We start from the raw sequence: 144,179 nt of genomic DNA, 5'->3' as shown, positions 1-144,179 counted from the left end.
TAGCGACGAGGAAGTTCTCTTCTTCTTCATAAGGCCAAACTTGGACTCTTAATGTAAAAGGAAAAACAGAAATTCGGTAAAGAAAATATTCTAGGCACAATTCATAGATTGTTCATTACATATTCAATTTTACAATTTAGAAAATTTGGTGACGTTAGTTGTAACATGTCATAATATGCATTGTAATACATGCAACATTATAAGGTGAATTATGTGGTCCATGTTTGAGAGGGAAACTGAAGGTCAAATAATACACCCCTTCCAGTAAAATAGACAGTAGAGCGTACAACATATTATAGTTCAGTGGAATGATCCCTCTAATGGGACCTATCAAGTGGATGGTGAAACATAAGCTAAAGTGAATATATAGGGGAAAAAAAGCTAGTAGTTCCTAAACTCTATCGATCTAATGATGAAGAAATGTGAAAGTCGTTACCTTTGTGTGTAGAAAGTGTCGGGAACAAAGAATCCGACGAAGCAGGAAAAATAAGTAAACAGACTGTCTTTGTGTATCAGTTAGTTCCTAGAGACACGGCCAATTCCCAAAAAGATACTAGAAATCTGTAAATAACAGCGCCTGTTCAATGTCAAGCTCATTGTTTAAAAGTAATGGACATTAGTATGAAATATATAAAAATTGAATAACATACCTAGCCAGAATGTGGATGGCGGTAAAGAATCAATAGAAGAGCCCACGTAAAGTGTGGACCTCAAATATCCCGCTGTCCCTGCAGGAGTGCCTCAGAATGTAGGAGTTCTGTCACGCAAATAAACAAGCTGAAAAGGAATGGAGTCCTGATTAGTATAAAAAACTCAGCAATCTAAAATGGAGTAGTGAAAACGTAACATGATGTTTAATAAAGGCAAACTAAAATATTAAAAATTACCATAATTAGGATGTGCACAAGGCACAATTCTTAAAGCTGATGTGAAACTGATGTCAAGATTGTGCGGCCGGTCTACAGCTGAAGAATCCAGCAGTAATGGATTAGATAGAGTATCAACTGAAGAAAGTGTAAGGAAAAAAGAATAATGAGACTAAGGAACTTTATCCCTGGTCCGTAGATAGACAAATGCTAATGCATTAGTGCTTCCTTGGAGCGTAGGGGGACAATCCTGAACAGGGTCTGTTCAGCCGAGCAGCTTGTTGTTCACAAACCATGGAAACAGCATGTGACCATGGAGATAAATAGAGGACTAGAGTTATAGATAAAGAAGAAGGACTAAGGAGTAATCAGGCCCAAAGATCGGCCATCTTGAAACAAGGTTATATGTTGTGATAGCATATGGACCTCTAGATATTCAATAAACTAGAAGTCATTTGAATCAAGAAGCGCAAAAGTGCGAAATAAGATTGATTGATACGAAAAATTCATGCGGTGCAGATAACTAGTGTAAAATGTAAATCGGGCATAACAAATACTAGTCCGCACATAGTAGAACGGGGAGAGGAAAGCTAAGTAAAATAGTTTACCGTGTGAAATAGAATTGAAATAAGCAATGAGAAAAAGGTCGTAAATTGAACAGAACGCTCTGATCTAAGAGGGGGAAAAATAAATATAATTATCAAATCATCAGGGCAAGGTCACTGAATGACTGCGTGTAACCTCTCAGTCTATAATAGGTGGAGAAACTAACCCTAGATCTCTCTTTTTCACATGGAAGACATAGTACAATGTGACAGTCTCAGTTGGGTAAACGCATTTAATTTACAGAAGATCAAAATTAAATGTAATAAGTTTAACAAAAATGACATAAATAAGAGTAAACAATAAGAACAATTTTTACATTGAATTTACAGGCAATGATTTTTATGGCAACCATCTATTAGTCTCAACAAAGTAGTGCCTTAGATCACAGTCAGAAACTGGAACAGTAATGTAACTTTCAAGTTTATGTTGTTGAAGATCAAGCATTCCTTATTGACAAATTCAAATCACAAAAAACAGTTCAATGTGAAATCTTCATTTAAACCCCAGGGCTGTAAAGAGCTTAACTTGTGAATCCAATACGCCTTTCTTTGTAGTAAGAGTGACTGGTAGTCACCTCCTCTTGTAGGTCGTTTGACAACTTCTAGCACCTGGTATTTTAATTGGGCAATTGAATGTTTCTGCATGTTGAAGTGGCGGGCTACCGGTGAGTATTGGTTATTACATCTTATGTTCGACTTGTGTTCAGACAGTCTTGATTTAACATGTCTTTTGGTCTGTCCTACATACACTTTGCGACAAGGACACTTCAACATATATATGAGACCTGATATCAGACACGTGGAGTAGTCTCTTCATTTGATTTTTTGACCATTCCTGGGGTGAGTTACTATATTACCTTTGATTGTGTTATTACAGTGTATACACCCTAAACGAGGGAAGGTGCCTAGTTTTTTGGTGGCTAGGGATAGTTGTTTCTCCTTTGGTACTCTTTCAGCTTTCACCAGCTTGTCTCTTATATTTTTACCCCTTTTAAAACACATCATTGGAGGTGTGGGGAACAATTCCAATAAAGTTTGATCATTGTGAAGGATATTCCAATGTTTCTTTATACTTTTTGTGATCTGAAAACTCTGTCTTGAGAATTTTGATATGTATAGAAGTGGGGTATCTTTAACAACAGATTTAGGTTTCAATAAATCTGTACGACAGATCTTTGAAGCTCAATCTTTGGCAATTTCCAAAGTTTCCGGTGGGTAGCCTCTGCTCTGAAATTTACCAACAAGATTAGTGCATTCCTTATCTAGAACTTCTGGGTCAGAAATTATTCTTACAAGTGTAAAATTTGACTATATGGTAGACTTTGGAGGATCGCCCTCGGGTGGAAGCTAGAATAGTGAAGCAAATTGTTAACATCAGTAGGTTTATGGTATACAGACGTAGCAATCTTATTGTCAACAATGCTCAAGTTAACGTCAAGAAAATGTAGATAAGGGTTACCAATCTCAATAGTAAATTTGATCCTGGGGTGTACTGAATTAAGGTATTCAAAAAACTGATCTAGGTCATCTCGTGTGCCATACCAAATGCAGAAAATGTCATCAATAAACCTCTTCCAGGTTAAAATGTATGCTGCCCATGTGGGGTGTTCCATTACATGCTGACTTTCGAACTGAAACATAAAAGTATTAGCGTACACTGGCGCCATCGAGGATCCCATCAAGGTACCCGATGTTTGTAAAAAGTATTTGCCCTGATGTCTAAAATAGCTATTGTAAAGGATTAAGTTGAGTAGCTCCAGAATGAACTGAGGATTACCTTTCACACCTGAATTGTTAAGTAGCAACCGTTCAACAGAATCTATACCTTCACTATGGGTATTGAGGTATATAAACTACATACATCAAGGCTGAATAGTATGCAGTCTTCACTGATAGCTGAGAAATCTTTAAGTCCATTAAGAAAGTCTGTTGTGTCCTTTAGGTATGTGGATGATGCCTGTATAAGTGGTTGTAATAATATGTCAATGTAGACTGTCAGTGGGTCGAAGACACTATCTGTCCCAGCAAAAATCGGTCTGAGGGGTGGTTTTTGTTTATCTTTGTGAATTTTAGGGAGCCCATAGAAGACTGGTGTAATCGGATGGGAATTAGTGAGATATTGATGTGTTTTATCATTAATCCATTTGTTCTCTTTGGCTTTTAACAGAGTATTGTTAATCAGTTCTCTGATTTCTGGTAGCGGGTCAATGCACAACTACTCACTGAGCTTTAATCAGCCCCTAAGACTGCCCCTAAAGTGGTTTCCTTAAAGGATGCTTCTAGATTGCAATCCGGAAGGCAAGTGGAAATGGCTGCCAGGAACAGAGGCAGAGAGACACCTGACTGGTCCATCCAATTGAAGAGGGAGGGTGGGGACAGGAAGAAAGCCAGAAACAAAGGACTACACCCTAGGGACTGTACCATCTAAATGCAGGTCAGATCAGAAAACAGGATGGGAGGCCACACAAAACACAAGATAAACGCACCAGAATAGCACAAACTAGTCAAAAAAACTATTGAAAAAAAACACACAAACCCCTCCACAGGAGCACATGACACAGGCCAAAAACGGTTTAAAATCAATGTACAACTACTCACTGAGCATCAACCTGCTCCTAAGACTGCCCCTCAAGTGGTTTCCTTAAAGGATTCTTCTAGAATGCAGTCCGGAAGGCAAGTGGAAATGGCTGCCAGGAACAGAGGCAGAGACGAAACCTGACTGGTCAAACCAATTGAAGGGGAAGGGCGGGACAGGAAGAAAGCAAGAAACAAACAAAGGACTACACCCCAGGCACTGTACTCTTTAGATGCAGGCCAGCTCAGAAAACATCTCAACAACAATAATCATTACTATTACATACTACAGATAGCATCTCTGATTTGTTCCAAGACAATATTCGTAGTAGTCAAGCCGAGGGATCAAAGAAGAAACCATTTTCAGAGATTCTGACATCGCCCATGTCATTCTTCAGATGTTGGGAGGCCAGAAGAGTCCTTTCCCCAATAATCACTTAATTCCCATCCTTCTTTTTCTCACATTTGGGGATATGATTTCGTTTTTTCCCCAAGAAGATCCCTACATATATAGGAAAGTCAGAAGGGTTCCAAATGGAATTTCCTGGCTAGAGAGGGTAAACATCAAAGTCTAAATTCTCAATTGCAGGTCCTCTCGGGATGACTTCTTTTTCTGTAGATTGTCTCCAGCATCCTAACTTTGCGTGTCTCACATCTGAGGAGCACACAAAGCCATTGAGGTGCATCACCGCAGATTTATAGAAGCATAGTGTCCCCCATCTTGAGTTATCCTCTAGGGTGGAAAGGACCCCAGTCTTGGACCACAAGTTTATTCAAGCCAAGTTAGGGGAGGATCCCAAAAAGCATATAGAGTTTATTTTGTATTTTGTTTGTATTTATTTAGCATTAATTGAGCGCTTTACTCCAAAGTGCTATGCTTTTTACATATGGACCAGGACAAATGATTAGGCCGAGAGACTCCTTTGGCTACCTTTCCAAGCAGATGCTTACAGCATTTGAGTCTAAAACCAGGTAAATGCCGGGTTCACCTCCAGAGCCTCACAGGCCCCAGGCTCCCCCGCAAGTCTTTTGCACTTGTCTCCGTGCCTCTCTACTATGCTCAGCACTATTGCACTTTCAGCATACGTTTCATGAGAGGAGTAATCTCTCTGCACTTAACCCAGGGCCCTACTGAACTGGGAACACTTGAACCCCCCCACACTCTGTCTGTACACTTGCATGGCCTGAATTTACTAGGCTAGTAAGTTCTGTCCTGTCCCCCTTTGTCTCCCCTCCCTAGATTGATTGCGCCTGAAACACGTCATGCACTTGCACTATGAGAAAGGCCATCAGACCTAGTACACTAGTTACTTTTTGTTAGATCATTCGGAAATTTCAAGGCCTAAGAATGACTATTGTATTCCCTTGCTCCCTTCCTGCCTTGAAGTGCTTTGAAGCACTTCAATTGTGTATAAGCGCTGTATAAATAAACCATTGCAATTACATTTACAAAAGATCCCTATATCAAGAGATGTGATGAGCTAGTGAGTCTACAGAGCCTTCTGTTTTGTAGTAAATGATAATATGATAATATAGCCCTATCTACTAAGTGAAACAGTTCTGTCTCACTGAGGATCAATCACAAGTCTGCAAATATACCCTCCAAATATTGTTCCCCAGACACAGGTAAGTACTTGATCCTTGTTTGCTGCCAGAATTCTGGTGAACGTGATGACTTTTAATGAGCTGGAGAAAGTGGAAACGACCATGGCAGATTGTCAGACCCCAGAGAGATTTTCCACTGGGCCAGAGGTGGGGAACATACAACTTCTCGGGATCACTCCTATTCCAGTACTCAACAGCAATTCTGAAATGTCTTCAGGAACTTCAGAGTTCACAGCCAATAAGGCAGTTTCATGCAGATTCACAGATCCACCAAAAGGTTATCCAGCGCAGTCACTAAGACATCAAACCTTTCCTAATCAGCTGTCATTCCTGTTACTACTGAAAGTGGGTCTTTCTTACTCTTCTTCCCCAGTTCTACCTTCTGGCCTACCTCAAAGTGGATGGACAGGCTGCACTCTGCAAATTAGTTTGTCATGATGGTGGACCCTTGAGTATTACATGCAGTTTCAAGCTGGACTTTGCACTTACCACATTCTTGGTCTCTTTTTCAGGGGAATTGCGTTTCGATGAAGGGGAGTCACAGGCCATTAAAAAAGGGTTGCACTTTCTCATCCAGGATTTCACAAGAAGGAAGATGTTTTCCCCAACAGCTCCAGGCTTCACAAATTCAATGTATGTCATCAGGAAAAGAGATGATGGTTGGTGATCTTCATACTTTTACAGCAGCTCAACTATTTCCTGACATACAACCATTCCAAGATGGAGAGCCGTTTTCTCTATAAACTGGACTATTTTTCCAGGTTAAACGTAAAGGATGCTTACTTGTCAATTCTTGTAGACAACAGGTGCCCATGGAAAGGAAAGATCAATGAGTTTACTTGCTTTCCTTTCAGTTCCTCCTCGGCACCACTGGTCTTCACAAAGATCCTGAAGCCAATCTTCTCTTGATTTCCCACAAGAGTCTTTAGGTTGACAATCCACATGGATGGCATGGCAATAAACCAGTTGTTTCCAGACAAAGAAATTATAATGTTTTTACTGAATGTACTCGGCTTAATCATCTATTGAGCCAAATTGATGATCAAACCCTCTCAGAGGGTGTTTTTCTATGCTTCGAGATCCCAATGCAGTTGGCCTCTCTGAAGCACCCTGTTTTTGAACCGTATGGGGAAGGATTTGAGGCAATTACTCTCCTGTCAAAGATTCCATGTCAGAAACCTGGCCAGGATGGTCTGCCTTTTGCACGCACAATTCACTCTTTTGAAGGTCTCTTAATTGTCGACATCTTCAGGACATCTTGGATATGGAGCTCTGAAGAGAGGTCTTTTTTTTTTAAAGCTTTATTTTAGGGTTTTAACATAAACATACATTAACGACCTGTATCTGCAGGTTCAATTAACACACCTAGACAATACGTTCGTAGCACATACAATATACATCAGATCTCTGTGAGTCGAACATACAACAAAGTGATTGTTCTTTAAGACAGTCTATTTCGCTGGGTTCTTGTGTGAATAGCGGGAAACTGACATTTATCAGGGTTGTGATTTGTGGGGTGAAGCTTGAGAGTTTGCGACATCAGGAGCAGAAAGTAGGTAACTAATGTATGGGCCCCAGATATCTGGCATCGCGCATGCAGGGGAAGGGTCCCTGTGAACTCAGTATCCATATCTTGACAATAAAGAATATCCTTCTTCCATGCTGTGAGTGAAGGAAGGGGGCCGCGCCCCCAAGTCAGGGCTATCCTTCTGCGGGCGAGCACTATGAGCAGAGAAGCTAGCCTCCTCACTGGGGCTTGTAGGTGTTATACTCAAGAGCGCAACGGTCGGATCAGTGGCCAGCGCCTTACCTATTATGTCGCTCGTAGGTTGGAAAACTGAAGACCAGAATCGAGCTACTCCCGGGCAGTGCCATGCGAGGTGAAGAAAGTCAGCGGAGGGGGCGCCACATCTCTCGCATCGGTCACAGGTTTCGGGATGGTGGCGTTGTTTCTTTTTGGGGGTATAGTATGTTTGATGCACGAAGTTAAAGTGGATCTGCTTAAAGCAGGTATTTATAGTTACTTTTTGGGTTTGCCGGAGGATGTAGGTCCAGTCGTCGTCGGGAATTGTGGCATGGAGGGCTGCCTCCCATCTTTGCTTTGCCCTTACAGTGGTCACAGATGTGTCAGCGAGCAGCGATTTATAAATTATGGAAGTCAACCTCCCCTCACCCTTGGCCTGGATCACATTGTGTAATAGGGGAATGCTTGGGGAATGTTGGAAAGTGAGCCTGCAAGCTGTGTCGCAGTCTGAAGTAAAGAAAAATATCGAGTGAGGTGGTGCCACCTCTCCCTCTGATCTGTTGTGGAGTTATAAACACACCATCTGGGAAGAGGTCCCCAATGGATCGGATTTTGGTCTTATCCAGCCATATCAGAAATACTTTTTTGTTGGTCAGGGGAATGCCAAGAATAAATTTGATGGGTAGTAACGGAGTAACGGGGAATATCTTATCTGTAGTTCATACTTCCGGGCGATTTTCCGCCTGATGGCGTATGAGGATAGGACTGTGTTTAGCGTGTTATACGGGACCAGGAGATTGCTGAAGATGACAGCTGTTAGGAGGTCGGGGGAGGCCAAGGCGCGCTCAACCTGGGCATGTGGGCGGACATATTCAGTGGCATACCAGTGGCTTAGAAATTGAGCTTGAGTGGCCCAGTAGTATTTTTCTATATCGGGAAGTGCAAGGCCACCTTGTGACACCGGTAATGTCAGCGTCGTGTAGGCGACTCTTGCTGGTTTGCCGGCCCATATTATTTCCAAAATAAGGCTTCTAATTTTCTGAAGAAATGTGCATGGGAGTATTAGGGGTATGTTCGTGAACAAATAAAGGAGTTTGGGGAGAATCATCATCTTGGTCAACGAAACCCTCCCCCATAATGTCAGGGGAAGCGACTTCCATTTCTGGATGCGCTCACAGAGGGATTGGAAGACTTGCCCGTAATTGTCTTTAAATATCTCATCATGGTTGAGCGACATAAGAATGCCAAGGTAGCGAACCCTGGTGCTTTCCCACTTAAATCCGTGATCGTCACGGAACTGAGGAGTAGCTATTGTCAGTGGAAATATTACCGATTTGGAATGGTTTATTTTGAGACCAGAGATGCCGCTAAATCGGATCACCTCGTGCATGATTGGGTTGAGATTCGTTTGGGGATCTTTGATGAACAGCATCACGTCGTCCGCGTAGAGGGAGACGATCAATCTATGTGGGCCCAGGGTGAGGCCTCTACTCATTCGGTGCTCTCTCAGCCTAGAGGCAAGTGGTTCCATAACCAAGGCAAATATAAGGGCCGACAGGGGGCATCCCTGCCTAGTTCCACGTTCCAATCTGACTCCGGGGGATCTTGTGGAGCCAAGGGTGATGTAAGAACGGGGGTCATTATATAGTAATGAGATCATCCTGATAAAGAGTTTCCCCACACCCATTTGTGTGAGTGTTGCAAAGAGATATGGCCATTCGACGGAGTCGAAGGCCTTCTCAGCATCTAACAAAACAGCGATGGCCTGCTGTGTGGGGTCGAGTGCTGCAATGACACTAAACAGACGGCGAATACTGTACGTCGTATTGCGTCCAGGAATAAAGCCAGCTTGGTCACCTAGGACCAGTGCGGGCATGAGGGGAAGGAGACGGTTTGCTAGGATCTTGGCTAGAATCTTGTTGTCGAGGTTAATCAATGAGATCGGCCTGTAGGAGGCGCAATCGTCTTGGGGTTTGCCTGGTTTGTGGATGAGAATTACATTGGCCTCGCGGAGTGTGGGTGGGAGAATCCCGCGCTCCAGGGCCTCCTCGTATACTCGGAGGAGCAGCGGTGCCAGTGTGGGCGCGTGGGCTTTGTAAAATTCACCGGTGAGACCGTCGGGACCCGGTGCTTTGGTGTTTGGAAGCGATTTTATTGCCTCTGTGATTTCCTCCTGCGTGATGGGCGCGTTCAGTGGTTCGCGAAGGTCGTGGATTACCCAGTACAATTCGGTATCGTTAAGATAATTCTGAAGCTCTGCAGGATTACTAGTGATTTGGGAGCTGTACAGGTCTTGGTAGAATTTGTGGAATGTGTTCACAATATCTTCTTCATAGTATGCCAGATTTCCATGCGCATCTCAGATGTATTCCACCCGAGGGAGTGTTTGATCCAATCTCAGTAGACGGGCCAGGAGCGCCCCGGGTTTCTGCCCCTCTCCATACTGTCTAATCCTGTGTTTTCAGCCCAAGAAATTCAGCTCACGTTCGGCCGCCTCTTGAAATTTTGATAGTTCCTTCTTTAGGTTGGCCTGGGTCTGCACGTCTGGGGGTGCTGTTTGTTTATTTTCAAGGTCTTTCAGACGTTGTTCACTTTCTGTTAACTCGCGCCTAATCAGTTTTAGGATGCTATTTTCCTTGGCCAAGCACACGCCTCTTACGTAGCATTTCAATGTTTCCCATAGCGTGCCGGCTGAGTCGACCGAACCTTGGTTTGTCTCAAGGAAAGTAGTGATGTCTTGCTGGAGCTCATTTGCGAAGACAGGATCTGCAAGCGAGCCTGGTTTGAACCTCCAGTTCACAGGAGTTTTCGGAGCCTTGGGTAGCATAAATTCGAGTGTAACCATGGAATGGTCGGAGAGGGCGCGTGGTAGAATCTGGCAGGGACCCCAGCTGTATGGACTGCGGGTCGATATCAGTAGATAGTCAATGCGGGAGCTGGTATTATGGACCGCTGAGTGGAAGGTATAGTCCTGGGAATTCGGATGGGTGTGTCTCCAAATATCGGATAGCTCAAAGGCCTGGCAGATCTCTGTAATCTGGCGACTGGCCTTGGAAGTTCTGCTGTTTGGGCCATGCGATTTGTCGATTCGAGGGTCTAGAGGGTTATTGAGATCTGCTCCCCAGATAATTGTAGCTGAGGTATACGTACCCAGATTTGACATAATCCAATTAAAGTTATTCGGTCCGTCAACATTGGGGGCGTAGGTGTTCACCAGGACTGTTTCTTTCCCCGCAAGTAGCCCCCTTGCTAGCAGGAACCTGCCCGCCTCGTCTTTCCTAAAGCTGATCAAGCTAAAACTGGCTTTCTTGTCGATCAATATTGCAACACCTCTCGCGTAAGAGGAGTACGAGGAGAAGTACCTATGACATCCCCAAGAGCGGGCCCAGTATTGCTCTGCTGATGGTGTAAGGTGGGTTTCTTGTAACATAGCAATGGCGATCTTGTGTCTCCGTAAATATTGAAGAACCTTCCTGAGTTTGGCGGATTGTTTGCCACCTCTGATATTCCAAGTAGCGACTTTAAGCGAACCCAGATTGCAGCAATAGAAAGGAGGGGACTGGCGCCGCCTCAGTCATGCGGATCAAATAGTACTTAAAGGAGCGGAGGGACCTGTTACATGTTACAGGTTCCGGACTGAAGATCTGTAATTGTTGTGTGCTTGAACGTAGTTGGTTGGGCGAGAACAACTTGGTGACTCCTGAATCCCTCCTTTGCGCGGACAACCCCCAACAGGCCCACGATATACCCGCCCTCCCCTGCATGGGCAACCCCCAACTGGCCCTTGGTAAACAGTCCCCAGTCAACAAAACAGTCAGCATTGCTGTGCTAGGGCCGCTAGTGGCCCTCCAAGAGGAGGCTGGCTCCCAACCTCTATGTGCGTTTGTTCCGTGGTGGCGATGTTGTTGTCTTTGTGGTAATGAGATATCCCCTAATTTCGACAGCAGTGGAGTGGGACTTTATGGCGGATCTCTTCTCGGTCTGTTTCCTCTTTGGGGGTTTGCCTCATGTGGAGCTGATCTGCAGCCGTTGCGGTCTAGGTATTCATTCGTCTACTCAGGCGTGTTGAAAAACTGAGTTTTGCCTCCATATTGTATGCGAAGTTTCCCTGGGAAAAGCATGGAGTATTGAATTTGATTTGCTTGTAATCTCCGTTTTACTGCTGTAAATGATCGCCTTTGCGCCTGGACTGCTTGGGAAAAATCTGGGAAAAATTGAATCTTGTCTCCGTCGAACTGGAGCACACCTTTGTCTCTGGCGGCTCTCAGAATGGCATCGCGGTCCCTGTAATTGAGCAGCTTCGCTAGGATGGGCTGAGGATTTGTTCCTGGGGCAGGTCGTGTGTTGGGAACTCTAAGGGCTCTCTCGACAACAAAGAGCTTGGATAGAATCTCCGTTCCGAACAGGTCTATGCAGATCTTCTCAACGTATTCTTCCATTCTTAGGGTAGGCTGATGCTCTCTAACACCAGCGATCCTTATATTATTCCGTTGAGAGCGTGCTTCGAGATCTTCGTTCTTGGCGCTCACCTTCTTCACTTGCGCCTCTAATAAGGATACTCTGGAGGTTAATGCCGATGTACCGTCATCAAGATCAGAAACCCTCTGCTCAACGGTGTCTAATCTGTCAGCATGCTTGTCCAGCCGATGTTGGAGCAGGTCGACTTTGGAAGAGAAGGAGTCTAATTTGCTGCCCAGGCCTCCTATTTCTGCCTTGAGATCTAACAGAATTTCTCTGATGTCAAGTTCTTGTGACTCTCCACCTTCATGGGGCAGTTCTTGATTGGGTGATTGTGGTCTGCTGTTTGAGGCGGTTGCTTTGGCGGCGGAACAGCTTTCAAAGTTTAATTTTCGCTGGGATCTGTCATTTTTCCACATCTTTATGTTGAATACGGCTGGCGGGCGTCAGAGGGGCGACCCTAGGTCTCAAGTTGGTTTCCGCCTTATTGCGTTTGTGGTGTTCAGTATGAGATTTCGTGTCACACTCGTGGGAAGAATGTCTTCAGTCACAGCGTAATTGCGCCTTTTGGTTCACTGCCAGGCAAGCCTTGAGTGGTGCTGCAGTCTGGGTTGGGCTCTGCTCAGGTGCTGTAGATATAGCTGGCCCAATATTTGCGCTGGTATTCCTTCGTTAGGTGTTGGGTGCTAACTGCAGGAGGGATCTGGCATCGAGAGGTTAGTGGGATAACCCTCTGTAGGGTAGCTTTTCCCTTTATGAATACGGAGTCTCACGGGCTTCCACTGTGAAATTCCCGAATGGCCCCCGGCTTGGCAAGTTCGTTATATTGCCTGCAGTTGTATTCAGTGTTCCTGGGCGGGGATAGCAGCGCAAGGATGGACGTGGCGCTGGAGAGCGGGGGCCCCTGTTGCCCGATTCGCCGCTCAGTGATTCCCCTGCTGGCGGGTGTATACCTGCAGGGCCCGGAGGGCCACGGAGGCCGCTAGTCAATATCTGCGGGTGATCTGGGGGCTGAACAGGCCCACCTCGGACTCCCGCGGTCGTGGTGGGCACGCAGAGCGCTCGTACCTGGGTTCCTCCTGCTGCTTTGCTGCAATCTCCGCCGGTCCTCCAATCCCACGTCGGCCACCGCCACGCCCCCGCCGGCTCCACTTGATCTTCGAGGAGCTCCGGCGGCACACGGCGGATGACCTGGGCCGGCACCGACAAGCGTCGTGGAGCCGCGGATACTCGCTCCTCTCAGCGTCGCAGGGCTTCCAACGAGACGCGGGCCGTGCCCTGTGTCAACCTGGTCTGCTCAGCTGTTCTGTGTGCACCCCTTCACCACGGTCCGAAGGGGGCTGTGTTCTCCGGGCCGATGAGGTGAGGGGGGTGGGGGACCCCGCAGCCCGTCGCACCCGGGTGAGATCACGGAAGGCAAGGGAAATAGTTGCAGGAGCCTGTACAGAAACGCTTCGGCTGTCGATAGCTGGAAGGTGCAGACTGTTTGGACGCCACGGAACACGCGATTATTCAGGATCTTTAGGGAGCTTCACAGAGCTCACGGGGAGGCCGCCATCTTGGACGGCTCTCTAGTGCCCTCTATCCTGAAGAGAGGTCTACCTTACAAAGATACAGTTATCTTAAATCCAGAAGTCAGGGGAGAGGTAATTTGGTGGTTACAACAGAGAGAGGCTGAAATGCTTTGGAAATGTTTTAATTGAATCCCAACGCCGTCATCACGTTTTTGTATGCATGCTTTCTCCAAGTGCCTCATGAACAGGGGGTTCCAAAAGCTGCAGACCCCTCAAAATGACTTCTTCAACGCTCCAAACTGCTTCCATGCTTCCAAGGTTGTTTTCAATATGCTTTTTTTAAAAAAAAGATAGAATAAGATTATATGTCATCTTGAAGAGGGACAAGTTCTCTGCAGTCTGTTACATCACCTAGGTAAAAAATAAGGGCGCCTGGCGGAGTCCTGATATACCCAGGGGGGCACATATATAATAATCAAAAAAATCAGGATGTGAGATCCTACAAATAAGCAGGATATGGTTTTGAACAGAAAAGTTTATTTCAGAAAACCACAAGTGTTATAGTTCAATTAGTTTACATAGCTTTCGATAAGGATGAAATGCTCAAGTGGAACAGACAATAGTGATTGAGTATGGTGGAAATACAGATTGAGTATTATCCTCTTTTGTGTTGAGGTACAGAGTTCCACCTAAAGGCACAGTGGTATACAACAGTTAGAGGAAGATATACTTATACAGTAGTGCACCCAGGACATAGGGTGTTCCAGGGTACCGTAAACACGGGGTGTACACAACATAATTTACAAGACATACACGAAAAAGGGTATTTGCAGTTGTGTCACTGAGGATCGACACAGGGGTTTTTCGGCCAGGAAGGCAGAATTGTTGCCTGGATGGTGTTGGCCTTCTTCAGGATGAGCACCAAATGTGGTGTAGTCCGTTTTGTCTGTGAATAGAGAAGGATTTGTAAGGATCTCGGGGTCTAATTATGTTATTCAGTGTATCATGACTGTGGCCTAGTGTTGCCCTATCGAAGCGCAGCTTACCTGCTGCTGTGTGAGCAGTGGTGATGCTGTACAGAATCCTCCAAGGGTAAATGTTGGATGGTAGGTGCAGGGAATGTAGTGGGGGAGCCGTGGGTTCCTGAGGTAACGATTGGTCAGGATCCAGTCGGCTAGAGGAGGGCCTGAGAAGGTCGCTCGTCTGAAAAAAAAAAAGATGGACACAAGTGTGAAGCGTCGGTGCCGGCGTATAGGACTAGGGTGATGGCGTCCCTGGGTTGGTGGATAATATAGTATGCATGCATGAACGCTCCAGGGCGTGTCGGCTACCTGGTATCACCTGTTGTCTTAAGTGATGTAGGGCGTGGAGGGTATTATCGACCCATTCAAATAAAAAAATAAAAAAATAAAAATAAATAGCGCCAAAGTGATGTCTATGTTGAGAAGTGCGTCCGAAATGGTGGTGCGTCTGTGTTCTACAGATGGGTCACAGTGCGCATGAAGGGGCAGAAGATTTTTTCGGACCTTGAGACTAAAATACTTTTTTGAAATGTACCTACCTGAGAAACAGAACTCGGAAGACACCATTGACCAAGAACCCGCAGAAACATCAGAGAACGTGACAGGCCTGAAACCCAAATCAAACTTTAATCCTCCTCCCCACACTATTCCAGGGGCGTTCAAAACCTTTGAGAAAATAGTCATGAAAACCATCAAAAGCGGACTGGAACAGAAGAACTACTATCAAGATAACCTGAACAAAGATGAAAGACTATCTCCCAAAAACCTGGACTCGGGTAAAAACATAACCATCAAAACAGCCGATAAAGGCGGAGGCATTGTTATTATGTACACTGAAGACTATAACAAAGAATGCCAGCGCCTCCTAGATGACATCACGTCATACAAAAAACTGAACAGAGATCCCACACAACGTCTACTAGAAGAAATCAGCAATCTCACCAAACATGCTGAGGGTGAGGGCTGGATCTGCACCGAAGAACGCACTTTCCTCAACAAAATGCACCCCCGGACACCGGCATTCTACATTCTGCCTAAAATACACAAACACGCTACGACACCACCTGGCAGACCTATTGTCTCGGCCTGCGACTCACTACTGGAACCCCTGTCACTATACACGGATCATTTTTTGAAACCCTTCGTGAGTAAAATGCGATCCTACATCAAGGATAGTACAGAGACCATCAAGATCCTAGACACCATCACCCTGACCACTAATTCCATCCTAGTCACCATGGATGTTGAGGCGTTATACACCTCCATCCCACAGCGAGAAGGACTACAAGCTCTCGCCACTTGCCTCGAAAGAAGGAGAGATGTGATTACTACCCCAACCAACTTCATCTTGGAATGCATCCGCATAGCCATGGGCGAGAATTTCTTCCTATTTGGACAACAACTGTACCAACAGATTAAAGGGGTCAGCATGGGTGCCACCTTCGCTCCAGATGTGGCCAACCTGTATATGGCCCGGTACAAAGCTCCATGGTCCCTTAAAGGGTCCCGCAAAGACAGGCTGGTAAAACCAGCCGGTCGTGGTGGGACCCGCTAAGGGACCTTGTGATGCGGCGGTAAGGGGTTAACGGCACCGTCATCCTTACCGGTGCTGTTAACCCCCTACCGCCAGAGTCGGAATGACTCCCATTGTCTTTCTTGAGGAACACCTTTCCTCCCCTTTCCTAATGTTTTCTTCTTCACTTTCTCATAGTGTGAAGGTATTTTGGAGGCCATTTGGTGTTTTTCTTTGGAGGATAGAAGATTGTTTGCCAGTTTTGAGTTATCACAGGATGATGCATAGTTAAGGACCTTGGAAGTCCAAGCTCATGTGCTCATGTGTTATTTATCAGTGTAGGTCTTCTGACAGATCACTGTCTCCACAAGTCTCAGAGCTCCCCGGATGGACTGAAGGGGTTAACTCTAAGTTTATTTGCACAACCTCTGCTATCAGATGATGGAAGATACCTTTGAATTTGATGCCAGCATACGAAATATGTCTCTCAGCCCAAACCCTTCACCTCACGTTAGGCATCATCAATACCTTGTTGGCCGCTGTGATTCAATGGAAGACCTCATCTGCCTAGGTCTAATTTTCATGACTCATCCTTGCTGCTCCCTTCGGCCAAGTTTCTTCTTGCCAGCCCAGTGTTTCTTTAACCAGTATGATTTACTGCTTGGTCAGCCATGGGTTTTCAATGGGCCTGCATACCTTGGGGAGTATGAAGGCGCTAGTCAAGTCCAAGTACTAATTCTTCCTAATCTCTGCCCATTCCCATTGGCTCCACTGTGCTGATGCTGTCTTGGCCCTTCCTGCCTCTATGCCTCAGGTTTAAGGGAATATATCCTCTCCTATCCTCTGCAGCTCAGATGGTCCTGCTTAGCCTTCGTACAAACCTTCTTACCTTTTGGGGTAATGCATGGAAGATGAGGGGGTTAGTGTGGGCTCACATCATTTCCTCTGTGGTATTGGTGGGTCAACTCCTGGCAGTTTGCGGGGACTGCCTTCTTTTTCATACCTAAACTGATGGATGTGTCTATTGCATTGCAGCAATTAACAACCCAGCTAGGCCAAGTCTAAGTAGAGATATCAGCCAGACATGCTGTCAGTCAAGGCCCTATAAGAACAGGTAGATAGGAAACCTGGGGCAAAGTCAGTTTCTCATCTTTCCCCCACCAGGACCCAACCCAGAAAAGAGACGTGCAGCTTATACACTACTGATGCAAACACGTTTCTGCAGTGACTCAAATAAGCATGGACTCTACCAAACCCAGCATCTCCTCCTTTTTAAAATCAAATTGAGTTTCCAAATGACCAATATAAAGTCATATTCGTTTTTTTGACACTTGTGGTGTGATGCTTTGTGCATTACACCCCATTAATCGGGCCAGATGATGCAATGTGTTACAATTTTGTTTAAGAAAATATTTTATAAGTGAATCTCATCCCAGACCAAGGCCGTAGAAATGCTACGGGTAACAGAGGGGGCTAGAGCTTGCCTGCCCACATTGCGCATTTTCAAAAACTGGTTGTAGAACTCTGCTGGCCCAAGATGATCAGATGACTGCTTTCCAACACGGACTTCAGGGTGAAATTCAGGACACCCTAGTCCATGTTCACCCTGCCCCGGCCACCAGTGAAGACCTTATTGAAGCAGCACTTCATACTGATCTCAAGACAAGGACAGCCCAAGAAAACCAAAGGATGCAACGATCTCGGGTTTTCCCTGCCAGCCCCCTGGTTTCCACCAAGACCATAGTCACAGAAGAAGACCTTGTGCCCACACAGACTGGATAATGCAGTACTCCACTTTTTCCAGAACAAAGGAATACGAGACGCCTGGAAGGTTTATGTATCTATATTGCGGAAACAAAGGTCACTTCCTTTGGGACTGCCCTTTATTATGCTTGGGAAACACCAACTTTTCGGGATAAAGGGGAGACCTGTTTTGATTGTATCCACACTCCTTTTGCATTCCCCATGTGCTTCCTCGTCTAACGCGGCATCCCACACATCTATGTACCCATTCTGTTTTTAGGAACGACACCACCAGTGAAAGTTGCCGCTTTCATTGACTCAAGGGCCACTGACACTTATATGGACCACCAATTACATCCGCCCGAAAACAAGTAATATCAATGTATTTGAAGATTCAGGACAGGCCAATCCATTCCTTGGATGGATCTCCACTGTCTTCCGGGGGCATCACATACATGACCATTGCTTTGGTGGGGCGCTTTTAGGATCATCAGGAGTACCTTTATGTTGAACTGATTGCTGCAACCAAAGTACAAGGACTTTGTACTTACTGGCCTAGGCAACAAGTAACATGTTCATTTTAGCACTGTTGTCAAGTCTGTCAGAGCCATGTGCTTGTCAAAGAAGTCCTTCTGATAGCCACGCCTAGTCTTGCAGTAGTTCCTGCTGTGAGCAATATCCCCCCTGGATATCATGAGCCTGCTGGTTTGTTCTCACTGACAAACAAAGCAAACCACCCCCACACTGCCCCTCTGACTGTCTGATTCATCTCAGGACAAAATTACTCTTTGTCTACAGAAGAAGAAACTGTCCTAAAGACGTATGGGGATAAATTCCTACACAAGGTGAACATTTGACTACGACACCTGCTGGGAACCAAAAAAAAGAAACCTGTGAAGCTCTACGCGTCTATAGACTGCAGCAAGCTGAAGCAGATCACTCATTCCTGATCTCATCCAGCAAGTTTGAGATTCGCCATGGCTTACCAAGCTGAATTTACTTGGAATATACAATCCGGCATGAACCCATGAAGGAGACGAGTGGAAGGCTGCATTCACGACCACGTATGGCCAGTTCAAGGACCGTCGTGGCATGCCTTTCACCCTCTTGAACTGGCATGCCACCTTTCAGCTCTTTATCACTGATGTATCCCATTGCAAGTATGTGTTTTACATACACGTGTATCAGAACAATACACTCATCTACTCCCACAATAAGCTCCCACATATTGAGCATGTACTGGAATTACTCCACCGATTACAGACACTATGGGCCTCGTTACAAGTTTGGCTGTCCGGAAATAAGGGTGCCGGTAAGCTCACTGGCCCCCTTGTTTCTGGACCGGCAAACTACATGTTGGCCTGCCGTGGCCACTGCGCTCGACAGGTCTGGCCCTGCTGGACGCAGCGGCCACAGTAGGCAGACCCTTCACGGAAGCGCTGGCAGCGTTAACAACGGTGCCAGCGCTTCCGAGTCCCCACTCCCATAGAGACCTGTGGGACTCTATGGAAATGGGGACTTACATTTTACCAGCGCCTGACTTCCCGGGCAAACTGGACGTGTAATCTCCCGGTGGCACTGGGAAGTCAGGCCCCAGTAAAGTTTTACGAGTAGCACCGACAGGGCTACCGCCGGACTCCTAATGAGGCCCCATGTCAATATGCTAAACTGGAGAACTGAAAATAAATGTCAGTTTTACACAAAAGAGCTGGACTTCTTGAATTCTCTTTTGGATCAGATGAAGGTGCAAGCCAACCTGGAGTGGCCCAAGCCCACAGAAGAGTAACGATTCTTGGACTTCAATGACGATTTGTGAAAGGTTTCTCCTAGCCGCCAGAGCCCCCTTAATCAATGAACCTGAAAGTCTGTTCCATTTGTTTCGGTTTATGGCCACGCCGGAGGCCTTCCCTGACCTCTAGGGAGCCGTCTGGTCGACTCTCATCTTGCTCCCGCCTGACTCTCGCAAACCCTTTGTGCTTGAAGCTGACATTGGCACTATGTGGTGAATGGTGCTTACATGAGTACATGTAAGGATGAGTACTTACATTACCTGGCATATGACCCACGAAACTCATCACATCCGAGAGCAATTGAGCTTGTTACTGTGATGCTGGAAATGCATCAGAGGGACAGGGCCTCTGAATCCTTGTCCTTTACTGCTTTTTATCGTGTGTTCTGTCGTGTTTTCTGCCCAGGAGTCCATGTGGGACTCCTGGCAGTGCAGCTCTCTCTTTTGGTTTGGTGAACAGACCCATGGGATACCCTTATGGCACCCATGGGTAGGGGTACAACCCCGTGCCCCTAGTGTATGTTTTTGGGCACCTGTGGGTGGCCCACAGAGCAGGGTATGGGCTGGTGGCAGCTCCATGCTGAATTTGACAGGTGCTCTGGGTGTCCTCCATTTTGGGATACCCAGGCCCTGCCATTGGGATCAGTTATTCCTGATAGGAAACAAGATGGCCCCTGTGGCCTCTTGCTTTCTATTGCCTGTTACCTTGTTTTCCCAAAGTCCTGGGAAGCCCTGACTCTGTCCCTTCCCCCTGACTGACTGTTGGGTGGAAGTTCCATATATGGTGTTGTTGTGAAGGCCCAGCTAGACTGACTGGAGCCTTCCCAGTGACTGTATGTTGTGGGTACCTCCTGTGGGTGGGACCTGGGTGAATGGAGTGTGTGACCAATATACACTCCTTGTTGTGGTTGTCTGGTTTCTGGCATGAGAGACAAAGACTGAGACAGCCCTGCCCGAAACTGGCCTGAATGCAGTGTGTAGTGTTGAATGGCTGGGTACTTGTCCCAATCCACATTCCTTGTTGTGAGTATCTGAAAGGGAGGAGTGTGGCCTGAATGCACTGTGTGCCTGATTGGCTGACTGACTGCATGAATGCCCTTCTGTATGATTGGCTGCTGAGTGTGTGCCAGCAGTGTGGATGAGAGACAGAATAGTATATCTGGGGACCTTTCACCACTAGTAATTGTTCAGAAGCGTTCAGAAGCTGAGTCTCCACTCTAAGAGTAACTGGAACTGCTGATCCTCGACGCCCAGCTGGAAGAAGAAGACTTGCTGTTGCACTTGCTTCGACCGATCTGAAAGCTGCCGAATTCGTCGAGGACTGACCCGAGAGAGGACCTGGTAAGGCACCCTCTTCCCGTGCTCCGAGGGATCATCGAGCACCGCTACATCTTCGCCAAAGCGCCCTGGAAGTCAGACCCTTGAAAGGCTGCCGACCCGAGACGGGACCGCCGAGGAGATCGAAGTGAAGCACCCGGACATCGCCGCTGTCGAAGTCCATTGCCGTCGACCAGGGTTCGCAGGTCTGTGTAACCGCTGGAGGCCCGTCGAAGTTGTGTTGCCCAGCCGTGGGAGCCACTTGACGCCGTGCTGCCGACGACCGGAGCCGTCCGCTCCTTGCCTAAGAACAGTTGAATCGAAGGACTCCCTCGTCCGCACCGTCGGCCGCTTTATCCTGCCGGAGAAAGTCGAGGACGACCAACGCGCCGAGGAGAAACCTACCGGTGGGTTTCCCGCCACCCGAGGACCACAAAGACTCGAACGACTCAACGCCCTTGCTGGGCCCCCGTCTTCACAATCTTTGCAGTCCAGAACAATTGTCATCGAGGTGCCCCGCACGCCTCTGCCTTGCAGGACGCCAACGCTCCGTCGTCGACGAGCACCGCTTGGATCGAAGCTGCCGCCTCATTGACGCCATTCTACCCTGTTTGTTGTCGGACGTTCGACGCCCCGTCTCTCCCGCTTGAAAGGGAAGGCATTCAAGAAGGGCCGTCGATTCCCCACTGCCGAACGCCGAGTTCCTCGACGCTTCTCGACGCCTCTCGACGATCCGTGACTCCCGCTTGAAAGGGGGTCGCTCAAGAAGGATCTGTTGACGCCTCTTCGAAGAACTCGACTCCACCAGGTACATTGGGGGGGTAAAAACATTATAGGAGGGAATAAGACTTGCAGAACAATATATGGACTGGGCTTGTGCTATATCTTTATTTTACAGGTTGCCCAGGTGGGGGGATCTCCACACAGAACTGTGTCTAGTGGTAGGGGCCAGTATTCTGCCTATTGCTAACCATCTTATTTTCTCTCCTCTCTCTATTGCTGGTTTCACTCTATTGATCTGTGTGACATTGTTACAGTATTGTTGATGCACTTTAATGAGATCTAATACAAAGGCTGGTATCACTTTAGAATTGTATATATATTGTATATATTTGCCATTGTTGATTTTCCTAAGTACAAAGTGAGTTATTATGATAAGTGTACATAACCTTGAATATTGATTATATAAAGACTGTGTTCAACCAATACAGTGTGTGGACATTCCTTTGTGGGGGCTTGGGGACTACACTGTACTTAAGAACCAGCCTACATCACCTCCTGAGAAGCTAGGCCTTGATTGCTCGACCATAGCTACCGAATAGAGAATCTAGGCTGGGGTCCTCTGTGCCTCCCCTCTACCATATAGAGAGCAGAAGTACAGATCACCCCCTACCAGTTTTTACAGCTGGTGGCAGCGGTGGGATGCTTATGGTTTTAAGAATCAGTGTATAACCGTGCCACTTACAAAATATCTGCACTTTATTAAATTAAGGTTTAGTTGTGTACAAGATAACTGCATTACAAGCAATGGAGTCTATTGCAAATGGCAAATTGACTCGGATGAGCTGGGAGGCTCTCCAGAGTGCTTGTGAAGCCAGGGAGTTAGACTTTGTGGATAAGTCTAGGGCTGAGCTGATAGCTGCTCCGGTGGACTACCAGACTGATGGTGAAACTCTTGATGAGGGGGGGAATGCAACCAATGAGGACTCTGCCCCTGGGGTTTCTGCTGAATCTGTTTCTGGGAATGCCGCCATTCCTGCTGCCTCTGTTCCAAACCCCAGCAATTCCTTGGAGCTTGAGTTATTAAGGATGAAATTGGCCTTTGAATACAGCAAGTTGGAAATAGATGCTGAACTTAAGAAAGAGGAGTTGGCTCAACAAGTGGAGCTCAAGAATAGGGATCTTGAACTCAAGAGCCAGGACACTGAATGTCAGAGAATCCAGCTAGAGAAAGCTAGAGTGGAGACTTCAGCTAAAACCAGTGAGAGTGTCAGGTCCCCAGCCACCAAGTTTATGAAAGATTTGGTGGGTGTATTTGTGGAGGGTTCAGATATCCTCCAATGGATTGAAGCGTTTGAAATGGCTTGTGCGATTCATGATGTTGATAAAAGAGATTGGGCTAAGTGTTTGTTAAGCAGAGTGCCTCAAACTGGATATGACTGTATTCTGAAGCTGAGTGTGGAAGAAAGGGGTCAGTATGAGTGTATGAAGTCTGCTTCGATTGCCAAGTTTGGCAAGACACCTACCCAATACCTTAAAAGGTTCAGGGATTTTAAGAAAAGAGAGAATGTGTCTTGGGTTGACTGGGTGAGTGCTGCGCACATGAACATGATGGGGTGGATTGATGGATACAAGGTTAAGGCTTTTGTTGAATTGTCCCACCTCTTGTTTTTTGAGCATTTTTCTGAAGCCTGTTCACCAGAGCTGCGTCAGTATGTGGCTGACCAGAACATTTTGGACCCCTTTAAGCTGGCTAGGTTGGCTGACAAGTGGGTCTCCCACCGGGTGTCCCCTAAGGACTCCAGTGGGAAGGACAAGGACAAAGAAAAGGGGGCCTCTCAGAAAGCTGAGGAGTCCCACAAGCAGTCGCAGTCGGGTAAACCTAAACCTCCCACTCCCAAGACCCAAAAATCTAGTGGGGATAAGTCATCTGTGGATGGGAATAAGAGTAGTGGTCCACCTGCTGCAAAGCAGGCACCCAGTGGTTCCAGTACCGCACCCCGCACTCCTGGCACTTGTTGGGACTGTGGGGCTCTGGATCACAAAAGGGGTGACTCCAAGTGTAAAGGTAAGGCACTTGGAGTACAGGCTGTCAGCCTGACCTACCCTTACCCTGTGTCTGAGGTGGAGGCCACTGTCCTCCCCTCCTCTACCGGGATCACATTTGGTGCTCAGGTAGAGATTTCCTTAGTGTCCCTTGGGGCCTGGGACCAGTATGCAGAAGTACTGGCGACTATCCCACAGAACACCCGTAGGTTTTTGAGAAGTGTCCTCTTGAATGGCCAGCCTTCTACTGGTTTGAGAGACACTGGGGCAAGCATGACAGTGGTGGACAGGACCCTGCTCAAGCCAGAGGACTATGTAGGTGCTCCTCTGAGAACCACCAGGTTAGCTGGTGGGCCTCCCAAATTATCGCCTGTAGCCTTAGTCACACTCATGATTGGAGACAAGACAGCAAAGCTTCCTGTCCTGGTTCAGGACAATGTCCCTGCTAACATTCTGTTAGGAAATGATCTAGTAGAGTTGGGGTTGATCTCGGATGGTCTTCCCATGACTGCCGCTGCAGTCACTAGGTCACAGGTGACACCGGGTCTGGCTGTGAGTCAGGTACCCGAGCCAAAGGCGAGTCCTAAGGCAAGAAGAAGGAAGACCAAGAAGGCCACCTCTGTGGAGGGAACACCTTCTCTTCCTGCTGTTCCGACAGCACCCATTGGGGTCCATGCTCCGGACGGGCTGGGTCCAGTGGAAAACACAAACTCAACTCCTGTGGGAGAAGAGACAGAAGACTCTCCTGTGGGAGAGGTTCTCAACCCGGAGGATCATCCCGACCTTCAATGCTTGTTAGCTGAAGGGGGACCCTCCCGGGCAGACTTCTGTAAGGGACAGAGAGAGTGCCACTCTCTCGAGGGACTGAGGAAACAGGCCCTGTCCCAGGCACAAGGAGAAGTGCCTAGGACATTCCGGATTTATTGGGAGGGTGAGCTTCTTGTTAGTGAGCCCACTAAGCCTGAACCTGGTGCCCTCAAGAGGTTGGTGGTACCCCAGGTTTACAGGCCCTTCCTACTGCAGTTGGCGCATGAGGTGCCCTTGGCTGGTCATCTTGGGATCAAGAAGACTAAGCAGAGGCTCTCTGCCTATTTCTACTGGCCACGGATGGGAGTAGAGGTGGAGTCCCACTGCAGGACCTGCCCAACTTGTCAGTTGTCTGGCAAGACTGGAGGCAGTGTCATTGCCCCACTGCAACCATTGCCAGTGGTTGGCACACCATTTGAGAGGGTGGGCATCGACATCGTCGGTCCCCTTGACCCTCCTACTACAGGTGGACATCGGTTCATCCTGGTCTTGGTAGATCATGCCACCAGGTACCCTGAGGCAATACCCCTTCGGACTGTTACTGCCAAGGTGGTTGCCAGGGCTCTCCTGGGCATTTTCACCCGTGTTGGATTCCCCAAGGAGGTTGTCTCTGACAGAGGATCCAACTTCATGTCTAGTTACATGAAAACCATGTGGAAAGAGTGCGGGGTATCCTACAAGTTCTCCACCTCTTACCACCCCCAGACCAATGGTTTGGTTGAGAGATTTAATAAAACTCTCAAGGGCATGCTAGGGGCTTTGGAAGAACCCCTAAGGAGGAAATGGGATCTCCTCCTGCCATGCCTGCTGTTTGCTTACAGAGAGGTACCTCAAGAGGGTGTTGGTTTCAGCCCCTTTGAGTTACTCTTTGGACATCCCGTGAGGGGGCCCCTCGCCTTGATCAGAGAAGGCTTGGAAGCCACCCCTCCAGGTCCCGCCAAGCAAGTGGGGGACTATGTGTTAGGCCTCAGACGGAGGATGACGCAGATGATGGGTCAGGCAACAGCAAATCTCAAGGCCAGCCAGGAATTGAATAAGTACTGGCATGACCTTAAAGCCTCGCAAGTGGATTGGACTCCGGGACAGGAAATCCTTGTGATGGAGCCTACCAAGCCTAGAGCTTTGGCAGACAAGTGGACTGGACCCTTCAGGATCATCTCCAAGATGGGCGAAGTCAATTATCTGGTTGACATGGGAGCCTCTGGGGTAGCCCCTCAGGTATTCCATGTCAACAGGCTCAAGCCTTTCCACCGGCGAGCAGAAGTCTCATGTCTCTTGCTAGCTTCAGGGCAAGAAGAGGATGAGAGTGAGCCCCTTCCTGATTTGCTGCATAGCAACCCTCAGGGTGGTTCAGTGGAGGGAGTACATCTCTCTCCGGATTTGACAACAGAGCAACAGAGGGCCTGCAGGGCTTTGCTCCAACAGTATGCCCCTCTGTTTTCACTGACGCCAGGCCTTACACCGTGGTGTAGGCATGGAATTGACACTGGTGACAGTGTGCCTGTCAAAAGCAGGTGCTACCGTATGTCAGATACCGTCAAGAACCACATCCAGGCAGAGGTCGCCAAGATGTTGGATCTGGGTGTTATTGAACCCTCAACCAATCCCTGGTCCAGTCCAGTGGTCCTTGTCCCCAAGGCAAGTTCCCAGGCGGGTACCAAGGATTGGAGGTTCTGTGTGGACTACCGAGGAGTCAATGCCGTCACCAAAACTGACGCGCACCCATTGCCCAGGGCTGATGAGCTCGTGGACACCATAGGTGCTGCCAAATTTGTGAGCACCTTTGACCTTACCTCAGGCTATTGGCAAATAGCTCTGACGGACCATGCCAAGGAAAAGACGGCCTTCTCAACACCTGAGGGACTCTACCAGTTTAGGGTCATGCCTTTTGGGTTGAAGAATGCCCCTGCCACCTTCCAGAGATTGGTCAACCATGCGCTCAGTGGGCTGGAAGCCTTTTGTGTGGCTTACTTAGACAACATTGCCGTCTACAGTTCCACCTGGGAAGAGCATTTGACACATCTGGATAAGGTGTTGCAGGCCTTGAAAAGGGCTAACCTCACTATCAAGGCCACCAAGTGCCAGATAGCTCAGGGGAAAGTTACCTATCTTGGTCATGAGGTAGGAGGGGGTCAAATCCAACCTCTCGCCAGTAAAGTACAGAATGTACAGAACTGGCAGACTCCCACTACTCAAACCCAGGTGAGAGCCTTTTTGGGCCTCACTGGGTACTATCGCAATTTCATGGCAGACTATGGAACCATAGCTGCACCCCTGCCAGCTCTAACTTCACCCAAACAGCCTAGGAAGGTTAATTGGACCAAAGACTGTCAGAGGGCCTTTGATGGCTTGAAAGAAAGTCTGTGTAGGGCACCTGTGTTGTGTGCGCCTGACTACAGCCGACCCTTTATCGTCCAGACGGATGCCTGCGACACCGGAATTGGAGCTGTCTTGTCCCAGTTAGATGACAAAGGGAGAGAACATCCTATCATATTCATCAGTAGACAACTCAAGGATAGGGAACTTAGTTGGGCTACTGTTGAAAAGGAGTGTTTTAGCATAGTTTGGAGCCTTAGGCGTTTTAGGCCCTACCTTACGGGGTCTACCTTCAAGGTCCAAACAGATCATAAGCCCCTGAAGTGGCTTATGCAGATGAAGGGTGAGAATCCGAAATTGCTCAGGTGGTCCATTAGCCTGCAAGGGCTAGACTTCACCATAGAGCACAGACCAGGGATGAGTCACGATAATGCAGATGGCCTTTACAGAAGGTATGTTGACCGTCTGGATGAGGGTGTCTATCCCGTGGGAGATTAGACACCCTCCACCTCAGTCTGGGGGGGGCGACTGTGATGCTGGAAATGCATCAGAGGGAGAGGGCCTCTGAATCCTTGTCCTTTACTGCTTTTTATCGTGTGTTCTGTAGTGTTTTCTGCCCAGGAGTCCATGTGGGACTCCTGGCAGTGCAGCTCTCTCTTTTGGTTTGGTGAACAGACCCATGGGATACCCTTATGGCACCCATGGGTAGGGGTACAACCCTGTGCCCCTAGTGTATGTTTTTGGGCACCTGTGGGCGGCCCACAGAGCAGGGTATGGGCTGGTGGCAGCTCCATGCTGAATTTGACAGGTGCTCTGGGTGTCCTCCATTTTGGGATACCCAGGCCCTGCCATTGGGATCAGTTGATTCCTGATAGGAAACAAGATGGCCCCTGTGGCCTCTTGCTTTCTATTGCCTGTTACCTTGTTTTCCCAAAGTCCTGGGAAGCCCTGACTCTGTCCCTTCCCCCTGACTGACTGTTGGGTGGAAGTTCCATATATGGTGTTGTTGTGAAGGCCCAGCTAGACTGACTGGAGCCTTCCCAGTGACTGTATGTTGTGGGTACCTCCTGTGGGTGGGACCTGGGTGAATGGAGTGTGTGACCAATATACACTCCTTGTTGTGGTTGTCTGGTTTCTGGCATGAGAGACAAAGACTGAGACAGCCCTGCCCGAAACTGGCCTGAATGCAGTGTGTAGTGTTGAATGGCTGGGTACTTGTCCCAATCCACATTCCTTGTTGTGAGTATCTGAAAGGGAGGAGTGTGGCCTGAATGCACTGTGTGCCTGATTGGCTGACTGACTGCATGAATGCCCTTCTGTATGATTGGCTGCTGAGTGTGTGCCAGCAGTGTGGATGAGAGACAGAATAGTATATCTGGGGACCTCTCACCACTAGTAATTGTTCAGAAGCGTTCAGAAGCTGAGTCTCCACTCTAAGAGTAACTGGAACTGCTGATCCTCGACGCCCAGCTGGAAGAAGAAGACTTGCTGTTGCACTTGCTTCGACCGATCTGAAAGCTGCCGAATTCGTCTAGGACTGACCCGAGAGAGGACCTGGTAAGGCGCCCTCTTCCGTGCTCCGAGGGATCATCGAGCACCGCTACATCTTCGCCAAAGCGCCCTGGAAGTCAGACCCTCGAAAGGCTGCCGACCCGAGACGGGAAAGCCGAGGAGATCGAAGTGAAGCACCCGGACATCGCCGCCGTCGAAGTCCATTGCCGTCGACCAGGGTTCACAGGTCTGTGTAACCGCTGGAGGCCCGTCGAAGTTGTGTTGCCCAGCCGTGGGAGCCACTTGACGCCGTGCTGCCGACGACCGGAGCCGTCCGCTCCTTGCCTAAGAACAGTTGAATCGAAGGACTCCCTCGTCCGCACCGTCGGCCGCTTTATCCTGCCGGAGAAAGTCGAGGACGACCAACGCGCCGAGGAGAAACCTGCCGGTGGGTTTCCCGCCACCCGAGGACCACAAAGACTTGAACGACTCGACGCCCTTGCTGGGCCCCCGTCTTCACAATCTTTGCAGTCCAGAACAATTGTCATCGAGGTGCCCCGCACGCCTCTGCCTTGCAGGACGCCAACGCTCCGTCGTCGACAAGCACCGCTTGGATCGAAGCTGCCGCCTCATTGATGCCATTCTACCCTGTTTGTTGTCGGACGTTCGACGCCCCGTCTCTCCCGCTTGAAAAGGAAGGCATTCAAGAAGGGCCGTCGATTCCCCGCCGCCGAACGCCGAGTTCCTCGACGCTTCTCGACGCCTCTCAATGATCCGTGACTCCCGCTTGAAAGGGGGTCGCTGAAGAAGGATCTGTCGACGCCTCTTCGAAGAACTCGACTCCACCAGGTACATTGGGGGGGTAAAAACATTATAGGAGGGAATAAGACTTGCAGAACAATATATGGAATGGGCTTGTGCTATATCTTTATTTTACAGGTTGCCCAGGTGGGGGGATCTCCACACAGAACTGTGTCTAGTGGTAGGGGCCAGTATTCTGCCTATTGCTAACCATCTTATTTTCTCTCCTCTCTCTATTGCTGGTTTCACTCTATTGATCTGTGTGACATTGTTACAGTATTGTTGATGCACTTTAATGAGATCTAATACAAAGGCTGGTACCACTTTAGAATTGTATATATATTGTATATATTTGCCATTGTTGATTTTCCTAAGTTCAAAGTGAGTTATTATGATAAGTGTACATAACCTTGAATATTGATTATATAAAGACTGTGTTCTAACCAATACAGTGTGTGGACATTCCTTTGTGGGGGCTTGGGGACTACACTGTACTTAAGAACCAGCCTGCATCACCTCCTGAGAAGCTAGGCCTTGATTGCTCGACCATAGCTACCGAATAGAGAATCTAGGCTGGGGTCCTCTGTGCCTCCCCTCTACCATATAGAGAGCAGAAGTACAGATCACCCCCTACCAGTCTTTACAGTTACATAGGAATAATATAAGATATGCAGTCCTCAAAAAGCATTCCATGCCTGATTCCGCTTGCTTTAAAAATTGTTGTCATTATTATCCATTTAAATGGTACTCAATTTATCAACCTAGATAACCTAGATAGGATGAAGGACTGAGTCTCACTTTCAGGATTTAAACCTAACTGCATTCTGGACAAAGATGACAAGTACAATTGATTATGCAGCTGGGCCCTCTTGCCAGCTGAAATGAGTTTCGATTGTTTTGTACAGTTGAGCGTTTTTAATAATAATAATTTGGTTTCTTAAATAGCGCTCCAAACTGGATTCCTCAGACTTCTAACTGCTGTAATAAGAGGTATTATTTCTATTGCCTAATCTAATGGTTCTCAGTTTGTCACCCATGGAAGAATAAAGAGCTATGCCATATGCAACCATTTAACTCATGAGTTATCCAACATGACATTAAAGAATCGTGCACCTGTCAATCTTAAAGCAAACTATGAACACTGTTGGTGGTTATCCTGAAAACCTGGTGTGGTTGGAACCTTTAGTTCCGGAGATCAACACCCCTGATCTAACGCATGTTAAAATGATGAGACAGATGATTGCTGTCGGGCCCTGGCACGGGACATCATGCAACCCCCCCTCCCGCGTCTATTTAGCATGAGCAGTAGAGTTAGAACACGAGGCTGTTAAATCATGCCACTTACTTCTATAGGCGATAATAATAGGAACAATTTCACAATGCCAATCAGAAACTGAATGAGAGTAATAACTAAGAGACATATTCAGGCAGCACACACTACTGGAACAGTCTGCTGAGTAATAATAAAGCACTTTGTTGATTACTTTAGTAACAAAATTGCTCAAGGGAGGAGACACCCTTTTTTACAATGTGTAATTAATTCTGAAACTCTCTGGCTAGGAGAAATGTGTGTAAGGGATTACATCTTGTTCTACTTTTAAAATTGAGGATGAACCACTGTTTTATTTGGGGATTGGTTTCATTTATTATATAACTGTTTAAACTGTGCGCAATGGAATTGTATCGTTCAATATTTTAATAAAGTATTAACACTTCATTGCCTGACAATTGGTTGTTAACTAAATGCATGGTGTCTTGTGGCTGAAATAGAGTTATCATTCTTTCGCTAAATGATACTCCTGTTATCCATTCCATAAGGAACAAAAGGGTGAATCTTCCTTGCCAGGATTCGAGCCTATGCCCTTCGGGTTACACACAGATCATGGAGGATTAACTATGTACACGTTGCTCTAATTCTATTCGCATTTGCAAGCTTTATTACTTCCTTATTGGTCTATGAAGTGAGTAATGCAAATATACAGACTCGTGTACTAGGCATTGTCTGCCCTCTCGCGTCACGCGTCATGCTCGCCTTTGCGCTCCTTCAGATTGTTAAGGCCTCTCTCAACCAGTGCATTATTCCAAGCTGCTTAAATAGGGCTGTTCTGGCCACGCCTTAAGAAGCCCTCACTGGACCCAGAAGACCTCTCCGGCTATCGACCAATCGCTAGCCTGCCATTCATTGGTTAGGAGTGTTGAGAAGATAGTGGCAAATTAACTTCACAAGCAAATCAATGGGCCAGCATTGATCCAGGACTACCAATCTGGGTTCCATCCTAAATACAGCACTAAAACAGCCACCATCCAGGTCATCAATGATGCTCTCCAGATCACGAACAAAGAGATTCCTGTTTCTTGGTTCTCCTCGCCCCCTCTGCCACCTTTGACACGATGGACCACCAGACTCTGATCAGCCTCCTTGCACAAAGCATGGGCTTTGCAGGAACGGTCCTGAGACAGATACCAGGGTTTTCAAATGGGAACGTTCTGATCGGACCACCATAGAGTGCCACAAGGCTCGTTCCTCTCCCCAGTGATCTTTAATCTCTACATGGATCCGCTGGGATCTCCCCTAGAGGACACAGACATTTCTCTACACCAGTACGCGGATGACACCGAGCTGCAACTTACTTAAAGGAAACTGCCCCCATGACATCGCTCCAAAAAACGTGGATGGCAAGAACGTAAATACCACTCAACCTGATCAAAATTGTATTCATGCTCCTCGCCCGCCCCTCCAAACAGAAAACTATCCAGGATGACTGAACAAGATGCACCTGGATGGATCCCCCGCCCCCCAACTTACACCAACCCCCAAAACCCTCTGGTTCATCATGAACCAAAAAGTCTCCTTTCAGCAGGACATCAACAAGACATCCCAGATCGTGTGGTACCAGATCACGCGTCTACGCACAATGAATCCCTTCCTCCTTCCCAAGGACTTATGGACTGTGACATGCGCTTGGGCTTGCACACTTTGATGGGGTAAAAATCTCCCCTCACCTTGCTCCATGCGATACAACGGCTCTCTGGTCCAAGCAGTCCATCATGCTGCATTCTGCCTCATCTGTGGTTCTAAACAATGTGATCATATCACTGCCACCCTCCCTGCCAGGATTGTTTAAAATGTCCAGAATCACCTAAAAAGCAAACACCACCAAGACGCCCACCTAATTTACCGCACAACATATCACCTCAGGCGTCACACGCTTCCTGAGGAGCCAGACTCTTGCTAGGCTGGAAACTAAACTATCTAGCAGGCAAAAGACCAGGAAACAGTCCTTTTCCTCCTATGCCCCGGCATAGTGGAACACCAACTTGGTGGCAATCAGCACCGCTCTAATGCTCCTGCAGTTCAGGAAAGATCTGAAAGGCTTGCTGTGAGAGTTTACAGAATAAAGAACTGCTTTCAAAGACTAGCACTGGCAACGCAGATAGGTTTTGGCAGTCATATGTTAAAATCAGCTTCAAATGCCCCAATAATGCCATATGCTAAGGTATAGCCCCAGTTATGCTGGTGTTGCGATCAACTTCTGCCGCCAGGGATACAAATGTATAACTGCAACAAACTACCCAGTCATAAAAATTAATGTGCTACTTTAATTCTATACATACACAAACGACTGCATTTCGTTCTTGTCCAGAGTCAATTATCACTCACCATTATGTGCCCTTGTGTACCCATTATGTGACCATATGTACAATATTGTCAATTATATGTACAACATCAAAGGACACCCCTGATGCCTTTCTTCTAGATAGAAATGTGAATGTTAGCATGCGCCACACTAAAATGGAATTCTTAACTTTAGCTTGCGTCTCATCTAGACAGGATTATGAATGTTAGCATGCGCCACACTTAGATCGAACTCTTAACTTTAGCCTGCGTCGTATCTAGACAGGATTATGAATGTTAGCATGCGCCACACTTAGATGGAACTCTTAACTTTAGCCTGCGTCGCATCTAGACAGGATTACTGAATGTTAGCATACGCCACACTTAGATGGAACTCTTAACTTTAGCCTACGTCGCATCTAGACAGGATTATGAATGTTAGCATGCGCCACACTTAGATCGAACTCTTAACTTTAGCCTGCGTCGCATCTAGACAGGATTATTGAATGTTAGCATGCGCCACACTTAGATGGAACTCTTAACTTTAGCCTGCGTCATATCTAGACAGGATTATGAATGTTAGCATGCGCCACACTTAGATCGAACTCTTAACTTTAGCCTGCGTCGCATCTAGACAGAATTATTGAATGTTAGCATGCGCCACACTTAGATGGAACTCTTAACTTTAGCCTGCGTCGCATCTAGACAGGATTATGAATGTCAGCATGCGCCACACTTAGATGGAACTCTTAACTTTAGCCTGCGTCGCATCTAGACAGGATTATGAATGTTAGCATGCGCCACACTTAGATGGAACTCTTAACTTTAGCCTGCGTCGCATCTAGACAGGATTATGCATGTTAGCATACGCCACACTTAAATGAAACTGTGAATGTGAACAAGAGCCAGACTTGGATGGAATCATGATCACTGGCCTGCCTCACATCCAGACAGAATATTGAAGATTACCAAGTGCCACACTTAGATGGAATAGTGAATGATAGCAAGCATCACACCTAGACATAATTGCAAGGACAGCAATGCCAATGTACCCATCCACTAACAATTTCACCCCTCTGCATACACCTCTCAAACTCTAACCAAACACAACCACAAGCCTAAAACACAACAATCCGCACACATTTCACTACACTGCAACAACAAAACAAACCACACATAGACTCACACAACAGCACGCGACGACTACCGACCGTAAAACACCCCATCATTGCTCTCTTGCACTTTTCCAGCTTATTCCCACTAACTCACCCCCCCCCCTTCCTTTTTTCAGAGTGACCATAGCACTAGGGGTCCACTCCGGTGGTGGTAGTGCACGGTACAAATATCCTTTAACATTAACATTGCCTGCTAGTTGCTGCTTCCTACTGCAAATGCACTCTCAAATGCCTCAGGGATGCCATTGTAATCCTTGCATACTTACCATATGTAAGACAGACATTATAATGAAGCGTTTTATTGATTGAGTGTGTTCTGTTCTGTAGTAAAAGCCTTACTAATAAAAATGCTTGCAAGAACAACACGCAATCACACTTCACACCCTCTCTCTTAAACCTCAATACTTAATTCAAAGGTCAGCGATGAAGTTCACATCATTACAAGCGATAACAATCACTAAAGTACCTAAAACTAATCAGTAATCAGGCACGTATTTTTTAAAATAAAATAATTTTGTGATAATGCCTCAGACATCTGGGACTCTCTCGATTAGATTGCCAGCAGGGGCAGGCAATTTGAAGCAAGGCACACATAGAACATTCTCCTTTCAGCAACTAACAATTCCAGAAACTGGGAAATGAGGGACTAGACAACCGAAAATCACACCTACGCTCCCTCAGGCGAACGATGTAAACAGAACTGAAATTGCTAACAGCACATCACAGCTCTCTTGCTGCTTTCCCGCTCAATCCTACTCGCCACCCCCTCACCCTCCTTGCATTACAGATCCGCCAGAGCACTAAGAGACCACGCAGGTGGCAACAGTGCGTGATATAAGAGCCTTCAACATAACATAAGATAACATGTCTAAAGCAGATGTACACATCTGCTATCATACCAATACTCCACTACAGCAGAAACTTAAAAACGGCAATTCCACTTGCGGCCTCCCTTGTTATTGCGGCCTACAACTGAGAGAGAAACCTTATCTCGTTTCCTGCGTATGGCCTCTGTTGTGAAATTTGCCCTACCTCGTTTTAACCTCAGGTAATTGTCAGTTCAGAATTTCTCAAGCAATTTCGTCAGAAGAAAAGACGCAATCCCGAGTGCCCCCGGCTCTGCTAATTTACCGTATTCCAGTCACTGCATCTTGTGACATTTTGGGACTTTTCTGAGAAACAGAGCAGTTCGTGAGAACTGTGTGAAGTCACATAAATAAGTAATCGGATTAAAGGGGAACACGTGTGGAAATAACAGCCTGGTTCACTTTTCACAGAATTGCTCGAGTCTCCTGCAAAGTGGCTAAACTTTGGGTAAAATGTAACTTGCTGACATTTGAATGCGTGCTGTTCAGACTCGCAACTTAAAATGTCCTATTCGGTTAATTTCGTACAAAGATACCTCATTAATGTATAGAACATGATTCCATCTGTTCCTATCACTGTTTCTTTCATGTGCCACAGCCCAGTGTGGTTGTAAGGGGGCTTTGCAGGGTTGGTCCTGAGGTATTTTGTGGCTTAGCACCTTGGAAGACCAAAGAGAATTCCAGAGAGGCTGAGATCTGGAAGGAGGGGTGCAGCTAAGCCCCAGACTCTTTCAAGCCCCCCTATTCACTGTTTAATAATCATACAGTGGCAATGTGCCGGTAACCAATTATAAACCTCCTTGTCCACTTTTTGGTAGCGTGGACGGAACGGCAGGCTTATCTCCACAAAGTCATGGATAGTTGGTTAGTTGCAACACAGCGAAAATACAATTATTACCCAATGATAAAAGGGACTGTCCAGTCAAGGTTGTATAAAAATATCTACTTTATTATTACTACAACAGACAGTTCTAGCAAACTACAAAATACAACCCATCCTGTAAAGGAACACAGAGGGCAGACATTTTCATGAAGGAAAGGGATGCACTCTGGATACTGACAGGAGGGTAGTTGGTAAAGTAATCAGTCTTACTGTTCAAGGTTATGTGGTTTCAGCACCAAGGGGCAAAGGGTCGTAAATATCTCTAGGGGCCTTCAGAAGGACCAGGGGGGGCAGAACCACAATGTACCTGGTACTTAAGAAGTTCTTGATGCTCGACAGTGTCAAGGTGGTTCCAGGGTGCTTGCCAGCTCCTAAGACAGAGTTCGAGACGGAAGACGGCTGTGGGTATCAGGCGACAGGCAGTTCTGCAAGCAAGGCTTGACGCACAGCTGCAGGCTGGCCTACATAGCGGCTTTGGATCAAGAATCGCTGTCTCGGTGCTGGTTGACGGATCTGGAATGCTGGTCGAGGTGTCTCAGACAGCTATTGTGACTGCAGCGTGACAAGTCAGTGGTGCAGCCGGTTGCTTTTCGAGGACTCAACTGTCCCGAAAATGTCCTTAAAAGATGGACACTGGTTGATGCCTGTGCGGCACTTCTAGCTTCTTCACAGGGCTCGTGTCGTTCTTTCAAGACGGACGGCCCAAAGTTTAGGAGAGTGTTTGCAGTCAACAGCCTTGTCCTTAGTTTAGATACTCTCCGGCACTTCCCACCTAGGAAGCTTGCTGTCAGAACCTAGCAGGGCATGCTGTGTGCTGGCTGGGTCCCGGTTCTGTAGATGCTGTACTGGTCCTCTGAGTCCAGTATCTCGCTCTGTTCCCTGGGAGACGTTTAGGGGAGGGATCCTGCTCCCCTCCTCGAAATCCTGGCCTTCCTTTACTGGCGGAAGTTGTACGGTAGACTGTACCTTCAGCCAGGGTCAAAATGAGTACTTCTTCTTACTCCTTTCAAAGTCGTCGAATGATCTGCTAAGTGAGGGGTTCAGGCCCCAGTGATTGGTGCAGGCTGGGCCTACCTTAATGAACCATTCCTGGGCCCCCACCAACAATCTTCTGTTATGCATGAGGCCAAGACCAGAGTGCTCTGTAACAGGAAAAGTAAGAGGTGACAACATATAGCTAAATCCCACCCATCTTCCTGTTTGTTGTAGATCAAAGTGTCTCTCTGGTTAACTGAGCCCTCTGTGACTCTTGATTGAAGTGCAGGTCTCCCTTGAAGTTTGTGGCGAGAGCAGACTTCCTGTCTCCCCCAAATCACATACTTCTCCCCTCTGAAAGGGGTCCGTTCTGCAGGGGTACCTATGGTAACTAATGGACCTAGACATTCCATTCACTGCTTTTCATACAGAGGGGTGGGAACTAGCTTCAAGTTGGCACACTGCATATCAAAGGGTTGTTAGCCCCGCATTAATGTTGTCTGTTCGGCAACCAAGCCCTTCCAACAGGCTTGCCTCAATTATCTCTCATTAGTATGCACTACAACCAGCCGAACTAAACAATAGGAAAGCAGATCCATGGAGCCTTTGATATTTTAATTAGGCTGCCCATGGCCGTAGGAAGGTGTGCCTTCCCCCTTTTTGAGATGGTTTGATGTCGCTGTGGCTGTCACAGTCCATCTGAACATAACAGGGGAGAACGGCGCCTGTAGGCTATGTCCTTCCGGAGTACTCGTGACTATGTTTTTCGTGCAGTGAGCAGAGAAAATGTGTGCAGAATAGCCTTGCACATTTTCTGAGTTTGACCTCCCATCATTCATTTTAATTTTCAAAAAAATCAAAAAAAACAAGGCAAGTGAACACTCCCCGTGCAGTTGGTCGAATTCCTCACACACCCAATGCCAGGAGTTGCAGCTTCTGGTACGGAACACCCAGATAAGCAGAACCCAAACTAACAGAAGTTAGGCTAATAGTCACAGTAACAAAGCAATGGGAGAACAGGACCAGTCAGTCTCAAGGCAAAGTGTCCGACCATCTGTCGGGCCACCCTCAGAGATCTGTATGAAAACTGCAGTCACATGTTCATATCCCATAAAGACTGTCTCAGCCTTTTTAGCTCCAGAGGCAAATGCACTGAGCCCTGTTCAGTTGGGTACACATAACACCTAGGATTACACCTCTTAGAAGGGTAGAAATATGGCATGAAGCACTATATAAAAATGTGATATTGTTAGACCATGCCAACAATTCATGCAGGAAACTAACGGCTGTCAAATAAACAGTTCAATAGTAACTTGCTGATTTTTCTGTCTCCCTATCATGCAGTGGTCACACACAGCACCCCAGGCGAGCTATCGTTTATGATCAGTGGTCTAAGTGCATGAAAATAAGTAGTGAAACTATGTTCCCTGCTTGCCAGCCCATGCCCCTGCTCCCCACAAACCCCAATGCCACTCTCCCTCGCACTTGTAATACATAAAGCATACCTGGGTACCGCCTTGCCTCCATTCCACCCCAACCACTGTTTAAAGGCTGAAAGAAACACAGTGAAACAAAATGTAAAATACCCTTTAAACTACCCCCAACTACCCCCATCACCTTTATTCATTGTCCGACCACAGCATGCAGCTTTACTCACCCTCCCATTTCTAATCACCCACCATTCTTACCTCTTATGGGGCAAGCTAATGATTAAAGCCACCCCTCCCAGCTACCCATTAACTGCACGTACAGCCGTGCCTGCAGTATTTCCGCGTTAAGTTGCTTAAATACAAAAGAAAAGATCTGATTACTGAGGGAGCGGGGTTATAATAGGGCTTGGGAATTGGGTTCGTCACAAGCAGGCAACTGAAAAAATAACAGCGACCCAGAAGCTCTACGACCCATCAGGCCCCAGGTCCCAATCCCCAGTAAGGCACATGCTAAAACAAATGGACCTGCTGTTTAAGGGAATTAAGTGCAAGTTTCAACGTTTTCCTGCATTTTTATTTTAAAATGAAACCATTACGGAACAGTTTCTTTTTCAAATAAAAGTATAGGAACTGTAAAACTTAATTTAAAAAGGTAGAGGAGTTTCGCTCCCAAGCGCTCCCACCCACTTTGACCAGTGTTTATGATGGCTTCACCACAAACAGTACCTGTCCTCATGAACTGAAATATCGTCTGGCACATGATGTTCTCTTTCCCCTGATGCAAGACCCATAGAGTGAGCTCTGCTTGATCTATTTTGTTTTCCTAGTACCCTATATGCTTAAAGAGTAAGTAATTACACCCCTCCATACTTCCCATAGGTGGCACTAGACGGAAACCTCATTGCCCATGCATAGCTATTTGCCCATTCAGAGTGCATGTTGACGTAAAATAAGCAGAGTGGTTTCATAAGTGATGCAATGCAATCAAAGCCTTGATGCCTCTGGGTTTACAGCGCTCTATAATGCAAAAATAAAATAAATAAATAAATATGCAGCTAATCTCACAATTTGAATGGCCGATGGGAAAACGGGAGCACGGGTGGGTAATCAATTACAGCTCTATACCAATGGCCACATTTCGAATCCCCTCCCCATCCAATGCCATTTTGATTTTATTTATTTTTGTAATTTAAAAAAAAAATCAAGACCTACTCCGTAAACAGTGAAAATGGGAACAGGCATGGGCTGCACTTGTAGGTATTATCGATGAAGCCCAGAGAAGCGTAGAGGCGCCTCAGCTCACCTCCATGCGTCATATTGAGATCCGCTATATTTAAGTCTGTGGGGGCCTCAGTCGAACCCCCTGGAATGGCACAGTGGAATCAACCTGGGCCTCCTGAGAGCAGGTTTTACATATATACCCGCTGCCAATTCCTTTTTGATGTTGACCTTGTATTTTGGTAAGGAACTACAACATTTCAACAAACAATTAAAAACATTGATAATTAAAATATATTATAAAAAATGTGCAACTAATCTCGAGGCTTGGATGGGCGAGAGGAAACATTGAACAAGGGCAATTAGTTCACATTCTATGTCGTGCACTATGCTTTGCCATCCCCTTTTTTCACCCAACACCGTTTTTTTCCAGCACTCCTTTATTTGATTTGATTTCATAAAGTCAAAGCTTAATTTGTGAACAATAGAGATGGGAACATACAAGGCGGGTGTCCTCTGTGTATTGCCACAGGCAATGCTTGCTGCACTTCTTCCTGTAAGACCTCTAGGGCCTCATTACACGGAATGCGGTAAGGGTTTACCGGTACCGGTAAGGTCACAGGTACCGGTAAACCCTTACCGCCTTACTACGAGGTCCCTTTGCGGGACCCGACCTCAACGGCTGGTTTTACCAGCCGTTAAGGAACGGGCCCGCAAAGGGACCTTGGTGCTAATTCCGTTACCGCAATTTGCAAAACCGTAATTAGCTCCTTCCCCATTCCCATTGAGCCCTATGGGGGCAAAAATGGGAATGGGGAAGTGCCTTGGTGAATGGGGAATTACCACCCCGCTCACCTTGGAGTAGGGCGGTAATTCCGCCTTCCACCAAGGCGGACACAGCAAAATACCGGCAGCAACCATGGTGCTAATAGCGCCATGGTTACCGCATACCGTGTAATGAGGCCCCTAGTGTCTCTATTCCCATCTCTGCAGGGGTAAGAACCCCACTCTCATGCAGATGGAGATATTAACACCCCACAGAGTGCCCACTCTTTGCATTTGATCACTCACAAGGTGTTTGCACCTTTTGGCATCTGTGGTTTCTGTCTGCCTGGGCTGACCAATGTCAATTGTGTTTAAAACCCCACGACTTGATGGCTGTACATAACACTAGGGCCTCTTAGCATTTCATGCTGGACTTCCTTTGCATCTTGCACTCATGGTGGCCCTGAATCATGCTGTTCCCATCTTCATCTTGTAGCCTGGCTTGCAACATTATGGGCCTCATTGCAAGTAGTGCGGAATGGGTTTAACGGCACCGGTAATGGTGCCGGCGCCGTTAAACCCATTCCGCACTATTGCGAGGTTCCCTCTCTGGACCCGCTCTGGACGTCTGGTTTTTCCAGATGTCCATAGCAGGTTCCGCGAGGGGACCAGGAAGCTAACAACGTGTCACGATGTCCGCTCCCGGGGAGCCGGCTCAGGCCATGCGTCCCCGAAAGCGGACATCAAGTCCCCAGGGAAGGTCCCAGCAACCCCTTATAGGGGCCCTTTGGACAGCGTCCTGGCACCTATGGCGCCAGGCTCATAGAAAACGTCAGTCCTGGCGCCATAGGTGCCAGGCTCATTATGAAAGTGTTTGGGTGCACTTACCTGATGCAGACCATGCAGCAGAACCCCGGCCTCCTTGAGGCCTGAAAGGAACTACTTTAACTGTGGGACTCATTTACCACCCGGGCGTGGTCGGGGAAGGATACATACCTGATTGGAGGAAGGACACATTCTAGGAACTTCTTCCAAGGCTATTTAAACCACACCCGATCAGCTGCAAGTGCTTCACGTTGTTCTGCATCTAGCAGCTGGACGCTCACCGTGTCTGCTCCTGCATCTTGACTTCTGCCACACCTGCCAGCATCCTGAATCACCTGCAAAGGAAGGGAACAAGAGAACAGAAGAAGGAAAAGGCCTCACCTGCTAAATCTGCATCTCAGAGACATTTCGCCGACAATCCTGAAAAGGAAGACATTTATTTTTAAAAGCACATCGCATCGATCGCTGCAGCGCCGCATTCTACTCACCTTTACAGGGCGCCTCCATGTTCAGCAGCGACCATCCGGATTCGCAGTCGCGGCCCCGCGCCTAGGGAGAAAAAGACAAGAACAAAGGTGAGAGAAGAAAGGGAAAAGGGAAGCTAAAACTCCATGTCAAGACTTACCTGTTGGGTCATTCCCTTTTCATTTCGGGTCCGCGCCGCATCCAGGCATTTTCGGACCCCGTCCCCAAAGGGGAAAAAGACATCAGCGTTAATGAGTGAATGAAAAGACATTACCAAAACACTCATTAAAGACTTACCTGATTTCCACAAGGATTTCACCGCTCAACTCGGGTCGGTGCCTGTTCCCCGGCATTCCGTACCCCGGCCCCTATGGGGAAAAAGACACTAGCATTAGAACATTAATGCATGGACACAAGGGGAACCACTTATAGAAAAACTTACCTGGAAGCCAAGCAAGTTTGGTTCTCACCCATCCGAAAATCCAGTGACGTAACTGGATACCAACGCGCCCCTGCATCAGAAGCAGGATGGAGAGCTCGTCCTTCCAGACCCTAAGGTGAGACGCTACGGGGAAGCACAGAAGGGTTTTGAGGAGGGTGAGAGGGGTAAGTGGGAGGCCGATTGCATTACCCCGCAGACAGTTAACCCCCTATTCTCATCTACAGAAGGATACTTCTGCGAGTCAGACAAGCCAGATCTGGGGCCCGGTCCAGTCCGTCTTCCGAACCCTGCGCATCACCTTAGACAAGGTCACAGAAGCGCAAACCAGGCCAGCGCCCCGTGGGAGTCAGGTGAGCTTTACAGAACGCGAAGCCTTCCTACAAATTCCCACCCAGGCGCTATGGAAACTTCTGAGACTGATCAGTTGGCCCAATTACTGGGGGAATTATGGGCCGAAGTACATGCCGCTCGTCAAGAGACTAATGCCCTCAAGAGGGAATTAATAATATCAAAGGAAAGAACTGATGACCTGGCCAGACAGCTTTTGCAAGGTCAAGCTGGACAAACTCCTCTACCCTGTTCCGGAGGGAACCTCGCTCCTGTGGTTCCCAGTAACCCTGTGCAGATTAATCTACCTGGAAACATGCCGCTGGCCCCACCTGAACGCTTTGCTGGGGACCCCAAACGATTCGCCGTATTCATGAATCAGTGTCGTTTGCACTTCCTATGCAGACCTGGGGCCTTCCCTAATGATCAGACCAAAGTAGCCTTTGTATTGTCATATCTCAGCGGCTGCGCTGCCGATTGGTCAGTTCCACTGGTTACTCAAGATGACCCGATTCTCCGTGATTTTCAAGGATTTCTAGCAAGCATGGAAAGGTTATTTGCTCGACACTCTCAGGGGCAGGCTCTAGATGACGAACTTCTATCCCTGCGACAGGGCAATCAGGACCTCCTATCCTATATTGCAACCTTTAATAGACTAATTGTGGAAACGGGATGGCCAGAGGATAAAAGAGTCAGGTTATTTTATCGAGGACTACGCGGAGAACTTAAAGATGTCTTGGCCCAAGTTGTAAATCCGCCCCAAGAATGCACAGAATATATAGACTTAGTGGTCCAATTGGATCACAGACTTCAAAACAGAAAAACAGATCGGTCCAGGTTTGAGACCCGGGTGTTGGTCAAGACCCACGCTAACCCCAAGGGAGTTGATGTCTCTGAGCCTATGCAAATTGGAGGGGTTAAAGAACCCTTAACTCAAAAGGAACGTGAAAGGAGGCGGCAGTTAAAATTATGTCTTTATTGTGGGAACTCTGGACACTTTCTACGAGATTGCCCGGCAAAACCGCCCCGAAAAGCAGTAGGAGCCGCTGATAAAAACCATGAAGACTCTGTTTCAGGAAACGACTCAGCCCGACAAGCGTAGGGGTCCGCTTGCCGAGCTTGAAAACTAACTCTCAGACCTCACATTTCATTGTGCCAATGGTTCTCGTAGATACAGAAAAGCCTTAGCGGTTGCATGCAATAAAGGCATACATTGATAGTGGGGGAACTATGTGGATCGTGAATTGGCCTCTAGGATTAACCTCCCTCTCCGTCCTAAAACCAGCAAAGATGTCATCACCACAGTCGATGGAACTGAAATTGCCTCTGGACCGGTAACACATTCCACTACTGGGGTGACTCTTATTGGTCCTGACGGCCATCGGGAGGCAGTTGTGTTTGATGTAATCAAGGCTCCACAGTTTCAGGTTATTCTTGGAATTCCTTGGTTAGAGACACATAATCCTCAAATTGATTGGCGAGCTAAGAGAATAACCTTCCCGGATTGTGCACAAACATGCTACCCAGAAAACCTGAAGATTAATCTAGCATCTGTAACCTCTGCCTCCATGCAATTACCTCTGGAATACCAGGACTTTCAGGACGTCTTCCAAAAGGAACAGGCCAACACGTTACCTCCTCACCGATCGTACGATTGCCAAATCGATCTGGTGCCCGGTGCACAACCCCCTTGTAGCAGGATTTATGCCCTTACCGAACCTGAGAACCTGCATTTGAGACAATATTTGGATCAATACCTCGCCAATGTTTTTATTCGCCCGTCAAAGTCCCCGGCATCCTCGGCTTTGTTCTTCGTGCCTAAAAAAGAAGGCGACCTTAGAACTTGTATCGATTACTGCGCATTGAACCAGATAACAGTTAAAAACCGTTATCCTCTGCCTCTGATTCCTGAACTCCTTGACCAGGTGAAGGACGCTTGCATATACACCAAGTTAGATCTCCGGGGGGCATATCATCTGGTGCGAGTAAAAGAAGGCGACGAATGGAAAACAGCCTTCCGTACAAAATATGGATTATTCGAATACCAGGTAATGCCTTTCGGGTTGTGCAATGCACCTGCTGCCTTCCAATTCTTCATGAATGATGTCCTTCGGGAACTCATCGATGTTTGTGTTGTCGTCTATATCGATGACATTCTAGTGTACTCCTCTTCGGAATCTGATCACAGAAAACATGTTAGGGCAGTTCTGGAAAAACTGCGCCAACACAAACTGTTTGCTAAACTGGAGAAATGTGTTTTCCATACCACAGAAGTTGAGTTTCTCGGTTTCATCCTGACACCCAAAGGAGTCCGAATGGACTCAAGAAAAGTGGATGCCATCCTCAAATGGCCATCACATAGCTCTGTAAAAGGGGTTCAAAGCATGCTCGGCTTTGCCAATTTCTATCGCAGGTTTATCCCGGAATTTTCACGCATAGTACAACCCATTACTGCACTCTTGAGGAAAAATAAACGTTTTGAATGGTCTGAAGAAGCCGAGCAGGCCTTCCAGGATTTAAAAGCTAAGTTTACCTCTGCACCTATATTGAAACACGCACATCCAGATCTCCCGTATGTCGTCGAAACTGATGCATCCGGCCTAGCCATGGGAGCAGTTCTGTCTCAAAGAGATCCTGAAACCAACCAACTGCATCCCGTAGCATTTTGGTCCAGAAAATTCTCGGCACCAGAGATTAATTACGCAATCACTGACAAAGAACTGTTAGCCATAAAGTCCGCTTTTAAAGCCTGGCGGCATTACCTGCTTGGCGCTCGACATACCATCACGGTGATCACTGATCACCGGAATTTACAGTATTTGAAAACCGCCAAGGCTCAGTCATCAAGGCAGCTCCGATGGGCTTTGTTTTTCGCTGAATTTGATTTCGTGATTACCTATCGACCTGGCTGCAAGAACGGCAAAGCAGACGCCTTATCCCGAATTGGAATGGGAGAATCTGATACAAACTCAGAACCAGTACCCATAATTCCCGAACAGAGAATTCTAGGCATGACTTTGTTACAGACGCTTGAAGACATTCAAGTCAGAGTGAAACAACTCCTGGACCCTACAGTCCTACAGGATTGGATACAAAAGGGATCAGACTTTACCATAGATAATGGTTTACCTTATTACCAAGGACGCTTATTCCTGCCGCACAAGGATTTACACGAACTAGTTATTTCAGGTTATCATTATACATTAATAGAGGGACACCCCGGTATTGCCAAGACAATGGAAAAGGTGAAACGACAATTCTGGTGGCCCTATTGGCGAAAAGATGTTAAATCTTTTGTGATGTCCTGTGGTGTTTGCGCCCAAAATAAAGGTCAAAAGAAAAGACCAGCCGGTCTCCTTCAACCTCTAGACATACCGCCAGCACCCTGGCACACCCTATCAATGGATTTTATTACGGACTTGCCTCCTTGTTCGGGATACAATACCATTCTGGTAATTGTGGATTTGTTTTCCAAAATGGCCCACTTCATTCCTTTGAAAGGTTTACCTTCAGCTTCTGTCCTAGCCAAAGAATTCCTCGAAAATATTGTTCGGCTACATGGATTCCCATCTATACTAATCTCTGACCGGGGAAGCCAATTCATTTCCCACTTCTGGCGCAAATGTTGTCAAATGGCACAAATCGACGTAAGATTATCGACCAGTCACCACCCTCAGACCGATGGTCAGACCGAGAGGACAAATCAGACCCTTGAGCAGTACTTACGGTGTATGTTACAGCAATCTGAAAGCAACTGGAAAGACATTCTTTGGATAGCCGAATACGCATATAATAATTCAGTACACTCTGGAACTGGCCATAGTCCTTTTTATACCTTGTTTGGACATCACCCTCGAACCTCAAACCTCGACTCACCTCAGAACCTCGGAGTGCCCGCAGTAGAACATCTGCATTCTACCATTACCTGAGCCTTCGAAGAGGCAACCACGCATTTACAACAAGCCAAGAGAAAATACAAGGAGAATGCTGACCTACATCGAGTGAAGCACCTCCATATCAGATTGGGGATCAAGTGTGGTTAGCTACCAGACATTTACCGCTCAAAGGGCCTCAAACTTTTAACCCAAAATATCTGGGACCTTATTCTATTACGGCAATAATTAACCCAGTAGCGGTTAAACCTGATTTACCAGCTAATATGCGAATTCACCCTGTTTTTCATGTGTCACTTCTGAAACCAGTGGTCCCCGGAACCCGACTACTCAAACCTCCAGAACCTATTCGAATAAATGGGGAACCCGAATTCGAAGTGAAGAACATTTTAGATTAAAAAATGTTTAGGTCAAAGCTTTTCTACCTAATTGATTGGAAGGGGTACGGACCTCAGGGGAGGTCGTGGGAACCCAGTGACCATGTGCATGCACCTCGATTAGTCAGGAAATTCCACCGACTCTTCCCAAACAAACCAAAACCCCCGGAGGGAACAACCTTGGGAGGGGCCTTGGGGGGGAGTGCTGTCACGATGCCCGCTCCCGGGGAGCCGGCTCAGGCCCTGCGTCCCCGAAAGCGGACATCAAGTCCCCAGGGAAGGTCCCAGCAACCCCTTATAGGGGCCCTTTGGACAGCATCCTGGCGCCTATGGCGCCAGGCTCATAGAAAACGTCAGTCCTGGCGCCATAGGCGCCAGGCTCATTATGAAAGTGTTTGGGTGCACTTACCTGATGCAGACCATGCTGCAGAACCCTGGCCTCCTTGAGGCCTGAAAGGAACTACTTTACCTGTGGGACTCATTTACCACCCGGGCGTGGTCAGGGAAGGATACATACCTGATTGGAGGAAGGACACATTCTAGGAACTTCTTCCAAGGCTATTTAAACCACACCCGATCAGCCACACGTGCTTCGCGTTGTTCTGCATCTAGCAGCTGGACGCTCACCGTGTCTGCTCCTGCATCTTCACTTCTGCCACACCTGCCAGCATCCTGAATCACCTGCAAAGGAAGGGAACAAGAGAACAGAAAAAGGAAAAGGCCTCACCTGCTAAATCTGCATCCCAGAGACATTTCGCCGACAATCCTGAAAAGGAAGACATTTATTTTTAAAAGCACATCGCATCGATCGCTGCAGCGCCGCATTCTACTCACCTTTACAGGGCGCCTCCATGTTCAGCAGCGACCATCCGGATTCGCAGTCGCGCCTCCGCGCCTAGGGAGAAAAAGAAAAGAACAAAGGTGAGAGAAAGAAGGGAAAAGGGAAGCTAAAACTCCATGTCAAGACTTACCTGTTGGGTCATTCCCTTTTCATTTCGGGTCCGCGCCGCATCCAGGCATTTTCGGACCCCGGCCCCTAAGGGGAAAAAGACATCAGCGTTAATGAGTGAATGAAAAGACATTACCAAAACACTCACTAAAGACTTACCAGATTTCCACAAGGATTTCACCGCTCACCTTGGGTCGGTGCCTGTTCCCCGGCATTCCGTACCCCGGCCCCTATGGGGAAAAAGACACTAGCATTAGAACATTAATACATGGGCACAAGGGGAACCACTTATAGAAAAACTTACCTGGAAGCCAAGCAAGTTTGGTTCTCACCCATCCGAAAATCCAGTGACGTAACTGGATACCAACGCGCCCCTGCATCAGAAGCAGGATGGAGAGCTCGTCCTTCCAGACCCTAAGGTGAGACGCTACGGGGAAGCACAGAAGGGTTTTGAGAAGGGTGAGAGGGGTAAGTGGGAGGCCGATTGCATTACCCCGCAGACAGTTAACCCCCTATTCTCATCTACAGAAGGATACTTCTGCGAGTCAGACAAGCCAGATCTGGGGCCCGGTCCAGTCCGTCTTCCGAACCCTGCGCATCACCTTAGACGAGGTCACAGCAGCGCAAACCAGGCCAGCGCCCCCGTGGGAGTCAGGTGAGCGTTACACAACGGGCCCGTTGTTAACAGGCCGGTTGTTAGCTCCTTCCCATTTCCCATTGAGCCCTATGGGGGCTCGAATGGGAATGGGGACGGACCGGGCCCGGGTTCCCTGAAGGAGGAAATACCGAGCCCTCCAAACTCGGAATGGCCCGGTATTTCCCCATTCAAGGAACCCAGTACACAATTTTGTAGGCAGCCATGCCCTTATTAAGGGCATGGGTACCTCCAAAGTCGTAATGAGGTGTTACTACTGACTTCTGCAATTGTATTCACTCTCCCCTCATGCTTCTCCACTCTTTTGACTGCTAACTCTCTGTTCTCTCCTCCTTTCCCTTCTCTCTTTTCCTGTCTCCTTCCCTTACTTTCTTCTATGCGCTTACTCTATCAGAATTGTCCCTGGACCTAGTATGATAGCAACCTCCTCTGTCTCCTCCCCACTCCCCTTACTGGTTTTTTTCCTCCCCGTCCCCCCAGCCCTCTCCAGCACTATCTGAAATGTCGTCAGACCTAGTATGATAGTGGCTTGTTTAGTTCCTCCCCTACCTTTCTGCACCCCTCTCCCTCACCTCTTGTTTTTCTCCGGCTCTACCAGAAATGTTGTCAGGCCTAGTACTGTAGTCGCCCGTCTGTTTCCATTTCCTTCCCACTCTCCCCTTCCCTTCCTCATCTATGTCTTAGCTCTTGCACTATCTGAAATGTTGTCAGGCCTAGTACGATAGTTAATTTCACATCCTTACTGTTCATGGCCTGTAAGAATGTCATTGTATTGTCCCTTGTTCCCTCCCTTGCCTTGATGCGCTTTGAAACACATTGTGTATAGGTGCCATATAAATAAACTATCATATCATATCATACCATATCATCATATCATTTTCACCATTCTGTAGAGAACCCTACAGTTGTTTTCATTGGTCCTGCAATTCCCTATCATTATGGCCCTCACTACAGTTTTGCTGGTATCCCATCGAAATTACCGGTGGGATACCGGCAAAACTGCCTTACTGTTTCCGACAGCCGATATCCCAGTATTACTGGGACATTATGGGAGACAGAGACGTCAGTAAGTTCCCATTCCATGGAGTCCCATAGGAAGGGATTGCCAGAATTACTGTCACTGGTAGTATCAGTGCAGGTGATTCCAGTATGTATTTTCCAGTAGGGGCCTGATCTCTGCCCCCACCAGCAAACATGTGCTTCCCCGGACCATAAACAGTGCTGGTTCTGGTAATACCGGCATTATTCCAGTATATTTTTCAGACCGGGGATCTTGTAATGAGGCCATATGTCTCAATATTCCGGTCTTTCGGGTCTGTGATGTTCTTCTATGAATTCCTCTTTGGATCTTCAGTCGAAAGGTCGACTCTCAGATTCAGCTCCAGGACCCTCGACTTTTATGAAAGAAAACCGGCAGAGCCCACCAATCACCAGACACGCCTTTCATGCAAATCTGGGGTTACCTGTCCAAGGGGACCACACTCCTCAGCTCCAGGACCCTCGACTTTTATGAAAGAAAACCGGCAGATCCCACCAATCACCAGACACGCCTTTCATGCAAATCTGGGGGGTGGCCGTCCAAGGGGACTTGTCTCCCAGTTCAAATTGGTTGCAGGCCAGCACACTGCAGGACAAAGGTCATAGGAGTTTCGAGTACCTCCCCCACTTCCTGTCCTTTCAGAGACTCACAGAACCGTAGTGGGTTTTCCAAGGGATACAAGCCAAATACCTCCCCCACCCAGGCAGGTAGAAGAAGAACAAGTCATCATGAACAGGGCTTAAAAAAAGTACATCCACCATTTTAGGCAAATGGTAACCCTAGTGTCCTCTGTCACAGCTACGAAGGCAGCCTGCGACCAAAGTCCATAACATGTCATACAAAAAGGGGCACTGCCACCAGCCTGTCAGATGAACTTGTAACAGTAACTAAAAGTTATTGGAACAGTGAGAAAAGGGAGACAATTTTTCACCTCAGCACTCCACATGAGGTGGGGTGTGCTGATCTCACAAAATAAAATACAGGAGGCACAAAAGTGTGTCCCCCTGCCTTTGTAATATTTGTCAACACAAGTAAAATAAAAAGGAAAGCTGAAGGAGCTTCCAGCAACACTACTGTTACGCTCACCTGGTATCCACTGCGACGCCCTTATGCCCTGGTTGCGGGATTCACCCTGGACCTTCCCGATTCTGGACGATGCCTTCTATGGCGGTCGGGCCTGAAAACACAGGAGGACTGGACTTAGGAACAGATTTTGTTTCCTCCCACCAGCCCCCTGAATTTGACCTGTTGGCCCATTCCTCACCTTGTTGTGATGTCTGGCGTGCTCTCTGTCCTGCCTTCTGTGCAGGGGCGCGTAGTTTTCTGCGGGTTGTAGCGACCGAGTTAACTTCACTGGTGCTAACCCATTCAAGTGTCTTTTAGGAGGTAAGTCTGGTTATAGCAGTCTTAAAATGTCCTTGCTTTCCTTTCTTGCTATTAATGTCTTTTCTTTGTTTGTTTCCCCTTAGGTGCATGGAGGTTCGGTGGGTGCGATACGTGGATCAGGCTCCTGCCAGGATGATGGACGCAGGAGCGTGTAATGGATGGTAGGTTAAGCGCGAAGTGCGGTGCAGTAATGTCTTTTCTTGCTAACCTGTATTCTTTATTCCTTTTCAGATCGCGATGGTCTTTCTGGTCATGTGAAGATTTCCGTAGCGGAACCGGTCAAGAAATGCCCAGCAAGGAGAGGATTTTGTGATTACTCCCGTGAATGCCGTGAGTAACCTGTTTTAACGTTGTCCTTCTTTCTCTCTCCCTTCAGGTGCTTCGTTCCGGTGCGTGCGTGGTGTCCTGATGATGCTGCCGACTGGATGGAAGACCATGAGCAGCAGCAATCGACGGATGGAAAGTTGCAGGTAAGCAGAGACTGCTAATGATGTTCTTTTGTCTCCTCTGCAGGTCCGCTATTCAAGGATCGCCGGGTGCTGGTCTCTGAACACGATAGGCGTCACACTGCTGGCTGCAGAATAACGCAAAGCACGTTCTGTGTGGTTTATATAGCCCTCTGTAAAGTAGTCCAGGTAAAGTAGTCTGGGCTACCACACCCTAAAAAACTGCACTGCACAGTCTGGTTCTTAGGAACTAGACGGTGTGGGTGCCTTCATGTTGGCTGCAGGCCTTCACGGAAAAAGTAGTCCCTTCAAGACAATGTCGCAATCTGAACATGAGCCTGGCGCCAAGGCCGCCAGGACTGACTCCAGGAGAGTCTATGATGATAATGCAAGGCCCTAGGGGCCCCAAGTGAACCCTGAGTCCTAACCCTACCTGGCATGTGACCATGCCAGTGGGGTTTTGGGTCACGGGTCGTGACAACTACACCGAAAGTGCAGTGTGCTTCAAAAATAAAATGTATATGCTAGAAAACATGAAGGACAGCATACCTCTATTATAAAGTACCCAAAAGAGACAAAAAGAGTTCCCAAGGTTAGAGTAAAAGAAGGAGTGAGTGTGGATAAAGGTTCCCACTCATTCGGGAGAATTAGTCCACAAATCCAATAGTGCAGCGAAGATGCTGGGGGACTCACAAGTGGGAAGAATTATACCCAAAAAGGAAATTTTACCTTACTCTACCTCAACTCACTATGCTTCCCCCTCTGTACCTCACATCACTCATCCCACTGCACATCCCCCTGTGATAGCTCATCCCACTCAACCATTTTATCTCACCCTGCCTACCTCTCCCACTATACCCAATCACACTCTACTTCCCCCTACCCACTAATTCTTTATCACCCCACCCTGCCTCACCACACTCATCCCACTCAACCTCACCCTCCTCACCCTACTCTTCCTCATCCCAATTCACCTCACACCACTCAACTATTATCTGTGATGTCAAAAAGGAAACACGTGTGGCCCACATGAATGGCTGATGGAGACAATTGAAGACATCAAGGATGTCATATTCACCAATGAAACTACAATTGACTTGGAGATATTTAACAGGATGGAAATCAGGTGGAAAGGGCATATTTCAGGTAAGCCCACTCCTTAAAAGCCAATCAAAGTGTATGTCTGGAGCAGCATTTCCACAAAGGGCCCATGAGCACTGTTTTATTAGGATTGCTCTGGGCCTGCATTGATACTCCACCTGTATGGTAGGCTTTCTCCCACTTTTTGCCCATCTTTATTTATTTATTTATTTTGTTCTCATTCTTCTTATGTTTTTCCTCCGCCACTGTGGGGTCCTCTCCAGTCCCTTATCTGACCCTGCGTCTTCCCTTCTCCCATACTACCCACTGTGTGCCTTGATTTGGTGTGTGCTGCTGCTCGTGACCAGAACACTCCCTCTTCAGTGGCTCAGCCAGGGCAGCCTTGCCCGGGCTGCCATCGGCTCAGGGACAGAGGCAAAAGGCAGCTCCCTATTAAGCAGCACCACTCCGTATTTGCCTGTGTTTGTCTCAAGACACCTGACAGACACAACCAATAGCAACATAAAAGGTAAGTGTGGTGCAGGCGGGGAGCACAGCCATTACTGTACTCCAGTAAAACTGCACCAATTTCATTTCGTACTATCATATACTTTCCTGTATTTAGCCTAATTGTGTAAATTGGCTGTCTTCTGCATCCGGCCTATTTGCATGGTTTGGCCTTTTGTTGGCACTTAGCCTATTTGTGCAGGTAAGTCATGTTTTGCATTTGGCCTAATTTAGAGGTTAACCATATGCTCCCTGCTTCGCCCTGGGATGGGCTTTGTGTAACATCTATATTGTGTTGGTGTCATGATCCATGCCCCTGACCCCTTCAGGTATAACAGCCCCCTGGCAGCAGTGGGGCTAAAGCCCTTCACATTGGCCCCAAAGGCCTTAAAACTCCATCATAAACATACATGGAGTCAGTCCTGGCACCTTTGTCGTCAGGCTCATTATCAGGAATAAAGCAATAACAGTTTTGGACCTTAATCCAACATGGAGGCCTATTACACAGCTCAGTTCTTTAAAACCAAGCCATGCGGTCTAGTGTTTTGGGTGTGGCTGGGCCTGGAACTACTTTACCTGGGCTATTTACACCACACCCAAACAGCAGAACACGCTTCGCGTTATTCTGCACTCCTGCAGCGTAACGCTCACCGTGTCCAGCTCCTGCTCATCTGCTTCTCCGGCGGCCCAATCCTGAAGCCCTAGATCCGGATTCCATTAATAACCTGGAAGAATAAGAACAGCATTAGCGAGCAAAAACACTTACCTGTGAAGTAACCGGCCTTGAATCCATCCTGCGCTTCGCTTACCTCGCCCATCTCCGGAGTTTGTTGCAACCTGCAAAGGTAAAGAAACAAGAACAGCATTAATAACAATTCTTAACTGGGCAAGCAGCGAGTCCTGGCAGCACCCTGAGCTTCCCTTACCTCAGCCATCTCCGGGTTTCACCGCAACCTGCAAGGGAGAAGGAACAAGGTCAGCATTAACAAAGCACTTACCTGGGCAAGCAGCACTTCGATCGCTCATCACTCCGGAACATCACCGCAACCTGGACAAAGAAGAGAAGAGAACACAGGTTAGCAATTAACACCAATAAACAGCGCAGCGCTCCACGCATCAATAACTCACTGTGGTATTCGCCATCGGCGCAGTAAATCCGAGATCGAACCATCCCTGTGAAAACAAAAAAAGACATTGTTAGGGAACAGCGTAGTGGAGCAAGACGCCGAGAAGACAGAGAAAAAGGAGGGAAAGCAAGAGACAGAATAAAGACGGAAAATACATTATAACTCACCTGGAAGACAGCAAGCAGAGTCGGAGTCACAGCCAGTCTGGACCCGACATAAGGGCACACGGACCAGTGAAGCAAGTAGGTCCATGGAACATCCGTGCCACCCATGCGCCCCTGCACAGAGACGCAGGACAGAGAGTACAACGCACAAAAACCTAAGGTGAACAATAACCCCAAGGGTGGGGATTTGGACCAGAGGGATGTGGCAGTCCACCCATCACAGAACTTAACCCTCCATTAGTATCTTAACCCTCCATTCTCCTGTTATAGGCGCTACCCAACATCTGGCACATAACCAAGCACAGAGGGGTCTGAGATAGCGCTTAGATCTCCTCCAGTATCGTGTGGCGCCCCCTTGGATACCTGGTGAGCGTAACAGTTGGGTTTTGCTCCCTGAGATGGATTGTTGAGGGCAGGAAATGTATTGCACTTAAATGGTTGTTGGGGGTGGGAAAGGTGTCACACTTTTATAAATAAATAAATAAATAAATAAAAACATAAATATATCATAAAGGTGTCACACTTGAATGGATTGTTGGGGGGTAGGAAATGTGCTGCACTTAGATGGATTGTTGAAATGCAGCACACTTAGATAGATTGTTGGGGGCAGGAAATGTATTCATTTATTGTATTTATTTATTTTTTGCTTGTTAGGTGCTTATACAATAAGAAAATACTGTTTCAAAGACATGGGCGTAGGACATGGGGGGATGGGGACAATTTTAGGTGGGGGGAATATAATGTCATTTATCCTCCCCACAATCAGAAGCAAGGCGAGGAGCAGGGGTTTAATTTTAGCAAGGCTGCCTGTGTTCAGTTAAAATCAGGGCTGGAGATGGACACTGTATGAGAGGATGTTCACTCAGCTCTGCTCATGCAGTGTCTCTTGCTCAGAGACAGTCACACTGGTTGGCTGTATGTGGCTGGCTGCCTGGTGCACCGGTCCGGACAGCGCACATAATTGATTTCTATCTGCTCGCGCTCCTGGGGTTTTTCTGCTTGTGAGCATAACAGTTCCCACCTCTTTGATTGGATGAAATTCTAGGCATTTTGCTTAATGGGCAGGCTGGAGGTGGCACCTATACCTAAAGTAGTCCGGCATTGATGGTGAAATACATGATTTTTTATGGCGCACAGACAACTGAGCTCATAGTTTTGAAAGTATGAACCATTACTGTTGAAATTGCATTTAAACAACTTTATCATAGTACCTGATCGTTGTGAGGCAAGTTAAGCAACATTCTTAACAATTAGTTTTGGGCTCGTATTTGATTTTAGTGTACACTCACTGCGTTTTGTTAAGTTTTAGCCTGAAAATGCCTCTGCTGGTGAGCGGCCTTCCATTGCAAAAAAGATAGTCAGTGCACACCATGTAAGTAGTAAAATTTTCAAATGAGTAAATACGTTCAGGCAGGCTGGCTTCAAATTTTAAAGGTGCGAGGGAGGAAAAAAAGGGCCTTGGCACAAGGTCCCACTATACACATGAAAGGAAGAAGAGGATCCAAAGTAGGAACCCTCCTGTCCCTTGCACACTGTCTACAATCCACCAAATAGGCGGTAATTAGTCATGTATATTGATTCATAAAGGAGTATATCTGAATTCACTGAGCACTATTACAAGAATATACATTCAAAAAGATATTCTAGAAACACAGACTGTGTAAAAGCAACAAGTATTTTAATCACATATAAAACAAATGTGATAGCAATCAAATACACATTTCCCAAGTTCAATTCACTGTGGCTTTACACGTTTCAAGGAAAGTTCCTCTTCACCAGAAGCCTATATTGAACTGTTGGTAGTTGATAGTAGGTAACAATGAGAAAGGAAAAGAACAAGAAAACAAACAGTTATAGATTAACAGGGGGTATCTATCAGAGTGACTCTTAAGCAGGTAATTCCATGTAGGTGTATTCAATATATAGGCATAACAAGTCTGCGTTCAATTGAAGAATTAGTCAGCCAAAGTTCCAAAGCTATGCCCATATGTCAGTTTGAATAATTCTAACCACTTGTCGACATCATTTCCTACTGTTCAAGCAAGACATATATGCAAATAGATCCAAATACATTACATTGCCCTTTTCTAGTAAATCCAACGGGAGAGTAGACCCAGCACTTCAACATTTCAAATGTTTCAAACAAATCAATGCCCAAAATGTTCACTTTAGATTGGGAGATACATTGTGGTATTGTAGATAGGAGGTATATAAAATAGTGGCCTAGAAGTTTCGAGACGTCTCCAAATTGTGTTATTAGGTTCCACATATGCCTAGTTACATGATTCGCGGGCTCGATTCAAAATGGAGTCTGGTGATTCTGAAACGCCCTGTTTTACACGGTGAAACAAGGACAAGATTTCCGCAAGTGGCCCATGGAGTAAGCCTGGGTCAAGTTTATAGTGCATATCAAATTGGTATTCAAGGTCACTTACCTATATCTGCGAAAATACTCGTATGGTTTTAAAAGGACCGAAGTCGGAACATGTGGTCTCACAGCATGTCGGGACGGGCTGCGGACTCAAATATAGATCCCTATTGGGAGAGAAGAAGGGAAAATGTAGCAAAGAGCGTGTAGTCTGTGAGACATTCTAAAAACTTGCACATGATATCATTGACTATGCCTTCAAGAGACCATAGGTACATTTCTTGAACGTTGTCTGTATTAGTTTAAAGGAGCCTCAAAGAACTATCTTGGAGCGCCCAAGATTGTTGCCTAAGCCAGATCAATATTTTTAGCAACATGCGTGTTCATGCCGATACTGTTGAAAAAACGGAGAGAGGTTGAGGTAGCTCACGTGAACCTAAATACATATATAGAAATTAAGGTACACACGATTCTATGTGGTGTAAGGAACTAACTAAAACGCTCTTACCTGCGGCTGAAGTACCGCTAGGTGAGTAGAAGGATCTAACTCAAAAGGTGCGGACTGAAGTGTCCTGGAAATAGTTCAGCAAGATCAGTGTAAGGCGTTGATATGAACACCATACTTGACGGTTAGTCTACAAAGAAGCAGCCGTCGAGGCGCATAAGTCTTCAATCACACGGGGCCTGCAATTTTAAGTGTAAATGACAAATTGATTGGTGGCATACTGTAGAAAACCTAAATCCTTTAAAGAAAGGAAGGGGCAGTCAGTTAGCCAGCTATAGATAGGAGGATAGATGCGGTTGCACAGCATCAGAGTCGTCCATGGATTTAGTTGCCAGGGATACGGACTGGGCTCTTTTGCTGGACTTTAGGATTTTTTTATTTTAACCTTGGAGTGAGTGAGCTCTTTTTCTCACTCAACCATGCATTGTTATTTGATTTGGATTCTGTATTCTCTTTGTTTTTGGAGTCTGACAAACTCCATAGGCATCACTTTTTGTATTGTGACACACAGCACCTTCAGTGCAGTGTCACAGTGAAGTCCTTTGGATTTCTCTAAAGGTTTAAATACCTTCTCTTGGATAAACTACTATTTCCAATAGCAGTAAAGTGAAATTGACTTTACTTACCTTTTGTTACTTTGTAGACCCAGCACACACCATCTTATGTGGAGTGCTGGAGGGGTTACTTAGTATCCCCTTTGTCTACTTTCTCATGTAACATTTTTATGTTACCCTTTCTACAATTAATGGCTGGTGGCAGTGGTTTATTTCTCCTACCATTGTGCGTTTTTACCGCAGGCTGAATCCTCAACTGCAGTATTGCACCCATGGTGCCCATTTTGTCAAAATGGCCCGGTATTCTTTTTTCGACCATTTCTTGTTGGAAAGGTGCTTCTTGAGATCTACTCTGCGCGCCAAACAAGGTTTTCTCCCTTGGTTAGTTTTGTCTTTGGTGGGATTCACTGGAGAAGCCTGCCTCGGGCTCCAGCGTGTCTGGCAGGGGCAGGAAGCAAGGGAGGTGCCCGAAACTCCCTGCGCTTACTCTCCTTTGTTACTAGAATGCACCCAAAGGTGATTGGCTGGCTGTCCTTGGAGGACAGCCACCCTGCTGTGTGAGTGACAGATGGCTGCGAATGAATGGGAGAAACTTGCATAAAAGGCAACGGCCCTCATTACGACCCTGGCGGAAATCGGAAAACGATGGCGGAAATGCAATACCGCCATCGAATAGCGCTCAGTGCGACTATGACCCGTCACCGCAAAGTACGAATCCATTAGCGACACCGTAGTGAACGCCAACGCTAACTGCACCAAGTACGCGCGCGCGCGCCATGCCAAATCGTAAATACCACCATGGCGCAAGGGTACGCGAATTCCGACCCTAGCGGACATGTACCTAACGCCATCAAGCATGGCGGAAAGTACCATTCCGCCATGGTGAGAAGTACGGCATCGCGAATCAACCGTAAACGGCCCCACTGAGTGCCTGTACACCGCTCCCTGCCCACAAAGTACAACTCCCCGTAGGTGCAATGAAATCACAATGCAACCAGTGAAATGTACAAGTCACCCATGCATGCCAACGAACAAAAGAATCACAAGAGGGGCCAATGGGAGCTGCAGGGCACAGATGGCACGAATACAGAAGCCATTCCAATGGACATGACCACAGTCCCCCCCCCGAAACGCACGCAAACACAGGCACCTGTGACCAGCAATATTCCGAAAATCACAACATTCCACCAGTCCACCTGGCTGACCGGCATCTGTTACACAAAACCCAATCCCCCGCCCCTGAGCATGACAACATTCAAACAGTCATATTGGCAGCCCCCATCCCTGACCTCACTGGGCTCCGTAGGCAAACGCGCCCAGCACAGTACCACGCAACAAAACTCCGAAGCTGGAACCCAATGCAGATCTCCTCACAATACATCGCTCCCCAAATAGGAATATGCCACAACACTCGCAAAGAAGAACGCTACACGGCCCATATCAGAATAGAAATTTAATGCACAACAAAATCACCAAGCCCATACAGCCATAAGTCGTTGAACTCCAAAACACATATCACCATTGTGGGCTGCATCCGCAAGGAATGACCAGCTACTACTTGTGAGACGCCCTGTTCCATCATGGTACACAGAGCCACATTCACGTACGAAAAGGCAACATGGAAGCGCACAGAACCGCAGGGCCGTCCCAATGGGGAGGCACTAGTCCAGCTGAAAGGCCGAAATGTTGCTCCGAGCCACTAGTACTGCGTAAGGGCATGTGGCCCATTGGCGATCGTCCCATAAGATCGTAATGCTGCTCCACTGATTAACACGAAGCAGCAGGTGTCGGGAGTAAAAGCCATCTGCAGGAGTGGCATACAGATGGCAGTGGCAAAAGGGGAGGAGATACCTGTCAACCAAAAGAAAAGAAAAAGAACAGAATGGCCATCAGAACTACATTCGAACAACTCACTTCAATGATCACACTAAATCCACAGCCATATGCATGCTAGCCCACTCCAAAAGATCATCACCACCCCAAAGCCACTTGCGACTCATAACCATCTATATCGAGGTGTAAACACCATCACAAACGAGTGTACCTGTGCATGCGTCTGTCAAAACAGATTCCATCAGATGGGAATGTTAACGTGCATGGACACAAGTGTCTGAAGGCGCGTCGAGACAGGGAGGGCTCAACAAGGCCAGATAGACGATGGTCCCACTATGGCAGCCCTGCATCACATAGCGCAGGGGAGGCGGATAGATTCCAACAAGCCCTGTACATGGCAAACCCTGTATCAAATCACCTGGCCATGCATCCATTCATCATTCCCTCATCCCGGTATAATAACGCCTGATTATTTACTCACATAACATTAGAAATTTCCATTGAGTCTGTGCGTCATGCAGCCTGCAAAATCCACAGTGCCCCAGCCCGTTATTCAAGTGTTGTGAAGTAACATGTATTTGGGAACGTCCGGCCTCATCGCCCACGTCGCTATTGCGCATCCCAAACTATTCATATCAATCATTGCTTCCTCGCCATGGCCCCTGTCTCAAGGACATTGAACAATAGAACGTTATATTTGCAGTCAGACCTGTGGGCATCTCCTCGCCGCTAGCTGAAAACCGAAAGCGCCGCCCTTCGAATTCCTCATTTGCAACATCACGTCGAAAAGGCATCTGTGGCCGTTTGAAATCACAAATTAATCCATCTAGTGCGGCTGTGTGTGAAAATGGCAACTGCCTTCACCCACTAATGGGACGCCCCGCCCGTCGTTGCAACTCGGTACAGTGATGCATGAGGGCCCACCGTTACTCGAGTACTACGTTCCACTGACCCATCACAAGTCTGTTCGCGACTGCAAAGATTGTATGTGAAACAATGGGACCATAGCCGATTGTACATATCAACAAATGTTACACGGCCATCGGGTCCAAATACATGATTGCATTTGCAAGATGCCATTCCTCGAATTGCAGCGTTGTGTGCGGGACGTGCTCGCCCAAAGGGGAGAGCTGCTTGCACAGGTGGAATGAATCACCACAGGTGGAGGCCATACAGCCTGAAAACACATGAATTGCACACCCGGTCTCCTCCCACAACCACACCGAAATGCTACCGGCAGGACTCGCGATGTTGGCCCTGGGGGACCTGATAGCACTGCAAGTACTCCAACTCCAAGAAGCAGACGAACACCAACTACAACCGCCCGCACGGAGGAGACGCAGGAGGAGGAGGAGGCCAAGGCAGGGCCAGCAAGGGCCGCAAGCACAGCCACTACCACCACGCAGGCAGCCCGCAATCCCACGCCTCCGAGCACATCCGTTCAACCTCACTGATGAGCAGATCCACACCCTCTACCGTTTGGACCGGGACACCATAGCCGCCATTGTGGACATGACACAGGCTGACCTTGTCAGCATGATAGATAGCCCAACCGCCATCCCACCCCTACTGAAGGTGGTGTCTGTACTACACTTCCTGGCCACAGGCACCTACCAGCACACAGTCGGACAGTTGCATGGCATTTCTCAGCCACTGTTCTCACGGACACTATTGCAAGTGCTCGATGCCCTCCTGCAGCACGCAGACGACTACATCTCTCTACCACGCTCGGAGCAGGAAATTACCAACACAAAAGTGGGATTCCATGCACTTGCCGGCATACCGGGTTGCATTGGTGCCATCGACTGCACCCATGTGGAATTGGTCGTCCCACATGCCATGGAGGCCCAGTACCGCAACCGAAAACAATTCCATTCCCTGAATGTACAAATGGTGTGTGACTCCAACAGGATCATTACACATTGTTGTGCCAGATTCCCTGGATCAACCCATGATTCTATGGTCTTGAGGAACTCCACTATACCACGCTACATGGAGCGACACGCAGGGAACAGATCCTGGCTACTCGGTGAGTCTCATTTCATGCATGATGATGTGGGGTATGTGATGCGGCAATGACCTGGCAGGAAGGGGGGGGTGTGCGTACGTAGCAATGGCATTCCACATCATACGTTTATCGTCCACATACAGGTGATGCTGGGTATCCACTGAAGAGATGGCTCCTCACACCAGTCCGGAACCCACGGGACCAGCATGAGGAGGACTACAACCATGCCCACTCACGTACCCGTGTAGTCATTGAACAGGCATTCGGCCTACTGAAGACTCGTTTCCGCTGCCTCAGCAGGTCTGGCGGGGCACTCCTGTACCACCATGAGAAGGTTGCAAAGATGGTCATGGCATGTGTCATGCTCCACAACATGTGTGTACGTAGAAATGTGCCCATGCCCCCTGACGCAGAACTGCAAGCACCTGATGATGGTCATGATGAGGGTGGGGATGTGGCAGCGCCTCATGGAGTCTGCGAGGCACCGGAGGGCCGTGACATTCGTCAGCATCTCATTGATGCATGCTTCTAGCACTCACGCCTGGTGGCTGATACATGGACACGGGACTCGTGGCACTGTGTGTGTCTGGTACATGCACAATATGGACTGTACGCCTATGATGGCCTAGTACACAAAGATCATTGTCCACACATCTCATTGGTTGATCGTGCACTGTTTATGTCATATGTGATATCATGTTGAACACCCTATCGACCCGCCACCCAAGTGAGCCCAACACACCCCCTCCACCCTCCTACCTCCCCCCGAACACCAGTGTCCAAAGATGCTCATTGTCAGTGGGCTGTCGCTATTGCAAGCCCCCTCTGCGGGTATCAGGGGCACCCCTGCCTGTGGAGCGCAGGTTCCTCCCAGATCTACGTTGGGGGCTGCCCTGGACGGAACTTGCAACGGATGATGTCTCTGCCTGCTCACGTCCATGCATGTCCCTAAGGGTTTGTGAGAGCTCAGTGAGCACACGGCGCACTGCGGCAAGTTCGGCACATACGTCTTTGGACGTCGCATGCAGTTCCCCCCTCAGGCTCTCGGTGCTTCTCTCCATTTGGACTCTCAGGCTCTCGGTGCTACTCTCCATTTGGACTCTCAGGCTCTCGGTGCTACTCTCCATTTGTGCCCTTAGTGTCTCTGTACTTCTCTCCATTTCTGCCCTAAGTGTCTCAGTTGATGTTTCTATGTCTGCCTTAGTGCCCCCACATTCATCGGCATGGTCCTTGAGGAGCGTGGCCAGTTGCTGCTGTTGCACGATTAACTGGTCGAGGGACTGTTGCCTCTGCTGGGCCATGGCCATTTGCGGGGGTGTCACAGAGGGGCTGTTGTCCTCATGTTGCCTTGCCACAGGGCTTGTGGGGGATGGCCAGTCGTCGTCTTGTGGGTGCCCCTGCGTGGTATCCTCATGTTGTACGGGATGGGACAGACAGGGGGATTGGGACAGGTCATGGATGGATCTGACTTCGACATCCCCGTCTTCTGTGTCGGAGAATGCTGCCATCAATGGGGTGTCACCTATGGTGCTGCTGCCACCAGAGGCAGTGCGTTCTGTGGCATCCGTTGGGGGGACCTGTGGTGGTGGTGTTGTGGGCATGCTGGCTGCTGGGGTGCCTGTTGATGTACCCTCCTCTGTGCTGCCACCTGATTTGTGTTGCTGCCGTGTCTTGATGCGTGCAGCTTAGGTGGAGGGTCTTTGGCCGTTGGTCTTGGCCCTCTTTGCAGGTGTGCTGGTAGGGGTGTCCTGATGCTCGTCGTTTGGATCGGACCCTGTGGTGGAGTAAAGGAGGGCGAGGGTTATTAATGGGTCTGTGGGTATTGGAATGGCATTGTATCACATGCATTGGGGTGGTACCTGAGGGTGATTTGGGTCGGGGCCTTGGAGGTGCTTTCATTTGTGTGTGGAGTGAGGGTGCAGTTGTTTGGCAGCCTGCAGTTAGGGTGTGCCTGCTGCACGTGTAGTGGTTGTTTTAGGGGGTTTTAATTATTTATGTATTTATTGTGAGTTTTAAAGTGCGCTATCAGGGCGATGTGTGTGGACGTTCTCCTGGACATGTGTTTCTGTTGCACTATGTGGACACATGGTACTTCACATGATTGGACATTGTGGATTTAGCATTGTTTTATCTGGCCCACCTACCTGAATTTCCGGATGTCTGCACTCCTTTCTCCATCCCTCCGACTCCCTCTATGCTCTCAATTCCGATGGTGGAGGCACAGATTTCTTCCCAGGGTGTCAACTTGATGGGTGATTCAGGACCTCCCCCGGTGGCTGTGGCAATGTTGCGGTTGGCAGAGAGTATGCTGCGGACGCGTATCCGCAGGTCGTCCCATCGCTTTCTGCATTGCTGTGGGTTGCGGGGTGCGGTCCCCACCGCACTTACCCGCTGTGCCACCAGAGCCCATATGGCCTTCTTGTTCGCAAGTGCCGTCCTGGTCATTTGCGTGGAGAAGACGACGGCAGCATTCTCCTGGAGGGTCTCTGTTAGCACGGTGAGTTCCTCACGGGAGAAGTGGACCTGCCGCTTGCGGTCGCACGCTTTCTTCGCTACTTTTCCCATTTTTCTTGGTTTCGCTAGGGTGGATGACGGGTTGGGGTGTGTCTCGGGGTAGTGTTTTTAGTGGTTGTGTGGTTTTTGTGGTTTTATAGGTGTACGGCGGGATGTTTCCCGTTCCGGGTCCATGTTTTTGCTTCCGTTTCCGTATATTTACGGTCACCGTACTTTCCGGTAGGCGCACACTGCGGTGTCCGCTGTGATGGGTGGCGGTATTGCACCTAGGGCGCCGTACGGCGGCGGTGTGGGCCGTTTTGGGGTCATTTCCGCCATCGCGGACTTTGCACTTCCGCCATGCCGTGGTGCTCGTGCCCGATGGGTCGGAATGGCCCGCACTTTGCTCCTTCGTGCAATGGCGGAAACGCTATTTACGCTGTGGCGGTCCGGTCAGTCACTTTCCGCCAGGGTCGTAATGAGGCCCAATGTCTTTTGCAAGGAAGGCAGAGTCGACCACTGACCGAAGGAACCGAAGAAGAACTTGGAAGAGATCTTGCTGTAACTCCCTGACGGTTGGTTTGACCGCTGAAGTCCTGCTGCATTGCTGAGGCTCTGAATTCTGATCGACTAGGGAAGCCCTGCATAGGACGACTTCTCCCCTTGGGTTGGTGACCCAAGACAAAATTGCCTGGAAACCCTCACCCTGCTGACTATACTTCTTTGCGGATGCTGGAACCGAGTGCTAGGGGACAGAACCTCCAGAAACAAGTTTATCATTTTTAAGTCGGAACCAAGCTCCAGAATGATCTTCTGGACTCCTTCGAAGCAGGACTTCCCAAGCCTTAGCCACTCCAACAGAGTGCTGGACCCCAGAAGCGAAGGAAGCCCACAAGGTGTCCAAGAACTGCAGTGGTGTTATTTGCAAGTAGCTGGAACCGCGAAGTGCTGCTGATCTGAATTGCACCCATTGTTGTCCCCTACCTTCGAACTGTAGTGCAGGAGCCCCCAGATGGCCTCCCTCTTGTCCCCATGACTGAGCCCCAGGAACAACAGGATCTGCAGTAACTACAACAGGAACAGAAGCCAGCTGGAACCTTTTCTTCAGACTCAAGGTACTGTTAACTAGGGGTACTTACCTCTTGTTGTGTGTAGCTTGCTAGCTTTCAGTTGAGACATGCATTTGCTGCCTTTTGCAGAGTTGCTTGCAGCTTTGTCCTTCACAAGTCTCCCAGCTTGTGGCCCAACAGTGATATCTTTTGCAACAAACTCTCTTTAACAATGTGCAATCTTCAAAAAGTGCTTCAGCTCCCCTAGACTTTGCTCAATTGACATTGGCTGTCCTGACTCCCTGAAGACTTTTCTTACCCTATGACTTTGTGTTTAACTGTCCCTCCAAAAAGTCATACATTCTTTACTTGTATAGCTGGGAAAGTGTTAGCCTACATTGCATTGGGGGATTGAAAAGTGCTTACCTGTGTGAGAAACTTGTTAACCATTGCTTCCCTCCCTAACCTTTTCCTTTTCCCACAAATCTCAGTATTGCGTTAAATGACACGTGATATATCAATGTCCCCAGTGTCCTAAACAATTGAAGTCACCCCAGGGTGTCGGAAGTGTCTGTGTACCATCGCAAAAGGGTATCTACTTATTTATTAAAACTGAGAGTCTGTATTTTTTAAGTATATTTAAGTGTTGCATATTTGCTCCCTTATAAAGAAGGTTTATTTTAAAACTGACTGTTTAATTAATAAATAATTATTTTATCAAGAAACCTTGAGTATAAGTGTTATTTGAATAGATGTCACTCTGAATCTCGTATGTTACAAACCTACAGCCCCTTATGACCCATCTTGAGATAAGCCTGCCTGCTCAGTCACACTACCAACTTGTGTAGTACAGGCCTATACCAAAGGTTGAGTTACCTATTGCCAAGAAGACAAGGCCGGTGTAGTCTCCCACAGGGTTACTACATACAATCTTGCCTAACAGGCGACCGATGTCCTAACCTGGGCATGATGCATATTATTAGCAGCCCTTTGGCTTTTAATGCTACAATAAAAATTAAACCATCGGCATCATCCATGCAGATTGTGTTTAATGTTCAGTCCTGATTATGAGTTAGAGAAATTGTAAAGGCAATGTAGGTGCAGTAATGTACAGTAGCGCATTTGGTTCTGTGGCTGCTGTCTGGTGGAGCTTTTTCATATATATGCTCACTGCTCACGTTACAAAATGTCATGATGATGCTGCACTCGTAGCAATTTACTAGCAAGTGCAATGTTGGTAAAAACTGGCGAGCAGAGCTTGCTCCTTTGGACAATTAACAAACCACTACAAGACCAATTTATTTAACCAAAATTAGCTGAGTAGGACTCGGGACGGGAAGACAGTCTACAAGTCCACAAAGTGTCCCCTGTCCCCCTCAGATTTTATGTGTCTCCTATGCCCCTTTTGAAAGCGCCAGCGGGAAGGGAGGGAGCAAGGGTGGGAAAAACATTAAAAACACAATATTTAAGAGCAGAGTGGGGAAAAGGTAGAAGGGACGAACCTACTATGGCTTGCGAGAATTCAAAATGTGCAAGTACAGCAAGTAAGAGGGAAGAGAGGGTAAGGGCTGGGGAGACCGAGCTCATGGGCGAGCCACAGATGAAGTTCTAGGAATGTTGAGTGCTACATGGACTGGGGCCACGGGAGGTGTACGTATGGACCTCCAGGGTGGAGGGTGTGCAGATGCAAGTGCTGTGGATAGACAGGAGCTGGGCAGAATTGGTGTGGGATGTCGGGCCCCCGAGGATGGATAAGGGCCCAAAACACTGATTCCAGCAACTGTTGGACTATCCGAGGAGAGAGGACAGGAATGAGGAATTTGAGAAGATCCTGCTCAAGAGACAGATGTAGGGGGAGGCACACCCATAGGAGGGAGCCCACTGAGGAAAGTGAGTGACCACCTACTCTCTGTTTAGCAAAACGCTTTACGCAGAGAGAGTTTGTGCCAGAGGAACGTAATGGTCTAGAAGGAGAGTATTTGATGAGATGAATTAAAAGAGAGTGTGGTCCCAGGGCCCAGCCAGCCTTGTGGATTCAAATTTAATCTGTGCAGCACCCAGAGCCAGTGAAGACTTTTCAGTGCAGGAGAAATGCTGTCCCTGGGTTTAAGGCCAAGGATAAGTCTTGCTGCCCTACTCTGGATTAGTTGGAGAGGTCACAGAGTGGATGATGGTAGATTAAGAAGAGGCTATTGCAGTAGTCAAGCCTAGAGAGAACCAGGACTTGGGTCACATTAAGCCTCTGAGGGAAATTGAAAAAAGGTAAAATTCCTTTGAGGAGGAAGAACTGAAAGTGGGACCTCTTGGCTATGTCCTGAATGTGAGGGAGGAAGGAGAGGGAGGAGTCATAGATGACTTCAAAGTTTCTGGCTTCAGTTGAAGGCACAGAGGGAGATTCCAAGGAGGAAGGCCAGAGTGATGGGAAAAAGGAGGGAGCAGGGGTCCCGATGAGAAGGATCTCAGTTTTACATGCGTTGAGGCAGAGATCATTGGAGGCGCACCTGGACTGGGTGGCAGATAGGCAGTCAGAGAAGATGGAGGGTGCAGAAGGGTCAGCATAGAGCTAAGAGCTGTGTGTCGTCTGCATAACACTGGAATTTGGAGGAGAAGGAGGCAATGAGTTTTGCAAGGAGAGCAAGGTAGATGATAAAGAGCCATGGGGAGAGTATAGAGCCCTGGGGGACACCACAGGTGGAGAGGGAAGGAGGAGAAGAGAAGGTGCACAAGATGACTTGGGAAGAGTGGTCAGTGAGCAAAGAGGTCAGCCAGTCCAGTGCCCAATCTGAGATAACAAGGTTATCGTGGAGCCTTTGTATGAGGATGGAATGGTTGACTGTGTCTAAGGAAGAGGAGAGATCGAGAAGGATAAGGACAGCTGGTGAGTTGGAGTCCAGGGATCCACTTAAATCTATTGTGGGGGGCAGGAAATGTAGCGCACTTAGATGGATTGTTGGTGCAGGAAATGTAGCACACTTAGATGGATTGTTGGGTGTAGGAAATGTTTTGCTCCTAGCTAACTGTACTAAAATATCACCAGGAAAATGAACCTAAGCCCTCCAGAACCGGCGTATGAAATCTTCAAAAACTGCCATAGTTAGCACACGTGTTCTCTGATAAATGATTGGAAAGAAAGCGTCATAAAAATACTAGTCAGCGCAGATATCACCCTGGACACGTTTATAAATCGCCCTGAAACTGCAAAAAAAAAATAAAACAATGGCAATGGATTCTAAACACAGAAAGATACAATAACTTAACATCTGCATTATACCTAGGACCAGCTGCAAATGGGCTAGACTCAATACCGGCGTACATAAAACAATTTCCATCAAGATACCATCGCGACAGTTTTATGAAACTGCGTCTAAATGCCTGCAGAACAAAAGATCAATTATTTAGAATACACGCCAAGGATATAGGTGACAACCTATGCAGAGTCTGTAAGGTCGAAGTTGAAACTACCAAACATTTAGTAATCGAATGTGCAGACCTTAAGAGCCAACGAACACTACACCTAGGCCAACGAACACTACACCTAGGGAAATACGCCCCGAAGAACTCAAATATGGAAGACTGGTGGTTTTATATCCTTGGAGGGAAAAACGTACCACTGACATGTCGAATAATTGACTATTTGGATGAAATCTTGAAAGATGATGTCAAAGGAGATGTTGGAAAAAGACAATGCTAGAGTCTGTGACAAGTAATTGCGCTTTATATCCTGTGGTAAAATCTGTGAAAAGAGTGTTTTCCTTTTGTTTTAAAAAGTTTGTAAATCAAACTATAAAATTACAAAATAAAAAAAATAAATAAATATCACCATTCTGCATACTCAGCCTCAAGCTCTGAACCATACCTCTGCTGCACCATAAACCACATGCACTTCACAACACCCAACATGAAACCAAACCGCACACAATCATACCTCAACACCACATGACGGCTACCAACTGACAACGCACCCATGCTCAGTGACCGGTTTCTCTGAACTGGAGCTGCCTACAGCACATCAAAGCTCTCTTGCTTTCTGCCTTCTTTAAAGACATCATAATCATGAAGGGGGTGTTTCCATATGAGAAGCAGAAATACAAGGAGGACAACGGCAAGTTATGCTTTGTTCAGGACAATTACCCCAAGCACTCCTCTGTAGCTGCCATTATGGCAGAAAAGTGGCTTACATGGGTTTGAACTCCCCCTGAATCTCCTGATCTAAGTCCAACTGAAGTGATCTTTGTACAACTCAAAGGGTAATTCAAGTGCATTCACAAGTCAACCAGCAAGGGAGAACTCCTGCAGGGCATATCCAAGCTTTGACAGCACAACCTCACTTTAAACCAAATTAAGAAGGTGCTTTGTACGGTTGTTAAGTGCAGTGGGGCAGCGACCAACATGTAAATGCACTGTAATACACCACTTCTGTGAAAGCTCATATAATCATGTTCTGTTTCTAAGCAACTCACATTCTATAATGCACCAGTGAAACAGTAAATACACTACAATAAAGTGCAGACAGTACTACAGCTGTCAAAACCTTCATTGTTATGAAGAACACAAGTACAACACAGTATGGTTAAATGCTCAGTAAAAGCAAAGAGGTGTTTATTCAATGTAACTGAAGAAGGGGACTTGAAGGAATGCTTAAAGTTGGTAGGGGAGGAGGGTTTGTGGGTGCCACTAGTATCGGGGGTCAAAGCAGGCATGGTGGTTGTGGTATAGAGGGAAAAGTAGTCAAAAAGTAGGGGTTAGGGTTAGAGTAACGAGTTTGGTTGAAATTAGGGAATGGGTTAGGGTCAGGGTGGTTGTGAGAGGACTAGTGATGTTGGGATTTGGTTAGTACTTAGGGTATATTAAGTGTCAGTATAATTGTTAGAATAGGGGTTAAGATATGGCTATTGCTAATAGAATATTGGTTTGTGCAAGTGTGAAAGAAAGCGATAGGGAGATTGAAGAGGGCTAGTGATGTTGACACAGGATAATGGTTAGGATACACATAAGGGTCAGGGTAGAGTAAGCATTACGGTAAGTGTTACAGTTGCGGTGAGGATAAGGCTAAGGTTCGGATTAGAGCTTGGGTTTGGGGATAGGGCAAGGGCTATGGAATTGGTGATGATCAGGTGATGGGGTTGAAGGTAGGTTCACTGTTAATTTTCTTTGGTGTTTTGTATTGAGTCGCATGTGAATCAATTACTTATTATTATTATTATATTTATTGAGCGCAGACCTGGCTTCAAGGAGCAATGGACGGTTTTACCAAGGTTTACAACAATACAGATACATGAAGAGTGCTTTACAGAGGTAACACCAGAACAGATATCCAGTGGGAGGTGGGATACAGAGGGGCACAGAGGAGGGGTACAGCTGTACTGGTGGCATGGAGGAGAGGGACGGGCGATGTCTAGGAAGACAGGTGGCGCGAGAGGTGATGTGATGGCTTAGGTGTGGAGGCGGAGAGGTTCCTTGAAGAGGTGGGTCTTGAGTTATTTTATGAATTGTAGGAGCGTGGGTGCGAGTCTGATGCTGATGGGGAGGAGGTTCCATAGTCTTAGGGCATAGGCAGAGAAGGCTTGTATTCTGGTCCTTTCCTTTTTGCAGCAATGGATTTCAAGTCTGCATGCATCCTGGCTTCTGGTGGTGCGCTGCCCACTGGAGATGCTGAGTTTCTCTGCAAGGTAGCTGGGTGACTTGAGGGCGACTGACTAATAGATGATGCAGCAAGGCCTGAAGGTGATTTGTGCGTGAAGTGGGAGCCAGTGAAGGGTGATGAGGGCTGGGGTGATCTGGTCCTATCTGCATAGACTCTTGACGAGGCATGCGGCTGCATGTAGGACACTTCTCAGGGGCAGAAGGGAGGACAACAGGAGGCCTTCAAGGAGTGCATTGCCCCCATCCAGGTGATATAGGACAAGTGCATGAACTGTGGATCTAAAGCTGTCCAGAGGGAGGAACTGATAGGTGTGTGTTAAGTAAGGGTTCAGGATAGAATATTGCTTGTAATTAGAGTTAGGGTAAGGATTAGGAATGGAGTTGGGGTGTTTGTGGATGTTCTATTAGAGGTTTGGGGTTATAGCCTTCTACTTAGTTAGTTACTAATTGCTGGACACATTTTCACATTTTGCATTTCTTGTATTGAATGACTACAATTTCGAAATCTATGTTTTGCTGTCTACTTTTTCACATGACTATGGGCCTCATTACAAATGTGCCGGTCCGGTAACAATGGTGCTGCCGGTCTGGTAACAACGGTGCCGGTACACCTACTGGCACTGTTTGTATCAGACCGGCACACTACGGGTCTGCATGCCGGAGTTGCTGTGCCCAGCTAGTGTGTCTATGCTGGGCACAGCAGCCACGGTAGGCAGACAGTCACTGAAGCACCGGCACCGTTAATAACGATGCCGGTGCTTCCGTGGTCCCCACTCCCATAGAGTCCTATGGGACGCTTTGGGAATGGGGATTAACAGAATTACCGACGCCTGACTTCCCGGCCGCCGGGGTTGTAATATCCTGGTGTTACCGGGAAGTCAGGCACCAGTAATATTTTTTCGGGTCTGTCGGCAACGCGCCAGTATCATCGGCAGGGTTACCGCCAGACCCGTAATGAGGCCCTATGTTTTCCTGGGGGCATTTTCACATAGAACCACTGACAGGCCATAGTCCATCTCACCACCATGTACTATTGTGACCCTTGCACTTAGTTTCAATTGTAACATATGCTCCTGTCAAATTCCCAATCATCTTTCTAACCAGATTACATCACCTCGACAGTTCTTGCTCTTGGGTTTCATTCACCAGAGGGGTTTAGCATGTGACACAGTTGCATGCCTCTGTCTGTGGGCATGTGATGGGGTGGCAACAGGGGCCTAGTGTCACCATCTGCTATTTGAGGCTGGGCCCAGGAAAGAAGGGGATCTCCTGGCCTAGTTGACAATGCCTCAGACCGTTTTCATGCGACCCCCACATGTGACCTACAAGGCGTCCATAGTGTTGCTAAAGCCAGACTATGCCCGGCACCCTTTTGGTGCACATTCCCTCAGAATCATAATTAAAACAATTCAGTCGATGTACCGGCATCTCGAGGTTGAGAGAGAGTCTCCCTGAGCCCTACCACAGTCCCAAACTAGTCGCCAGAGAGCAGAGAGAGCTTGTATGTCGGTCGTTCACCCTGCACTGGTAGAACAGAATACTACACACACAAAAATGGTTGATGAGCTTCAGATAGACTCGGCCTGCGATGCTGCCTACTGTGTCACCATTATGATATGATAGGTTATTTATTTTACGCAATTAATACCCAGAGGTTTCTAAGGGCGGTCTCAGGGATCTAACCTGTGTTACTACTTGTCACCTTGCTTCCAAGGTGAGCACGTAGACCCTGAGCTATCCTCCTGAGACAATTATCTAGTCCCTCAGCTAACACCCTCGCACAGCAGTCGCTTTACACAAATCACATGTGATGCATACAACTGCCAACAAGTGACCTCAATAAGAAGGTGGGCAGGCCAAGTGGAGGGGCTTGACCACTTCATGATGGTAGGGCTATTCAGTCAGGATGTGGGAGTTTGGTGCTGATGAGAGAGATGAGGTTGTAGACTGAGGCAAGAGGCGTTCAAGGCAGAGAGATGGGAGCGAGGTGGCTGCAGATAGGGGAAGAGGTGGGGAGGAGAAAGAGAAGGAAGAGGAGAGAAACTGGAGAGCAGACTGGAGAGAGGAGGAGAGGTGGATAGTAGAACGAGGTTAGAGATAATATCAGGGGTTTGGAGTCAGGGAAAAGAGGAAGACAATATTAAGGAGATTGGAGGTGACATCAGGGAAGGAGTGGAGGGGTGCAGTAAGGAGGAGGGTAGAGATAAGAGCAGAGGAGAGGATGAGCCTAATAATGAGGAATTTAGAGGTTACAACAGGTGACTGTAAGAGAAAGGAGGAAAGGGTATTAGGGAGGCTGCCAAAGACTATTTCATGTGTCGGCTTCTGTTGCTTTATCAGAATGAGTCAGGATGTTGCCACATCTGGCCTTAACACTAGACATCATTTTGCACTTGAAGTACCCATTTTGAAATATATCTGTGTCTGCCTCCTGTATTAATTCTTCAGCCATAAATTATTTATTTAAGCATTTCTCACCTTGTATCCTATATTCATAATATCTCTTTGTCCTTATGACATGTGTGTGTAATGTCTAACTTCCATTTTCGTACTTATTATCAAACACAAGTGTCAACATACAAGATATTACCCAGCTCGAGACTTGATTGTTCCCTGGAGCTTGAGATTGTTCTATTTGAAGACTAATGAGGTTCCTCCTAGGGATCCCTTCACTACCCGCTCCAAGAGTCGGGATGTAAAGGAGCCCCCAGGGAAAACCCCCAATGGGGGAAAAAAATCCTGTGCTGGCCTGCTAGGGTTCGTAGAATCCTGAGGACTGCTAGGATGATGTGCCTCAGCCACAAGGTCATTGGTAAGTCGCCAGTAGGACAGGAAACTGAGAGTGACAATATAAAAGGTAATAGACTAGTCAATACTTGAGAGTAGAAAGGATAGGAAATGAGAATAGGGTGAAACAAGGATTACCTTGATGTTATTCGGCCAATCCTTAATGTAAGAGAAAGGCGGGTAGAGGCTCACTCCTAATCTTAATGAGCTAAAGAAGGATAAGATTATTAATCTTCGAGGTTTGTGCAAATAGTTTTGTCTAGAAACACTAAGATCGCTTCCCTTACCGTCTGGGCCAATAAACCGAAGGAAAATCCCTTTCCTGTACTTCTAGGTAGAATCTCCTAATTCTTCTTGTGCAGTGGCTCGAATCAGAAGTGCTATGGGGAAAATAGGACACGTACAATGATAAAGAGTATCCAGAGAATTATTCTCAAAAATAAAGGGCCGTAACAATAAGTACGTTGCAACGCACCTAAACGAGCCTCTGAAGAGACCAGCGTACTCTGCACTAACAGAACCCGTAATGGTGGAAAGACAATCAGCTGGAAGCCTGGTTGGTTCAACTAAGAAGAAACAAAGGACATCACGAGCTATTAGAGATAACAGCGTTAAGCACTAAGAAGTGAGGAAAGTAAGTTAGTAGGATCAGATTGAAATCTAACACGAACTTATGGTGCGTACCGCCACTCAGGAAGAGAGAAGCAACGCGCGTTGCCACAGGTTGAATGTCCGGATATACTGTGCGGAAGCCTGGGGGCGTGGCCAACAATCTGTTGAGATCTGGCAAAAACGCTAGAGCGTTGCAGCTTGTTCCACAACCACCCGGAACAGCTCGCGCAGCATCAGAGAGTCGGTATACAGAACTGATAACCATATTAGGTGTAACAGTATGCCCCCTCTTAGATTTAATCTCCCCTGGTTTTCCAGGGTGTCTCTGATGAAAACGTCTTATCAATTGTGGTACATGAACTGCTGATTTTGGTTCCCAGGTCCGATCAGATGCGGTGTAACCTTTCCAGTCAACTAAGTATTGGAGTCTCCCACGATGTTGGCGGGAGTCGCAAATGTCTGAGACTTCATACTCCAGTCCTGTGGATGTGATAACTGGTGCAGGCCAAGTGGAGAAACAGGGATGGAATGCACTCTGTCGGTCTGGTTTTAATTGAGAAACATGAAAAACCGGATGAATGCGTGCCCATGTTTTAGGAAGTTTCAGTTTAAATGCCGCAGTTCCCATGGGAGCCACCACCCGGAAGGAACCCATAAATTTAGGTGAAAGCTTAGAAGGTCTCAGATGTCGCGGAAGAAACCTAGAAGAAAGCCAAACCCAATCCACTGGTTTCAATCCTGGCGCAGGGGTTTGATGTCGGTCAGCACACCGCTTCACTCTGTCCTGGGTATTCTTCAGAGCTTCCTTAGCAATATCTTGCCCATGATGAATCTGTTTTAATAAAGAGTCAACGTCTGGAATTTTATTATCCTCTGGTTTCGTCACTGGAAATGACGCTGGATGAAACCCAGAGGTACGATAGAACGAGATGTCTTTATAGCAGAATGATAAGAGTTATTGTAAGCATACTCAGCAATTGGTAACAAATCCTTCCAATTGTCTTGAGCCGCGGAAATGTAATTCCTTAGGTAACCTTCCAATGTCTGGTTCAGTCTCTCAGTTTGGCCACTGGTTTGCGGGTGATAACCTGAACTTCACGCTCGAGTAATCCCCAATCTATGGCAGATATGTTTCCAGTATCTAGATGTATACTGGGATCCTCGATTCGAGATTATAGTTTCAGGTAAACCATGTAGGGAGAATACTCGAGAAATAAAAGTATGTGCCATCAAACCTGCCGATGGTAATGCCGCCAGTGGTAGAAAATGAGCCATTTTAGTGAAAGAGTCAATTGCTACCATGATGGTGGAACATCCTCCTAAGGGTGGTAGTTCGACTATGAAATCAGTAGAGATTATTTGCCAAGGTCGCACAGGTAACGGCATCTTTACCAAAGTCCCAAAAGGAGAATGTCTAGGACTCTTGGACAGTAAACAATGGGGGCAAGATTCCACATAACTACGAATGTCCTCCTTGAGAGATGGCCACAAAAAGTATCGAGAAATTAATTCATAAGTGGTAGCATAACCACAATAGCCTGCCGTCTTAGAATCATGCCACATGTCCAGAACTTCTCTTTGTAATGATTTTGTCGGTACATATGCTTGATCACCCCTGAAATAACATCCTTCTTTTTTACTAAGGGTGCCTTGTTCATTCTTTGTGAGTGACTTTAAGGTGGAAGGGCCAGAATGTTGTCCAGACATTGTACAAAATTTGGGAATTTGACCAAACTCATAGCTAAACAAGGAAAGATATGTTCAGGTCTAGTTGACAGATTGAGATAACCATCCTTACGAGACAAGGCATCTGCCTATAAATTATTCCTCTCAGGAATAAAAGTAAATACAATTCTGAAAGGGGAAAAAAATGAGCCCATCTAGCCTGTCGGCTGTTACAGGTTTGAGCATATTGAAGAATCCGTAAATTCTGATGGTCTGTTCTTACTTCTGTTGGATGTTGGGCTTCCAACAATAAATGCCTCCATTCTTCGAAAGATCTTTTAATCACCAGCAATTCTTTTTCAAGAACAGTGTAATTCAGTTCTGCTGGTGACAGAGTTTTGGAAAGATATGCAATGGGTCGTTCTACATCCTGTTCATCCTTTTGTAAAAGAACCGCTCCTAAAGCATACTGAGATGCATCTGTTTCGATGATAAAACCCCGGGATTGATCCAGAGTTTTTAATATAGGTGCTGTGGAGAACCTTCTTTTTAAAGTGTCAAAGGCCTTTTGTGTCAATTCGGTCCAGAGATAAGGAACACCTTTCTTCAGAAGGTTGTCAAGGGGCTGAGTCAGAGCAGAGAAGTTTGGTATGAACCGACGATAAAAATTTGAAAATCCCACAAATCTATGAATGTCCTTGCATGAGTTGGGAATCGGCCAATCTTGAACAGCAGTAACCTTTTCAGGGTCCATAGCAATGCCTTGAGCAGACAAAATATAACCCAAGTATGTTACCTTAGGTTGGTGAAATGAACACTTTTCAAAATTGCAATATAGATGATTATTCAGTAGCCTTTGTAAGACTTCTTTAACATGAATTTTGTGTTCAGAATTATTCTTAGAAAATACCAAAATGTCATCAAGGTAAACTATGACATAATGAAGCAATAGATCTGAGAATAGATGGTCCATAAATCGCTGGAAAACCGCCGGGGCAGTGGATAACCCGAATGGCATGACTTGATATTGAAAATGTCCAAAAGGGGTCCGGAAGGCAGTCTTCCACTTGTCACCCTTTCTTATTCTGATGAGATGATATGTGCCCTTAAGATCCAATTTAGTGTAAATGTTTCCTCCTTTGACGGCTTCCAAGATATCCGGGTTCAAAGGCATGGGATACCTATCTGGAATGGTGATCTTATTTAACCCTCTGAAATCTATACACGGCTTAAGCTCCGTAGAATTTTTCTTGAGAATAAAGAAAAGGGACGCTGCTGCCGGTGAGGTGGATTCAGTTATTAATCCGTTCTTTAGATTAGTTTCTGAATAGTCTCTCAAAACCTCCTTCTCCGAAGTGGACAAAATGTACATCCTGCCAAACGGTAGTGGTTGTTCCGGGATGAGATCAATGGCGCAATCATCTCTCCGGTGAGGTGGTAGTTGTGTATATTCCACCAGGGAGAAAACTTCAGAAAATGGTTGATATTCTATTGGGAGACCTGCTACAAAATTAAGCAACGTTACCGGTCTACAGGTACTCTGCCTAGGGGCTTCATCTTGAGGATAGACTTCTAAAGACCCCTCCTCCATGTGACCGATACAATGAGTTAAACAGAATTCTGAACCCAAAAAGAATGAACCAGCCATCCAGTTTATGAAGGGGTTATGCTTCCGAAGCCATGGTAATCCCAATATAATGGGATAATGAGCAGCTCATATGATATCCAACTTAATGATCTCCTGATGAGTTGCAATAACCATTGATATCGGGCAAGTTTGGCTGATAATAGGCCTGGAGATTAGCAGGGGTACCAACAACACTCTATACTGGAACAGCCTCTGCCTTGGCAGTCCTGTGTATATGATGTTGCATAGCCCATCCATCATCAATAAAAATACCAGCTGCGCCACAATCCAGTGGAGCAGATACTTCAGGTAGAACATGATATCCAAATTTCAATGTCACACGTAACACCAGCATATTCGTGGCCGGTGGAGTACTGCCTTGAAAAGTCTGCAAAAGGGTGGAGGAACCTGGATTAGAAACAGGATCCCGGACTGCGGTTCCTGCTACGGCCGGGTGTTGGCGTTTCCTGACTTTCGTGGAGGCGCAATAGTACACTCTTGTACCGTGTGCGTATTAGAACCGCAATACATACATAGCCCCTGTGACCTTCTGAGAGCCCTTTCTTCTGGGGGAAGGGGTCCTCTCCCTGTTGCACCTAACTGCATAGGTTCTTCAGAGCTTGTCCTCTTATTGGTAGAGGCAGGAGTAGAAAAAGTACGAGTGAATTTCCCTTTACGCCTTTCACTACTTATTTCTTTCAATCTGTAGTCGATCTGAATAACAAGCGTAATAAACTCAGTAAGGGAGGTTGGACGAGGTACTCTAGAAATCTCGTCCTTCAACTCCTCTGACAGGATCTCCGAAATAAGGTTACTTGGGCATCATCTGACGATGTGGATTCACTAGCAATTTGTTTGAATCTGGTGATATAAGTCAATATGTCCTGATTTCCCTGTCTTAAATCTAGCAGATGTTCCTGAGCCGCAATTCTCATTTCCTGCCTTCCGAACATCGTCTTAATACTGTTACAGAAAGCGGGATAGGAGTCAAGAACAATGTAATTTATCGTAACCAGAGGAGTGGCCCAGGCTAGAGCCAGACCCACCATTTGGGATATCATATATCCAACTCGATCCCGGTCAGTATGAAAAAAAACATTTTTAAAGGAAAACTGAACAGAACAGGCATCAAGAAACTCCTTAATCTTATGTGGATTTCCATCAAACTGACCCCCGGGCAAGGGCCCTGGAGGGACTTCTGAACAATGAGGTACTCTATTAACAGCTGCTTGTTGAGCCGAATATTGAGCTGCCTGTTGCTGCTTCTGTTGGGTCTGCCGAAGATTGGCATTTTCCTGCTTGAGGTTCTGAACCTCTGCAGTCAAAGATTGTACAGCAGTTATCAACTGCTGGATCTGCTGGTCCATGATCAATAATATACTTGTATGTTGACCTTTAGTTCTAGGCCAATCGGGCGTTGCTTGCTGTAATGTCTAACTTCCAATTTTGTACTTATTATCAAACACAAGTGTCAACATACAAGATATTACCCACCTCGAGACTTGTTTGTTCCCTGGAGCTTGAGATTGTTCTATTTGAAGACTAATGAGGTTCCTCCTAGGGATCCTTTCACTACCCGCTCCAAGAGTCGGGGCGTAAAGGAGCCCCCAGGGAAAACCCCCAACGGGGGGAAAAACCCTGTGCTGGGCTGCTAGGGTTCGTAGAATCCTGAGGACTGCTAGGATGATGTCCCTCAGCTACAAGGTTGTTGGTAAGTCGTCAGTAGGACAGGAAACTGAGAGTGACAATATAAAAGGTAATAGACTAGTCAATACTTGAGAGTAGAAAGGATAGGAAATGAGAATAGGAAGAAACAAGGATTACCTTGATGTTATTCGGCCAATCCTAAATGTAAGAGACAGGCGGGTAGAGGCTCACTCCTAATCTTAATGAGCTAAAGAAGGATAAGATTATTAATCTTCGAGGTTTGTGCAAATAGTTTTGTCTAGAAACACTAAGATCGCTTCCCTTACCGCCTGGTCCAATAAACCGAAGGAAAGTCCCTTTCCTGTACTTCCGGGTAGAATCTCCTTCTTCTTCTTGTGCAGTGGCTAGAATCAGAAGTGCTATGGGGAAAATAGGACACGTACAATGATAAAGAGTATCCAGAAAATGATTCTCAAAAATAAAGGGCTGTAAGAATAAGTACTTTGCAACGCACCTAAATGAGCCTCTGAAGAGACCAGCGTACTACGCACTAACAGAACCCGTAATGGTGGAAAGACAATCAGCTGGAAGCCCGGTTGCTTCAACTAAGAAGAAACAAAGGACATCACGAGCTTTTAGAGATAACAGAGTTAAGCACTAAGAAGTGAGGAAAGTAAGTTAGTAGGATCAGATTGAAATCTAACACGAACTTACGGAGCGTACCGCCACTCAGGAAGAGAGAAGCAATGCGCATTGCCACAGGTTGAATGTCCGGATATACTGTGCGGAAGCCTGGGGACGTGGCCAACAATCTGTTGAGATCTGGCAAAAACGCTAGAGCGTTGCAGCTTGTTCCGCAACCACCCGGAACAGCTCGCGCAGCATAAGAGAGTCGGTATACAGAACCGATAACCATATTAGGTGTAACAGTGTGTGATATTTAAAGCACCCTTCCCTTCCTGGGTCATCTTAACCCAGATATGTGCAGGCCATGTGCACTTTTTACCTTTAATAAAAGGCACTATAATCCTGATGTCTGCAATAATGGAACCATTGATCTGCTTATCCTCCCCCTCCTACTCAGTTCTGGAGGGGGGAGGGTTGTCAACCCTGTAGAATCACTGTCTAGTCGATATTGGACCACTATTTAATATATGACCACTATACCCAGTGTCCACTCTCCCCATATACAGTGTACCTATGCATACCTAACTCAGTCACCCCCTCAATGTAGTGCTCTATATCAACATGGAAGGTATCATAAAAGGCACTTCTAAAGAATCAACACTGTCTTCAAACATATTGTATTCTCCTAATCTAAATTATGTATGTCTCTTTTTTCTGTCAAAAGACCATGGCATATATTTCGCCCTCTTTTACTTTTTGTATGTACTTAACCCCGAACAATAACTTTGTTTGCTCCTGTCTGGATCCTACCCTTGTTACACAATTAAACATAAAAACATAAAAACAAGTGATTTCAGCCACCACGAGAATCGGGAGGGATCATTCCTTGAGGGAACCCACCATCCCATGTTCTCTTGTTCCATCCATGTGCAACATTTCACTGTTCATATACACTTTTTCCTTTCTCCAACCCCACAACACTTCCTTGTTTCCTGCACTTTCCCATGCACATTTAATTTTGTCCTCGTCTTCCATCGGCACATCTTCCACCCAATTCATCTTATTCTCCATATTCTGCATTCAAGGACTTTTTTTCATCTTCATTCCATGTTTTATTTGTCCTTTGGGCTGCTTTGCAGCAAGTTCAAGGGCCCCTTAATTCACAGGCCAGTCTTTTTGGATTCACTGTTTTTGTGATCACAAGAGCACTGAAACTCTCAATCTTCTTTATTCACATAGAAAAGTCAGGGGCATTTGATTGTTTCTGGGGAACACAAGGATGGGGGAGTCTTATGGGAAAAATGTTTTCAAGGGTGGTTGCAACTGGACATCTGTCTGGGTCGCTGAAAACCCTTTTCACAATGGATTTTTCTCCATACTCGCAGGATCATTTGCCATCAATCACCTGGTGTGCAGGTACCTCCCGTCCATCTGTAATATAAAACTGAATGAGTTTCTTGAAAAATAAGTGCATTTTTATCATCAGTACTGCCTCCTCAAACCCAAACCTTGGAATAATCATGCGCTTCCTTTAAACATTTCTATCTCCTAAAAACAATTGCTACTACATTTTGGGCCTCATTACGACCTGGGCGTTAAGTACCGGTCATTACCGGCATGGCGCAATTACCGTGCCCGTGCTGGCAATTGACCGCTAAAAGCCCATTACGAGTTCGTGGGCACAAGCTTTGCGCATGCCGGTAATGACCTCAGCGCTATGGCGTTAAAGTCCAAAAAATCCCCCTTTGCGCAACCGTCTGTAGTGGAAATAGCACCTCCGGCATCCAAGCCATCGGCATTAGCGGTCACCTCTAATAGCGGTGACCGCTATTAGCGGTGACCTTAAATACGCAAAACCGGAAGTAGCGTCATCGCACAGGAACGGGAAAGAGCATGGCGGCCATCTTTAAAAACACAATCCATTGCCATCCACCACAACCAGGAGCCACCTGACCCCCAGAACTCCAACACACCTCCACCCCTACCTGTTGCAATTTAATATGCCAAAAGCAGTGAAAGAAATGGGCGATCGCATGCGCAAGGAGCGCTTCTCCAGAGAGGAGCTCACCATGTTAGCGGAGACACTGCAGGAGCATGCAGATGTGGTGTTCTCAAATGACGTGTCCCGTCCAGCACTGCAGTGCAAAAAGCAGATTTGGGTAGAGGTCGCCCAGAGAGTCAGTGCGTTGGCACCACACCCGCACACCCAAACAATGCTGTAAGCGCTGGGATGACCTACGTCTACGTGTGCGGAGCACACTGTCCGCCAACCGCAACCTTAGGATGGCGACCGGCGGAGGTGCGGAGTCCCCAATAAAACTGCAACCTTGGGAGGAGATATGCGCCTCCACCATAGGCACCGAGGCAATAGATGGAGTCGGGGACATGGAGCGAGGAGCCCCGTCATCAGCCGATGCAGGTAGGTGTCTCAAATGAAACAATGCTAATACTACCACGATGATGTCCACCTGAACTGACAGTGCATTGATGTAGAGCAGGGTCAACCAGACACATAAGTACAAGACTGCCTACAGGCAGTGCAGAGCATCACCTTGTCGACATGCATATTGCACCCCATATGTGTTGCAACCCAGACGCCTCCATGCATCACTCACCCAAGAGTGAGACAACCCGTATGTCACTCCCCCCAATGTTAATCATCTACCATTCCACATAAATGCAGCCACCCCAATGCATGCCCTATGCACGTAGACTCATCACTAACCCTCTCCCTCCTTTGGTCCCCCACAGGCACACATTCTGACAGCGGTGATGAGGACACCGGTGCCACACCACAGAAGAAGGCCAGGGCCGAGGAGGGTGAACACCGCCCCTCAACCTCCAGGGGCAGAGGCCAACATGCACCACCTCGGAAGGCCATGAAAATCATAGAGGCCACAGCACCAAAGTGCACCACGGACCCCACAACAACACCCATACCAGCCACCATCACCCAGGAGGCATTGGCAGAGGGCACACCATCGGCTGGCAGCAGCACAGTCGGTGAGACAGCTGCCACAGCAGCCATATCGGACAACGATGGCGATGTACAGCTGCATGGTGCAACACCCGCCACAGGCCCCCTCCACTCTCCACACCTATCCCCATGCAGCATGGTGGACAGCAGCATGCACGGGATGTCACCTGGAGATTCATGGCCGGCAAGTTTCAGCCCCATGCCTACTGTCCCTGATGACCAAATCATAAATCATAGCGGAAACGCCTCACACTTCCACCCCAGTGACAACCACCCAAGACGGGATCATGGCCATACAGAGGCGCCAGGAGGAACTCACAGGGCTTCTGACGCAGCATATAAACGAATGCACACGTGCAAGGGATGATATTGGGGATTGTTCTGCTTCCATAAGAACAGCCAATGAGTCCACCTCAAAGGACATCTGTTTAGACCTTGCAGCAGTGCACCATATCCTCTCAGAAATGGTGGCAGCAATGCGGGACATGCATCCACCACAGTTGCCCGGACAATCAGGACCATCATCAACTGCCAGCTCTACCAGGACCAGCCCTGTGTGTCGCTCTGGCAGGAACCTGCGCAGATCAGACAGGGGGTCACCTGGTGCTGGAAGATGGGAGGGCAGTAGGCACAGGCATGCACACTAGTGCCATGTGGACTACTGGTGCGCGCTACTGCACACCATGTGTTGGGAAGTCAAGGGGGAGGGGGGAGTGGGTGTGTGGGGGAGTTGAGGGGGCAGGGGGGTAGAGGGTGTGTGGGGTGGAGGGCTTGTTCACTTTTTCATAATTCTTTAATACACATTTTGGTGACTCATGATTCACATGTGTGGACATTGCTTATTGCGTACGTGTGCTTTATTGGTGAACAGTCTACAGTGTCCATGTCCCTGACACACCCAGTGCCCCAAGTGCCACCTCCATGTCACCCTCCCCGTCCATGTGTGCTAGAAACATTGGTTGATCAGAGTCTGACGCATGTCACGTCCCTCCTGTGCATCGCTGCCTCCCTGAGGTGCTGCCCCATCTCCACCCTCCTCATCCTCATTGTCAGGTGGTTGCAGTTCAGCGTCAGGGGGCAGGGGCACATTCCGTCTGATGCACATATTGTGTAGCATGACACATGCCATGACGATCTTGGCCACCTTCTCATGGCGGTACAGGAGTGCCCCACCAGACCTGCTGAGGCAGCGAAACCGTGCCTTCAAGAGGCCAAATGTCTGCTCAATCACCACACGTTTGCGTGTATGTGCACGATTGTAGTCCTCCTCGTGCCTGTTGTGTGGATTCCGGACTGGGGTAAGGAGCCACCTCTTCAAGGGATAGCCTGCATCACCTGCATGTGGGCAACAATGTATATGTGTAAGTCATCCCATCATATGGGACCTCGATCAATGACACCATAGCATGCAGTTATTTCCTGATTGCAACCACATTCCCATGCATGAATGGAGACACACGATGTGACTGCTATGTGTGTATTCCTCTTATGGACTGGTGTGCGTGCCATAAACTAGTGGGCGCAGGGGGGTCCAGTACCTTGTGAGTGCTCATGCACTGTGTTAGTCCACAGCGGTTGTTTACATGATCTGGCTGATGTCCGGTAATTTGTATGCTTTCATCCTGGCACCGTTGATGTCAGCCTCATGATGATCTCACTATGCACAACAAATGGTGACATGCAATTCTGTTGGACCTCTGTGTCAGTGTAGTGGTGCATTAAGGTATTTGACCCTCATGTGATTCCTTTGTACTCAGTAATGGGGGACTGTCCTTTCAGTTGATGGTATTTGGTGCTGTGTATTGGCCATAGTAATTGCTTGTAGCTGCATTGTGTTGAGGGGGATATGGTCTGATTAGGTACAGTGCACATGTAGATGGCTATGGAATGGCTGTGACACTGCATCATTCACATGGTAGGGCTGCTAACATCTTGCATTATGTGGTCAGGTGTCAGGTCCGGTCTGGGCTGCTTTGGGGTATAGCATGTTCCATTCTCTCCAGCACTCGCAGCCAGGTGAAGTATGCATCTGCCCCCCCCCCAACTCAGCCAGGTGAAGTATGCATCTCTCCCCCACCCCAAATTAGCCAGGTGAAGTATGCATCTCTTGCCCCCCCCCAACTCAGCCAGGTGAAGTATGCATCTCTCCCCCACCCCAACTCAGCCAGGTGAAGTATGCATCTCTTCCCCCCCCAACTCAGCCAGGTGAATTATGCATCTCCCCCCCCCAACTCAGCCAGGTGAAGTATGCATCTCTTCCCCCCACCAACTCAGCCAGGTGAAGTATGCCTCTCTCCCCCCCCCCAGCTCAGCCAGGTGAAGTATGCATCTCTTCCCCCCCCCCAACTCAGCCAGGTGAAGTATGCATCTCTCTCCAAATCACCTATCCACATCGCATTTCCATAAGCCTTACAAGCAACTCACCAAGAAGCCAGGATCTGTGGCCTGCATGTCGCTCCATGTAGCGTGGTATTGTGGAGTTCCGCAGGACCATTGAATCATGGGTTGATCTGGGGTATCTGGCACAACAATGTGTGATGATCTTGTTTGAGTCACATACCATTTGCACATTGATTGAGTGGTATAGCTTACGGTTGCGGTACACTACCTCCATGGCATGTAGGACCACCAATTCCACATGGATGCAGTCGATGGCGCCAAGGCAACCAGGGATGCCGACCAGTGAATAGAAACCAACTTTGGTGTTTGAAATCTCCTGGGCAGTACGTGGTAAGTAAATGTGGTCGCCTGTGTGCTTCAGGAGGGCATCAAGCACTTGGTTCAGCGTACGTGAGAATAATGGTTGAGATATGCCATGCATGTGCCCCACTGTGTGCTGGTAGGTGCCTGTGGCCAGGAAGTGGAGCACAGACACTACCTTTAGTAGGGGGGGGGGGATGGTGGTGCGTGTTTCAATCAGGCTGACGATGTAGTCATGTATCATGTCAACAATGGTGGTGATGGTGTCCCGGTCCAGATGGTACAGGGTGTAGATCTGCTCAGGGGTTAGGTTGAATGGACTGGCTCTGATGCGAGGGATTGGGGGCTGCCTGCGTGGTGCCACAGGCTGCACAGGTGGGGCATGCTGGGCCTGCCTCACCCTCCTTCTCCTCCTGCATCTCCTCTGTGTTGCCTGTTGTTGTAGTTGTTGTTGTTGCAGCAGTTCCAATGCAATCATGTCCTCCAGCCCCAGCGTTGCTAGTAGTATTGGATCCATTTTGGTGTGTGACTGGGTGTGGAAAGGGGTGGGGTGTGTTCCTTTTGTGCTGGCCCAGTCTGTATTGCCTCCACCTATGCTGATTGTGTGCACCTGTTGCAGTTGGGAACACTGCACATGGCCGTTTACGGGTGGTCCGCGATGCCGGTATTTGCACCATGCCGGTAAGGTACTTTTCAGCCTTCACTAGGGCGTTATTTACATGTCTGCCTGACTTGTGATGTTCCCCTGTTTGCGCTATGCCGGTATTGCCGCCATGATAGGTCGCGTGCCCGCGCTCATGTCGCTATTAGCGGCACCGTTAGTTACGGTGCCGCTAATAGCGGGTTGGCGTGTCCCAATCGTGCGGAGCGGTAAGCGATGCCGGTAGTCCTTTACCGGCATCATTTTATACTTACCGCCCGGGTCGTAATGAGGCCCTTTCTCTTTTTCTAATATAATAGGATGGCTGCTTCTTGCTCCCTTTAGGTATATTTTAGGATCACCTATGTTCCATACATATTGGCAGAGACCAGGGTTTGGTTATGCCATGAGACCATAAAGCAAACACACATTTGCCTTTTCCTGTTATATTTTTTCATGGGCTTTTTTCTAAAAATGGTATAGTGTACTTATTAAATGACAAAGGACAAATGTTCTCTATGGTTGTGTTGTTCTTCACACCAATAGAGTTATAAGGTCTTCTTCTTTGTAATAAAAACAATAAAAACAACATAACAAATTCTAAGCATTTTTTTGAAAAAAGGGGATGTCTTCAGCTTCTGCCTTTCTATCTTCTTGGTGCATCTGTAGGTGATCTGGTTGCTTGCTCCCTGTAGGAACCAAGATAGAGGCACAGTCCTATTTAAGCTCGCAAAGCGATCAGTTATTTTCTTAAAGTAGGCCTTTGTTCTTTCTTTCGACGTGATGTTGCTGAGGTCATTGCAGACTGAAACAGTTTGTTTGTTGTTGGCCATGTGCAGTCAGGAGTGACATATCAGAAACCGAGACAACTTGCAAGGTGTCCATATGTATTGCTTTATTTCACAAGGCAAGGAACACCTTACCTTTCACAGCCCCCTCTTTTGCTCAGAGCAGCCAATCGATCAGTCTGCAATGTATATGGTAAGAGTCCAAATGCAATAGCTTTGCTCCTTTTGTCAAATTACCAGTTGAAAATGTTGTTCAAACTTCTTCAAAAAGTGTAGTCTTCTGCATCTTTTCATTATTCAGCTATTTATTTATTTAGTTTTCACAATAAGATAAGCATTTCAACAGTTATAGTAAAAAAGATGTATAGTGGAAGTTAGCATGCTTTACAAATTGTGCAGTGCTTTGGCGAAAGCGCTTTATAGCATTGTGCGAGGTAGGCCTTGGTCAGTAATGAATGCAGCAAGACGGGGAGAACTGCAGCAGTCCACAAGCGAGAACCCACTCTACATCCACCAAACCAAGAAACCAACCAGAATCCATGGCCACATATCACACTCCATGCTTATGGAAGACAGTTGAAGCCAAGGACATCCGCCCGCACACCTTTGCAATCATGCACCATGCTTAAGACACATCGCACATCGCACAATACCTCTGCTATTAGAATGCAACTGTCTCCTGTGACAAAACTGTGATCTAGCTGGACACATAATAAGTTTCCTGCACTCGCTCACTCTCCAATAACACCTCACAGCACCCATCCACAAACCTCTCAATATGTGTAGATAATAGGGGCGTGTCCTGCCCTGTCCACCTTTGCACTGGGCAACATTCACACACACATTCTAAACTCCTCTGACGAATGTTCCCATATTCTGGACTTTGGTCCCCCAAGGGCATTCAACCTGCAGCGCTCAGTGGCACCAGCAAGGGGCGGCCAAGGGGGTGGCTCACTGGATATCTTGGGGTGGCACACCAAAACAAACAAATGAGCGGGTGGGCACTGGCGGGGGGGGGCGCTTTTAGAAGGGTGGCCGTGACCCCCCCTATCCACCCTGTGGCAGCACCACTGACATCGCTTTGAGATCATATAAAGGGAAAAGGCATTATACAAATGACAGTTACATTACATTGCATAAGGTCAAATAAATACAATAAACAAATAACCAACAATGAGTCTCATGGGCAACCTAAAAGCACAGTAACACCATCTTGGTATTGCATAAGTGGAACCTTCACAGAGCAGCCTGCATTCTGTTTAAGGAGTAAGTCTCCAAAGCATTTATCAGGGTATGATTCAGTAAAAAGTTCGATTTGCATTATGGGACATCGATATATCTCCGGTTTTATTTGTGTCTTGTGCCACTGGGTGGCATGACCGTCTGCTCTGGGAGACATGGAAGAGCTCCAGACTTCTTCCGTGCCTGTTAGTGGACCCTTGATGACAAACTAAGGGCCCCATTACACGTTAGGCGGTAAGGGAATAACGGTACCGGTAAGGGATTACCGGTATCGCTAAATTCCCTAGCTAATCACAACCCGGACTGGCCGCTATTAGCGGCACTGCTAAGAACGGTGCCACTAATAGCGGCCAGTCCGTGGGCGCGCGACCCCTCAGGTCGGAAATAGCGGCATGGCGCAAATAGCACGCTATTACAAGGCATGCGGACATGCAAATAGCGGCATAGTATTGGCCGAAGAAGCGCATACCGGCATGGAGGAAATACCGGCATCGAGAACCACACGTTAAGAGAGCTGAGTAGTGTCCCCACCTGCCATAGGTGGCCTCAACAGCACAGGTGGAGGCAATGTAGACTGGGGCAGCACAAAAGGAGCACACCACACCCCTTACCACACCCCTTCCCACACCGAGATGGTTCCAATACTTGCAGCATTACATGGGCTGGAGGACATGATTGCATTGCAGCACCAACAACAACAGGCAGCACAGAGGAGACGCAGGGGGAAGAGTATGGCGATACTGGCCCAGCAAGCCACACCAGTGCACCCAGTCATACCACAGAGGCAGCCAGCAATCCCCAGGATTCTAGCCATTCCATTCAACCTAACCCCTGAGCAGATACACACCCTGTGCCGCCTGGACCGGGATACCATCACCACTATGGTGGACATGAATCACAACGACATAGTGAGCCACATAGACATCCGTACTGCCATCCCCCCTCTACTGAAGGTGGTAACTGTGCTCCACTACCTGGCAACAGGCATCTACCAGTATACGGTAGGGCAGATGCATGGCATTTCACAACCAGTATTCACACGCACGCTGACCCAGGTGCTCGATGCCCCCCTGAAGCACACAAGTGAACACATATCCCTGCCACGGACAGCCCAAGAGATATCCAACGACAAAGTTGGCCTCTATTCACTGGCATGCATCCCAAGTAGCATCGGGGCAATCGACTGTACCCATGTGGAAATGGTGCCCCCACATCACAATGAGGCTGTCTACCGAAACAGAAATCATTACCACTCCATCAATGTCCAAATGGTATTTGACTCAAAAAAGAGAATAACACATTGTCATGACTGATACCCCTGATCAAACCATGAACCAATGGTCCTGCGGAACTCAATGATACCACGCAACATGGAGAGCCATGCTGGACAAAGTTTGTGGCTAATTGGTGAGTAGCAGGGCAGGCACATGGCAGTGTGATGTGGGGTATGTTTGGGGGGGGGAGAGATGCATACTCCAACTGGTTGTGGACTGTCGTCCGTACAATAAAGGTACATACAGATGTACGCCAATGTCCACCAACACAGCCCACAATGGAGAGGACACGAAACCACATGCAAGTAGTAAACTGCACAACAAAGACATCAATCCATAACGCAATACATGACACATCTATCCACATGCACATTGCACATCATACCATACCCTACATGACACAAAGCTGCTACATGAAGCCAATATGAATAATGTAAATGTGCGTTGAACAAAATCACAACAGATATGCGCCCTTTAGTGCATGCAAAGGGATCAGCTGTAGTCATTGTACAGAACCACACCCGTACACCACTACTGATGTGCCGCTTCACAGCATGGGGACATTGGAATCATAATGGCAGTACACTAGCAGTGTCGTACAAAGGTTGTCTGGGCCCAGGAACACCTAGGACCTATCCACACCCAGGACATGGGAAATACTGCCGGAGGCATGCATGGTGCACGTCCACTTGCAGGGACTAGCTTAACTTCTCACATTGCAGTTACACTGATCGTCTGCATGCATGCTGGGATTCGTGGATGCCAATCAGAATGCTAACAGAATTATAGAATTAGTGTGAAATGTCCAGGTTGCAATTGAGGTGGCCAGTAACAAGGCCCCATTGTTCCAGCCATGCAGGTGATGCTGGCTATCCCCTGAAGAGTTGGCTCCTTACCCCTATACGGAACCCACAGAACAGGCACAAAGAGGAATAGAACCTTGCACAGAACCGTATCTGCATCGTGATTGAGCAGGCATTTGGCCTTCTGAAGACAAGGCTCCGGTGTCTAAGCTGGCCGGGTGAGGCTCTCCTGTACGGCCATGACAAATTGCTGAAGATAACCATGGCATGTGTCATGCAGTACAATATGTGTATCAGACGGAATGTGCCTATGCCCCCTGACATTGACATGCAACCACCTGATGAAGATGATGTTGATGGGGATGAGAATGGGGGAAATGGGCCGGCAGGACATGCAAGAGGCGATGGCCAGGAGGGACACAATGTGCGTCAGCATCTGATATATCAAACATTCTGAGAGACAAGGGTCAATTCTTTTGGATGGAGATGGGTATTGTTGCCCTGCTGTATGTGGTGAGGCGCACAATGGGCTCTGTCCCCAATAAAGTACACATACACAATGATGAAGACCAAGCCGGTGTTTCAACTTGTCAACAGTGTATTATGATTAATTTGTGAACAAAAAGTGCATGGCCCCAACTGTGCAAACACCCTTCCCCCCCCACAACACTCCCAAAAACACCCTTTCCCCCTCCCCCACAACACTCCCAAAAACACCTTTTCCCCCCTCCTCCCACAACACTCCCAAAAACACCATTTTCCCCCTCCCCCACAACACTCCCAAAAATACCCTTTCCCCCTTCCCCCTACAACACTCCCAAAAACACCCTTTCCCCCCTTCCCCCACAAAACTCCCAAAAACACCCTTTCCCCCCTGCCCCCACAACACCCCCATATGTGGCTTGTAGTGCGTGGGTGTCCTGCTGCACATGTGCCAGCTAGTTCTTGCTCGCCCTACTTCTCATGGCCTCCACCAACATTGGGAGGTTGGGAGGACGTGCGCCTCATGGTGCGGAAGGAGTGGCAGCTGGGGCTTGTCTGATGTGAACTCGCAGAGGAGGAGGTGCCCGGTTGATCCTGTGGTGGGGGGGATATTGTCGCTCCATAGCGTCTGCTATGCGGGTGAGGACCTGCCTCAGTTGGGCCATCTCCTCGCACAGCCTGTTTGTGCAGGCCTCCATGCCCTCTCTTGTCTGGCTTGCATTCACCCTAACCTCCTCCCTCAGACGGGCTGCCTCTTCCACATGCTGGCCAACCAGCGCTGTAATTTCCACCTGCCTCTGGCTGATGGTTGACAGGTCATGGCGACTGTGTCCAGCTCTTGGGGTGGCTGCTGCGCCCTGGTCCATGCCTGGGCCATCAGGTGAGGACACCTGGGGGCTCCAGCTCCATTCCACGGTCTCGTTGCCAGATTGTCCATGGCTACTTGATTGCGATGGTGGCCGTGGGCTTGGCTCAAAGGATTGCGGGGGGCTGGTGGTCTGCCTTTGCGTTTCAAGGTCAATGGTCTCCTCCACGTCCGACAGCGGCGGGTGGCTGCTGCCTCACCAGTCGAACTGGTGGCAGCAGAGAGCGGGCCCTCCGTGCCTGTTTCCAATGACGGGGGGAACACTGCCGTCGGTGCAGCAATTGTAGCAGCCGTGGCTTCAGACCGTGTTGAACTGGCGCTCTTGCTGCCTTTAGCCCTCTGCTGGTGCTCACTCCTCCCTGTGCCCCTTGAGGTGGTGGCGGTGTCCCCTGTCTCCTGTGCCCTGGCCTTTTTCTTGGCTGGGGAGCCTGTGTCACAGTGCCCTGTTCATCACTGTCTGTCTGTGATCCTGTGGGGGACAAAAATAGGGAATATCATCGGTGATGGTTCTACTTACGTCATGCTGCTCTATGCATTGGGACCTCTTTAGTTGGGAATCCAGTAATGGGGATGTCGGTGGGTCATGCATGAATGGGTCTGTGTTGCACGTGTATGTGGTGATGCGTGCATGTGTGTGTGTTGGGGTGTGACACTCACATTGGCAGGGTTGTGTGCATGTATGTTTGTGGCTGGATCCATGGGCTGATTCTGGACTCAGATTTGGGGGGCCCCTCACCCTTCACAGTGCTTTGTTTAATGTGTACACTCACCTCCATCTGATGAAGTGGGTGCACCACGCTCCATGTCTCCGATTCCCTCGATGGATTCCACGCCAATTGTGCTGGCGCAGGCAGGGTCGGACTGGCCCCATCGGCCAATCGGCCCGTGGCTGATAGGAAATCATATGTGGAGGCCATGGGGCCAGTTTTTTGCCACACCTGGGGCTGTTTTCTTTTGAATATTTTTTTTAATTAAATTGTTTTATTCATATAATATAGAGTGCGTGTCACACAACTGCCTGCAGTGCAGCCGCCCGCAGCCTCTCGGGCCGCAGTGTGCAGTCAGAGTCAGTGTGTCAGCGTGTGCCTGGCTGCGGCCGGGATCACGCGTGCCGCAGCATTAAATTGATCCCATCCCATTCCCCTTGCCTGGGGCGGGCCAAGCCAACAGGACGGCGTCGGCGGATCAACTGCCGCACTCTGGCTGGGGGAGGGGGCGGCTGGGCTGGGGCACAGGGGCAGCATATAAATCATCAAAGCAACGTAACTGTTACCTTGCTTTGATGGCTGAAATGTTGCATGCATGATGTGATGTATGCATCATAAATTATGATGCATGCATCAGGCAGCATGCACGGAAATTAAAGGGGCGGGGGATGAAGGAGCCGCCACTCCAGGGGGCTGGGGGCTGGGGTCGCTGTGCGCTGCTCGAGCCGGCTCACTCAAGTGAGTCAGAGTCTCAGAGAGACAGTGTGCAATTTGCAAAATGAACTAACAGCCGGGCCAGCACTGGGCAGGCTGCTGGAGCCTGGAGGCTGACTGCAGGGCAATGCTGGGCTGGGCAGGGCCTGACTGGGCCCAGCGGTGCACACTTTAAGTTGCTTTCCACTTTGCAGAAAGCAGCAAATTTGTTGCACTTTTGCAAAGTTGAAAAGCAACTTGTGCCTGCCTGGGGGCCGCCAGAAAAACAGGCGGACCATTGGGCAAATGAAAATGCAGCTGCAGGCAGCAGCCAACAAGACTCTGTGCCGCCACCAGCCTCAGTCACGTCACGTGACTGACTATATTTTCCCTGGGCCTCTGACCCAGTCTACAGTACTCACTACTCAGACAAACAGGTCGGACTGGACTGGGGCTGCAAAGAGAGCAGCGCACAGACTAACAGTGACACCAGGAGGACGAGGGCCGTGGGGGTGTCGGAGGCCGCCGAACTGTAGTGTCCAGGAGTCAGGAGGAGAAGGACCACAGTAGCAGCCACTCCAGCAGTAGCCGCAAGCTGAGGCCAGGGGCCCAGGGCACACAGGCAGCCAGCCACCCAGCCTAGCCGGCCAGCCCGGGCAACCCCCAACAGCCCAGGCCACAGCCACCTAGTAGCACCTTCCCACACAGCCACAGGCGCGCGCCACAGCTACCTAGCAGCGGAGACGGAGAGAGATGGCCCTGAGCTGAGATAAGACTCTAACCTACCATGCAATATGTATACATGGACGATGTAAGATAACTCTGTGGATTGAGTTTGTGCCATTCTTATCTCTTATACATGCAAAAAAATGCCCCATTCTAGTTAGATGCCAGTCCCGGGTTTAATTTTGCATTCAAGAATGCAAAGTTAAACCTGGGACTGGACTAGGTTCTACCGACTGGCATCAGTGCATGGGGCATTTTGGCATGTATGATGCATTCATTTTGTAGGCTTCTTGATCAAACTCAGTCTTTCTCCCGCCGAGGTGGAGAAAAGTGCACAGTGGAGTGAGAAGGATTATTTACTCTTCAAGAAAAAATTCCTTTTTAAGCGTGTACTGTGCAAATGATTTTTATTGCACACGAGTGAGATTCCGCCCAGCACTTTTCATGAGCCCATAATTCACTGTTAAAAAGCAAGTTCACCCAGGAAGGCAACAGGTGAGAGTGGCCGGGCACCGCCATAAAATACCTTAAAGCCGCTAGTCAGAGGATGTCGCTCGGTGGAATTAGACCGAGAAGAGAAAGTCGGCCCGAAAAGAGGCTTGTCACAACTATGTTCAAGTTTTCACACAGTGTTCCAAAATCTCCACTTCCCCGGGCTGAACGATGGGAAGTGGGGGTGCGGAGGTGGGGGGCAGGAGCCTTGAAGGAGGTTGGCCTTCATTTATTAATCTAGTGAAAAAGCATGCATTTCTTTCCCTCACCCTCTATCTATTTATCTGTCTGTCTTTGGTTGTCTATCTATATTATATACATATACATATGCCTATGGGAGAATCCAACTTGTATGTGATTTTAGGTATTTTTTTCGAATGTATACCCTTCATGTTTCAATTTACATTGTCTCCAGGGGTTCTGGCGGATCTGAAGGAGAGGGGTGGGGGTGGGGGAGGGAGTGGGACATGCCAAATTCCTTTGGTGTTGGACCTGGATCTTCTGGAACATTCAAGATTCTTTAAAACATATAAACGTGTTGTTCACATCACTGTCAACCCCCAGGGCATCCAAATGACACAATGGCAGAGCAGATGTTGCAATTCTCCAGAGCAACGAAACTCATTTTAAACACTAGCGCACTCCTGTGAAAGCTTTAACCAGCAGAATCATTTTAGCAGTACTTCAGTGGCTGGGTATTACCAGCTTCCTATAGATAAGTACTTTGAAAAGTGATGCAGAGCGAGCTCTTGGCGACCACTTGTAAATGCTACTCAACCTGAAGTGGAAATCTGCACACGCTGCACCCAACACATCGCTGAATCCACCCCACCCCTGCCGGCCTTTCAGAGCTACCAGCCCGCCATGTTATCCCAGTGGCTAGCTCTTCCTTACATCAGGGTGGCAACATGCTCTGTGTGTCACCCGACTAACATTTTAGATATGACTAAGTTGTGACTAATCCAATGTACATTTGTATGGAACTTGCAGTTCTGTACTTATGGGAACAATTAAACTACAAGTCCCAGCATTCACCGGGCTGTTGGTTTAAAATGCAACTATGGTGGCCATTTGACGACTTAGCCCAGTTGACTTCTTAAAGTTTCTGCCCGCGTTGAGGTGTCAGTGAATGACTATGCCCCAGCCCTACCAGACATACAGGAGCAGCAGCCTACTGTGGAACTAAGGACTTGTGGCAGGTCTCCGCTAAGAACTTAGCAGGGTGTTTGGCTGCAAAGCAGCAGCTCCTAGGGTCTTCTTTGCGGCGCTACTAATCTGCTACTAAAAAGAATATGAATATGTAACCTAAATGGGCAGACATCCCCTGCCACCTTTTCACGAACAGGGCACAGAAGAAGGCAGACATTTCAGGCAGGGTACACACCTGCCATACTTTAATAAGGTTCAATTTAATCTGGCTCAAGCACACCATGGCTTCTTTTTCTCAGGTACCGGTTTACAGCCTGGGCCCCGCCAGGGAAGGGCCAGAAAGATCGTCAAACCTGGACTTCAAGAGACTTTCATTGCATGTATGAGGTAACTAGTGCTGAGAGTATGGGATGTCCTGTGAGTGTGCTGCCTTTCACTATTTTGACAAACTCTGAAGCTTGAAAAGAGATGCACATAGGCTTGACATGCGGCCACATTTGCACCAGACCTGCAGATGAACTTAACTGGTCTGCTGTTAAATCTCAGTTACCAGTTAAATGGTATCCATTACAGAATAATTGCTCATTTTACTATAGCCGATATGATAGCTCAGTAGGTTGAGCGCTCGCTGCTGCGATGTGTGTGTGATCTGCAGGTTGCTGGTTTGAATCCCAAAAAGGCCATCTCAGCCTTTCATTCTTCTGAGGTTGATAAATGAATACCAACACAGGTTGGGTAATATTGTATGCATATTTGTTCTCTAAAAAAGAGCTTAAGCATAAGTGCTATACAATAACATATTCTTATTTGGCCTTGGACGTCTGCTTGCATTCACAGTAATTTGACAATATGGATCTAAACACACAGATATTAATGATACATATGGTGATACATTGTTGTATGAAATGCATATCACATTAGTGAAATCATAACCATATTAGTCTACTTTTGATGCCACTTCCTGTTTTGTCAACGGGTGAAAGGTTGTGTTTCATTAACGGCACTGATACTGTAGAAACATCTGTGTTTGCGCAGTGAGAAGCGTGGTAGGCGATTCACGAATGATGGTTTAAGGGCCACTTTTTTTGAGGCGTGGGGTGGGGCACTTTTTTTGAGGCGCGGCGTGGGCCACTTTTTTGAGGCACAGAGTGGGCCACTTTTTTTTGGGTGTCCGGTCCTATTTCTTGTCCCAGTCCAACCTTGGGCGCAGGTCTCCTCCCACTCCCGGAGTTTGATTGGTGAATCAGCGCCACCTCCTGTGGCCATAGCCAGGTTGCGATTTGCAGCCAGTATGCTGCGGACCCGGAGCCGTAGATCGTCCCACCGCTTCCTGCAGTCCTTGACAGTGCGGGTGGTGGTGCCCACCGCCCTGACTTTGTGGGCCACCTCTGCCCAGATGGCCTTTTTCTTCACAAGGGTCTCACGCCACATGCCATTGGCGAATACAACATTGGCATTTGCGGCAAGGGTCTTGGTTAACATGATCAGCTCCTCTCTGGTGAATTTTTCTTTGCGCTGCCGATCCGTGCCTTTCTTGATGGCCTTTGGCATCGTCAGGGTATCCGGGATGATTTGGTGTTGGAGTCGTGTGGAAACAGGTCCTGGTGGTCGAGGATGGGAATGGATTGTGTTTTTAAAGATGGCCGCCGTGCTCTTTCCCATTCCTGTGCGATGACGCTATTTCCGGTTCCGCAATTTTACGGTCACCGCTATTAGTGGTGACCGCTATTTGCATGTAGCGGGGGGTCGGAAGTGCTATCAGCGCTTTCGTCGATGCCGGTAAGGGACTTTTTGGGGTCTTTTGCGGCATGGCGGTAGAGTCATTACCAGCATGGCGCTGAACTTGTGTCCACATACTCGTAATGCCACTCAATTAGCTGCATCATGCCAACCCGGACACGTTAATAGCGCCATGCCGGTAATGGCTGGATTTTACCGGATAACGTGTAATGAGGCCCTAAGAGTCTTGAGTACTTGAAGGAGGACGTCCTTGAATCAAGCAGAATTACCATACCATACAGTTCCCACAATTTGTCGGCCATATGTGGTCGGCACCAATGCATGCTCCACCTCATGAGATTACTCTTTATCCTCCCAACTAAAGGATTGAAGGATTATAATTTATTGAGTAAAGTTTAGAAAGGTCATTCAGCATATGAATTTCCAGGTATTTAAAGGGAAAGAGTGGCAATTTAAAGTACCTCATCCCTGATTCCCATGGGATATCTTGACCGGTCAACATTACCTTTGATTTTTCAGGATTGCTTTTGTATCCTGCAATTTGCCCATATTTATCTATCATTCGCTTATAGAAGAGCTTGCAGGGAGAATTTAGGTCCTAACAAGTACAATAGGACATCATCAGTAAACAAGTAAATTCTATTTTTCTCCCATCCCCTGCCTATGCTCTCCAGTAAATTGGATTCTCTGACTTTGCACTCAGTACCATAACCAGACCATATAATGAAGGGGATAATGGGCATCCTTGTCTGGTTCGGTGTGTGCAAGTGTAATGGATGAATAGGCAGGTAATACCCACTTCCCTTACTCAAATGAGTTTGCAAGTACCGATTCCAGTCACTGCCCCTCGTCAGTATCGTCCAGGTGGGAAACAATACCAGCTGAGTCAGCCCTACCACTCCAAGAGTCTGAGGGTGGAAGACGGAACCATCTATGACCATTAAGTTGTTGTTATGAATAGAATTGATGGCGTAACAAGTAGGGTGACAGGTAGTTGTTACTATACATATATATAGAGATAGAGAATAACTATATGACTACATATACACACAAAGCACACATAGTAGACATAAGTATATATAGACATGAAGAACACATAAACATGAAGAATACTCACCCATAGGCATGAAGGATATATGCACGCAAACATGAAGGACATATACGTATATATGGAGCCCCAAAAATGATTTACATGTATGAGCTTAAGGTAAACCCTGGAGAAGAATGAGTCAAAGCACAGACATTTTCCTAAGCGCAGAGGCCATATCCTAAAAGCCAGCCAGGCCTAAGAACGCAAGATGCTGAATTCACAAAAACACATTTATTAGAGAAACTTGTGCGGAGCCCAAGCAGTAGTTTACGATCAGAGTCAAGGTCAGAAGCTAGGAAGGGAGTAGTGGATGAACGGAACGCTGACACAAGATAACGATTCCCAGGATGAGCAGCAGTAGACTCCCCAGTTAATCAATTTTAATAAGAGCACAAACAACCATTGGTATCCAGGTGCACGAGAGCAGTAAGACAGAAGACCTAGTACAAAGTAACTGACTAGCAGCACAAGTGGCCACAAAGAACACAACATGCACATTAGAATTAGGTAAAACCTTAATAAATAGAAAGAAATCCACTCTCAAACACTGTATCCTAACATGTGACCCAGACACAGAAAACAGCAGTCATTTATTATGAGCCAAACACAGATAGGACACATGCAGAACTCCCTCGGCATGCACACAGACACCAGATGGCACACAAGGTTAAGTTCAAAGGATAGGAAAGGACTCACTGCCTGGATGATTAGGAGGATTAATTGATTGGAAATGTGGCAGACTACAGAGGTCTCTTCCCCCATTATGTCTCGCTCATATCGTGACATCTTACCAAAGTGGCCAAGGTTGGCAGGCCAGGTGGCAACCAATGAGAACTTCCCTTGCCAGACTGCCTATGATACATAGTGTTGCCAGATGGAGCCATCAGATAGATACACACCAATAGAGTGACTAACCCCTATGTATCATAGAAATAGCTTGAGCTATTAACCAACCCCATCTCCCCATAGGTTTTGTAAACTGATAATGTAATGTCACATAATTTCTGACATAATTGTGTAACACTAGCTTGATGTTGTTTGAAATGTGGGAGCTATGAGATGAAATACTTGAATGCTGTCCTGACTTAGATGTGTTGTTTGAATAAAGCTGGGTTTTGACATGCACCTAATGTCCTTCATCACTGAGTATTATTTTCACTAATTGTGTAATCCTGGGTGCACTTCTACAAGTGATAGCAGAGGATGGTTCTCTAGGGGCTTCCGGACAATTGAAGGCCCCCCACTGCATCCCCTCGGACAGTGAGTGTGGTCTGTGGAGCGCAGAGATAATGTGCACCTGAGAAGAAAAGTCAGCAGGTACCCCATTGGCGAAAACCATGCCCAGTCTCTGCAGGCTGTCCCGCTGGGCATGAAGGAGAGCAGGCAGTTAGGGGAGACTCAACGCCAAAGACCCTCAGAGGATCTGTGGATGTGAGTATGAGCAGAGCATGCCAAAATCAGGGATTTGGTGTTTTTATGTGTTATTGGATTATGAGAAGTGTTGGGATGAACGTTCAGACCACTGCACCTCCCAGATGATTTAGATTGCAAAAAATATATGAAACTATGGAAGTGAGAATGGGACGGTGTAGTGGGGGTGTTATGGGTGGGGATAATTAGCGGGAGTAGGTAATGATAAAGGACAGAGTTAATCAGTAGTGTTGCAATTGAATGATGTAGGATATAGCATGTATATATACACAACAGTCATAACACAAACTAACATTGCATCTATGAGTAGGCCTGAACCCTCGCAGGCTATGTTTTCACAGAAACACAGGACAACAAGACTTTATCCCTCCCCTCAACATTGCATTCTGTTTCCCAAGCGTAGCGGAGAAAACACACATGCCCCCACACCAGTTAGGCCTTTGAACTAATTAGGTAGGAATGTGTGCAGCTGAAGAAGTGAAGGCTTGCGGCCTAGTACCAAGGGTGTATTCCTGAGAGCGAAGGTAGAGGTCTTGGGATGGCAAAACATTAACTAAGATTTAAGATACTAGCGCCCTGCAGAATGACGGTCACGCTATTTGAACTTCCAGATATGCAGGGAAATGGGCTCTAAATCCTTTGTGAACTGGATTAATTAGTGGGATGCTAGGCTCACTCTTGGGGAGGGGAAATGATAAAGGGGAAAAAAGAGAATGACATGATCTATGTTTTGTGCCAAGGAGAGCTAAGAATTATGCCCACACAGTGTGAAGGGCATGATGGGGGCACCAACATGTCTGGGATGAGAAGAATGGCTGCTTTGTCAGCAAGGCCCCAGGCTGACTTCGAAAATGCCTACTGAGTTCACGCTGAAAACCAGGTGCACATCACGTGGTTAGGATCGAAGACAGGGTGGTGTCAGTTGATGTTTGCAGCATTCCATGATGGAGGAGGACGTTACTCACGTGTGGTGAAGATGACTGAGAAGACTGCTGAACCAATTGGAGGATGGGCTATATGTAATCATTGGCATAGGCAATAGCCAATGAGGGTGGGGGTTAATACTGTATGTCGAGTGTGTCATGAATGACAATTTGTGTGATTATAACCTGAATCTTGTATGAAAGACGCCAGAGAGCTCATTGGCAGTGGATTTGTAATACCCTGTCACCTTACTCATTTGTATACAAAATAAAAACTCTTGTCTTTCTCAAAAGAGTGCGTACCTAGACGTTTTCCCTAGCAGGTTGTTTTTTCTTGGTCTGATTGCTGGAAGTTGCCCCACAGAAGTAGAGATGACAAAGGATTGAATACCTTCGATAAGGGTTGAGGAAGATCACGTGATAAGTCTCTTTAAGGGGCAGAGATAAAAGAGAGGAGTTCCCCGCCTATAAGGGAAGACAGCCATTTTTTTATTTGTGTGAATGTTTGCTGGTTTCAGCCTTGTGCTGTGGGGTAGTATAGAATTGTGGAGGTTTTTTTATTTCATGTTGGTAGAAGAGGTGACTTGGTGTTGTGGACAAGGAAAAGGGTTCTGCAGCGTGAACAGCGTTTTTGGTGCTGCTCAAAGGAAAAGATTGTGTGTTATTGGGGGCTTGGACCCAGAGAAAGACGTGGGTGTGGTGAGATAGGGGAAACTATTGTGAGGAGAAGTTTGAAAAGCAGTGAAAAAGGTGAGCGAGAGTTGAAGCAGTGTTCATTGATAATTAGTAAGTTGTGTTTTATATTGTAAGCATGGCAGATACACCTATCCATAATTTGTGTTAAACACTCCCAAGATATAAAAACAAGATACTTAAGTACCATGTTGAGTGGGTGAAAAATATGGCTGGCAAGGTGTTTATGCCATGGCCTCAAGGCGGCACTCATTCGAAATAGGTGCTGCAACACATATGCACATATTTGCACGCCACACAAAAGGGGAAACAATTACTGAACATATTGAGTATATTAGAACTGTGGAAAATGTTTCAAGAAGGGGAGGAGGAGCAAAATAAAATAGAATAGATGCTTAACCAGCATGACGGAATGGACGCAAGGCGCATGGCTCCCCCCTCCTCTTCCTCAAACCAGTGATGCCTCCCAATGGTACAGGGATTATAGCCATTAAAGGCCACTGCAGGGTATTCTAACCCCATTTATGTGCCCCCATCATACAGTGATGAAGACGGTATGAGAAGCGAGAAAGTGAGCAGCCAAAGGCCAGCTCTATTACAGAAAGAATCGACTTGCGTTGCAGAGTGCAAGCAAAGTTAGCGTTAGCGGATGAGGAGCGTTAGAGTGCAAAAGGCCCACAGGATGAGATACATGAGACAGTGATTGTGCTAGACAAATGGATAGGAGGACAGATTTTATTAAAACTTGATTGAAAGAGCGACGACAAAGATAAAGAGAAGGTGAGGGGAGGTAGCGATAGACAGGTAGTAAGAAATGAGAAAAGATTGGAGGGAGAGATAGAATGGGAAAGACAAAGGGAGGAGAAAGAAAGATAGAACAGATGTGAGGCAGACAGGGAAATAGAAAAGACATGGGAAGAGAGAGAAAGCATGGAACTGAGAGGAAGAAAAATAAAGAGAAAAAAGACAAGATAAACAAAGGGAAAAGGAGAGAAGTTTAGAGAAAAGCTGCAAGGAAGGTGATGACATCATGAGTTGACACACAGAGTTAGATAAAGGAGAAGAAGAAGTCATGAGATGTAAAAAGTGACAACCTATACAGGAATAGAAGGGATGGCACCAGTATAAGAGGAAGTTGGGGAATGTATCAGCAAGAGGAAGGCAGGGGTGCATTAGAAGAGGTAATGTGTAGGACATGTAGGATAGATCCCCTTAGAAGACTAGAGTTTGAGGACAGAGAGGATGAAGAAGAAGAAGAAATACCGATGGATGAGAGAGATGATGAGGAGAATGGAGAGGAGGAAGCTACACAAGCCTGTCTGTGAACAAGTGTGTGGGGGAGAGGTGGCTTGGTCAGATTTAGTTGAACCAGTGATAAGGCCAGAACCTACTAAATATCCGTGGCTCCCAGAGATGAACCCAAGGGGGTCAAAAAGGAAAACCCCATGCGTGAATATAGACCAAGGGATTTACCTTGGCCAAAAGAAATTTTGCATGACAGAAGCGCCAAAGAGAATGAAGGGTGCAGCTGCCACTTACGCAGAACTGGACTGACACAATTTCCTTTATTACAGAAAGATAGAGGACTAGCAAAGTATATACCTTAGCCACAGACAGATACAAATAATTTCATTTATAAATTACTGTTGCTTCCAGAAGGTGCAACAAGTGGATTTATGAGCTAGAACGAGAGACAGCTGACATGACATGCAAATGGACAAAAAGATTGTATATCAAATGCTAAGTGCACGTTTAGTGTTCATTTGTCATAGTAGATTAGATCGAAGTCCATAATACTGAACAGGAGAGCAGCGGTTGCAGGGGTGTCCCCCGCTTCCACAGTTCGATATTATGGGCTGCAGGGGTTGCAGGGTTGTCCCCCTCATACATTGAAGTCAGTGCAGGGGATAAACAGGCAAAATCCCAAAAGATTGAATCACAAAATGCGGGCAAGTGGGCTCTACTATTTGGTAATTCGATCTTTTGGGATACGTTCTTTTAACGTACATCCCTTGCCATTAGCAGTGCAAGACATGAAAAGCTTGTTTGCTCTCATATTAGACGAACACTCAGATGGCATTTGGAAATGGGCAGGGTATTCTGGGTTGACAGCACAAAATAGCCAACATGATGGTGCCCCTTTTAACAATCGTCGAGCAGACGTCTGGAGGGAACTTAAAATACAATTTCCAGACACATCTGACATAAGCACAATAATGATGCAAAGAATGGGACCAGATGAAGACCCCGCTGCCTATATACAGGACACGCATCTGAAATGGCATTTAGAGACTAGGGAAGCATGGGACAAAAACATAACAATTTTCTGTCACATTTTATGTCAGGGTTTCATAATTTACAGAGACAATTAAAGACAATTGTGGGGATTTAAGCAAAACCATGGCCTAAGATAGAATTAACTATTGTTCATCAGTGTAGACTAAAACGAAAGAAGGATAGAAATGAGGTTGAGGAGAGAAAGATAGAAGAAGCAAATTGTTTGTGCAAAAGAAACTGTCACAATTGACAATGGAAGGGGCTGTGTTAGCAAATGATGGGGAAAATCACAGCATGCAGGAAGCACAGCAGATACAGCCAGTGTTTAGTGGAAACTTTGCAGGAAGAGGAGAATATAATTATTACCCCCGGGGAGAGGGTTGGCACCCAGAGATATAGTGTTTGGGTTCCAAGAACCACAGGCAGGAGTGTTTAATGGAGAGTAACCACGGGTTGGAGGACTTCTGGCACAGTGCTGGAAATGCAAGTAGCTGGGACATATTTTACAGGTTTGCAGAAGTAGGGGAGTTATGCAACAGAACTGGCATCAATTTGTCCCAAAAGGGAGGTCAGTGTATCCACCACAGTATAGCGCTGCACCACCAGAATATAATGTCCACGATTCTGCCTACATGACTACAACAGTACATTCAGGGTTTTAACTTTGGAAAAGCAGGGGCCTCCAGCATGCAGATGACACACCATTATAACATACACCATTGTTAGAGAGACTATTAGAAGCCCTTGAATGACCATCAGCAGTAGCTGTGGTCAAGTGCGAAGCGCATACGAGAGCCACGGACATGATTTCTTTTGGCAACAAAGCTGCAGATCTAGAAGCAAAAAGGGCAGCATTTTTCCCAGCGCTATTAGAAATTGAAATGGCCTCAAACAAATATACATGCACACGTAACATTGTGATGACAGAAGGTTTTAACACACTGCCATAACACAGATTGTGGAGTTGCAGCAACGCGCATCGCAAGAGGAGCAGGATTTATGGTGAAAGAGATGGTGTTCATTATCCCCTTCTGAACTAGTGTGGCGCCGGGATAGCACAGGGAAACCTGGATTGCTTTTTGAGCTGTTCATAGTAGCACTGGACCAGCTCCATTATCCAGCACACATTAGCAAAGAATGCCTTTCAGTTTTGAATTCGGATGACTGGTTTGTCCCAAATCTTAATGAGCATGTGGCACATTTTATTATAAATTGTGTGACATGTCAGAAATGTACAGCTGGTCATACTTTGAGAACGATGAGAGGAGCAATACCCCAGCCTACTGGACTATTTCGGCATTTACATATTAATTATGTAGATATGTTGCAAAACTCTTTGCTCTTTTCCCGCTGGATCGAAGTGGGACCAAGCACACATCTAGATGTCATACCGGCTGCAAAATACCTTGTACAAGAGGCATTTCCAAGATGGGGCATTTGCGAAGTGCTACACTCCAATATTGGACCCCATTTTGTAAACCAAGTATTTGAGCACATGACATCCCTATTGGGGGTAAGACACATATTCTCATCTGCCTACTGTGAAGACATCATGAAGTAAGACACAGACAAGAGACTTAAAGTTCAAACAAAATATATTTATTAACTTAAATATCAGGATGGTTGAAGGCCTAACTTGCCCAATGCAAAGGTGAGATTTCCCTACCTGAACAAATCTAAGGACAGTCTGAGTCAAAGAGTACAACTTAAATGTCTGTCTGGGTCCAAAACCTATCTTTGCCCTCACAACTAAAGCTAGCAAGTGTGTAGGGATGTCAAGGTTAAAGAGAATAGTGTTCAATTCAAAATTCTGAGCTTCTTCCAGCTCACATCTTTCTTTCAGCTCCCCTTTCACAAGCATAAGAAAGTTCAAAGAAAAAGTCTCAAAGTGGTCCTTTCTCCAGTTCAAGGTGATTCATTCAGAACCAATCCTTGAGATTCCCTTCCCTAACTTTCAAGTAACACAATGCAAAACAAAAGGGTCTTGAGACTTTGTTACTAAGACAAGTGTAGTCCTTAAAGTCTCAGGGTTCCCTTCCCCAAGACTTCAATGTCATTGTTTACATTTGCTTCAGTCTTTTACAAAATCTTAACAAAAACACCAGACAATCTGACCCTCTTTCTGGATTACCTCCCCAGTTCTTTTGCAGTGTTTATTTGGCTGTTTCACAGTGTCCTTATCTTTCACCATTCAGGGTTCGCTGATCTAGGAGCAGTTGACAGACCACACGGTCCATCCATCACAGGTCACGCAACCAGGATCCCTGGTCTCCTCAGCCCACATAGGTTCCTTGGCACTTGCTCCTGTGCACCAAGTCACCCTTACTTAGTTCCTTTTATTGGCCTCTTGGCTGAGTGTGTAATCTTGCACTCCTCTGGCCTCTCCTTGATAGCCTCGTGGCTGTGCCTCCATGTTCCACACACCTCTTGCCAAACTGTAACCTTGCCACACTGCATCCACTCATAAAGGTTCACTGTTTGGCTTCCTTCAGCCTTTAATGTACTTGAATTCAAGGTTTAAGTTAAAACTGTTGTGAAATATATATTCAATATTGCTTACTTTCAGTTTGGTGTTCAATAGGCACTTATGTTGCTTAATTATGTTTAGTTTTCCATATGCACTTGTTTGCCTCAATATTAAGTTTTCATTTAGTTTAAGTATTCAATTTTCATTTGTTTGATTCAATGTTATATTTCCATTTGGTATGGTATTCTGTTTGCTTCATTGATAAGTTTTCCATTTAGTTCGGTATTCAATATGCATTTGCTGGCTTTCTTTCACAGACCGTTGCTGACTCGCAGTCCTATAGGAGCTCCCCAGTGCTGGAGGGCCCGTCCGACACTCACCAGCCTTCTGTGTTTCTCCCCAGTGGTTCCTGTGACTTCCTCTTGGCTTCCAAAGCTGGGAAATCCACTGGCACGAGCCCTGCTTGCTTGCCGTGTGTTTCCTTCCTCACTCTGACACCACCAATGTTTCTTCCTGGACGTGGACAGAGTTCTCTGGGTTCCTTAGCAGCTCCTGCTGCTTGCCCTGCATTATGGAGGCTCCCAGGCTTGTGGGAAATACACAGCGCACTCACATTGAGTCCCACAAGTCCTCTGGGGTAGCTGCCAGGGTCCTGGCTTGCTCTCTGGTCCCACCACATCTGCCTCCTACCAAGGGTCTCCTGCTGTCCTCCCTGTTGCTCTTTTCCTTTCTGGGCTGGTCTCTTTTTATACTCCTGCAGCCCCTTGTCAGGCTGCATGTGTGGATGTTTGATTATCACTACCTGACCACAACCAAAGGAACATGCCTGACCCTCGCAGCTTTTAGCAAGTATCTTACCTGTCCCACTATCAGAGTGGTGAAAGAGTGCAGTCTTTACTCTTAGTTGCCTCTCCTTCGTCCTCGTACTGTCAAGGGTTACATGTGTGATAATGAGGGGAGCTGGCTTATAATAGCCCATAAAAGTTGGGGGAGGCTTAGGTTGGTTGTCAATAGCAAAAGTGGGATACCATGTTCACCCAAGGGCACCCCGCTCTTAATCGTCAAGGACCCTCCACCTAGGTGATCCTCCCTCGCTTCTCCACCCCTGAGGTCAGGATCCAAACGCGATGGCCTTTCCCTGGCCACCTGCACAGAGGATCTAAGGAGAGTAGGAGTGAGAATACCCTCAAGTTTCTCACATAACTACTTGCAAGCAAATGCAATTTGTGTGCCTCTCAACGACCACTTGAAAGAATGCATTGCAAAAATAAAAGACACCTTGGGTAAGATTTGGCTGCATTGCCTTCCCCTGTCTCTTTTTGCCTCACATAATCAGCCAGGTTCTGACCACCAGTTGACAATTCATGAGTTGGTGACAGGATGCAGAATGACTGCCCCAGTTGCTCCTCCCACACAGGCTCAAACTAATGCTAAGAATTCAGCTACTGAAGAGAAATGCATGACTATTTGATGTCTATGACTAAATCTCTGAAATGTATCTCCAAACATGTGCTTACGACACCGGGGGGTTCAAGAATCACAGATAATGCTAATATACACATTGAGAGAGAGATGTTATTACAGCCCCTTCAACTATATCCAGGCGACAAGGTTCTGCGTAGGAACTTCATGTGCCACTGGCATAAACCTAGATTTGAGTGACCCTACGTAGTAGAAGCAGCAACCTTCTCCACTGTAAAAGCGGAAAGAAAGAAAGCCTGGCTCTACTTAAGTGATGTCAACAATTATCGTCTTGATGCCCAAACCCCCGTCCAACCATCCAGAGGTCCAAGGCGAAGAAGAAGTCGGAAGACCCCAGTCACGGGCGATAACTAGAGCCAATCAGCAGCAGGTGTAGCAGCCAGCAGCAAGAATAACAATGATGCATCTATTTTTTTAAATACAAGAACATTTTTCCAACATTCTTCAAAAATACTTTCTTAACACAGAGTGTAGCCTTTCTCAGTTCAAGAGAAACATCAAATGTTCCCTAAAGCCATTTTTTTCCTGTTTGTTTTCATTTTTACTGAACACTTATCCCTTTTAGGAGCTTGGAACATTAGTCTTACTGTTTTGTTGCTTAATTTAAAAACATATGTTGTCCTTGAAAGACATTCCCTCTCACTTTTAACTAGGTTTTTCATGTAAACACTTATCCTTTTAAGAAATAAAAAGGAAATTCCCTCAGGCAGAAAAATGCATTGATTAAATGATATCAGATAGTGGCCCTCATTACGACCCTTGCGGAAATCGAAAAACGATGGCGGAAATGCAATACCGCCATCGAATAGCGCTCGGTGCGATTATGACCCGTCACCGCAAAGTACGATGCCATTAGCGACACCGCAGTGAACGCCAACGCAAACTGCACCAAGTACGCGCACGCGCGCCATGCCAAACCGCAATTACCACCATGGCGCAACGGTACGCGAATTCTGACCCCAGCGGACATGCACCTAACGCCATCAAGCACGGCGGAAAGTACCATTCCGCCATGGTGAGAAGTACGGCATCGCGAACCAACCGTAAACGGCCCTACTGAGTGCCTGTACACCGCTCCCTGGCCACATTGTACAACTCCCTGTAGGTGCAATGAAGCCACACAATGCAACCAGTGAAATGTACAAGTCATCCATGCCTGCCAACGAACAAATGAATCTCAAGAGGGGCCAATGGAAGCTGCAGGGCACAGATGGCACGAATACAGAAGCCACACAAATGGACATGACCTCAGTCTCCCTCCAAGAAACGCACGCACACACAGGCACCTGTGACCAGCCATATTCTGATAATCACATCATACCACCAATCCAACTGGCTGACCGGCATCTGTTACACAAAAGCCATTCCCCCGCCCCTGAGCATCACATCACCAAAACAGTCACATTGGCAGCCCACATCCCTGACCTCACTGGGCTTCGTAGGCAAACGCGCCCAGCACAGTACCACGCAACTATACTCCGAAGCTGGAACCCAATGCAGATCTCCTCACAATACATCGCTCCCCAAATAGGAATATGACACATCACCTGCAAAGAAGAACGCTACACGGTTCATATCAGAATAGGAATTTAATGCACAACAAATTCACCAAGCCCATACAGCCATCAGGCCATGAACTCCAAAATACATTTCACCATTGTGGCCTGCATCCGCAAGAAATGACCAGCTACTACTTGTGTGACGCCCTGTACCCTCATGGCACACAGGGGCTACATTCTCGTACGAAAAGGCAACATGGAAGCGCCTCGACCCGCAGGGCCGTCCCAATAGGGAGGCACTAGTCCAGCTGAAAGGCCGAAATGTTGCTCCTAGCCACTAGTACTGCGTAAGGGCATGTGGCCCATTGGCGATCGTCCCATAAGATCGTAATGCTGCTACACTGATTAACACGAAGCAGCAGGTGTCGGGAGTAAAATCCATCTGCAGGAGTGGCATACAGATGGCAGTGGCAAAAGGGGAGGAGATACCTGTCACCCAAACAAAATGAAAAAGAATAGAATGGCCATCAGAACTACATTTGAATAACTCACTTCAATGATCACACCAAATCCACAGCCATATGCATGCTAGCCCACCACTGAGGTCAGACTTACCATTGAAGATCCTGCTTCCTGGACATCCTGCTTCCTGCCAGCATACTTACCAACTGGGGGAAGCTGTTCTTAACTGTATATCTATTCAGCAAACCAAGTATTCATCTTTACACTTTCTGGAACGCCGAAATCTTCATCTTGGCACCGCAGCACGACAAACTCCATCGTCGACAGCAGCGCCTGCAAGGAAAAACAGAAGACAAGGTTAAACATTGAAAAAGCAGTCAGTTTAAGGTTGCGCTTCACCATACTTTGTGCTTTTCCTCAAACCATCACTTACCTGCTGACGAGCATTGCAGTAGCATCCATCTTCCATCCGGCCGCGTCTCGCGTCTCACAGCTGCATTGAGGCCACTTTTCCATTTAAGGGAAGAAAAACGAAGAGAGACATTATTGCAGGCATAAATAGGAGCAACATATAAAGACATTAAACAGAACGAACAGCATCACAAGAGCTCAAGAAAGACTTACCAATCAAATGGAGAAGCATAGTCGCAGCTTGACTGGACTAATCCTTATCAGAGATCAGTGAAGGAACTAGATCCCATTCGATGCACCCCTGCCAGAAGTAGGAGGATGGAGAGCTTATCTTACATAATTCACAGGTGAGCTTTATGGGCCGGCGTATGCTAACAGAACCCCTACTTTGGGGTGAAGGGTTTGAGAGATACAACAATCACAGATTGGCGCACTCACAAACTCTTATCTCCACGCAGGAGCAGTATCACCACGTATCACCGCTCACAGCTTTTCTACTGAGTGAGAGGCCTGAAGGGGGTGATTCAAATTCAGGGAGGGCTGAAACCATGCCCCAACGCCTCCACAGAGACCAAGTGAGTGTAACAGTATGCAAGTACCGATTCCAATCCCAGCCCCACAATCGTATCATCCAGGTGAGAAACAATATCAGCTGAGACAGCCCTACAGTTCCAAGAAGCTAAGGGTGGAAGTTGGAAACAACTAAGACCACAAAGCTGTTGTTATGAATAGAATAGATGGTGTACGCAGTAGGGTGACAGGTTGTTGTTACTATACATATTTATAGAGATAGAGAATAACTAGATGACCATACATATACACACAAAGCACACATAGTAGACATAAGTACATATAGACATGAAGATTATATAGGCATGAAGAATGCTTGCACATAAACATGGAGGAAATATGCACACAGACATGAAGGATATTTGCACGTAGACACGAAGGAATTATACACATATATATGGGACCCCTAAAATTATTAACATATATGACATCAAGGCACAACGTGGCGAAGAGTGAGCCTAAGTACAGCCATTTTCCTAAGCGCAGAGTCCATAGCCGGCCTAAAAACCAGCAAGGCATCAGAAGCCAAGATACTGAATTCACAAAAACAAATATATTTGAGAAACTTGTGTGGCGCCCAAGCAGTAGATTATGATAAGAGCCAAGGTCAGAAACTAGGAAGGGAGTGGTGGATGAACGGAATGAATGCCAGCACGAAATAATGGTTCTCAGGACAAGCAGCAGTAGAGTGACCAGTTAATTTTAATAAGAACACAAACAACCATTGTTGTTCAGGTGCACGAGAGCAGTAAGTCAAAAGACCTAATAGAACGTAACTGGCCAGCGCCATTAGTGGCCACAAAGAACACACCATGCACATTGGAGTTAGCTAAACCCTTAACAAATAGAAGGAAATCCACTGTCAAACATGGTGCCCTAACACGTGACCCAGATACAGAAAACACAAGCCATTCATTATGACCCAAAAACAGATAGGACATATACAGATCTCCCTCAGCATGCATTTAGACACCAGACGGCACACAAGGTTATGTTTAAAATATAGGGAAGGCCTCATCCCCTCAGGATGATTAGGAGCATTCATTAATTGGAAATACAGCAGACCATAGAGGTCTCTTCCTCCACTATGTCTTGCTCATATCGTGACGTCTCGTCAAAGTGTCCAAGGTTGGCAGGCCAGGTGCCAACCAATGAGAGGTTCCCTTGCCAACCAGCACATGATACATAGTGTTGCTAAATTAGCTGCCCTTATAATGAAGAAATATTGGTCAGGTGGAGCCTTCAGATAGGTACTCACAAATAGATTGACTAACCACTATGTATCATATACATAATTTGAGCTATTACCAACCTAATTTCCCAGTAGTTTTTGTAAATTGATAATGTAATGTGACATAATTTTTGACGTAATTGTGCAACAAAACTAGCTTGCAGTTGTTTGAAATGTGAGCGCTATGAGATGGAATGCCTGCATGCTGTCCCGGCTTGGATTTGTTGTTCGACTAAAGCTGGGTTTTGATGTGCACCTGCGTACTTCATCATTGAGTATTATTTTGAGTAAATGTGTAATCTTGGGGGCAATTCTATACAGGGGAAATGTAATGTAATGTAAGTGGTCTTGTATAGCACCTGTCTGCCACTATTGGTGGCCTCACTATGCTTGGCAAAATAAAGAATAAGCAGGTGGGGTTCATTAGTGGGACAGTGGGAAAGGCATTTCACGAAATCTGTGGTGGGGATGGGAGCAGGTCGGAAGTACCCGATTCCTGAGTGACACTTTGTTTTCTATGGGTTTGGCAGAGTAACTTGAGAACATGTGATCCATAGGGAAGAGCTCAAAATCCGATAGACTACAGTGCTTTGAGTCTGGTTAGACACTGATATGGGAGAGTATGACAGGGCCAAAGAGGAGAGCATAGCCATAGCTCGTTTAGTGTTGATGTGCTAAAGGCTAAGTCTGCGGTGACCGACTGTGGGTGATTTGTGTGAGTAGTGTAAGGCAGTAGGAGATCTTAGAGGGGAGTCGGTCTATCTGGGGAAGACAGGAGTTGGACTTATAAGGCACAACAACCTGCAACTCTGCACTCCTACCCCAGGCTATTTGCAGACAGGTCGCATTTATCTAACTCAAAGTGCCAACTCTCTCTCATTCTCGCTCTCTCTCTCTCTCTCTCTCTCTCTCTCTCTCTTTCTCTCTCTCACTCTCTCTGTCTCTCTCTCTCTCTCGCTCTCTGTCTCAAATTGATACATTGTACCCCCTGATGAACAAAACAAGCAAGCATCTGCGAGTTGGCAGATGAGGGAAAGGCATGGTGTGAAACTTCAGACATTACTGCTAAGACTTGCGGTAGGCAAGAACTTAAGGTTCAGTGGAAGGGCAGCTGGCAGTTTGAGGTCCGTAGTCACCAATTTCACCTTTGTTAGTATGTTAGTATGTTAGTATGTTGGTTAGCAGGCTGAGAGTGACAAAATGCATCAAACATCACTCGAACATGCTCAGGTGCTATGCTCAGGGGCCTGCTTAGGCTTTTGCCCATCGAGAACAGGGCAAGGTTTTGCTAGGCATTGGTCCAGGCAGGGCCAGAATCCATGTTCATTTTGCCTAGAGGTCTACCCTGTTGTCTCCCACAAGCCCCAGACTCTTCTCACTCAGTCCAAAATGAAATCCTCCCCTACCCTGCTGCAAATAGCCACATCTCACCAGGTTTCGACAAAAGACCAGGCCTCCGGTATCAGAGTGATGCTGCAAACCTGCAGGAGAATTCCTCAAATGAAACAAAGAGTAGACAAAATGGAAGCTGGAGTTTTGATTCCTCAAAATATGTGCAGCATCTTGGCCTGAAAAAAGGGGGCAGGGAGGTATTACGGCTACAGGTTGGTGAAGAGCAGTGTGCGTTGACACGGACAGACAGGGGATTGGGGCGGGGGAAATGATGGACTTTCTAATAAGACTACAATCTCGAGTTTGCAGGCTCCCTGGCACCTAGCTAGATAAAGGTTTCAGGGGGATTGCCTTGCTTGCCTGACATCAAAATGATGGGACCAGGACAAAATAAACATGGTGTATTCATACATATTTTAAGGCCTGTTCTTCCAAGAGTAGGTAGGTGCTGTAAGAGATTAGCATATGCACAAGGTGGGACCCATTCCTCACAGTGGATCTCCTTGAACTAGGGAGGTGTCACTGTACCCAATAGCAGCTGTTTACACTACAGAAGAGAGTAAGAATGAGAGAGGCCTTCAGGCTGCCTCTCTGAGGTATGTGGGGTGTTGACTGAATTGTGCTCTTACATTTGCAACTTTTAGTCCAAAATGAAATGAAATCCCACCATCCCCTGCCACCAACAGCCACAACTCACCAGGGTTTGGTGCAGCACCAGGCCTTTGGTATCAGAGTGATGCTGATATGGCGACGAGATATCTATGTGTTGAAAGTGAAGCCCTGGGTTTCAAATATAATAGCTGGATCAATTGAAAAACAGACCCACAATAGTAAACCTTTTAATTGTAGTAAACATATAGTCCTATCCGACACAAACCAAACTCCTTCTTGCCATCAATAATTGGAATCTAATTAGAAGAGGAGGTGGTGACATTAAGCAGACTTTCCTTTTTCGACCCCATGCACCATGCATTTTGGGAGTCATAGCACTAATTTAATCCCGTCTGTAGTATGCAAATGCTTTGATATGGTATGCGTGATTATTGAATACAGCAATTAAAAATGCTTTAGAATTAATATTCCGCGTTCAGAAGACTTCTTCTATTGACCCTTTTCTGGCCCCCCTCTATCGGCTTCCTGTCAAACAGTGTGATTTTTAAGACACTCTTTATTACGTATAACTGCCTTTCTTCCTCCGCACCTGAATCTCTAGTCTTGAAACCTAAGGCACATGATCCTTCCCACAGACTGAGATCCCAGCATTTAACTTAACTGGTGGTGCCTTGTTTTAGATATGCACATAAAGGCAGCTGGTCCTTTTCAACAATGGGACCTAAAATATGGAATAACCTTCCAATATCTCTGTGAAAAGCTCAATCCCTTAAAATCTTTAGGAAATATGTAAGACTCCTCAGTACAGCCAGGCTTTTGAAGATGTCTCTTCATGTTAATAAATCTTCTGGTATCCGCATAGTAACCTAGCAAAAAGAACAGGGTTGAGTTGTAAACTGCACTTTATAAGGGGCTACACCATAACATAACATAAGCAGGCATCACACATTATCAACCGATTGCTTCCTGTAAATAAATCTAGTCTGGTCTTGGTGTACAAGAGAAGGGAGAACACCAACCAGATGTACACCTTAGCCAGAATCTTAGCATCAGATTTTATAAGGGTGATCGGCCTGTAGGAACTGCAGGTATATACATATTCACATCATAGAGACTGAGAACAAATCCAGAGGGCTCTGACTCTCACCCCAACATAGTAACTCCAATTTAGAGGCAGAAATCTCAGCATATTTGAAATAGAAATCCACAGGTATGCCATCCAGGCCTTTTGCTTATCCACCATTAGACGGGTTGGTGGCAGCAGTGATCTCTTCTGCTGTAATAGGAGAAATCAAAATTTCCAGATGTTCAGGAGAGACATACGGCAGAGATACATTAAAATAAACCCTTGATTTGTGTAGTACAGGTCTTGGGTGGTTGAGCATACAAGTCACTCTAAAACAAGGCAAACTGATCATTAATGCTGAGGGCACCACACAATGCAATCCCATGAAAATCCACAATTGATCCAATAGTAGTTGCTTGATGGTGACATTTCAGAGAATACATCAGTAGTCTCAGTGCTATATCCTCCCGTTTCAAAAAAGGGTTGACTATGTCTGGTGAATCACATTGCGGATCTCGCTGAAGTGACATCTTTTAAATCCTCTGCCAATGTATTCATTGTGCATAAAATGTTTGTGGCACAAGAGTGTTCATGTTTAATTTCACTCGCGAATATTTCCAACAGGAGATTGGCCTCCTTTGCATGAAAAAAGTCCAAACTGTGCTTAACTGGAGAGAAATACACTGACCACACATACACGCTTTAAGTGCATCCTAAAACATATTTATATGCACCAGAGCCTCATATCATTACAAATGGATTCCTAGATGCTCTAAATCATGTTATGGCTTGCTTCCTCAATGTCAGAATAGTCAAGCATTGCATGGTGTAGACTCCATCGAGGGAATTACCTAGGTACTTTAGGTAAAACTAAGTGTGATGTTATAGGGGCTGGGTCTAACAGTGTGAATAGGAGTATATTTGATGCAACACATCTACAAACAGAGCAGTAATGGAATGTAAAGTCTGCATCTTTGGCGTATATGTCTCTCCAGACATCTACACCAACATATCTCTCTATACAAGATTGCCTGTAAAATCAGTCAGGGCTCTTGCGGCTCTAGGCCCCTTCCCACTTCTAGCCAGTTTCCTGTCAACAGCATTGCAGCCAGACCCAGGGAAGAAGCGCAATCTCTGAGCCCCACATCCCCAAACGAGACATTCATGTGGTTGCCAGCGCAGCCAACTCTGCTACCGCACCTTGACCCATGCCCATGGGATACTAAGGGAAACTCTCAACAAGAAATTCCAAACATAACATCTATGCGTAACAGATCCTATAAGAAATTATACTAGTGCACTAAACTGATGATGTGAGTACGTGGCGCTGGAATTCAAACTTAGCTTGAAGCCACCCATCGCCAATGCAGAGCTTTGAAAGCATGCTTTATGTGGTCCCATTTTTTAAGATTGATGGGAAGTGTTGCTGCCTGACTTTGCACTCACTAAAGTCTATTTGTCAGATTTTTGAAGAGGCTGGAGTTTACAATGTTACACTAATCTAGTAGTGTTGTCACTAGGGATCTGGGCATTTCATTGGTGTGGATTGTTTTCAAGAGTAATAATGTATTGGGTAGCTGATAGGTGCAAGTTGGTACCTTTAATCACTGCTGTGTGACAGGAGAAGGTAAGCTCTTCTTCAGAGATAATTACCAGGTTTTTCACAATGGGAGTTCTGAGTAGGATGTAAGAGATATTTCAAATATATGCTGCTGTTGGTCGGACTGCAATGTGGGAAAATCTCTGAATTGAAGCCATTGATGTAGAGGAATCTCTCTCTTGATCTAAATGATATGTCACCAAGGCACCTGTAAATCCTAATTAGCACCTGGGGTGGATGGCGCAGCCAAGCAGGTTCTGCGGATCACATGTGGAAATCTCTGATCTAAGCCCGTGTTCCACAGAACCCGCAAGCTGCCTGCCCCACCGCGGGACACCATCTCCCCACAACCCTCCTGTTTTTTCTTCTTCTTTTCTTTTCCCAACCTCCCTCCCTTGCCCCACTTACCTTATTGTTGCGTGGCAGTTGGTGCCGCCGCAGCAGCTTCTCTCCTCCCTTTTCCAGCCACAGTGACAATAGAAGAGGGGCTCCATACGGAACCCCTTCTACAACCATGGCAGCCATTTTGGATCAGTATTTTCATTTTCTGAACGAGATGCGTGTGACGTCCCTTTCAATGAATGAAAATACTTTTTTTTGCTCCCTGTGTTACCGCTTTTGTAACCTTGGGTGTTAATGGCCTTAACACTGCATTCCAAAGGCTCTGGAATGGGGTAATGGCCACATTCCGTTTCACCAATCCTTTTCCAGACATAGATGGATTTGCATTTCATTTTTATACATGTGAATTTCCAGGTGGTGATTATCGATTAGTTGGGCCGGTAGGGCTATGTGGACATGAATACACTGTTGCTTCATCTGTGCTATTAACAACCCGCTCCCAAACATATGTTTGCAATTGTTTTATTTCTTTATAGGTATCCTACCATATCTATATCCCCACACCTACCACTAGACCATATACATTCCTATACCCAACCATGCTTATAAACCCCTCCTTCTCAATCTTTTCTCATGTAGGTTTATCGGCCTATGGTCGATTGGTCGATATATCAGCATAAGACATTTCAGAGTGTATCATCATCATATTCACTTTTTCAATTATTTCAAACCATTTAAAGTCATTTTAAACCTAGGGCTTTTGCTCATTCAAATCCCTTTTTTTTTTATTGTGAGTGAGTTTGAATTAAACCTTACACGAATTCAAACAGAAACAAAAATAAACTACAAGTACAGAAACGCAAATTCGTAAAATCATTAAACTATACAATTGTTCCATTAATCCTTAACAAAAATTACATTAAATGCCATCAAACATCTTAGAACCATAATCCATAAGAAAGAAGAATGTCTCCATAGTTTTCTAGCATAACATATTCAACATGCAGTTCTACACCATGATTCATAAACTAAACTCACTATCCTTTCGGCAATTAAAATTCTATCAAAGTAATCCTCAATAGGAATTGTAATGAAGACAGATTCAAAGCAATTGAGGTAGAAATATAAAACAAAATTCCCATAAATTATCGCTTAGAATAAAAGATGTATCATTTACAAATAGGCCAAAGGAAACAAGTCTATCGTTATGTAGCTTTCGACAAAATAATACCAAATGCTTTAGAGATTCATTCGATACCTCACAGAACTGACACTGTGTTTTACAATTTCCCAATGTACCCCACATTTGTAGGTTATCCCTTGTATTTAAAAGATTGAAGCGAAGGTTCATCATATTAGAGCTCAGAGATGGAAATTGCTGCAAATAAATGGGGATCTGACTCACTTTCTTAGTAGACACAACTATGTCTATTGTCCGTTTGTATTTTGTTAAAAGCTGGCAAGTATCACACAAAGCTAAAGTGTAAATCTTCTTTTTTAGGGCAAATATGTTCCCTAATTCTTCAAACAAAATTAAATTCCATTGTTTTAGGTTAGTTTCCCAACTTTTTACAAACTCCTTCTCTACGTTTTTGCTTCATTATTAAAGACTTCAAACATTGAGAATTTAGGTGGCACCACAAACATTTCAGAAAGTAATATCCTCTTCCTTAACAGTCTTGCATTTAGGGAGAAGATCTCCAGTGCAAAACGATTTACCGGAGTTGGGAAGCACTTGGGCAAAGACAGGACAGATTTCCACACCAACCTTTCAACTGAAGTTAAATCAAACTGAGAAAGAGAAGTATATTTTTGTTACAGCCCATACAATAGCACAGGTACGACTTTATTGTTGTAACATTTTATGACTGGCATCAAAGAAAATGTCCCATACCATGTAGAAAACTGCCTCAAAGAAAACTGCATCATCCTCTTTTTGTTGGATCTCTCTAAAATAGTAAGTCCCAAATAGTTCCCTTACCAACACCAATCTCTGATCATTCAACCAGAACTGCCTACCTGTTTCTTTATTATTTCTAGCAAAAAAAGTGACTTCGTTTTTTTCTCATTAATAATCAGATCATTTTTATGGAGTATTCACCAAAGATATTTGATAACCTTTGCAGAACCACTTTTGCGCAGTCCAAGAGAAGGATGTCGTCTGCATCTATAAGCCAAAAAAACGTTTTACCAAACAAACTTGGAGACACAAAAGTAGCCTGTGCCAGGTAGTCACCCAGGTCGGATAAGTACAAATTACCCAAGACCTGTTGGCCATTTAGGAATTATTCACACTAATCATTCTCTATACAGAGCGAACCTCATTCCCTTGGGGAGAAGGCAAATCAGGAACCAAAGTTGATTAGGTCTACAGAAATTTGTGGTCTCCCAAACGGGGCTGAATTGGGCTCTGATCAATTAATGGACATCTTTTTGATGTAATGTTTTTTGCTAGGATGTACTGACAGCCGAATAAAATTATTTGATAATGGAAGAAGGGGCAAGAAGGCAACCCTGCCTTAAGCCCCAATATGCTCTGATAGGTTGCGAGAGCTGACCTTTCAGGTTCAGTCTGATTTTCAGTATGCAATCGAATCAGGATATTAAGAAGGTGTGCTGGGATGCCCCAAAATTTACATTTTCCCCAGATAGTGTTCCTATTGACCATATCAGAAACTAAGGATAGGGCTATACTCGCAACATACATTTCAGAGACACTCATTGTACCTATTGAATGTTGAAAACAAACCATAATGTCCCCTGGAAGGATTGTACAACTACCCTTTCTGGAACATGTCTGACTACATTCATGCCCCTCTCATTAGCTCAACAGGGGTAAGATCTCAATGGGGCAGTAAGTACGAGGATCAGGCTTGCTCCCTTTTCTAAAGGTCTGACAATATGGGAGCACTTATATGTGCTCGGAATAAGCTTTTCTACTAAAATGTCCAAATCCCTGTTTAAATTACTCATTCTGTGCCCTCTGTCACCTCTTAGTAGTCATCTATTGTTACCCTCCTTTTACCTCCAACCGTCAACTTTAACCCAAACGCTGCCCTTCTTCTGCCCTCTCCCATCACCTGGCATTCCTGAGTTGACACCTGGGTTATACCTCTCACCATTTACAGGCCCCCTGGACAGGATGCAATCTTCAGCATTGTGGGAGAACAGGTTGATCCTAATAGGTCACTTTCTGTGGCTCTCTCGTATCTTTTATCTTCCATATTGTATGCTGCTTTACTTAGATATTTATAATTCGTCTTCTCTGTGTCAAATCTCTTTGTTACCTCTTCCCCACAGCAGCCATCTTCTTTATGGACATAATGTCTAATAAGTCCTTTTTATTACTGTTTCTGAGTCGTCAATGTTGCAATTGTACAATCCTTGGGATGATTTCTTATTTCCTTCAACCAGCTTCTCGTCTTCCTGCAAATGTTCATAACTTCTTTCATCAGAGCACCTTCAACTGAAATGCGTGTTGCTTGTGCTGGGTGTGAACTGTGTGAGTTCCATTGCTGGCAGAATGCCTCATATCTCCTGCTGTCAGATATAGATAAACTGGTTCTATGTGAAAATGTCCCCAGTCAAATGTAGTCATGTGAATATATAGCCAGCAAAACGTTGTTTTAGTCCTTCAATACAAACAATGCAAAGTGGGAAAATGTTACCAATAATAAGGTTGCCAAAAAAGCTATTTTTAAATACAGAAAGTTACTAGGCTGTAACACTAACAATGACCCAAACCTTTAATAAAACATCCACGAACATCCTAACTCAGTTACTAAACCGGCCCTTGAACTCTTACAGGCCACTCACCCTCCAGCGCGCTAAAGGATTTTATCTACGTTACTCACTACAAAATCAATGAAAAATGAACAGTGAACCTAATTCCAACATCATCACCTGCTCCCCACAAACAGGGTCGCACTGGGACAAGAAATAGGCCCGGACACCGTAAAAAAAGTGGCCCGCCCTTCGCCTCAATAAAGTGGCCCACCGCTTGCCTCACGACACTTGACCTCTGATGACATCACCGGAAGTGATGTCATTTGACCCCACCCCAAAGTGACATCCCTGGAAGCAATGAAACATAACCTTTCACCTCTTGACAAAACAGGAGGTGGCATCAAATAGCATTGTTCCTAAGTACACTACGAAAAATATGGTTATGATTTCACTAATGCGATATACATTTATACAAGAATGGATCACCATATGTATCATTAATATCTGTGTGTATATATCTATATTGTCAAATTCCTGTGAATGCAAGCAGACGTATAAGGCCAAATGATAATGTTATTGTATAGCACTTACGCTTAAGCTCTTTTTTATAGAACAAATATGCATACAATATCACTCAGCCTGTGTTGGTACTCATTTATCGACCTAAGAAGGATGAAAGGCTGAGATGACCTTGCTGGGATTCGAACCTGCAGATCGCACACATATCGCAGCAGCGAGTGCTGAACCCACTGAGCTATCATATCGGCTATAGTAAAATGAGCAATTATTCTGTAGTGGATACCATTAAACTGGTAACTGAGATTTAACAGCAGACCAGTTAAGTTCATCTGCAGGTCTTGTTCAAAGTTGGCCGCATGTCAAGCCTGCATGCATCTACTTTCAGGCTTCAAAAGTTGGCAAATAGAGGAAGCAGTGCACTCACAGGACATCACATACTCTGAGCACTCGTTACCTCATACATGCAAACAAACATCCTGAACAGCATGCCAGTGAGATGGGAATGATAGACACATTACAACAAACCATTCATTGTGGCACAATGAAGTCATTGGCCTTTTGATGTGCTATGGTCAAATATTACTACACTGTACAGAAGCTTTTAGGCACAAGGGGTTTGTCAAATGACCGAGGACACCGAGATAGAATGTCTTGTGATGATCGTAACAGAGACAACAGTAGAAGAAAAAAACATGCTATTACTGCAACTTGCGAAAGGCAAAATACATAGTCCGAAATGGATGCTTATTATACTCTAAAATGTATTGTTTATCACTATTATCACTAATACATATTCATCACTAATACAACGGCACAGCAACTCCAGGGGGCAACTCCGGCCTGGCGGCAGCCCGGGCCTCTCAGTTTTGCATGCTGCAGAAGCATGTGAATGATGCATGCATCATAGTTTATGATGCACACATCATGCATGCAAATAAATCATCAAAGCAAGGTAACATGTGATACCTTGCTTTGATGAATTATGCTGTTGCAGGCATTTATTTTTTCAAAAATGTATATTTTTTCCTCAAAAATCTTTTCAAAATTCTTTTTTCTTTTGTCCAAACCGGCCCAGGCATGGCCAGAAACCGGACCCCACTCCCCAGGGAGGATTTCGTCCCGGCCACAGGCAGAAAGGCAGAGGGGCCAATCCAACCCTGCCACAATTGACATAGTCCTTGCCCTAACCCAAACCCTTGCTCTAATCCTTACCTTAGCCTTACCAGCCCTGCACCAACCACTCTGACCCTAACTCTTACCCTAATTCTAACCAAAATCTCTACTCTAACCCTAACCCCTATCCTTACCCAAGCCTAAACCAAGCAATCACAAGTCCACAAAACACTCCTTAACCCTACCAATTACCCTAACAGCACTAGATTATTGGCTTCTTTTCTGCACACCCTTTTGCTTGGCACCTTTTTCACTGCAGAGGTATTTTCACCTTGATGTTTTCACTGACTACATTTTTGCTTGCAACATTTTCACTGAATACAGATAAACTAATTCTGCAACATCCTCATATTTCAGAGTTCTCTGACCTTCACTAGAACCTTTTTGTTGACCCTTTAGCTGTGTACGTAGATGAGTCTGGTTCACCTCTGGCCACATTCCTACTCTTGGCCTGTCAGATGGGACTCTACGGGGCTACGCTACCGTGAAGCCCCATACGCTCCTCATGAGTCAGCAATGTATCTAATCAGTAACTTTGTAACAAAATGCTCCATTTCCTTCTTCCTCTCTTCACTCTCCAGGATCCCTACTAGCCTCAGCTTGCACCTTCATGATCTCATTTCATCATCATTTCAACTTTATTTTGGGGACTTTCTATAAAGGTTGTACAACACACATATAACAATAAAAAAACATCATCTGCCATATTAAAATCATTTGCTGTTCACAAGTAAAAAGACAGAATTCAATAACATATACAATATATAATTTAAGATGCAATAACTCAATTATATACAATCAATCAGTGCCTCTCTTTCTCCTCCCTGCATGAAGTGGTTACCGATAGAAAATAGCATTGATAAGACGAGCAGTTTTACGTACATTTTCTGCTTCAATCAAACTTAATGCACCCCTATTCTTCAGACAATTATTCAAATTTCTCTATCTTATTACCCTATATTCTGGACAAATAGAAAGGAAGTGTTGAATGGTTTCTCTTCCACATGAGCAGAAGGGACTCAATGCAGGAATACCATCATCCCACTTGGCATTAACCACAGCAAGGGGTGAAATGCCTAGCCGCATCTTGGCAAATAAAGATCTTCCCCTGGGGTCTTCCACATAGGACATATAGGCCTCCATGGAAAGCTCACTTTTGCAGAGCGGATATTCACAACCCACTGATAACTCTAAACATTTTGACACATATTCCCTGTATATAGTGATTATACTTATCCAGAACAATTTGCGTAGAGGAAACATTATCACTTTCCAGGTGGTTCCACAAGTCCTCTAAATCAAGCGCATATAAGAGTTGTTTAATATGGCAAAGCCACCCAAGAGAATCCGTCCTACTCAATGCCAGGACGTCTACCAGGGCTTCATGATATTTTCTGTGGAAATCGCCAGCCCAGATACGAACCCAACGCATAATCGGTTTAAGAGCAATCTGGTATGCAATAGTTAAAAGACCCAACTCCAAATGCAGCGGGATATTAGGAGTACTAAAGGGTGATCTTAAGACTTTCTTTTCAAATGTATTTTCTGTGATGGCCCAATTATATACTTTTGCTGTACCCCAAATTTCTGCACCTTATACTGCACGAGCCAAAGCCTGGGTCCTGTAGATTTCCGGTATCGGAGCAGTCGATTGATGTTTTGCATGGTTAAACAGGGACAGAATACCATTACATTTTCTTCCTAGGTCTATATTAGACTTGAACATATGCTCCCACCAGGAGCCATCCTTAAACATTGTAATACCTGGGTAGTCAAAGTTGGAGACTTTTTCTATCCCCAACAATTACAATTTCAGTCCTTGCCCCACACCCCTGCCTCCTTCCACACAGCATACATTTTGTATTGGATGTATTTTCCTCAGGCCACTAGCCTTACAAAAGAAAATGTCTTCATACTTGCAACTTCTTACAATGAGTCAACTTCCTGTATGGCTGTATGGGCCATCTCTCTCCCTGTCCTTCTCTCTCTCTCTCTCCCTCTCTCTCTTTCTTGTTCTCTCTCTCTTTCTCTTTTCCTCTTTCTCTCTCTCTCTCTCTCTCTCTCTCTCTCTCTCTCCAGTCACCTGCTGCTGATGCTATCAATGTTTCTGTAAGTTTGCTAATTGCTGTTTTGAGGCCATCGGAAGCACCTGTGTATTTCGTGATCTTTGGCATATTCTTTTGCCAGTAACTGGTCTCTGGTCACTCAACAGAGTGTGCTTTAGCTTTTTTCTGCTGTATACACAGCACTCAGGTGAGCATGCATGCACCAGTCACGGCGATAGATGATTTAAATGTGTTACTACCTTTGGCACCGGTTTTACTTTTTTTCCAAAGCTCCTCCTTGATGCATCATGCTGCTTTCAGGCACCATCCCCCATGTACGTTTTGCCTCATAACCTATTCTCCCCCTTTATCCTCCAGCAGATTGGGGTGCCCTGGACCCACACAATTAAAAAGCGAGCTTATCCATTCTTTTCATTGCTCCTTGATACTTTGCACTGAATTTTGGGTGTGGAAGTGTTTAGCTTCTGTCTGATTTTTACTCCACCTACCCCTTTTGACACCCAGCTTCCTTTGCAACTTATGTTGACCCCTCCCCAGTTCATCTTCAGGTGGCAGGGGTCCAATTGAAGATCGCTTGAAAAAGTAATCTACAAGCAACTGGAGTTAGAGACCCAGACCAAATTGCCAGCCCAATGCAAATAGAGTTTACAGGATAGGCGGGAAGCCTGTGCTTTCCTTGATGTGGAACATCCGCACAGGCCTGCGTCATTTCCACTGCTAAGCTGTCAATATAGGATGATATGATTGGTTCTTTATAATGCGCTTAATACCCGGAGGTTTCTAAGCGCGGATACGGGGATCCAGCTTGTGTTGCTCAGCGTCGTCTTGCTTCCACGGCGAGCGCGTTGCCCCTGAGCTATCCTCCCGAGACAGGCGTTTTTATAAACATTACAAAGCAGGCGTGTCAAGACACGCATTTGCCTAACACCAGTGCCACAAGCAAAGGATTGTGGGACTTCCCGCTTGGACCGCAGTATTCAACCGCCCTTATCTCATGATCCAGTGCCCTGTAAATGGAGTAAATTAATGTTGGCATTCCCGGTCTGGCTAATATTTGCTACAACGTTGACCTTGTTGCATATTCCCTAACCAAACTGAGGTTCATTGTTGCTTACCTACTTATTACCCGAGTACAAAAGGGTAAGTAGATTGGTTACACTTTTAGAAGCACCTTTCACTTAGCAGGTTGAAGATGAGGGCAGGTAAATGTCTACAGCAACAATTGTTGCTTACCTTTTCGGTGCCCTAAAGCACAGCACACCCATTGCTATATTAAAGCATGCAGCGATTATGTAAAATTTCTATGAGTTGGTAATAGGGTTCCCCTAAGGGAACCAATTGACAGAAGTGAGATAATGAGAACAAACAAGGGCACATATGCTGTTCTCTTGGCTGGTGCCCAATCAGAGGGATATACAATCACATTTCAGCTCTCTTATGTACAGAAGGAGAAATAACCAGTTACATATCAGTCTGGCCCCGTGAACAAGGAGAGAGCGGCAACATAAGGCCACGCAATTCCCCTCTGAACAAGAGTCCCCATAGAAAACCATAGACACCTGTTCCCTCCTTGTTGGATGCTGTCAATGAGGTGTGGCCGAGGTATAGCCCATCCCTAGGATGCAGAGAGCATCCTAAGACCAAGCAAAGCTAATCAACCTCTTCTTTGGGATGCTTACCGTTCATAATGGTCTACAATCACATTTTAGATGTCTGTGCCATACCAAGGTAGACATTTCCATCTGCATACCAGTCTGGCTCCACCCATGGGTGTAATCGAATGGGGAGACAAGGGTGTTTCTCCCCCCAACTTTCATGGCACAACCTTTGGTCCCCCCACATTTGGCAAGGGCCCCTTTCCTTCAGGTGCCATGTCCCCCCAACATTTTCAGCAAAGTTACTCCACTGGCTCCGCCCCCAAGGTTGGCCCACCGCCACATTACTAGGCCATTCTTCTCTGAACAAGAGTAACAATAGCAACTCCTGACACATGCTTCGGGCCCCTTGTGCATCATCAGTGTGCTGAGGCTGAGGTGCAGCACCTCTGTGCACTAGCACCTTAGGGCCCATCTCATGCGCAGGATGGAATTACCCAAATAACCGGACAGACTCAAAGAATATGGCAAAGTACTACTTTATTGTCAGCTCAAATAAAATAGGGAAATCTGGTGACCATACGAATTGCAGCTCACTCACTCTCAGTTACTTTTCCATTACACAAAGGCTTTATACTTTGATCTATGTCAGTTTTGACGTCATCCTATGTGACAAAAAATGAAACCAATTAAGGGGAGTGATTGGCAAAGGGAACACATACACCTACAGTATGTATACGTGTTAATAACATCATTGGCTGCCCCTTATCTTTTAGGCATGCCTCGAACTACCTCTAAATACGTATAATACAGATCAAAGAGATAGAATAATGCAGATTGGCTTCTGCCACGTTAGATAGACCCATCCAGACCTTGGTGAGCATGTCATTCATCCAAGGTAGTGCACCGGGACAACTGAAAAAATCATACCTCACTCAACTGCTAAAGAAACCTTCTTTGGACTATACCGTGTTATGAAATTATCATTCAATTACAGGCCTCTCACTGCCAGCTAAAATTATTGAAAAAGTGGTGACTACACAGCTTCAAGACTTTTAGGACAAAATAACATCCTTGATTCCTTTCAATCAGGATTTAGGGCTGGTCAGGGTACAGAGACAGCCCTGGTGGCTGTCTGGGATTATCTGTTGGAGGTTGCTGATCATGGTGACATCAGCATGCTTGACCTGTCGGCAGCCTTTGACACAGTGGATTTTTATATACTTATATCTATGCTCTCAATATTGCCACCCAAGACCTGGTTCTTTCAAAGCGTGATTTTTATGCAGACATTTTGCCCTTCTTTAGTTGCCTATATCCAGGAAAATTCCCCTATGTGTTAAATCACAAGCATCAAAACTATCAGACTCTCCAACAGGTGAAACGCCTTTATAGGAAATAATTACGTGCGATATGTAAACTGCCGGCGAGTGCTCAAGAGTGTACTCGTCGAAAAGTCAAATGCCAATACCGAAATTCGTGTCGGGCAAGAAGGGCTACCCTCTATCAACAGGATAGTGAAGCCTTTTTGAGATTGGTGAACAACAAAAATTCGGCCCAGGTGTAGACCTTGCTGAACAATATGACAAATCAATCGCAAGCCTGTAAAACTGTGTGGTGTGTCTGAAACTCAATGGCCGGAACATTTTTCACAATTATACGCAGACAATAAATACGCTGAATTTAAATATTCTAAATCAATCTTAGAACACTGGGACCTGGAATGCTCACCTGACATCATAGAAGATTTCATAAAGAAATCTTCTTCCTCACGTGCATCAGGCCCCGATGCTTAAATAATTACATGTTTAAACAAGATTCAGCTAGGTGGGCCTTGATATTGAATAACCTTTTTCAACAAATCATTTGGTCAAAAAGCATTCCACCATCGTGGCAGTCGTCCTTACTTGTTCCGATCTTTAAGAAAGGTGACAGCAGGAGGCCACCAGGGGGTGCACAGGCAATGGCTGCCTGAGTGCACAGCTCCCGGCGAGGCCCGGGAATCCGAGGGGATTGAGCCCCCCCGAGAACCCCCCGCGAGCACAACTTGGGAGACCGACTCGGCACCCCCCCGGCCCCCCTGACGAGCGAAAGAACGGAGCTCGAGCTCCCCGGGGAGCCAGAGTACACAACCCGCGGCGCCTGGGCAGGTGACGCAGCAGGACAGGAGCGGCCTCGGGACCGTGAGTGAGGCGGTCTCTCCCCGGGCGCCCACGGCACCCCAGCCCGACTAGCCCTCACTCCCCCCATCAACAGCCCCCCCCCCAGGGTGTGGGGAACGGCCCGGCCGGGGCCCGGGCCCCCGGGACTTTGGGACTTCGGTGACGCGGCCGCGTTTCGGCCCTCTCCACCCCTCCCCCCGCGGCCCGAACCAATGCACAGAGCGCCGGGGCGGCCCGCGCGGCCCGCGCGGCGAGGAGGCAGCATCAGGGGGACTGGAGCGGCGCCCCTGGGGAGTCGGCGTCCGCCCCCCCCCGAGAGTGAGGAGAAGGAGCGGGGCGGCCCCCCCATCCCCGGGGACAGCAACGCAGGCGTTCACGGCCCGCTGGAGGCCAGGGCAGCGGAGGAGGCGGCACCCGGGGGCCTGGAGCGGTGCCCCCGGGGACTCGGAATTCTCCCCCCCGGGAGTGAGAGAAAGGAGTGGGGCGGTCCCCCCCCCTCGGGAGTTATAATCGCCGGAGCCCAGTGCAGCAGAGCAGGGGGAGCCCCGGTGGGCCGGGGACTCGCCCCCCCACAGGTGAGCGCCCCGAGCGGGGTGGAACCCCAGGAGCAGGAAGACCAAAGGTGGGGTCTGTGGACCAGGACCCAACCCCCGGAGAAAGCACGGCCAGAAGCGGGGGTGACCGGGGTGGGATGCCCCCGCCAGCAGTTGGTGGGGCGTGTACCCGCCCAAGGGTGCCACCCCCCAGGACTCACGGCGCGAGCCACAACGTCCTCCCCCCCCTTGGATTGGAAGGTCGGGCCCCCTTGAACCACCATCCCCCCCCTCCAGGAGACCGGAGGAGGCCCCAGAAGACCACGAGGCACTTGAAAAGGGTGTGAGGCCCCTGCCTGGGAGCAGGTGGGGCCTGTGCCCGCCCCCCCGGACTTTGTCACCCCATTTGGGACACCTGTGGAGCGCACAACCCAAGTAAGGAAGGTCTGGCCAGCAGGGGACCCCCTGCCCCCCGTCGGGGCCGCGGGGATCCAGACGACAGGACACAGGAAAGAATCACATGAGCTGGAAGGAAGCCTTGCAGAGATACCGCTTCCAGGGGGTTGTAAGAGGTGACAAAGGCTTAACCCGCGAAGGGACCATGGCCCAATCTGGGGACGCCACCCCCTCCTCGGCGGCAATGGAAAGGGGCTTCGCCTCGATCCTACAGGAAATAAGGGACATGCGCTCCGACAATGCCCAGAAATTTGAAAAAATGGACCAGAGGGTGGACAAGATTGAGGACAGGCTGCTACAGGTCGAATCCAACCAATCCTCCACAGCAGTCCAAGACATACAATATAGCATGAGGCTGGAGGCCCTGGAGAGGAGGGACGAGGAGAGGGCCCGGCAGATGGACGATTTCGAAAACAGGGAGAGGAGGAACAACCTCAGAATCTTTGGGGTGCCCGAAATGGAGGGGGAAATGGAGAGGGACGTCACCCGAGCAGTACGAGACATCATCACTCTCTTGTTCACGGAGGAAATGACAACCGAGCCAACTTTCGACAGGGTGCACAGGGCGGGGGCCCCCCGGTCGATTCTGGTCCGGTTTCACTATTACTCGGAGAAGACGAAGGTGTTGGAGGAGGCCAGAAAGGCTAGGGAAATCACCTACAACAACGCCCAAGTCTCTATATACCAAGATCTCTCCGCCTACACGCTGGCCAGGCGTAGGATGTGCCGCCCTCTCACACAGGTGCTCAAGGAAAAGGGAGTGCACTACAGATGGGGCTACCCCTTCTCCCTGACTTTCGAATACATGGGCCAAAGATCGACCCTGATCACGGAAGAGGACATAAGGGGAGCCATACAAGAATATGCAGTGGACACGAACACCCGGAGGGGCCCATCGGGGCCGGAGCACGGGAGACCCGGCGGCCCTGGTCCGTCCAGCGAGAGGAGAAAGCGCACCGGCGCGAGGAAATTCAGGAAAATGAACACCCCCTCACCATCAAAGGACGGAGAACGTAACGACGCCGAGGACTGAGCACGGGGGCACCCTGGTGTGCCCGGGTCGGAGGGACGCAGACTCAGAGGATTCACTACTATCAACGTCCCTACGACCTGCAAGTAGGTGGGGTTCGCAGAGGGGTCACAGACGCGGGGGATCTTAGGGGGCTCAAGGAGATGAGCTTCTAATGCAGATTGCCTGGCCGAGGTGGGCAGGCTGGTGGTTCGGCCAAAAGCCAGCGATGGCAGAACTACTTGGCTGGACGCTGGGGCGGGGGGTGGGGGAGACCACGGGAGTTGGGGAAGTTCAGTTACGGTTCGGGGAAGGGGGGCAGTTGGGGTTTTGTCTTAGGCCCACCCGGGGGGAGGGGGTGGGGGGAAAAGGGGAACACAGAGTTGATAAAACGGAGCACAAGGGGAGGAGCGCAGGGGAGGAGTTGACCGAGAGAGAGGAACATAGTGACCATGGCTGACGGGCTGCCTGCCCTGGGGGTGGCCTCACTTAATGTCCGTGGCTTGAATACACCCATCAAGAGGTCCCTGCTCTGCAGGGAATTTAGAAGGGCACACCTGGATTTTCTCTTCGTTCAAGAGACTTACTGGCCACAGGGGAAGGAGCCCAAAATGCGGGGAGGGGGAATAGGCGAGGTCCACAGTGCATCCCACAAGTGCAAAAAGAGAGGGGTCGCCATCCTAGTAGCAAAACATGTGGGCTTCGAGAATGAGGCCACGCTGAAAGACCCTGGGGGCCGTTACCTGCTTGTGCGGGGGTCCCTGCAGGGGGCCCCACTGACCCTAGCTGCCATCTATGCCCCAAACGAAGACCAAGCCCAATTCTGGGAGGAGGTGGGGGACAAACTCAAATACTTCATCCATGGCACGGTGGTGGTGGGGGGGACTTCAACATGGTTCTGGACCCCATCCTGGACAGGAAACATGCAGGCCCGCAGTCCTCCAGGGCTGCGGACGAGATCATGGCGTGCACCTTCCAAAATGTCAACCTAGAACTGGGCCTGTTGGACACGATCCCCGTCCCCAGAACAGACTCCCCCTCCTTTACATATTACTTATCCATCCACACGTCGTTCTCCAGGATAGACTACATCCTGGTAGACGAGACCCTACGTCCATTTGCCTCGGGCCACAGGGTAGACCCCGTCCCCTGGTCTGACCACGACTTGGTCCGAATTACAATAGCAAGGGGAGGTCTACACGAACGCAGAGGGAGATGGAAGTGCAACGACTCCCTGTTAAAGGACGAAGTCCTATCCCAGGAGGTCCTCGAGGCCATCACGGAATTCTTTGACCTTAATGACAACGGGGAGGTGGGTTCACATACCCTCTGGGACGCCTTTAAGGCGACCTTACGGGGAACCCTGATTAAAATGGGAGCCCAGAAAAAAAGGCAAAGGGAGGGCCAGGAAAGGTACCTCAGGGAGAAAATCGCCCTACTCCAACCTGGGGGTTCCCCACGGTTCTCCTAGACCGCGATCAGGTGACCGCATTGGACGACTACAGACTCCAATTGAAGGATCTCCTTCTCCACAAGACGGAGAGGAGTCTCCAACTGGTTAAACAAAAGTACTATGAAAAAGGGGACAGGGCGGATAGGATTCTGGCTTGGAAACTGAGGGAGGTGCAGAGAAGCCGATTAGTGAAAGAGGTCAAGAACGAGGTGGGAAAGGTAGGCTACGACACACCCCACATTGGCGAAGCCTTCCGCCGATATTATGAGAAACTATATTCGTCCGAGTACAATGGGGAGGAGGCGGAGATGGTGGGGTTCCTGAATTCAATCCAGATCCCGGCCCTGACCAGGGAGATGGCGGAGGGGTTGGAGGGCCCGGTGACCGAGGACGAGGTAGAGCGTGCGATTGGAGGGATGAAGGTGGGCACTTCCCCGGGCGAGGACGGGTACTCGGTCTACTTTTACAAAAGGTTCCGCTCGACCCTTTCCCCCCACTTGGTAAAAGTGTTCAACGCGGTGCTGGAGTGGGGGTCCCTTCCGGACTCCATGATGGAGGCAATTATTGTGGTGCTCCCCAAGGACGGCAGGGACCCTAGGGATTGCTCCTCCTACCGACCCATCTCCCTGTTGAATGTTGATGTGAAGATTTTGGCCAACGTGCTTGGGGGACGGTTGGAGGGGGTCTTGCCGAATCTGGTCCACGGCGACCAGGTAGGATTTATTAGGGGGAGACAGGGCTCAGACAACATCCGGAAGACTATAGACCTGTTGCACTATGCCAGAGGTGAGATTTGGACGCGAGCGTCCTGTCCCTAGATTCGGAAAAGGCGTTCGACAGGGTGGAGTGGAGATTCATGGAACTTACCCTCCAGAAAATGGACTTTGGTCCCCACATCAGGGACTGGGTGGCGGCTTTATACAGGGCCCCTAGGGCCAGGGTCCAAGTCAATGGTGGGTTGTCGGAGCCCTTCCCCCTGTTGCGGGGGACAAGACAGGGATGCCCACTCTCCCCTCTAATCTATGTCCTCTCCATGGAACCCCTAGCCATAGCAGTCAGAGCTCACCCAGAGATTAAGGGGATTAAGAGGGGGGAGGTGGAATTTAAGCTCTCCCTGTTCGCAGATGACATCCTGGCTTACTTAGTCGACCCGAGATCCTCGCTCCCCCCGCTCCTCTCCCTGATGGCTACCTTCGGGCGTTTCTCTGGTCTCAGGATCAATGCGTCCAAATCAGTTCTGCTCCCTATGAGAACCCGGGACCCGGGCTTGGACGCTCTCGCCAGCCTGGAAGGAATAACGGTGGGGAAGGCCTCCATTCGATACCTGGGAGTCCTCCTCACTCGGGACCTAACCAATCTAGCCCCTGCTAACTACGACCCCGTTGTGTCAGGAATCACTGCAGATTTAAGGAGGTGGAGGTCAATGATTCTGTCTTGGTACGGCCGCATGACGGCTGTGAAAATGAACATTCTCCCACGACTACTATATCTTTTCACCGCCCTCCCATCTGTAGTCCCTGACCGGACCTTCAGAGTCCTTCAGAATGCGGTGCGGGAGTTCATATGGCAGGGTAAGACCCCGAGAACTGCCAATAGTGACCTGACCTTACCGAGGGAGGAGGGAGGGTTTGGGTTACCAGACTTTCAACTCTATTTCCGGGCCGCCCAGCTACACGTCCTCCGAGAACACATGAAAGAGGGGATGGGCACTTACTGGTCATACCTGGAGGACATGGACGCTCACCCACTGAAGATTCGAGACCTCCTTTGGGCCCCTAGCAAGTTTATTCCGAACAGACTCAAATCCCACCCAACCCTGGGAGTCCTCTGGACGATCTGGAGGGAGGGCCCCCAGACGGCACACCTAACATCGTGGCCATCACCGATGTCCTCCCTTTGGGGTCACCCCCTCAAACTGGGAAGCAGGGGGTTCCGCAACGCTCAGTCGTGGTCGGACTTGGGAATGGAGTGGGTGGGGCAGATGTTCAGGGAAGGAGAATTCCGGCCATATGAGGAACTGAGGGACGCCCTCGGTCAGGGGTCCCTTTCCATATTTGAATACATCCGCCTGAAGGGAATTCTATGTGACCAGGCCTGGAGCCAGAACCTGAAAAGACAGCTGACCCCCTTCGAGAAACTCCTGGACTCGGCAACCTCCAGGAAGGGTGCGGTATCAGGGATGTACAAGCTACTGAACATGGTTAACCTAGGGGAGAGAAGGGGGTTCCGCTCGTTCTGGAATGACTTAGCGGGGGTTGAGATCTCGGAGGACGCCTGGTCGAGAATATTTAAAATAGCCTTCCATGGGAACTCAAGATCCTACAGGGGTGGCACAGAGATCCAGTGAAGTTGGCTAAAATGTACATGGGAGTGTCCCCCGCATGCCCAACGGGATGTGACCAGGTCGGTACGAGAGGGCACATGTGGTGGCACTTCCCGAAAGCCCAGGCATACTGGTAGAAGGTGAGGGGCTGGATCGCCGAGGTTTCTGATGAGCTTCTCCCCCAGAACCCCCTGACAATGCTGCTGGGCCTCCCCCCGGAGGGCACGGACATACCCCGATACCCTAGGATGTGGGAGACAATGTTAAGGGTGGGAAGGGTTGCACTGGCCCAGAAATGGAAGAGCCTGGAGACCCCATCGAAGGAGGACTGACTAAAAAAGGTAAAAAACATATACCTGATGGATAAACTGACGGCAATGATGAACAATGACTTGGGCTCTTTCCAAGCAAACTGGTACGGGGCACAGCAGACATGGGGATGGGATGTGCATTGATCCTCAGGGGGGACAAGGAGTGGACAGGGCCCTTGGCCCGGGGGACGATGGTAGTTCATCAGCCATTCAAATAGTCAACGCTCTTGCTCTTCCTGGAGCTCCAGACTTTCGGAGCTTACATAGCGGCTCCCCAGCAAAACGTTTCTATGAGGACTAAGTTTTTTGGTTTTTCCCTTTTTGGGGAGGGTGGGTGCGACTGGGGTGGGTGAGGGGGGGGGGTTTGGGCCTGTTACTTGCACAATTTGTGAAAATGTTTTGCGCCCTTTTGTTATATTATGAAAATGCTAATAAAACAAAGTTGAAAAAAAAAAAAGAAAGGTGCCAGGGGTTCCCAAGCAAGCTATCACCCCATTGCTTTGCTGGATGCTCCAGGGAAGATTTTTGCACGGCTGGTCTTGAGGGATTTTACCCGTTGGACTGAGAACTACAACCAACGTGATCCTTGTCAAACTGGGTTTGTGGCAGGTTTAGGAACCTCTGTCAACTTACTGACTCTTCACACCATAAAAGCTCAGGACTAAGCGACAAAGCAACCTCTATACTTGGCTTTTGTCAATCTTCATTCCACGTTTGACTCTGTCTCTAGACTCAAATTGATGGAAAAATTACAGTTGGCAAATTGTCCAGTATCCCTGTTTGACATCATTTACGCTTTACATTCATCCACTACTGTAATGGTGCGATTATCTATTCTTGGCCTATTATCATCGGCAATATCAACTTTTAGGGGGCTGAAACAGGGCTGCATCCTGGTTTCGGCCATTTTTTATTTCTTTATCCACGATGTAAGACAAACCTTTCTCCAGATTATTTCTGACTCCCCAAAGTTGAATGGTATAAACATTAAAGCCCTGTGGTACGCAGATGACTTGGTGTTACTTTCTAAAACTCCGGTAGGATTGCAGAAATGACTGTCTGCCCTGAATGGATACTTGGTCACAAATGAGCTAATAATCAACCTTAACAAAACACAAGTTGTTATGTATGCTCCAAGACCGACTAGAAGAAACTTATTTGACTGGAAAATTAGTGGGAATTCCATTTGATGGCTCACCTTTAATTGATTCGCATACCAGGACTTCAGAACACAAGCTCATGACTGCCATTTCCCAAACAAGAATAATACTATATAAATATGGGAAATTCACCATCAGGCCCGCTATGATCTATTGGCGCCAAAATGTATTACCTACGATATTATATGGCCTGGAGACCAAAAAGATGATACTACCTGCAACTCTACATAAATTAGAGTCAAAATTCTGGAGAGGCGTGTTACACCTTCCGCATTGTGTGCCTGGCGTGTGGCTACGTCATGAGCTGGGCCTGATGTCCTTGAATGCGGAGTACCAGTGGAGGCTATGTGCCTTGTTTCGTGAGTGTGTGACCTTTAAAAAAACTAACAGCATATTAGCAACACTATCTGCCTACATGCTGTCTTCAGAACATGTATTTGTCAAAAAGTGGGTCAATTATGTATATAGATTATTGGCCAGGGCTGACATCAGTTTGGAAACTCTCATTGCAAATCCTACAAGAGCAAAGATAAAAATTCATAGATCGGACTGGATTGATACGAGAACTCAGTGTCTCGCGTATAAAGATTTTCAAGTACTAACCTATGAGCATAAAAGACTCAAAGTGCTGGCGCCTTTTTTAAATCAATCTCCCTCCCCGCAAATGAGGACAACCATCTTACGCTTGCGGTTTAATTTATTTCCTACGCGCAATGTTCTTTCCAGAAGAAAGTTGTTGTCTCTGAAGAAGAATTACTGTAGGTTTTGCCAGGATGTTGCAGTAAACGAAACCCTTAAAGACATCATAACTGAATGTCCGGCCTTAATTAATCTAAGAAATACATTTTTTGAGAAGCACATGCCTTATTTCGCTGGTATACAAGTTGACTCTCGATGGTCTGTAATTTTATCTACTAACTCTACAGCCATTCCAATTGCTACTCACAATCTGTTATTGGCCTTAAAGATAGAATCAACTATATTATATTAACTGATGAGATATTGTTAGATGTATAAAGTATAGTCTCGTCTAAAATCCAGTTTTGCAATGCGGAAATCATAGACTTTCACAGTGGTAATTGTACCTACGATTTTATGATGGTTATTTTAAGCATCTTATTTGTCTACTTTTATAAATTTTATTATTGGTTCGAATGTTTTAGAAAATGTAATAATTACATGTACTGTTAATTCCTTCTCGCTATTGTCCAATTATGTTGTTGTGACAATTTTTCCAATAATTTTTGAAAAGTTGATGTAATCAGCTATGACAAAATAAAAAAAAAAAAAAAAAAAAAAAAATATTATCTAAGACTGTTATGGAGCATAAGGGTTCCAAGTGTGTGGATTGCCGGCTATCCGTTTGAGTGCAGAGACTATGTCATTTTTAGGATGTTTTATCTGTCGATCATGTATAGGTTGTGCAGAGATATTGTAAGTTAAATTGGTTTCAGTTGGTAAACAGGAATTCTATATTATTTTATACTTAATTTAGTGGAAATGATTATGATTGATTTTACTATGTGATGTATTAGTACTCTTCTTGATTACAAATTATGATAAATTATTGTTTATGCATATGTATATATTATGTTTTTTCCTTTACCTTTTTTGTTTCTCTGTTCTTCCTTTTAATTTTCTGTGACTTCATTTTTAATTTAATTTTCTAATGTATTTATTGTGTTAATGTTTAAATGAATTTTGTATAATTATTGAAAAAGTTGAATTTTTCAGCTATATTCAATAAAAACAAAAAAATATACATACTTATATCTAGAATGTGCTCAGTGGCTCACATATCTGAAGAGGCCATTCAATGGTTTTCCTCATTTTTGTCTGATCCCACTCAACAAGTTAACTCAGACCCATACCTCTCTGAGGCACTACGAGTGACATATGGAGTGCCTCAGGGCTCCTCTCTGTCACCCCAGCTATTATATATATATAATATATATATATATATATATACGCATGCTTCTTAATATTTTTAATTTGCAGTACCAATTTATATGCGGATGATACGCACATTTATGTCCGGCTAAAACAACCATTGGAAGCAATGGAGCAAGTTCTAAAATGTGCAGAAAAGATCAAAATCTGGATGTTGGAAAATAAACTTGTGTTGAATCCGTCAAAAACAGAGATCGGTATGTTTGGCCCGAAAAATAAATTGGCTAACCTCCTACCTCTGACTCCCTGCCCAAAACTATTTGGAACTGCGACCAAATATAGTGATGGGCTGCATTTGACAGTCCAGTATGAGCTGCAATCTACAAGTCAATCAAATGATAAAATCATTCTACTATGAACTAAACCTTCTTAAACCACTTCTACCTTTTATTTCTGAGACTGACCGAGCTTTGGTGGTGGGAACTCTCACTAATAGTAAACTTGATTACTGTAATGCCTTGCTGTCTGGCACACCAAAATACCAACTACAGCGCCTTCAAGTGGCCCAAAACTCAGCGGTGCTTCTGATTTTTTTCTCTGCCACGAAAGTCTCCAATTTCTGACTTTTGTAGAAGCTTACATTGGCTGCCGGTGCAGCCACGGATACAGTTTAAACTATTGTGTCTTGTCTTTAAGTGTATCCATGGTCTTGCACCATCCTATTTGATATCTAAAATTGTAAAATATTGCCCCACTCGCAGATTGCGATCTTTGGGGCAATGGCTACTGGTAATTCCTCTCTCCAGAACTACTGCTTGGGGAGAAAGACATTTCTCTGTGGCAGGGCCTCGTGCCTGGAACTCTCTCTCTGTTCAATTGCAGCAGATCGATTCTCTAGCCATTCTTAGGAAGCAATTTTAAACTTATTTGTTCAGATAAATTTCCTAGGCCTTTAGGGCAAGTTTACTATGTCACTAATTAGCCGATCTGCGCCTAGATACAGTTCTCTGCCAGGTTCCTTTGTGGATATGTGCGATATAAATGTAAAAATCAAAATCAATCAATAGCATGCTATTGCATAGCCCCTCATGATTGGTTGGCATACTCTCCTAACCGTGGACATTCGACTTGTTAGCAGCAAGTAAGCAAAATGAAACTCGGGTGCGGGGATCAACATCAGACCACTGCCCACTTTGGTCAATTACCCTACCATCTCTCATTAGTTAAACCATGAGCCGAGGCTTCTCCGTTGTAGCTGACCTTGCTGACTGTTCTCTTCTCTGGTACTTTTAAGGGAGTGTAGGTACATCTCTATCTTCAATTGGAGCTTAATGAATAGGCCTTGAATTCGAGTCTTGCACCATGTGTCAATAGACCACAAATGTGTCCATTTCGACCTTTTATTTACTACTATTTGATTCAATTATACTGGGTGTTATTACGCCTCTTGGCCTCTGGACACTTGGTTGTTCCATCTTCCATGTACTTTCTGCATACTTAATTGCTCAATACTTGGCACTTGCAAATATTTTCACTTCTGCTTAATCTATGAGAAATATGTCCTTCGTTCATAGCTTATCCATGTTATGTTATGTTATTTTGCATTTATATAGCGCCTTATATACCATTGGTATGGTCTGAAGGCGCTGGTAGGTTGAACGCCCTTGGGAACCGAAGTTCAGATCAGTAGAGAGAGTAGAGAGAGTCAAAAGGTGCATGTGTGCACCGGGTATGTGTGCAGCTTGTGCGATATCCGTGTAGTAGCTGCTTCTTAGCGGTAGGTGTGGTGGTTGAGAGATCAGGAGCATGTGTTAATTCAGGCAGGTTTTATCCAGAACGGCTGCGGCTGTGTTAGGCCTGAGGAGAACGCCTGGCTGGGGGGGGTGAGACCAGCAGTGTCAATTTAGAATGATGTGGAGTGAGCGGCGGATGTTGGTATGAGAACAGTTATACCGAATGGTGTCATAGTATCTCTGTGTTCTATTTGAGTGGTTTTGTAAAGGAGAGAGCAAGCGTGGTGGTGTGATATGATGAGTTATATGCTCTTTCAAATGTTCTCTGCATTCTAAACCATACTATATACATCACGCAATTCTATGCGTTCCAGTCCGTACCGTGCACACCTATCCATTCAATGCACCCCAGTCTGGTCCAATATACTCTGGTCCGCCCTGCGCGGTCTAGTCTGCTCCGCGCATGCGCTCTTGTCCGCCTCACGACTGTCCACTTGTCCGCCCCACGCATGCCCCCTTGTCTGCCTCACGCATGCACTCTTCACTGCCCCAGGCATGCACTCCTGACTGTTTCATGCTCTACGCATTCAGTAGCTCAATGTACTCATCCATTCTACACACTCATCGGTGCTGAATGCGTCAGTGCTCGTTCGTTCTACGTACTCGTCGGCTCTACGCGACGTGTCAGTTCACTCTGAGCATTCGATCGCCCCAGGCACTCGTTCGCTCCAGGTACTCATCCGCTTTATGCTCTCACGCGTGCTATGCGTTCACCTGTTTTACGCACTCACCCCCTCTACCCACTCATCCCTCTACACACTCACCCCCTCTACGCACTCACCCCCTCTATGCACTCACGCCCTCTACGCACTCACGCCCTCTATGCACTCACCCCGTCTACGCACTCACCCCCACTACGCACTCACCCCCTCTACGCACTCATCCTGTCTATGCATTCATCCGCTCCATACACTTATCTGTTCCACGCACTCATTCTCTCTGCACTCATCCGTTTTAATCACTCGTGATTTTCACACATCCAACAGTAATATCTTGTTCTATATATTCATCTCTACACTCACTTGTCCTATACCCTCATTTACTCTGAATATTCATTCACTACATATATTCATCTGTTCCATACGCCTATCCGCTCCATACACCCATCGACTTCATACACTCAACCGCTCGATACACTCAACCTCTCCATACACTCATCTGCTGCATACACCTAACCTCTCCATACACCCATCTGCTCCATACACCCGTCCGCTCCATACACCCATCTGCTCCATACACCCAACCGCTCCATAGACCCATCCACTTCATACACCCATCCGTTCCGTACACTCATCCGCTCCATACACTCATCCGCTCCATACACTCATCCGCTCCATGCACTCATCCGCTCCATAGACTATCCGCTCCATACACTCATCCGCTCCATGCACTCTATGCACCCATTCGCTCTATACACCCATGCGTTCCATTCCATCGTCCGCTCCATACACTTGTCCGCTCCATACATTCGTCCACTCCATACACTCATCCGCTCCATACACTCATCCGCTCCATACACTCATCTGCTCTATACACTGATCCATTCCCTACACTCATCTACTCCCTACACTGATCCACTCCCTACACTCATCCGGTTCATACCCTCATCCGCTTCCTACACTCATTCACTCCATACATTCGCCAGGTCTGTACAATCGTCCACTCCGGCGATAAACACACTCTCCGCACTTCCGCATTCATCAGCTATCCAGACTCGTTGGCTCTACATACTCATCCGTTCCACATACTCATCTGTTCTACACACTCATTCTGTTTTTGCTCATCCGTTCTGCACATTCATCCGTTTTGCACATTCTTGCTTTCTATTCGCTTCTCTGAAGTTTATGCACTCATCCGCGTTATGCACTCACCCCCTCTACGCACTCTGCACTCTACGCATTCACCCCCTCTGCGCAGTCACCCCCTCTGCGCACTCACCCCCTCTGCGCACTCACCCCCTCCAACACACAATGCACTCATCCGCTCCAGCGCACTCATCTGCTTCAACGCACTCATCCGTTCCAACGCACTCATCCGCTCCACAAACTCATCTGTTCCATGGACTCATCCCCTCTCCGCACTCGTCCGCTTTAAGCACTCGTGCTTTTCACCCATCCAACAGCGGTATCCTATTCTATATATTCAATCTCACACACTCATCTGTTCTATGACTTCATCTGCTCTGCTCACTCATCCTCTCCATACACCCATGCACTCCATACACCCGTGCGCTCCATACACCCGTACACTCTATACACCCGTGCAATCCATATACCCGTGTGCTCCATACACCCCTCCGCTCCATACTCCCCTCCGCTCCATACACTCCTCCGCTCCATACATTACTCCGCTCCATACACTCCTCCGCTCCATACACGCCTCTGCTCCATACACTCCTGCGCTCCATACACTCCTCCGCTCCATACATTCGTCCGGTCTATACACTCGTCTGCTCCATATACGCATCCACTCCATATACACATCCGCTCCATACACTCATCCACTCTGCACTTCCGAGTTCATCCGCTATTCACAAAATCATGCGCTTTACTTGCCTTTCCTGCGGAAACCCGCAGATATGACCTGGAGCTGTCACATGCTCCACAAACTCATCCGTTCCACATACTCATCTGTTCTACACATTCATTCGGTTTACACTCATCTGTTCTTCACATTCATCTATATTACGCACTCATCTGTGTCATATGCTCATCCGCTCTACATACCCGTCCGCTCTACACACTCATCCGTTCAACATGTTCATCCATTCTATACACTCATCCGGTTTACTTATTCTTTTGATTTCCACACTCATTCGCTATGTAGCTATCTGTTCTTCCACTCATGCATTCTTCGACTCGGCGCATTCATCTGTTCTACCGGCTTCATCAATTCTAACTATATCATCCATGCCATTCACTTCGTTCACTCCTCATGCAATCTGTCTATTTCAGCAGTTTAACTTTCTTTACTGTTTCCATATGATTTACTCGTATTAACCCTTGTACTGCTTTGATCTACTTTATTCGTTTAATTCTGTTTGTCCTTCTAGTTTATAGTAGGAGTTATTAGCTGTCAATTTCTCGCATCAGTGATTTGTTGGATTTGTGTCATGGAGTTCTTGTTAGTCTGTTTTGGGATGGTAAGGTATGGGTTGGTTTTATGGGAAGAGCCAGGTTTTCAGCAATTTGCGGAAAGATGGTCAATCCTCAGTTCGGCGGATGTGGGGTGGGAGTGAATTCCATAGCATGGGGGCCAAGGCTGAGAATGATGCTCCGCCTAGCCTGACTGAGTTAGTCTTCAGTATGACTAGGAGGCCGGCTGAGCTCGATCTTAGGGTGCGTGGGGGGTGATAGGGTTTTAGTTTTTCTTGAAGATATTCAGGTCCAGTTTTATGCAGTGCTCGATGAGAGATGCATAAGGTTTTGAAAGTCACCCTTCGGGCTACTGGAAGCCAGTGCAGCGTCTTAAGGGCTGGGGAGACGTGGTCTCTTGGGCCAAGCGCAAGTAGTAATTTGGCTGCCGCGTTTTGTGCCCTTTGGAGTTTATTCAGTTGGTACGCGTGGATTCCGAGGTATAGGGGGTTTGCATTGTCCAGTCTCGATATAACGATTAATTGGACGGCGGAGATTCTGTTGGGAAAGAGAGATATGGAAAGATGCGTCTAAGGGTTTTAAGGTGGTAGTAGCAGGTCTTTGAGACGTTGTTGACTTGGCGTGAGAGAGTTAGGTCAGAGTCAAGGGTGCACCCAAGATTTTTCACTGATTTGGAGGCGGTCAGTGATTTGCCCATGGCGGATGGCCATGGTAGTGGGTGCGGAAGAAGTTCGGAGTTGTCACATACCATGATTTCCGTTCTGGAGGGGTTTAACAGGAGGTGGCTTTGGGTCATCCAGAGTTCTATGTCAAGGAGGCAGGAGGCCAGGTCAGGTCGGAGATTGAGTTTTGAGTTCAGGAGTTTTAGAATTAGCTGAGTGTCGTCGGCGTAGTTGTAGCACAGGATGTTGTGTGAATGGATTATCGGTGGGAGGGTGGTCAGGTAGATATTGAACAGGAGGGCAGATAGGCATGCGCCTTTTGGGACTCCCGTGTCGACTGGTCGGGCTTGGGAGGTATAGGTAGAGAGTATTGTTATTTGGTACCTATCTTTAAGGAATTAAGCTATCCATTTAAGAGCAGTTCCACGAATTCCTAGGGAGTGGAGGCGGTCTAGGAGGATTGAGTGATTGATCGTGTCAAAGGCGGCAGATAGGTCGAGAAGGATTCTCTGTCGCGGAGTCTGCTGTTTTTTTAAGGTCATCCCAGATTGAGGTTAGGGTGGCTTCAGTTCCGTGACGGGCTCTGAAACCTGATTGGGTGGGGTCTAGGAGATTGTTGGCTTCGACAAAGGCATTTAGTTAGGAGTAGGCGGTTCGGTCAATGAGTTTGGCAAGGAATCTGGTGTTTGAGATGGGGCGATAGTTTTTGGGCTTGAGAGGGTCGGGCGAAGGTTTTTTAATTAGAGGTTTGACGTGAACCATTTTGAATGCGTCGGGAAAGATACCAGACGAAAGGGAGGCATTTATGATGGATCTTGTGTGTTCTCATGCGCAGGTGGATGCGAAAATTTCTTTGAGGGTTGTGGCTGGGCACGGGTCCAGCGGTGATCCAGATGGTTTGCGGGCAGATAGAAGTTTGAGAAATTGCTCTGGTGATATTGGGCTAAAGGATTCAAATGTTGGTTGTGTAGAGGTCTCAGCTGGTGGGCTGGCCGGTACAGGCAGAGAATTGCCTGGTGGATGTAAGAGAGCCAGTTTGGTGGTCCGAGTTTTTGTTCTTTCGAGAGCTGTGGTGTAAAAGTGGAGGGAGAGTGAGTCGCACAGTGATTGTGAGGGGGTCGGGATGGTCGTGGCGCAGGCCGGATTGGTGAATTCGGAGATGATTTTGTGGAGTTCTTTGCTTGGGTTTTTGCAGTTTAGGATTTGGGAGTTGTAGTGGGCTTTTTTTGCTTTCCGGATTTCAGCCTTACACTGATAGAGGTGGCGGGCCAAGGTTGCCCTGTTCTCCTGGGTTTTGTCTTTCTGCCATTTGCGTTCTAGGTATTTATATAGTTGTTTAGTGATCTTCAACTCAGGAGTGAACCATTTGGGGAAGAGGCCACGGTGGGCTGATGGTTTTCACGGGGGTGTGAGCCGCATCAGAGATGCATTGAGCCATGAGTCAAAGGTGTCAGGGGTTACTTGTTTGATGAGAGGGTTGGTAGGTGGTGGAGACTGGAGGAGTGCCTTGTCTAGGTCCGGGGTGATTATTAGTTTTTTCCAGCATTTGCCTAGATTCGGAGGGTCAGATTCGAGTACGGGAAGGGGGTCGGGTGAGCGAAAGGTGAACGAGAGGATAAAGTGATCGGACCAGATGATAGGGGTGGGTGGCTTTAAATGAATCAGAATGTTGGAGGTAAAAATGGCATCAAGAGTGTGTCCTTTATAGTTAGTCGGGCCATTTATGTGGGGTTGGAGGTTAATTGCGTCTAAACCGTCAACCAGAGAGTGTGTCATAGGGTTCGTGGGGATGTCGAGCCATATGTTGAAGTCTCCAAGAAGGGTTGTCGAAATAGAAAGTATATCGTGCCTCCTATTGTAATAAATATATTAATATTGGCCTACGCTAAGCTGCTCGAAAGTCCCTTGCGAAAGAAATCTGTGTTGCAAGGTCCTGACCTTAAATCCATGTAAGCCGCCATTTTAGGTCAAACTGCCATTTTAGGATTTGTTGTGTAAAAGTCACCCTGTGAGCTAAAATGGTGGACGATGTCATTGCAGAATACAACATGGCCGTCTTGACCTCTGTACATAGCTAATGTGTAATTTGCCTGCAGGCCACTTGTTGAGGTCGTGAACTGAGACCTTGTCCTTCGTTGACCTATGTGTAGAAGGATTACTCGTGCAATGAAACTAATCCACAAGCATATGTTGAGACAATGTATTCAAATACTGAACGACGAACATCTGTTTAACTACATTGTATTAATGTTTAAGAAGGCCTGAATGGAAACCTTTAGAATACACAGTTAATGCATACGCTTGTTGATAGATGTATTAAAGGCAAACCAGTTATATGCGGTTATTTGAGACTTGGCACAAACCCATGATCGGTGATGTATTAAAAGGAATATTAACCCGAAGTGGGACTGGACATCGCGCCCACCAAATGTATAAAAAGCGAATGCATTCTAATGTACAAGTTCTC

This window comes from Ambystoma mexicanum, chromosome 9 (genome assembly GCF_040938575.1).
Source record: "Ambystoma mexicanum isolate Mex_15411 chromosome 9, UKY_AmexF1_1, whole genome shotgun sequence".
Taxonomy (NCBI): Eukaryota; Metazoa; Chordata; class Amphibia; order Caudata; family Ambystomatidae; genus Ambystoma; species Ambystoma mexicanum.
The sequence above is the reverse complement of the archived record's forward strand: the minus strand, read 5'-3'. Positions refer to the sequence as shown.